Genomic DNA, 144,179 nt, shown 5'->3' with positions numbered 1-144,179 from the left:
CCTGTATTATGGTTTGGATCTTAAATGTCCCCCCAAAGCTTATATGTTGAAGCCGGTTCCCAACCCAGCAGTGTTCATTCAGAAATGGGGCCCTTGAGAGGCGGTTTTGGCTGCAGAGGCTTTGACCTCATCAATGGGTTAATAGATCAATGGACTATTGGGAGGTGGTTGAAACCTTAGGAGGTGGGACCTAGTTAGAGGAGGTCAGTCACTGAGGTGTGCCTTTGAAGGGTATATTTTGTCCCTGGTCCCTTTCTTCTTCCCTCCTTCTCCCTCTCTCTGCTTCTCTCTCTCTCCCCCTCTGCAGCCATGAGGTGAGCAGCTTTGCTCTACCACATGCTCCCTGCCATGAAGCTCTGCCTCACCACAGGTCCAGAGGCAATGGAGCCATGTGACCATGGCCTGGAACCTCTGAAACTAAGCCACCATAAATCTGTCTTCCTTTAAGTTGATTTTCCCAAGTATTTGTCACAGTGACAAAAAGTTGACCAATCCACCCTGGTTAGAAACAAGTGGGAACAGGCTGCTTGGGCTGGCTGCAGGAGTGTCCATCCAGGTGGCATTGAGGAGTGACAGGGGAGGTGGGTTAAAGGAAGAAACACACACTTTGTCTGTATTTGTAGAAAGCAGTCTGTTAGTAAAGTAAGGTACCACCAAATTATAAATAGTCTCATAGTGTAAACTACTAACTGGGGAACATGGAAGGCTAAAGTGTCTCTGTCTCTCTCACATACACACCCTTGTGCTACAAGGAACACAGAAGAAATTTTTGCCAGCCAAGCACGCCAGTTTAGTTCCTACTTTACTCAAACCCACAAATTGTTCTTCCAGGAATACTCATGTCTGGCCTTGCCTTTTACCAGCTGTGTCCTCTTAAAATGTTGTTCAATCTCCTTGCATTTCATTTTGTTCTTATGTAAAATTAGGATAATAATGGTACCTACCCTCATTCACATAGGGTTGAGTAAGTTCATATATGGAAAGCACTTGGAAGACAAACCTGGAACTTAATAAGCACCAAGTGACAATGATAGTGATGATGATTAAATAGAAATAATAGAGAAGGAACTCTGTGTATATGTGTGACAAAAAAAGGGAAAAAAATCACAAGGGGACAAAATAGCATAACATTGCTATTGAGCTACAGTGATTTTGAACAAAACTAAACCTGTGAGTTGCTTTGGAAAAGGGACTCCTACACTTCCTACTTTCTTCCTCTGGCATGGCGATTCCACCAGCTTCTAGCGTTTTGCTGTCCCCATCTGGGTGTGAGGGGTAGGTAACTTGTCTCCTTAGTTTCACAGGTCCACAGATGACAGAGAACTTGGGTTTCAGAAACTGGACTTAATGAATTACTCCTTGGTAGTCTCTTCTACACCTGGGCCTGAATTAAAGGATGGGATCCTGGACTTGGAAGTGATGTTCTAATGGAAGAGACTTTTGCGGAACTTAAGAAGGGAAAGACAGGTGCATCTTGCCTATGGAAGGGATATAAATCATTGGGGGCCAGAGGGCCAAATGGGGCAGCCTCTAAGATGGCTCCCAATGAATAACACCTCCTAGTCTTCTTCCTGCTCCCCTTAAATGTGAGCCAGACCTGTGACTTGTTTCTCATCAACAGAGCATGATATAGGAAATGGACTGTGACTGCTGTGATTCTATTAGAGAAGATTGTCACTTCCACCTTGCTGACAGACTCTATTGATTTGCTCCGTTGCTGGCCTTGAAGTAAGCTGTGTATGGAGAGGCTCATGTGATAAGGAACTCAGGGTGGCTCTGAGAGACAGGCAGCAGGAGCTGAGGCCTCAATTGACAGCCTGCAATGAACTGAATCCTGCCAATGGCCAAATAAGCTTGAAAGCAAGGCTGTCTCTGGTTGATCCCCTGATGAGATCCCAGCCCTGGCTGACTCATTAATTGTAGCTCTGTGAAGGGCCCTGAAGCAGAAGATCCAGGATTCCTGGATTCCTGGCCCATTTGGAATGACTGATAGACAGCTAGAGACAGATATTGATAGAGCCCTGTTAATCACATGCTACAGCAAATCTTGGCTGAATCACAGATGTAGATGTTGAACACAAAATAATTAATCTTCATATAGAAAATATTGTGAAAATTTTTCATAATTTCCAGGGAAATACTCCCTTAACACCAAACTTTCTAGATGCTAATGTCAGGGCTCAGAGAATGTGCTTGGCATGATGAGTGCTTTGAACTAAAGGAGAATGGAGGTCTTTCTGACCCTCCTGACTCTTGTTCCTCCTTCTCCCCTAAAGCACAGGGAGAGGTTTTTTCTGAATTTCCCCTATCAACCTTGAGAATACATCCTCCAGAAAGAATTCAATTGTCCTGCAGCCCCTTCCCAAGAATCTCATCATGGGGAGATTGACTCATATCACAGGAAAGAAGACCAAAGGTGAACAGACTTAGTCACAGGCTCTCACGTGTTATTTAGTCACATTCTTTCTGTCTCCAAAATCATTTAGTTTCCCTGGAGTTGTCTATATGCCCCCTTCCCTCTTGCCTACAAAGAGACTATACAGGCTTCTCAATTTCATTAGGTCATTAGGAACTCACTTTTCTTTCTTGTGAGGCTCCATGCACAAGATAAGCTTATAAGCCTTTTCTCCTGCTGATCTGTCTACTGTCAATTAATTTCATGGACTCAATTTATCAAACCCTCAGAGAGTGAGGGGGAAGTTTCTTTTCTACAACACCGGGATGGAAAGAAAAGTTCAACAACATAAAATCCAAAAGACTTCTGTATGAAATTAACATGGACAGTATGGAGAGAAGAAAAAAAAAACAAAGTGGAAAAAAAGTTCCTGTTTATACACTGACAAAGGGTCATTTCCCTTAATATAGAGAGTTCAACAGATTAAAATAACAGAGCCAGGTAAAATGGTCAGAGAACATAGTTCACAGAACAGAAAATGCAAGTGGCTCTCAGGCATAGGTAAAGTTTTATAATAAAAAGAAATCACATTAAAATTTCAATGAGATACCGTTTTTTAAAAATCTATCAATTAGCAAATTTATGTTGGAGTACTCTGCGTATATGGGAAACAGATGCTCTCATGTATGGGAGTATAAATTGCTATAAACTCCATGAAGGGCAATTTGACAAAATATCTATCAAAATTTGGTGCAGAAATCCCTCCTCTAGAAATGTTGCCTGTATATATCTACCTGCATGTGATATATGTTCAAAGATAATCAACGAGGCCCACTTTGTAACAGGGAAAGATTGAAATGACCAACATGTATATAAACAGGGTACTGTTCAAATATTTAGTTTCAATGACCAAATAAAACAAGGCAGATCTATTTATACTGACATGAAATAGTATCCTAAAGTTGTTTTACAAAATAGGGCAAAGAGGGAAACATTGAGTAATGCATGCTATTTGTGCAAAACCCTTATACACATCAGACAAGCTTGCACATGCAATGAATATTTCTGGAAAAATGAAATGAAATAAGTGATGGTGTTTGCTTCTAGGATGGAGAACTGGGTGACTGGGATGGGGTAGAAGTGAGATGAACATTTACCTTTTTTTTACAGTTTTTAAGACTTGAGTGAACATTATGAATGTATCCTTTATTCATAATTGTTAGTAAAAGAACTTAAGTTTTGACACCCAAATACTCTCTCCAGGACTTAAAAGGCAGGATATACTCTCAGGCAGAGAGAAAGAGCCAGTGAGTGCCAACAGAGAGAGCCAGTGAATGCCTTCTCTCTTGGCATAAGAGGCAAGAACGCCCACTGTATTTTAAAAGTGCATCTTAAAATAGCGCGTTGCAAAACTCTCTGGTCTCAGTCCTTAATGGTTGTTGGTTAGAAGATTGTCAGGGATCATTTTCCAAAAGCCAATTTACAATCCTCTGTAATCCAGAAGGCTGTTTTTCCTGTGAACATTTTTAGGATTTACAGAAAGTGGCTGGCTAGCAGAGTTAGATCAAGCAGTCCCTATATCACTGTTTTCTCATTGTTCTATTTTCCTCATTCCAGCCAGTACTAGGCTCCTCTCTCCTGCCACAAACTCTGCAGCTGCAGGGACTGACAACCCCGCCCCTTCCCTCTCTAAGTCTGGAACAGCCCTTGTTGGCACTTCTGCAGCTGTGACTCATTGCAAATGCTTTGCATTCCGGGATGTTCTGCAGGGTTTTGGGTCTCCCCTGTGGCTGGAAGCAGTAGACAAGTTGGAAGAAAAAAAAAGAGGCTCCACAGCTACCAAAACATTGAAGGGATGGGGGGAAATTTTAAGGAAGTTGAAAAGATTTTGTGTAGGAAGGGCCCCAGCCACACAGCCTGTTGGTAACTTGAACAAGGTCCCTGGAGGCTGAGCCAGAAGGGGTTGTTGGAGCCCCAGTGAAGCACTCCAGGTCCAAAAGTGCCACACCCCATCTGGAGACCATTTTCATCTGTCCCTGAAGGAGTGGGTGGAAGCTACTCCAGAAAGAGAAAAATGTGTCATTTATATTTAAATAGATTTTGAGTTCTTCAAACATTTTTTCTTTCTTTCTTTCTTTTTTTTTTTTTTTGGTGCCAGGGATTGAATATAGGGCCTGTGCATGTCAAGCATGCACTCCACCACTAAGCTACACCCTGAGTCTCTGTCAAAAGGCTTTTATTCTGGGTGTTGTGGCACATGCCTTGTAATCCCAACAACTCAGGAAAGCTGAGGTGGGAGGATTGTAAATTTGAGGTCTGCCTCAGCAACTTAGCAAGGCCCTAAGCAACTTAGTGAAAATAAAAATAAAAACAAAATAAAGATAAAAATAAAAAGGGCTGGGAATGTAACTCAGTGGTCAAGCACCCCTGGGTTCAGTTCCCAGTCCAAAAAAAAAAAAAAGTACTTTTATATATCTTCTGTTCCTTTATTTCCTATTTTAATTTTTAATTGCCAGGATATCTTCATTTAGTGTTTTTTTTTTTTTTTTTTTAGTGAGGGGGGGCTATCATGGCTACTATGTTTCTTGATTCTTTTTATGTTTGGGAAGTCTGTTTTGTCTGTCTACTGAAACATATTTAGATTGATGTCCTTGGGTTATACTCCACTAGTCATTGTTTCACTGTCTTGTGTCATTGACTTCAAAGGTCAGTCTATCCCCTGTAGACAATTTGGTATTGCCTAAATGCCCGAAGAATTCTTTCTTTGCTTTTGCATTTCAATAGGCCAAGATATGTCATAGAGTTTAATGTCTCATGGTGAAGTTTTCTGAAACACAATACATTCTTTAATAAGTCTGCAGGCTCACTTTTCTTTGTTTCAGGGATTGTATTAGTCTGTTTTCCATTGGTATAACAAAATCCCTGAAGTTGGGTAACTTTATAAAGGAAAGAGTTTCATTTAGTTCACAGTTCTGGAGGTTCAAGGGCATGGTGCTGGCAATGGCTCAACTCTGGTGAAGACCTCATGGCAGATGGCTTATCAATGGTAGGAGTATGTATGAAAAGGAGAGATCATATTTCAGAACAGGAAGCCAAAGTGGAAAAAAGAGAGGTCAGGCTTGCTTTTTTTTTTTTTGTGAGGGGGGGCTACTGGGGATTGAACTCAGGGGCACTTGACCACTGAGCCATATCCCCAGCCTTATTTTGTATTTTATTTAGAGACAGGGTCTCATCTCAGTGTTGCTGAATCTGTCTTTGAACTCCCGATTCTCTTGCCTTTGCCTCCCAAGCTGCTGGGAATACAGGCATGCACCATAGCGCCTGGCAGGTTTGCTCTTTTTATAAAAACTTTCTCCTAGGAACGAACTCAGGAGTGCCATGAGAACTACCTTAATCCCTTTTGAGGGCAGGGGTCTCAATGACCTCTCATGAGGTATCACCTGGTAAAGGTCCCACCATGTTATGGTTTGGATATGGGGTGTCCCTTAAAAACTCCTGTGTTAATGTAGGAATATTTGGAGATGAAATGATTGAACTGTGAGAGCTGTAACCAAATCATTCCATCCCAATTTGAAGGGACTAACTAATGAGTAACTGTAAGGGGGGGGGGTGCATGGCTAGAAGTGGGTCACTGGGGTGTGCCCTGGATGGGTTTATCTTTCTTGTGGCCCCTTTTCCCTATTTCTCTGTTTCCTGGCCACCATGAGCTGAACAATTTTCCTTCACCATGCCCTCATACCATGATATTCTGCTTCACCTTGGACTAAACCTCTGAAACTGTGAGTCAAAATAAACTTTTTCTTCTCTAAGTTATTCTTGTCATGTATTTTAGTCACAGTGATGAAAAGTTTTCTAACATAGAAATTGATACCAAGTAAGTGGAGTTATTGCTGTGACTAACCTAACCATGTAGTTCAGAAACCTTTGGAACTGGTTTGCAGGAAGAGTTTGGAAAAGTTTGGAATTGAAAGCTAGAGAAGACTTAGAATGTTGTAAGCAGAGTTTAATGACACTTCTGGTGGGAGCTCAGAAGACCAGAATGCCAGTTGGAATACAGACAGGAAAGATAGTGCTCTTTGGGTTAATATGTCTCTCTAGTGTTAAGTTTTTTGAGTTCTGTATATATCCTAGAGATTAGTACTCTATCTGATGTGCGTGTGGTAAAAATTTGCTCCCATTTTGTAGGCTCTCTTTTCACTGAACTGATTGTTTCTTTTGCTGAGAAGAAGTTTTTCAGTTTGGATGCATCCCATTTATTGATTCTTGATTTTATTTCTTGCATTTTAGGAGTCTTATTAAGGAAGTCGGGGCCTAATCCGACACGATGAAGATTTGAGTCTACTTTTTCTTCTATTGGGCCCAGGGTCTCTGGTCTAATTCCTAGGTCCTTGATCCACTCTGATTTGTTTTGTGTATGCTGATAGATAGGGGCTTAATTTCATTTTGCTGAATATGAGTTTCCAGTTTTCCTAGCACCATTTGTTGAAGAGGCTATCTTTTCTCTAATATATGTTTTTGGTGCCTTTGTCTAGTATGAGATAACTGTATTTATGTGGGTTAGCCTCTGTGTCATCTATTGTGTATCATTGGTGTACAAATCAATTTAGTGCCAACACCATGCCATTTTTGTTACTGTTGCTCTGTAGTATAGTTTAAGATCTGGTATTGTGATGCCACCTGCTTCCCTCTTCTTGCTAAGGATTGCTTTAGCTATTTTGGGTCTCTCATTTTTCCAGATGAATTTCACGATTGCTTTTTCTATTTCTATGAGGGATGTCATAAATGGGCCAAGGAAATGAACAAACACTTTATAGAAAACGATACACAATCAATCAACACATATATGAAGAAATGTTCAACATCTCTAGCAATTAGAGAAATACAAATCAAAACTACTCTAATATTTCATCTCACTCTGGTCAGAATGACATCTATTAAGAATACAAACAACAATAAGTGTTGGCAAGGATGTGGGGGGAAAAAGGTATACTCACACATTGTTGGTAGGACTGCAAATTGGTGCAACCAATCTGGAAAGTAGTACGGAAATTCCTTGGAAAACTTGGAAAGGAACCACCATTTGACCCAGCTATCCCATTCCTCAGTTTATACCCAAAGAACTTAAAAACAGCATACTACAGGGACACAGACACATCAATGTTTATAGCAGCACAATTCACAATAGCTAAATTGTGGAACCAGCCTATATGTTCTTCAATAGATGGATAAAAAAATGTGGCATTATATACACAATGAAATTTTACTCAGCATTAAAAAAGAACAAAACCATGGCATTTGCAGGTAAATGGATAGAATTGGAGAATATAATGCTAAGTGAAGTAAGCCAATCCCAAAAAACCAAAGGTTGAATGTTTTCTCTGATTTGTGAATGCTGATCAATAATGGGGATGGGGGGATAGTATGGGAGAAATGGAGGAACTTTAGATAAGGCAAAGAGGAGGGAGAGGAAGGGAGGCAGCATGGGGAGTAGGAAAGATGGTGGAATGTGATGGACATCATTACCCTAAGTATATGTATGAAGACACGAATGGTGTGAATATACTTTGTATACAACCAAAGATATGAAAAAATGTGCTCTATATGTGTATTATGAATTGAAAGGAATTCTGCTGTCACGAATAACAAATTAGAATAAATAAATAAATTTTAAAAAGATGGTGCTCATGAGGTTTCAGAGGGAAGTGAGAATTCTATTGGGACTTGGACAAGAATTTGTCTGTTTTGCTCATGTCTTGATTTTTGTGTGGGGATGAATTTAAAACTAATGAACTAATTAATCAGATGGAGGAAATATCAAGGCAGCACAGCATTTAGGCAGTGACATGGCTCTTGTTGGCAGCTTTTAGCCAGGTTTACTGTGAGAATTTGGAGTAAAAAGTAAAAACAGAGCTGAAGAATTTTTTTAAAATTTGTAGTTTGACCAGAAAAGTGCATGTAAAACTGGGGTCAAAGAAGGTATGGCTTGGGGCTGGGGATGTGGCTCAAACGGTAGCACGCTCGCCTGGCATGCGTGCGGCCCGGGTTCGATCCTCAGCACCACATACAAACAAAGATGTTGTGTCTGCCAAATACTAAAAAATAAATATTAAAAAAAAGAAGGTATGGCTGTTTAAGAGACTATTACCACTGATGAGATGCTAATGCCTAGCATGCATGAGATCCAGGGTTCAATTTCTAGTATAGAAAAAATAAAAATAAAGTAAGAGAAAGGGAGAGAGTTAAGTACTTTGCAAAGAGACCAAAGAAAAGATGACTTGAGGGCATCTCAGGAATTGGCTAGACTTTACCCATTGCAGATTCAAGGGAATAAAAGCAAAAATTCCTTGAAAAAAGACCATGAGGGTACTCTGCTTATTGGGGGGTGGGGTGGGGCTAGGAAATTGTTTCACTATGCTCAGCTGCCTAGGCATTCAGAGGCCATTGCAGCTGATTCTGGATGGCCCAGCTATTGCTTGAGCTGGTGGCAGATCTTGGTATCATCCATGTGGTGCTGGTTCTGCAGTAATGCAGGATGCCTGAGTTAAGGGATTATGGAGGCTTCCAGTAAGATTTCAAAGGAAGGGAGGCCAGGGTAAGTGTAACCGGTCCCTGCAGGCTGTCCCTAAAAGGGTGATGTGCAAAGCTGTAAAGATGAAGCTGAAGCTGGAATGGAAACCCTAGAAATTAAGAGATGCCAGTAAAGTGGACTATCTGCCAAGAAAAGCTGCAAGCTATAGAGAGCCAGGCTAAAAGAGAGGCCATGTGGGCTGCAACTGGCAAGATCAAGGGGGCAGGTCTGCTCAAGTCCTTTGGAGAACAAATCTTGCTGCCATGTACTCTACATGCTATATATAGAATTATGGGACCTGTTTGCCAGGCTGGGTTTCAATCTTGTTTTGGTCCCATCCCTTTTTTCTATGACCTTAATCCTCCTTTTTGGGATGGGAATATTCTGTGCCACTGAACACTGGGTATATATAATTTGCTTTTGATCTTTACAGCGGCTCACAGTCAAGTGTTTGATTGAGTCTCAGATGAGACTTTGAACTTAGACTTTTGGGCAATGCTGGAACTATTTTGCATTAATAAAAGAAAACCAAATTTGTGAACATGTATGCCTCATGTATACTTGGGAGAGACTCAGAGAAATGAATACATTTCAAAGGGTGGCTTTGATTTCAAGTTTAAATACCATCATCCACTAAAACAAAGAAAGGTGTGGAGAAGGCCAGTTATGGGTAGGGAGGGAGGCCAGGGTAGTGTAATGTCAGGAAAAGCCTGGTAAACAAGCGTAAGGTTGGTTAATCAGGTTTAAGTTGGTTCCTTCTCTATTTATAAGAGTTTCTAGTGATTTAGAATCATCCTTCTTTCCCTGGTAAAGAAAGGAGTCACCCTAACAAATGGAGATTTCTTTTATAAATACAGATTGAAATTTCCCCAACAAAAGGATGACTTCTGCTCTCTTTTTAGAACTACTACAGTGTTCATGATGGCTCAAAATAACCACTATACCCAAAGGCCTATTATGAGGTGGTATATTATAGTGTTCTATACTACTTTCATCAATCTCTTAGTCTTTTTATTTTAATTTGATTTTAATGAGATTTTTAAGACCTTGTTCTATGTTAGTAAATCAAATTTTAGTTATTTCTACACTGTTTCTTCTTGATTTAAATTTATGTATTGGTTTATAATTATTGCTTTGTTTTCATTTTCTCTCAACTTTAAATTTTTACAGTATATTTGAGCTCTTTGTTTTATTTAATTCATGTTTTTAAAACATTGTTATATAATAGTGTAAAGCATTTGTAAGAAATTTTATTGTTACTCGAAGTTGAGTCATGTTTATCACGTTTATACTCTTTTCCTTTGTTTGAATTTCTAAAAACAGTAAGTGTATTTACAAGATTGCTTTGGGATTTTTTCCCCCATGAGGTTGATGTTCTCTTTAGATTTTTCTATTCTCTATTCATTTTGATTCTGAATTCTTGTTCCCCCAGAAGTATTGGTTTATTTTCTCTCTGCACCACAGTGTGAGAGTGAGAAATTTTGTGTCCTCACATGATTCTATTACCTAAGGTGTTGGCAGGGGGTGGATGAGAGAGACATCAGCTGAGGAAATATGCATCTTGGTTGGAGGACTGGGTTCTGGTTTCCTGAAATTTTGATAATCATTCTGTACCCATTTTATTTCTTCCAGTTGGAGGCTGTATTCCATTATTATTATTATTATTACTTTTTTTAGTACTGGGGATTGAACTCAGAGGCACTCAACCACTGAGCCACATCCCCAGCCCTATTTTCTATTTTATTTAGAGACAGGGTGTCACTGAGTTGCCTCACTTTTGCTGAGGTTGGCTTTGAACTTGTGATCCTCCTGCCTCACTGGGATTATAGGTGTACACCACTGTGCCTGGCTGTATTCTATTTGTAAAGTAGGGACTGGGGCAGGAGGATGCTCTCGAGTTTAGGAATATTTAATGAAGGAGCCAAGGAGATGCCACCCTGAAATATGCTACTTTGGCCTGTTGATTATTTTGTGCCGAGAGTACTTGAGTAGCAACAGATGCAGGAAGAACTCTCTGACCTGTCATTTTCTACCCAAGAACAAGCCATAGGATTTTTCATGAGCCAGAAGCCCTCCTGGTACCAGGAAGAGAAGAATTTCTTTGTTAGCAGAAATTAATGGATTTGTACAAATTTGCTAAAATAACCTTTATCTCCTGCTAGTTTTACTCCTCCCCCACAATTCCTAGTCTCTTTCCCACAACTTACGGACCCTAGTTTAAACCCTTTCATTATTTCTTCACAAATGATTATTTCTTTGTCTAAAATGTGTAAAAGCTTTCTACTCTGGTCACTTCTTCAGGTATTTGTTTTCTTATGCAGACCTCCATGTATAGGAAAAAATTTCATGAAACTTTCATGCTTTTCTCCTGTTAATCTGTTTTATGTCAGTTTAATTCTTAGGACCAGACGGAAACCTTACAAAGGTAGTTCTGGTGATGAGGAGGGGTTTTCACTGATTGCTCTGGGGCTCCTGCAGCTGAGAGACCCTGTGACTATCTGACACTGACAGAAAGTTCGAGTTCTTACTTCATCAGTTTCCCAGATCTCTGCATGCAAGGTATGATCAAATAGAACCACAAGGGCTTCCTTCTCTTTTTTCCCTTTCTAATTTTAGATAACCAGGAGGAAATCTTGGTGTAAAGTAGTTCTTTGGATAAAGCAACTGTGGTATTTTAGTTTCAAGTTTTTGTTTTCTGCTTAATCCCTTTCTCCTAGATACAGCTGTTGTTTTCTTTCACCTCTTCCTTTTGTATTATGTGTCATAAGGAGGAAAATTGTATGGTGGAGCACAGGTACAAGTCCCATAACCCCACTGCTTGAGCCGACCTCACAGATCAGTGAGTTCTCATCAGTCTGGTGTCTGTTTAGACAGACTTTGCTGGGGGTTCGCCAATAAAATCAAACCAGATGAAATTCTCCTTCATCTGGGAAAGTTTGGCTTTATGACCAATGAGAATAGTCTCTCTGACCTCCTCCTCTTCCTGGGGGGGGGGCACAATTGTCAGGTTGTGTCAGGTGGCCGACCAAAACCACCTGGGAGCCTAAGGCAGCAGATGATAAGCAGCATTTTTTGGATCATGGAGGCTGCACCTTCTGCACCCACTTTAGGGATGCCTCTTACACTTGTGTAAGCCTAGAAAGTTACCTCCCAGATTTATCTGTCCTTGTGTACACACCCACCATAGGAGCAAAGTATCCAGAATTTGGGGATGGCACCAGAAGATCTCAGAAATGACTATCTCCCAAATTAATAAGTGAATTACAACTCCAACAGAGAACATGTTGAATGTAGCCTTTGAATATCCTGTTTAAATGCCCCCTGTTCCTACTGATGGGCAGAATCAGAGCCTCTGGGATGGAAGCAAGAAACCCTCTTTTTTTTCTTTTTTCTGTATTCTTCTGGTATTTGTTTTCTTATGCAGACCCCATATGCTTCTGGGGTTCCATGAAAAATCCTCTTGATTTTATCTACTATTGGAATAAATATGCCCTTAGAGATTCTATTCATCAATGGCCAGACGATGAATCTTTTGAATTGGTAAAACTTCTACTTTTGAAAAATTTTTAGAGAGCTCTCACCCCAAAAATGGTCCCATTAATACCCGTGGGATGGCCAGATTGAAATGAGGATACAGAAATGCAATGGCAAGCTTTAGGGTCTCCCTCAGCATGATTAAAGAACAGAAGTTAGACTTAGAACAAGAGCTAAAATCTATGCTCAGTATACATCTTCCTCTCTACTCACCCATACTCCCATTTACCCCTAATTCTCTGTCCCTGACCATCTGATTGTTTGAATCTCTGGGCCCCTGGCTGAAGCACACTCCTCAAAATCTGGCTCTATGTTGTCAGCAAGATTCTTTAATGCCTAAAACTCTTCCAACTTCCCCAGAAAAATCCCTCATCCACCCAACTACTGCTTTAACTTTCATGTCCCTGCAAGATTTAGAGAAATCACTCTGGCCTGATCTCTAGGCCTTAGGTGTACAGGTTCCTTGCATAAATGCTGTCAGCCAGAAAATAAATCTTCTTGGTCTCCAGGAACACACAGCCAGGCTTGCTTTGCTGTGCCTTCCCAGGACTTTTTTTTTTTTTAATTTTTTTATTGTTTCAATTAGTTAAACATGACAGTACTTTATTCACATGACAGACATTTATTTACTTTATATGATAATACATAGATGGGATATAATTTCTCATTTTTCTGAGTGTACAAGTTGTAGAATCACATTGGTCATGCAGTCACATATACATATAAAGTAATAATGTTTGTTTTGTTCTACTAACCTTCCTATCCCCACATCCCCTCCCCTCCCCTCCTATCACTTCCCTCTACCTAATCTAAGGTAATACTATTCTTCTCTAGGGCCCTGCCCCCTTATTGTGAATTAGCATCTGCATATTAGAGAAAACATTCAACCTTTGATTCTTTGGGATTGGCTTATTTTGTTAGCATGATATTCTCCAACTCCATCCATTTACTGGCAGGAGACTAAATATCTCAACCTATCTACATTAATACACTACCTACTTCCGAGGACAACTACAGAAAGCCTTTTTCTGCACAGCCTTTGTTCATGGTGCATTTTTTCCTTACACCCTCCCAATGGCCTGTTCTTCTACCAGAGGCCATGGACCCCTATTCCTTCCTGTTTTTATCTCCCCCCAGAACCTCCAAATCCCCACTTATTTCTGTAGCCCATAATGCTATTGAAGTTTCAATCATCTGGCCCTGTTTGAGCCTCATATTTTGTGTGGTTCTTATGCACATGCACATATATAAATTTGCATGTCTTTTCTGCTATCAGTCTATTTCAGTTTATTTTAGCAGACTCAATTTTTAAGCTTTCCCTTTGCCCCTACAGGAGAAGTTCCCTCCACAGAGGATAGAGGTGACCAGAACTCCCAGACCCTCCTGCCAATGGCCAGGAAATGGTTTGGTCAGAGAATGATACTGAGGGTCTGAAGGAGTGATCATAGAGGCCTTTCCCCCAAGGTAAGTTGGTCTAAGATTGAGTCATACACTCAGAAGGAAGGACAACATCCTAAGGCCATAGTGGAGTGCTTTCTACAACTTCTCAAAGACTCACTGCATTAAGCCAGGAAGCTCTAAAACAAAAATCTTTTAATTTCTGCCTTGGTTAGAAATCTTCTTGATAAAAAGAGGCAAATCCAAAATAGTGTGGTTGGTTTGGTAAGACAGGCTTTGAGCATTTATATAGAAACAGTTATGTAATTCTTTGAAAATAGCTTACAGAAAATAAGAAGAAAAAGGAATGAAAATCAATAGCCCTTGCCTTGCAAAATTGAGTATTTACAGAAACAAATAGGGATAGCTCAAAATCCTATTAATTTTTCTTGCCCTCCAAAGAGCCTGTGTGACTCCAGGTATTCACAGATATAAAAATCCAGGGCACTGCAAAACAAACTGCCTTGTATTTTAAAGAAAGGAAACTTAAACAAACAAACAACATCAACAACTAAACCAATCTCCCTGAGCCCCAACAACCTCAGAAATGTCATTTTCCCCCTTTGGTGGGACAAATTCCTTATTAATCAATGGGGTCAGCTGATCTTCAGTCACACTTCAGAATCCACCATTAAACTTAGGGAATTGGAAACTGGTTTTCTTAATTTATACTGGTGTGACTTTCTCTGCCATTCTCTCAGAGGGCTTATCTCTGCTCATCACTTCTGATGCTGTTCAAGTTGTTGGAGTCTCTGAGCAATCAATTTCTGTCCACATCTCAGGCTGCCCCCAAATCCTTGGGCCCTCTTAACATATATCCTGCTTTTCTAGTTTTTGAGTTCTCACCAGAAATTTTCTCATTAAAAAATTTTAACGCAAGTTTAATGCCAGCTTACAATATAATGAGATAGGTGTTTTTGTTTTCCTTCCCTGAGAACAATCCAGAGACTTTTCACCTCCTCTAATGAAACTCATCTCAGTTTAAAATCTGCTGAACAGGAAGGAAACTTGAAAAATGTTCCAGTTAGTTTCTGGGTCCCACATGTACCTGAGGTTGGATTGCTACTCATTACAGAGCCTGGGCACATTGCCTGGAGAAGAAGCAAACCTTTTCCATCAGTAGCCCAGTATCCTCTCTCATGAGATGGGAGTGAGGAACTCAGTGCCTAAGACTCTTATGGGCAGTGTGTTCTCATGTTTACTTCCTCACCCCAATCTTGCAGTAAGCAAAGAAGGGAAATTTAATTCAGATGATAATCAAACCTATCAATTTGTACAAGATCTGGAGACATAAATTGCTGTATCATTCTTTGCCACTCCATAGTCCCTAACACAGGCACCAATTCTTACCTCAGTTCCTGTGGATACAGCCTGGTTTATAGTAATTGACACCTGTCTAGCTTTCTTGTTGATTCCTTTGCACCTTAGCTTGCATTTTCTGTTTGCATTTACATTTAAAGGAGGACATCATGGACTTGCATACCTCAGGGATACAGTGAGTCTCCCTTAATATTTTTCCAAGTCCTTAATGCCAACTTAGACTCTGTTAGGCATTACCCAGCTCCACTCTTGTTCAGTATGCTGATGACCTCTTCCTTTGTAACCAAACTAAACAGGGTGCTCTTGAAGACTCCTTCTTTCATGTAGCATGTAGCGGAAAGCTTCCCTATTTAAATTTCAATTTTGTCATTCTCTCTTTCAAAAAACTAAAAATAAAAAAACTCCAAACACAACCACATCTATCTGCAGCCGGAAGCTGGCTGTTGCTAATGGAATGCTAATTTTGCTGCCCTTTTAAATGTCTGTATGCACTCCTCCCAGACAATATCTCAAAACCTATTTCATGCCCTTAAGAGGCATTACCCTCCTTTGAAGCCTTAAAATTAGGATCATCCACACCCCTTGCTCTTGGATCTCCTAATTTTGACGAATCTTTTCACTTACCTATATTGCTATGAAAGTAATGGGATTTCTGCAGGTTTTCTAGGACAACCATTTGTGTCTCAGATATGTCTTGTGGCATATTTCTTATATCAGTAGAACCCAGTGGTAGCAGGCATGTCCCCAGGGAGTAGGGTTTTGCCACCCTAGTGGACAAATCCAGTAGTTTCACATTGGACCTGCCATTCACCTCTGTGTTCCCCAGACTGTATTTGCTCTCTTATAAGTTCCTAAGATACAGCACCTCTCTACACAGCAACATACTACCTCTGAACAATCCCTCCATCATCTTATGTCATTGTAACACTTGAACTCTGGCTTCTCTACTACCTTTCCCTGATGATGGGAAATCTCACTCCATTTCATGCAATTGCTTTGCAGTCAGAGAAATAGTTCTAAAACCATGAAAAGAACTCTTTGATACCCCATTCAACAATCCAGACTTACCTCTATTTTGTGATGGCTCTTGTAGATGAAATTTCCAGGGAAACACAGTAACTGGATAATTTTCCCACATTTAGCACTTGGGACACTCTTTGCCTACTGTAGAGTCAACCCAAGCTGCTGCATTTACAGCTCCTACTAGTGCTTGCACACTGCAAAAGGAAGAAATGGCACCATTTATTCACACTGACTCCAGATGAGCCTTTGAAGTCTGCCATGTCACTGTACACAATCTAGAAATCACTCAGATTTTTGACTTCTGCTAGTGCTCTATTGCCAACGGATGAATATTTGCTGCCCCATTACAGGTTGTTTACTTCCCTACTAAAATTGGTATTGTGCATTGTTCATTCTGTACCAAGGAGATGGATACTATATCTCTAGAGGATGATAGAACCGACATGGTTGCTAAATGCACAGTCCCCAAATGAACCCCTCTATCCCTTTATCACCAACTGATATGACAATGCCACTCACTTCTTTTTTTTTTTTTTAATATTTATTTATTTATTTTAGTTTTTCAGCGGACACAACATCTTTCTTTTGTATGTGGTGCTGAGGATCGAACCCAGGCCGCACGCATGCCAGGCGAGCGCGCTACCACTTGAGCCACATCCCCAGCCCCTCACTTCTTTTTTTTAAGTATTTTTTTCATTGTAGATGGCCATAATATCTTTATTTTATTTATTTATCTTTATGTGGTGCTGAGGATCAAACCAAGTGCCTCATACATGTGAGGCAAGAGGCAAGTGCTCTACCACTGAGCTGTAACAGCAGCCCCTTCCACTCACTTCTTAATAGGGCTTATAGGACTATCCTTGATACTCAGGCTACCAATTCAAATGCTAATCTCTTCCAAAAACACTCTCAGGGCACATCCTAAAGTAATGTTTAATCAGAAATCAGGGCTTCCTATGACACAGTCAAGGTGACACATAAAAGTAACTGTCAGAAAGTTCCCACGAAAACTTTCTTGGTATCTCTGAAGAGGCAAGATGAAGGTAGGCATATTGGTGATCAAACAGTAAAGAGAACAATAGCTGGATGGATAGAAATTTCCTGAAGTTAGATTCTCAAACCAGAGGGAAACCTGGTCACAATACTTTCTTCTGACCCTATCTTCTGCAACCATTTGATTAAATTTGTAGAAACGCAAAAGATAGCTTAGAAAGTGTGTAGCAGCAGAAACCTGAGTTTCTAGCTCATTGAATGGCAGAATTGCTACTTAAAAGATATTATTCTCTGGATAAAGATGTGTACAGAGAAATATTATGTATACATCCAGTGGTTCCCAGAGGCTGGGAAGGGCAGGAGGAAACGGATATGGAGGATGGTTGATATGTATGTGGGTGAAATTGGAAAGGAGGAATAACTTCGAATGTTCTATAGTACAGAGGTTAACGATAGTTGGCAACAATTAATTGCGATTAATTGTGAATTTCAAAGTAGCTCTAGAAAAGACTACCTTTTTAGAGGATGAATTTGCCAATTGCCTTGATCTGATCATGGTACATTGCAGATATGTATTAAAATATCAAACTATATCTCATAAATATGAGAAATTATTATGTGTCAATTAAAAAATTAAAAAGGAAGATATTATTCTAAAGTAATGAACTCGAATAACAAAACAAAAATTTATTTGTCACAGATCATTGTAGTTAAGGTTGCTCAGCATCCAAATGCTTTTCTTATTGGGGGAAAACCCAAGATGATAACAGGGAAGCCCTCCACTGTGGAAGTCAAAAGGGCAGAATGCCCCCACTCCTTCTGGGAGTGTGAGCAAAAGTGGGATCTGTGCATAACTGGATGCTGCCACTGTTGACTTTATATCCAGTGGTTGTGATGGCAAGTCCCAGGTCCATTAGGGATGCTTCAGAGTGTAGGGAGGAGTCCAGAAGGCAGAGGAGCACATCCAGAAGCAGTTGAATACTGTCCTGGGACAGTAGGTGTCCTTTGGTGGTGGTGCCAGTATTCCAAAGGCATACTGTTGTATACTATCATAATCTTATCTACACTGACATTTTAGTTTGAGTTAAAGGCTGTCGAAAGAGAATTGCAGCTGGGCTTGGTTGCCACATGCCTGTAATCCCAGCAGTTTAGGAGGCTGAGGCAGGAGGATCACAAGTTCAAAGCCAGTCTCAGCAAAAGCGAGGCTCTAAGCAACTCAGTGAAACCTGTCTCTAAATAAAATCCAAAATAGGGCTGAGGATGTGGCTCAGTGGTCAAGTGTCCCTGAGTTCAATCCCTGGTAAACCTACGCACCCGCTGCCGGTGGGGAAAAAAAAAAGAAGAAGAGTATTGCTTTGCCTTCTGGTTTTAATGTGTTCAAATAAGAACAAACCAAGGTTCTTTCCTTGCAATTTCATGAAAGGTCCAAGGTGCTCTATCCCAGAGTATTTCTGAGGATGATGTGTGATTATTTTGAATTAACAGTTTCAAGTAAGAAATAGTAAACTTACCTGATATGTGCATATAATACTTGCACATTTCTTTCACCTTCTAGGTGGCATATAAGAATTAGTAGGGTGCTTGCCTCACATATGTGAGGCACTGAGTTCAATCCTCATCACTACATAAAAATAAATAAAGGTATTGTGCCCATCTACAACTAAAGAAATATATATAAAAGAAGAATTGAAATAGTTGAGGATATTTTGCATTTGTGAGAAAATAAAAATCTCTGAGGTAATTAAGCTCTTTTGCTGCAACTCCTACTGTCCACTGGCATCAAGAATTGAGAGGAATGGATGAGAAAATAGAGGCTTCTGTACCTTTAACTCCTTTGCAGAGCACAAAGGACCAAGTCATCTCCCTGGGAAATCCAATCTGGGGATTCAGTACTGGAAGGATTTAGAGTCCAATAAGAGCTTCATTCAGACTAATGAGGGTTGGTACAAGTAACACTGATGTGAGGATCTTTCTGACTACTAAACACGCATATTAACCAGTTTTAACTTTTGTTCCTTGTTTTTTGAAGAAATGGCAAGTGATTTGGGTCAAGCCATTCTCCCTTCTCCTTGTGACACATATTTCTGTAGTCTCATTGAGGGCAGAAGAGGAATCTGTACCAATAGAACAGGCTGTGGGCTCCTAGGTTGGGGGTTGGGAGGCAGAGGTAGAGAGCCTTGGTAAATTGAGTTTGTCCAGCAAGAACAGTTGCACGCACATAGTAAATAACTGTTGGATTGAATTGAACCAAAAGAAGGAACTAATTGACCCATAATATCAAAACCACATATAAAGAAGGAACATTTGCTACATATTTAAACAAATCAATAAATAAAGCATATTTTTGGCAGAAAGAGAAGTTGGGAATGTAGTTTTCCTTGATCTTCATATTATAGTTTGAATCATTATATAATTTGTTAATAATTTAGGGAACAGAAGAAGGCCAGTTTAAAGCAAGCCAACAAAAGGAAATTTTAAAAAACAAACTCTTACATCAGACTAGGTTTGTGGTTAGGAAAAATGAATTTTTAACAATTCCCAAATCAAAGAATGCAATACAGGTAAAATTGTCATTGTACTTACCTGAAGAAAGAATTAAGGATTTCATCTCACTGAAGTTTAATTTTCTTTCTTTAAAAAATTCTTCATGGGCTGGGGATGTGGCTCAAGCTGTAGCACGCTCGCCTGGCATGCATGCAGCCCGGGTTCGATCCTCAGCACCACATACAAACAAAGATGTTGTGTCCACCGAAAACTAAAAAATAAATATTGAAGATTTTCTCTCTCTCTCTCTCTCTCTCTCTTTTTTTAAAAAAAAATTCTTCATATGGAGAAAAATAGAAATGGCATATTAAATTTTTATTTGTTTAAATAGTTTTCAAAATGCTTCATCAGGCACAAACTGGCATTTTTGCATGCAATATAGAAAAAGGAAGGAAGGAATGCATAAAGATAAAAGAATTAAAAATTTCTTTTTCAAATTAGAAAATTAGAAAAATTTTGTATTAAAAAATTAGAGAACAGTCTGGAGAGCAGTTTGTGGCAGAGTGCTTGCCTAGCATGTATGAGGACATGGGTTTGGTCCCAGCACTGCCAAAACAAACAAATTTAAAAAACCAGAAAAATAGTACTGACAATAAATTAACCCTACAAATTGATAGTTAACATTTTTTAAAAAAAATATTTTTGATGGTGCTGGGGATCAAACCCAGGGCCTTGAGCATTCTAGAAAACTGTGCTGTTGCTAAGCTATACTCCCAGACTCTACATAACCGTTTTAGAGGGAGAAAGCAAATATACTAAAAAGTTGGATATGGAAATGGATTAATAACTGCAGACATAGGAAATTAAAAGACTTCTAAAAGCTCCTTTTTATTAGCTTTATGTAAAAAGCCCTTTTAAAATGCATAGATGGACGATTTTTAGTAAATATTGTCAATGCTGTCCTCAGAAGAAAGAGAAAACGTGATTATTATGAGAGAAACGTGGAAAGCTATCAATCTTCCTACAAAAAATAACAAATAATGTTCTGGTCACAGATTATTTTGAATTAACTGTTTCAAGTAAGAAATAGTAAACTTACCTGATATGTGCATATATTACTTGCACATTTCTTTCACCTTCTAGGTGGCAAGAAACCAAATGTTGTAGAAAAGCCCCTAGATTCTCATCATAAAACCAGCCTATACCTGACACCAAATCTCAACAAAGGTAAATACATAGGGGAGGAAAAAATGTTTTACTTTATCCTCTAAGGTTTCATATTTGAGTTAAACTGAATAGATAGATACACTTTAAGCTAAACTGTAAATAGATTAACAAGATAAAAACATACACATTTTATCAGTGTTAATAGTTTTATGTGTCTGAGGGATGTATTTTTCCTTGATCTTCGTATTATAGTTTGAATCATTATATAATTTGTTAAGAAGTTAGGGGTGGGCTGGGGATGTGGCTCAAGTGGTAGCGCGCTCGCCTGGCATGCTTGTGGCCCGGGTTCGATCCTCAGCACCACATACAAAGAAAGATGTTGTGCCCACCAATAACTAAAAAATAAATATTAAAAAATCCCCCCCCCCTCCCACTCTCTCTTTAAAAAAAAAAAAAAAAAGAATTTAGGGAACAGAAGAAGGCCAGTTTGATGCATGCTTGTAATCTCAGCAGTTTGGGAGGCGGAGACAGGAGGATTGCAAGTTCAAAGCCAGCCTCAAGCAGTTTTGCGAGAAACTAAGCAACTCAGTGAGACCACATTTCTAAATAAAATCCAAAATAGGGCTAGGGATGTGGTTCAGTGTTCAAGTACCCCTGAGTTAAATCCCCAGTATCCAAAAAGAAACAAAAAACCCAAACAAACCCCAATTTTATGTGCATGGAGATTCAAAGAAAAAAGTGAAGAACCCAAAAAAGCAGTTAGACCCAGCAGCTTATATTCCATAACAAAAGGTGATACATTGTGAGTTGACTGGACAAAATTAAGTGTGTGTGGGGGTTGTCTTCTAGAGGTGGTACTAGGAAATCTATGGGAGAACTACATGGAAGATCAGGCTTATTTAGTAAGGTCTGGTTTACGCAGATTCATCCCAGTGCTGATTTTCCTCCTCTGGTGTTAAGAGTGGCTCCTTTCTTGTGGCACAGGAGAAGGGCACACCTTTACATGGGAAATTTATGTCACCTCTGCAAAGAAAACTTTATGCCCTGCTTCTTAGGCAAAAAGTGGTTAATTATTCAAAAAGAAAATGGTTGGACAATTAACTGAGTGATCATCTTAAATAAAAGAAAAAGAAAAAAGAGGTTGTGTCCCCTTCCTTCACACTGTATGCCAAAACAAATTTAAGATAAGTCAACATAGATTTAAATATAAATGATCTAATTCAAAAAAGTACTAGACAAAGAACACAGGGAGATTTTTAGAAGTAATGACATACAAAGTTCTTTGGAGAAAGAATTGAGGAAGCTTTTTGGAGAAAGCAAGTATTAAAAAAAAAAAAAAGTCTCCAGAGCTGGGTATTATGGTGTTTAATTCTAATACCAGTGATTTGGGAGGCTAAGGCCAGAGAATTACAAGTTTGAGGACAGCCTCAGCAACTAAGTGAGACTCTAACCCCAAACATCTTCAGGTAAATTAAATGATCTTAAGAAGACTGATTTACTGACCCAGATTTGAAGACTGGGTTAGCTTAACCTTCTGGAAGTTTACTTTTAGAAGGAGGAGTGGATAATTCCAAGCACTCCCACTTAAGGCTGTTAAACAGTGTGCTTGCTTCATGCTGTTGGTAGACAAGGGTGTTTGTTGTCTCTTTCACAATCTCATAGTGCAGTACTTGAGTGCAGGAAGGTGTGACCCTGATGTCAGTTAAATTACCATCTCTTTTGAAATTCTAAGTGAATTAACTTGAGCTCTTGTGTCTCTCCTTAGGGAAATATGGGTGATTTATGCATTTTGAAATTTTGAAGAGGTTCATTATTTGGGTTTTCACATAACCATATAGCTTGGTGATTGTTCCATACCTGTTCATGCAGGACTGCCTTATCTTTAATTTTTTAAAAAATCCTTATTCTGCATTTTTATCTGCACATTATTCCTCTAATAAAGGAACCACAACTTTTTAATCCAAAATCAACAGACATTAACATTTATTTTAATCTTTTGCTGTTACCAACAATTCTGCAATAAATTACTTGATAAGCAAGTCATTTGACCTGGGGTAAGACTATTACTCCAGGATAAATTTATAGAAGCAGAATTAGTTAAAGGGTATGGGCATTTTCAATTTTGGTAGATATTGCCAAATTACCTTCCAAAAGAGGTTGTACCTATTTGTGTTTCCACTAGCAAATGTTTGGGAATAATTTTTTCCTCATATCCTCAATTGAGCATGTTATCAGATTTTTTGAACGCTGTTAATCTTACAGGAAAAAAGTGGTATCTAATTTACTCTGTATATTTTTCTTATTGAATGATTTGACCTGTCATATTTATCATATTCTAAAATTTGCTATGCATTTGATATATTTCTGGACTAGGAAGTCTATTCCATTGGTCTCTCATCTCTTCATGTTATTCCTATAGTGTTTTGACCACTGTAGCATTATACACTTAGTCTATAGTGGGGCTGATCATCCTCATTACTTTTTTTTTCTCCTTAGAATTATATAGGGAGACTATTACTCGCTTGCTGAAGCTTATCATTGAAGGCTTACCATTTCTTTTCCATATCTTTGGAGTCATGCTTTCCTTGTGCTTGACAATAATGATACCTCATATAAAATGTTATCTTATTAATTCTTCACAGTAACTTTGGGAACTAAGCAGGGCAGATATGAGATAGGGATTAGCCCAATTTTAAATATGCTAGAACATCCAATTAGGAAAGTTTTAGGCCTACTATTTAGCAACGTCTTGACAACAAATTTTATGCAAATCAAGAAAAAAGTTTTTCTACCAAGAGTTAAATTTTCCTACTGCAAAAAGCTAGCAATATACAAGCATGCTTCTGTAGTGTATTTCTTGTGTGATGATCTGTGGCCAAGCACTGTGGAATGCATTCCAATCATGGAGTAGCAATCTCAAAAGAATTTTGAAATTTGAAATTGGCTTGAATGTTGCACAATGACACCCAGGATCTTGGCCCATTTCCCAGATTTTCTCTTTTTTGGTTTGGTGGCAAGTTCAGTCATGCCTGGGAATTTGCTGAATATGGTACTTAGATAAGTGGCTTCCTTAATGTGACATTGGGGTCAATGGTTTTGGTCTCCTCAAAGGTTTTTGGACTATTCTCTTTAGATACATGGCAGTTTTAAGTAAGCTTTCTACTGAACTGGTGTTCAGAAAGTCTTGGCACAAGGGTGTAAACAGGAAGAGGAATTTGTGAATTGATTATGGAAGGCAAAGATCTTGAGATAATGTTTTCCTGTGAGATAATGTTTTCCTGTGAGATAATGTTCTTCTGTTGCACACCTGGGCATACTGGAGTTCCAGTCAGAGGATCTTCAAGTCTTTAAATAAAGATCTAATGGACTGAAGAGTTATCTTTAATGCCTTACTTGATAAATGGCCATTCAATAAAGGTCAGCCCAAACTTGATGTTATAGTTTGAATCTTTACTGTCCACTTCCCACCCCCAAAAGCTCATATATTAGGCAATGCAGGAATGTTCAGAGGTGAAACGATTGGATTATGAGAATCACAACCCGATCAGCAGATTAATCCATTCAGTGAGTTAATGATTTTGAGTGGATTACTGGGTGGTAATTCTAGGCAGGTAGGGCATGGCTGGAGGAAGTAGGTCACTGGGGATGTGCTCTTGGGCAGTGTCTCTGACTCCTTACTCTCTCTGCTTCCTGTATTGAACAGCTTTTCCTCTGCCATGCCCTTCCACCATCATGTTCTGCCTAACCTCAGGCCCAGAGCAATGAAATTAGTTCACCAGGGACTGAGACCTCTGATTCCATAAGCCAAAATAAACTTTACCCCTGTACATTTTTAAAAAAATATTTTTTGTCAATGGACCTTTATTTTTTTGTACACAAAGCTGACAATTGACTCCAGTGCCTCACACATACTAGGCAAGTGCTCTACCACTGAGCCACAATCCCAGCCCCCTGATTTGATTTTAGTTATAGGTAGGCACAATATCTTTATTATTTTATTTTTATGTGGTGCTGAGGATCGAATCCAGTGCCTCACGTGTGTTAGGTGAGCGCTCTACTACTGAGTCACAGCCCCAGCCCCCTAGTTTGTTCTTTATAGGTATTTTGGTCAGAGTGACAAAGAGTTGACTAGTACATTTTATAAACTGGGTGCCTAATACCATCGCCCTCGTACAGACATCTTGAGAGAGCTGAGAAGGAGACTGCATTAGTTCCTGAATTACTCAGGACTCAAATATGTGTAGGCACAAATATAAGTGTTTTTTTTAAATTACAATGGCAAAGCAAATATTGTATTCATCATTCTTTTTTAGTCAACACTTTTTTCCTCAGTGCCAAGTACAATTAAGAGTTGACTTAAACTATTCTTAAAAAATGCAGCAGTCTCATATGCATACCTAGGTAACATCTGAGTTTTCTGCCACCACAAAAACAAGAACATTCTTTAGCTTGTTCTTTAGTTTGTTCTTCTGCAACAAAAAGACTCCTGTGTTCTAAACCAGAATGTTATGCAAGAATCTGAACAGTGTATGGTTTAATGAATGCTTAGCCTGTTTAGTGACAACCAGAAAGTAGGACAAAGGCTAAACGCAAAAACTTGGGGCAAGTTCTAAGCAATGAAATTGAAGGCATGTGAGTGATGAAATATTTAATTATCAAGGCAGAGAGCTGGTTGTAAAACCTGGCTGGTAAGAGGATAAAGATGAGTTATAAACAAGATAGCTGTTCAGTATGGTGATCTCACTGATTCGTTGAACATCAAGAGTGTTGCCGCTGGGGTGCAGTGGCAAATGCCTGTAATCCCAGCAGCTTGGGAGGCTGAGACAGGAGAATCAAGTTCAAAGGCAGCCTCAGCAACTGTGAGGCTCTAAGCAACTCAGTGAGACCCTGTCTCTAAATAAAATACAAAATAGGGCTGGGGATGTGGCTCAGTGGTTGAGTGCCCCCTGAATTCAATCCCTGGTACCAAAAAAAAAAAAAAAAAAAGACTGTTGCCGAAGTCATGAATTAGACTTTCCTGAGAAAATAGCAAGATGTGGTGGAGTTGTATATCACCTTTTATTCACGTATGATGGCAACATCTTAGCTGTAAATATTAACTACTGGTATGTGAGAAATTAATGATTGGTCAGGAAAAACAGGCAGCAAAAGAAAATTGTTACAAACATGTGGCATATATACACAATGGAATATTACTCAGCAATAAAAGAGAATAAAATCATGGCATTTACAGATAAATAGATGGTGTTGGAGAAGATAATACTAAGTGAAGTTAGCCATCCCCCCAAAACAAATACTGAATGTTTTCTCTGATATAAGTAGACTGATTCACAGTGGGGTAGAAAGGGGAAGCATGGGAGGAATGGACAAACTCTAGTTAGGGGAGAGGGATGGGAGTGGAAGGGAGGGGGCGGGGGTTAGAAATAATGGTGGAATGTGATGGTCATCATTATCCAAAGTACATGTATGAAGACACAAATTGGTGTGAATATACTTTATATACAACCAGAGATATGAAAAATTGTGCTCTACATGTGTTATATAAATTGTAATGCATTCCACTGTCATAAAAAAATAAAAAATGTGGAAAAAGGGAAATTGTTACAATAAATTAGGCTTATGGCATATAAAGCTAGAAGATATTTTTAAGTGTAGGAAAATGATACGACAAATTTCATGATTCTCCTTTCATTAATAGAATTGATCTCAACCAAGTTATATGAGGAATACTTTTTATAGACATGACTCAGGTACTCCTGGGTCTTGAAATTTGCCTTCAGTATGATTAAATGTTGTGGTTACAAGTCTCTGCAAACCTCAGATAAATGGAAATCAGTTTGGTGAGCCTCTCAGAGAAACGTAAAACATGATTTAAAATAATCGATTCAGTTCCTTTGGGTGATAATTTTTTGGGGGAGGTACTGGGAATTGAATTCAGGGGCACTCAGTCACTGAGCCACATCCCTAGCCCTATTTTGTAATTTATTTAGAGACAGGATCTCACTAAGTTGCTTAGTGCCTTGCTTTTGCTGAGGCTGGATTTGAACTCATGAACCTCCTGCCTCCACCTCCTGAGCTACTAAGATTTGGATGACAATTTTTAATCTAAAATTTATCCTTAGAGACATTTACATGTCTGAGAAATTGAGTGCCTTCATGTTGTAATACATATATAATTTTATATAATACATATAAAATAATTTTATATAATGTTATAGATGATTATATATATAACCACATGATTTTAGAGAACTGTCTGAAGGATTTTTGTGCAACTGTTGTCTGGTTTCCTAACTTTTTTGTGTCTTGGTGAACAGTGTTAAACAACAATATTATAACAGTCTTACTTTGTTTTATTTACATGTTTCAGTTGCAGAGTTGTTGAATGTCTAGTATAGACAGAAAACAGTAGCTAACAGTATCAGGAAGCAGTGGAAATATACCTATTCACATGGAGATGCAGTGATTACTGACTGCAAAATAAAAGTTTAATAAGTGGAAAATAGAACACATTCCAGAGTGACGGCTTACGGGACAGCACAGGGCAAGGAAGGAAAGCTTCTTGGTCTTTGTGGGAAACACCATTGAGTTTCTATGGGGCATAGTTGGGGAGTGGCCATAATTATACTGTTAGGCACTTTAGTTTTGGCACACACTTATATACAATTTTTAAAATTAGTATATTCCAGTGCTGTTTTCAAGTTCATCCAGACACGTATTTACCACTTTTTTGCTCTATCCCAACAATTACAGATTTTGCTTTTTTTTTTTTTTTTAAGGAAAAACAAGGTTCCTTTTGTTTGAGCCTCTTGCTTCCATGTAGTGTTTGCCTTTTCTCAAGGTTTCTTCTAATTCAGCAATTTCCATGAATTTTGTTCAGATAATTTTCCTACTAGAATGTAAACTCTGTGAAGGCAGGATTTTTGTGTTTTTAAATTCATGATTATTCCCAGCACTTAAAGCCTGTATGTGGAACCAGTCTAAGTCTAATTCAGTAAACTCAAGCACCTATGATACTCTGTGGAGGGTCCAGTGATAGTTAAGATATGCCCCTTATTCATCTTCCATGAACAAGTGAGACAGAGACATATAAATCAACCCTGGTGCACAACCAGAGGATTAATTTCAACCAGAGGATTGAGAGGTGGCTTTAGTAGACTTTGTCCTCAAAGAATTTCCATTAGGGATGTGATAGTTATTTCTGATGGAATGATTATTAGTTTGAACCCTTCTAAAATTCAAGAGAAAGAGACCTATTTCAAAACTGCTTAAGTAAAAACAAGCACAGCTAGGAATCTGGGGTTGGCATTTGCTTCAGTTCAGTTCTTCAGGAATTCTTGGTCTGATGTGTGCAGGCTTCCTTCTTTTCCATGGTATATGGACATGATGCAATATCATGGTAGTAGTAGGTGAGTGGGAACAGATGGCTCTATACGCCTATCCCACTTTGTGCAAATGGATGGCTTATCAGCCATAGAAAACTATCTGCTATTTGGGGCCAGAAAATAAAATCCCACGAAGGCATTTGCTCATGTCCAGTCATGGTTATGTGCCCACTTCCTGGCTAACCACTGTGGCTCATGGGTGGCAAATAAGGTCTGGCCTGAGTCATGCACTAATTCCTTGGCCACAGGACAGATAGTGTTGAGTGGTTAATGTTCATAGGATCCCATAAAGCAGAAAAATTTTAACTAGGGGTGAGAAAGCCTTCAGAAAACTTTTGTGGCCCCTACTAGAATCCTGTGCAGTAGGCAGAGCTAATGTAGTACTTCACAAGGTAGGAGAGGACCAAAAGGAGGGGAAATAGGATGTCAGGCAGATAAAAATAGGTAGTCACTACATTAAATAAAATGCAAGCATACTGAGGTTAATATGCATAGTTCGTAACAGGAATAGTAGGAAGATGAGGCAGGAGAGTGAGGTTGCACTAGGTTGTGGGGAGCCTTGAATGACCAGTGGAGTCATCTAAGGGTTTTGGTTGTAGAATGTTGTGTTCAGACCCGTGAGACCCTGTACCCTCAGAAACACTGCCTCTGGGCTAACTTTCCTAATTAATGTTTATGTTGTAAGATTTCCATGACCACACATGGATCTCCTTTTTTCCCAACATTTTCAAATCTCAATACAGTAAATTACTTTTGTCCAATACTGAAATTCATGGACTCTTCAAACAATACACATGGATTTCTTTTTAGTCACAATGGCACTAACCAAAATTTGTGTGGGGGCTGGAAAGGTGAGTGGGAACATAGTAGTGGCTGGTTCTAGTCTGCACAGATTCTTGGAGTTAGCCTGAAAACTTGAGAACTATGATTTACTTCTGAACCCTGGACAGAGAAGTTGTGAATGAATTTTACTCTGTAAGATAAGAATGTGTCAATATTTTCTTATATTTGTACTTGTCCTTTGATGTTGAGGGAAATTTTAGTCTCTTAATCTTCATAAACTTTTTATTGTTAAATGGGCAAATACCAGATCCAGGTGAGAAAAATCAGAACTAGAAAAGCTAGTATGAAAGCTTTAATTTTATGCCATCCAAGCTGATCACTACAGAGACCAAAGGATGCTTCAGTAAGACTCTAAAGATTATGAGAAAATTAACCTGCCTTGGTTGTTGAAAACGAGAATTATAATCACAGTGACTTGGGAGTCTGAGGCAGGAGGTTCACCAAGTTGGAGAACAGTGGCAGCATTTTTTTTTTTTTAAAGAGAGAGAGAGAAGAGATAGAATTTTTTAAATATTTATTTTTAGTTTTCGGTGGACACACATCTTTATTCTATTTGTATGTGGTGCTGAGGATCGAACCCAGCGCCATGCGCATGCCAGGCAAGCGCGCTACGGCTTGAGCCACATCCCCAGCCCCAACAGTGGCAGCAATTTAATGAGACCCTCTTTCAAAATTAAGCCCCCTGGGTTCAATCTCCACTACTGGGAGGAGGGGAGAAGTAGGGATAACAAAAGGAAAAAGGCCACCTTCTGAGAGTTATTACTGCAGTCACTGAGGAGCATTTAGATCTGATAACTAGTGAGTATAAGAGGTCATAGGAGTTCAAAGAAAGGGAAAACAAGTCTCAGGAGAGTAATAGTGCTCTTTCTGAAAAATATTATCTGAGCAAAAAGTAAAAACCTTCCTAGACTTTACTGGCAGAGTATGGATTTATTACAACAACCTCAGGAACAGCAAATTTCTTTCATAAAACTCATAGGGAATCAAATATTTTTAGAGATCAAGCAGAAAAAAAAAAGGGTATGAATGTTAAGAGGTTTTAGGGATGATCTTTGATATCTGATGTGCTCCAGGAGAGCATTAAAGGCAGTGTATTTGTATTCCCTATCTTTGGGTTCTGCATGCATGTATTTAACAACCAAGGATCAAAAACATCAGGAAAAAAATGCATCTGTACCGAACGTGAGTAGACTGTTTTTGTTTATTATTCCCTACATAATACAGTATAAGAGCTGTTCACACAGCATTCACGTTGTTTTAGATATTAAAAGTAATTTAGAGATGCACAAGCATAAGTTATATGCAAAAACTATGCCGTTTTATATAAGGAACTACAGCAACTGCAGATTTTGATATCTGCATGGGGCCTTGGAAACAATTCCCATGGACACCCAGGGATGAATACATTTTTTTCCATCGTACTCCAACCAGAAGGACAGATGTAATCTTTCTAAGGAATATTTCCCAACATATCCTGAGTACTGTAGGGTGGGGAGGAAGTAAGCTGCACTCTGTTACCTATAAATGAAAAACCATAAGGTGACACACAATACTGAGCATGTACCCACCCCTATTCAAACACAAAGGCAGAGGAAGAGTCCATGCTAACAGTCTGCCAAGAACTATTAGTGGGAACACACACACACACACATGCACAGAGATTAGCAAAAGCTCTTCTAGTCTCCAAAAAGTACAGCACCTAAATTTTTATATTTCCATGAGTTAAACTATGTTGTAACAGTCTCACTTTTGGTGGTACTAAGGATGAAACCAAGGGGTGCTCCACCATTAAACTATATCCTCAACCTTTTTTATTATCATTATTTTTATTCTGAGATAAGATCTAAATTGGCAGGCTGACCTGGAACTTGAAATCCTCACGCCTCAGCCTCCCAAATTGCTGGGATTACAGGAGTGCGCCACAGTGCCCAGATTATGTTGGAAATTTTAGGAGTGTCATGATTGATAATCAACATGTAAACACTAGGGGAAGGAATGAAAGGGATAGAAACATAATATTTAACACTGCAACTCCAACATTATTTAACACTAAATTTGCATTGTCATTGAAATGGAAAACTAATAAAATCTTTCCTGGATATTTTCTTATATCCTTTTTGTTTTGCATTTCTTTTTTTTCCTTTCTGGGTGTTCTGAATGTGAGACATTAAGTTTGTAGTTACCTTGCAGGACTCTTTCATGAGGGCCTGGGAGGAACAAGGGAGGCCAACTGGAAAACTGAAGTCAACAGACATTTTTTACTAATAGTTTGTTGCAAGCAAAACATCAGGTTCTGCAAGAGGTCTGTGTGTGACATAAGATAGATGGGACAACAAACTATGAGAGGCAGCTTCTGCCCTTTAGGAATTCCTTATTAGGGGAAACAGGTAGTCTGGTATAAAACACAGCTTGGTAATCAGGCACTAGTTCTGACTGTCACTGGTTTAGAATGAGGTTGTGTAGGACAGGAGCACCGACTTGTAAGAGGAAGGCATTATGTGAGGGGATGAAACTGTAAAACAAAGGCATTCAATGTCATCAGTATTTCTCTAAGGATATTCCAAATAAAGAGAGTTTTTGGTTAAATAAGTTTGGAATTTTCCAAGCAATGTCAGGTAGACTTGTAATGCATTTAGTTTAGTAGAGGCTCCCAAAGTCTTGCTCTACAGGAACCTTTAAATTTGGCTTTCCCAGACTTATTTTCTGACACACTGTTAACATTTGCAGAGCATGCTTTGGAAAATGATTAAACAACCTTCTAGATGTAAACTCTACCCTGGTTAGTATTTTCCCTTAGACACTCCACCACTTCCCTCTTATCACCATGGACTTGGTCTTTGACTCTGCAGCTTCACTTTACTCCTCATCAGGACCTTTACTGATATTTAAATGACTTCTATGAAACTAAAACATGTTTGGACTAGAACTCTGAAATCCATAAACTCTGAAAATATTCACAAGCATTCACGGAAGATTAATATAGGGTGTATAAACCTAGATTGTCACCATCCGAGTACCAATGTTTACTAAATATGAGAACTTTGAGATGAAATTCATGTGTTTCAAATCAGGCAGAGTACTGTCAGATTCCTGGCAGAGGCATTAGACTCAGGAAAGACAGAAAAATATGGACGAGATAGAAAACTTCAGAATAACCACAGAAGTCAATGGTCCAACTCTCAGTTTAGAAAAATTCTAGTTTCTTTTTTCAGTATATGATTGCTATATTCTCTTTTAGCTCTACTTTGACCTTTCCTTAACATCTCCTTTCTTCTTTAGTCCCATTTTCAAAACACTGAAAGATCATTAAAAAGCAATTTTAAGGATATGGACTGGAGTGGGCTTTCTCAAGTTTCCAAAACTCTTATTCATTAGTATCTGAGGAGACAAAACTCTATAACTCTTTTATGAAGAAATTAAATGACACTACTCTAGACCTTACATAAGATTCCATTGTTTGGTCTGACTCCACTTAAAGCCCCTTCAAGGGGCTCAGGTAGCTGACAAGTGGCCTGGGCTGTGACCCTGCACCTTCTGACTCCTGGGGGATGCAAAACTGGGATGTGATGTGTTAAATGTCTTATAGGCCAGAATGCTTCAATCCAATGAGGATGAGAGAGGAGAAGGAGAGAGGGAGGCGGAGGGGGAAAGTGGGGAAGGAAGGAGGGAGGGAGAAAGGGGAAGAAGGAAGGAGGGAGGAGGGAGGGGGGAGAGAGGAAGAAAGAAGGATTGATCAAAGTTTTTGTGTCTTGTGGCCTTTTGTGTGAGTAAAAAACCAATTGGACAATTTAGTAGAAGTAAAACATAGGTTCCTAAAACCTTGCTTCACATATAAAGGACTTGTTATTGGAATACCCAGTATTATTTTATGATTATGTTCTAAAATACAGTTAATATTGAATTATAAGCAAAATTATTGCTGAAGATAGTTATGAACCACCAAAAGGCTTAGAAAGGCTAATTTTAAAGGTAAAATAAAGCAAGATTTATTTCAAAACATTCTCCTTATTCTAATTTCCAACTACTCTTTGGATTAAAGTTGAATAATCTGATCAGTACTCAAGAGAATCATAGCATATACGCAAAATAGAGAATAAAATTTTAATAGTATCAAAAACAGGACTTTTTTTGGCCAATTTAGTACTTGCTGGAATAAAGTTGCAAAATGTTACTCAGTAACGGACTTAGCTTCTATATCAAGCCAGAATTACACATACTCTGTATATCACTTGAGTATATACAAGTACATCCCATGATAAACATGCAGAGACATGAAAACAAGAATACGATAAAACTAAAATCACCATCTCTCATCGAGGAAATAATTGGAAACAAACACCTGCCCAGTGGTCCAGAATATCTATTTTGAAAAGAAGGTTTTGAATGTTGTTCTTTCCAAGAATTCAAGTAAACTCTGAGTGGTAAAATTTGACTGTTTTCCAATATGAAGTAAAGAAAGTGGACATATTCTTTCAGTTATGGTAACTTACTTTTCTTCTCAATATCAAATTAAAATGTGTGATGGAATCTTACTCTTTAAAGGTAAAAAAGGCTCTTCACATTGCAGTGGTTAAGAAGGAACCCCTAAAGCTCTTGGGCATTTAAGTGTCAAACCAAATACAGCAACATATGTTCAAGTACCTTTAAAGACAGTCATATGACATGGGTTTAATTTTCCTGAGAACTAAATTAGACCTAAAAAATAAACAGGCTATGAAAATGACCTGAGTTCATAGGTAACTCTGAATTAAAAGGGGATTGCTTCAGTTTTGCTAAGATACCATCAAAAGCCTTTTATAGCAAGGGTTTCTTACTGAGTCATGAACTTGGTCATGCAGCCTTCAGACTTTTTTAAATATTAAAAAGAAGTGCTTCATATTGTGCAAATTCAATGTAAGGCCAAAACAGCCAATAGTACTGATGGTGTGGAATAAAGCCTCTGAATAAACCAGAGGTTCTACTAACCTATAAAGAGAGGAGGTGGGATGTGAGACTGACGGACTCCACTACCCCTAACCCTCAACAGTGACTGCTGGGAAGCTAAGAAATTCCTTGCAAGATAAATAAAAACAGCACCTTGAGTGGAACCTAGTGGAAGCACTCAGAAGTGAGGGTTGGCTGTGGCAGAGATGGCTACTATCCACTCTTTTAAAAAAACTTCTTTGTGTGTGAAGACCCAAGAATGGATATGCAGGGTAATATATTGGTTTCACAGTCATTTCTTCAACTTCTGCTATTGTCTGCAAACTAACAGGTCACACGTAAATTTTAAATGGCATGTAAAATAATATGGTCTGCCTTCATCCAAGTCCTGATTTGTTATGTAATCTAATGCAAGGCACTTTAAACGTTTTGGTGCCTTGGTGTAGTAACAGGTAACATGGAAACAATACTCATTTACTTACCTCAAGGAGCAACTACCCACATTGCTGAATGCACGTCTCTTAAAGCCCTTTGAGCTCCCCAGATGAAAAGCACTGTGGAAACAATCACAGCTGAGAAAAACCCTTTTAGGGCCTCAGTGTCTTGATTCATTGTGCCTACTCTGTTTTAATACTTTAAAAATTTGTTAGTAGCCCTCAATCCCTTCATCTATGTTAATATTTGGCACATAAATGTTTATACATTTTTTTGTTTTCATATTCCTTATTCCAAAGATGTTTAATGGTTTTCTAATAAAGTTAATGAAATGTACCCAATATGGAGTACTGCCAAGTTTAGAAAAATTTTACTTTCTTTGAGATATATGGGACATAATAAAAAGTTCACTTAAAGAAAAACTGAACTAGTGTTGTATGAAACACAAGTTTTTAATGAAAAAAATATCGAAAGTATGCCACAGTGTCTATATGTTCATCTGAAGAGTACAAAGATGGAATTCTGAGAAAAAAGGGTCTTAACACTATAGAAACTAAATGTGGTTCTTAAATTAATTCAAAGGAAACATTAAAAAATGTAATGTCTCATACACTGAAATAAAGCAATTAGTCAGAGGTCATAAATTATAAATATAGTAGTTCAAATATTGTTTTTTTTAGTTCAACTCAAATATTGTTTTTTAGCATTAGTTTCTCTTCTTTCAAAGGAATTGTGAAAATGGAAGATTTCATAAAATTTAAAACAATGATATACCACACTGTAATCTTTACACAGACTACATTGAACCTTGAACATTTTAGATTTATAACATATTTTAGTTAATACATTAGATTCAACCCATTAATATGATTTTATATTTTGGAGAAATTAGATTGTAATTTGTAACCTTTACATGCAGTTCACCCAAACCTTCCTCACTTCCAGGTCTTGCTTGATTCTCTGCAGGGAGTTCTGTCAGATTCATAATCGAAATAATGGAACTGTAAGTAACTTCTTTAGAACTGAAAATGTGTGTTTTTTTTTTTTTTAAATAAAGTGCTTTTAAATTCAAATATTTCTTGCCCCAAACAAAACTGGAACATACTTAACCCTGAAATCTTCATATCTTGACACACATATTTTAACTGAAAAAAAAAATCAGTTTTGGATCATTAATGTCCTTCAAGAGTTCAGATTGGATCTAAATTGGGTTTTGCATCATTATCGTGCTCGTGTTTGTACATGAAAGTTAAAAGAAAGAGGGCAACATCCAAGGATGACCAGTAGGCAGTGTGTGATGTGACAGCTGACCAATAGCGGCTCTCCACAAGGCCTTCTCTGAGTTCAAAATCGATCCTGTGATCCAATTCCACTAAAAAGAAGAAAGAAGTTAAATGAATAATGATTATAATAAGATAGTTCAATATAGACTTTTACAGTTGAGAGTAAAAATTTAGCCAATGAACATGATTTTTCTAATTGCCCTTTTTAAAAAAGAAGTCTTTTACTCTATTCTTATGGAACAAACACCTGAAAGAGCTTCAGTAGCACTGGATTCTATTTGGTGGAGTCTATTCCTCTATTTACGCAAGTCAATATGGAACAACAAAGGAAGATGGTCAAAAAATTCACTAGGCACCATGGCACATTTTTGGAGTAAAAGGAACTGGGCTTAAATTCTGGCATTACCTTTTATTCTTTGTTCCCAATCTGTTAAATAAAAACACTCCCCTTGAAGAACTATGGGCCAAGCTTGCATGCATAATGCCCACTGCAGTGTAACAGATCATTCAATGGCTCCTTATATAGGAGGCCTATGTCTTCAAAGATAACCATCTTATCATAGTCAAAATGTTTTTTCCCTACTAGACTGAATTCCTTCCTTAAAGGCCACCACTACACACCCTACTCTGCATTCAGTCAGCATGAAACAGCAAGTGCTCATTAAAATGTTAGAACCCCTAGGTGTCTGTGCAGGAGAAGCTGGAAGAACAGTGGTAACTGTTAGGAGAAGGACTAAGCGTACAATAGTGCTGTCCTCAAATAATTCAGTAGCTTGGTGCAGTGGCACACGCCTGAAAATCCCAGTGGTTTGGTAGGCTGAGCATCGTAAGTTCAAAACCAGCGTTAGCAAGGGAGAGGTGCTAAGCAATTCAGTGAAATGCTGTCTCTAAATAAAATCAAAACAGGGCTGGGGAATGTGGCTCAGTGGTCGAGTGCCCCTGAGTTTAATTCCTGGTATTCCCCACCACAAAAAATTCAATAAATTTATTAAGTCTCTTATTAAAAGCTATATAAGGTTCTTACAATACCTGTTAGAAGAAAAATCCCCTTAAACAAATCTAGACTCTTATGAGAATCTCAATGGACTTATTTGATAAATTCTTACTGAAAACATTTAGATGACTTTTTGATCTTCAGGAACTCCTTTAAAACTGCATGAGCCATGTGGTATGAAGGGTCTGTCTTATAAAACAAAAACATCAAGTCACTACCAACCAGATGTTACTTAAAGTCTGCTTTTTCTTCAAATTACCAAAGATGGTCAAAAGTAAGAATTAAACATCAAGTCACTACCAACCAGACGTTGCTTAAAGTCTGCTCTTTCTTCAAAGTGCCAAAGATGGTCAAAAGTAAGAATTGGTAAAAATCAAGAAGGCTGGAGAAAATGTTTGGTTTTGCTTTATACTAGGAATTTGGTAGTCACACACACAAATCCCACCACTCTATGAAGCAAGTGCTTGCTTAATGCTTATTTTAAGTGGGTATTTTGTAAGAATATTATTTGGCAGTTTAAAAAGGATTACACATGGGGTTGGGTTGTGGCTCAGCAGTAGAACGCTCGCCTAGCATGTATGAGGTGTGCTGGGTTTGATCCTCAGCACCACATAAAAATAAATAAATAAAGGTATTGTGTTTAACTACAACTAAAAAAATTAAAACAAATAAAATAAAGTTTTTTAAAGGTTCATACATATAGTTATTATTTTGCTATTCAATTATGTTTTTTCTAACAAGAAATGTTCATGGATTTATCTGTACATATTCAGGAAAGGTTTACATTAAGAGGTATAAATACCAATTAGGCTAGAAGATACTTGTAAAATACATTGACTTAGGCTTTTTACAAAGTTCTTTTTGATTATGACTATTTCATTAAATTAAGCTAATCCATTATAAATCAGAAATAGCTGAAATCCATGTGGACTTGTGAGGTGGGAATGTCCTAACCTTCTAACATATATTCCATGAACATTTGTATTACATTCGTAGGCACATTCCAGCACAACAGTCAGGAACATGAAAAAAGAGAAGAAAACTGGAATTCTCAAGCATAATGAAGGCAAGTCCAGATGACATTGCTTACAAAGAAAAAAGAGGAGGAAAAACAGAAGAGATAGGAAAACATATGTGTTAAGATTGGTAAGGACCACTGGGTTATACTTTCTAAGAACTCATTTTCAAATGCCATTGCATCATAGCTTCTAGTCCAAAGTCTTTAGTTGAATTCTTGTTTTTAAGTAAAAGGGAGATTTTCCCTGTTACAAGTGTTCTCTGGCTCCTATTTAATTTTGTGGCCCTGAAATTTATTTTTAATATGTTTCTACTGTCTTATAACACTATCTTTCACAGACATTCAAATATTAATTTTTGTTCTGTTATACCATGTGCCCTTGTCATTCTTACCACCTATAGGAACTTTAATCAATGTCACTGATAGATTGGCTCCCCCTCCTTTTCTATTAATCTTTGGGTTGTACTGATCAAAATGGGAATTTAAGTAGCCAGCATATACCTCATGAACCTATTCCAGTCCCTCATCCTCCTTAAAAGGTTTACTCAATAGAATCTGCCTGTAAGTGTGGTTATCTATGCTGGTTGTGTGGAAAAATGAATGGAACTGGTAGGCCTGTGCCCTGTCTCTCTTTTATGTAGATCAGGGAATTCCCAAGGGAGTGGAGTTCTATATGGCAGCATCCTCTACATGTGCCATGTGACCTGCTCTTGGCCAAAGCAGGGTTGGGTATATAAGGAGTATATAAATGAGTTATATATACTCATTTATATAAGTATATAAATGAGTTTCTCATTTTTATAACTGGTAAAAGATTACCCAGAAAGGAAAGATTATGTGTTCAGAGTTCTTGATTCCAAGTTATTTATTTCTGAGTGGCCTCAGAGCAACTAAACATTTCATGTAGTTAAGTGTTTAACATGCAAGGGATATTTATAATTTGTTAAGTATTGGTTCTTCCAACTATTCCTTATTTTAAAATACTAACAAAAATTTCAAAATCAGCTTTATAATCAGTTGTCATCTCTGCCAATTTTTTTTTCCTCAAAATAAAAAGTATTCTGGAAGACATTCAAATTCTCAATAGATGACCACAGACAGGCACACTTTTTGAGTATTAAAAACTCTAGGAAATAGGCAGAGTTGTTAGACTCTACATAAGCTCGTTAACAAACTTTTCTAATCATATTCAATTCAGAACTACTCCCGCTTCCACTCCATTCCTCTTCTCAAGAAAACTAATGCATAGTTCTCTACGCGTCCCCTATGCTTCACAGCCCTAGTTCTGCCCGTGCTGTTTCTTTTTCCTGCAATGTCTTTTCATTTCTGCATGTCCATACCACACTTCTTTCACAAAGTCTTTAATTTCTCCAGGTGAAAGCAGCTCTCATTCCTCAGAATTGACAAGATTCCTTTCATTTCTTCCTGTTAGGTGTAACTCATTACATGCTACCACAAGTTATAGATATGCAATTATCTATACCTTCCTACTAGCACCTTCCCTACTAGAACATATGCTCTTCATAAAACATTAAATTTTTATGACAGCATTTAATAGTTACGGTATTAAAGTCTGTAAGTCTGTTTCATCTTGGTATCTTTTCTAGTGATTACCATGATATCTTGGCTCATGGTAACATTTAATAAAGGTATTGGATAAGTGAAAACAAGGAAAGAGAAAATGAAAGTCAAATAGATTTTGCCACCTGAACCTGTTTGATGCAGATATGATTAGTGATCTAACTGCTTGGACTTCTTAAATATAGGACAAATATATGAGTAGGTTAATTTTCCTTCCTCCAACTGAAAATGCAAAAGGTACAAATAAAATGATTTCTTTATGAAAGTGACTGGCTAATTTGATCAGCAAGGACCAGAGAGATGACCTACATAAGATGATTTCTTGAGGGGAATTCACTGAATTTAGTCAATATAAAATATTGCTATGAAGCCCCCAGCCCCCCAAAAAAAGCTTCTTACACTAAAACTTGATAAGCCATTTTTGACTATTAAAAAAATTTATAAAAATCAGCAGAGTGTAATATTAAACGTAGCTAAAATATCCAAAGACAAATGTAATTTTTAAAATCAAAGGCAATATCTAATATTAAAAACAGGAAAGAGAGAAGCTACAAAAAAAGGAATGAGAATAAAAATAAAAATATTTTAAATTGTTAAGATTAGTTCTTGGTGTGAGAATATGAAGAAAATTACAAAGAGGCTGAAAGTATCTCTTACCTCCAATAATACTATTTTTAAAAGTGAATCTACTTCTTTAAAGTATTTCAAATATTTGTGTTGAAACTAGATATCAACTATGATATATTTATAACCCTAAGTGTTAAAAATCACTGAATCCTGAAATAACTAGGAATGATTAAGTTCTTTGAATTATGAAATCTTTTTTATATTTACATGAAAAGAACAGTTAACCTCTTTTAAGATGCTAGGATAATAAAGAAGAGGAGCCAGGTGTGGTGGCACATCTGTAATCCCAGCTACTCAGGAAGCTACAGCCAGATTACAAGTTCGAGGCCATCCTAGGCAACCTAGCAAGACCCTGTCTCAAAAAAATAATAAAAAAGGTCTGGGTATGTAGCTCAGTGATAAAGCATGCCTGAGGCCCTGGGTTCAATCCCCAGTATCATAGAAGAAGGATAGAAAGAAACTGACCTATCTCCCCATTCTAAAAGGTTCCTTCTCTTTAGGAGTATAACAAGAATATTATATACTTTAGCACATTAAGCAGATAATCAATACCCAGGTTTCAGGAAAATTAGAAAATATGGGAGGGAAATACATATAAAATAGTCTATAGTGGTAACATGAAGGTGATCTCAGATGATTTGACCCAATTTTTCAATTATAGAAGATTAGGTAGATCATTTTTATAGTGTTTTGAGTGCTATTCCTGTCATATACCATACCGAGGGTATTATCTTTATTCTGCATTACATTTTCCGGAAAAAGAAGTTGTGGGAGATAAAAGAACGATTCTTGAAGTCTGAAATCTGTGAAAAAAAAAACACAAGATGCTGTAAAGATGTGGCTAATGGTTAAAAATGGCCGTCAATGTTGCAGTGGTCAAAAGTTAGAACAATACTTCCAAATAAGCTGACTATATAATATACATAAGGAAGTATACCCCTTGGTTTTTGTGAAGCGCCTTTTCATGAAAAATGCAAGCATAATTAACTTTGAAATATAATTTTATAATCTATTATTACCCAGATGTCCCCAAATTTACAGCTAATTTAGGCTCCAACCCAGAGCAATGCTAAAAGAAACAGATCTTTTCCTTTCATAATTATTTTACAAACACAGAAGAACACAAGAAATGAAACCACAAAACTTTTGAAAAGAAGCCTAGACTTTTTAAAAGAAACAAAGAATAGATATATAATAGATGTATAAGATGCTTCAATTTGATGAAACACTGATTCAACTGACCACATTACTCTTCAAAGACAAAAGCCCTGACTGACCACAAATTCGAAGTCTGTTGCCTTCTTACCCTAAAACAGTGAAGAAAACAAGAGAGAGAGTAGCTTCAGAAGAAAGGTTATCCAGAAGAACCGAGCAATCACCTAATCACAACCACCAAATTTCAGAAAGAAGATTAAGGAAGAACTATTTTTTGATTTACAAGATAAAGCCAAGATAGCAATTATGATGTAAGAAATTTGTCTAAGTCAAAAATTACATAAAAGGGTATGTTATTGAAGCAAGTCAAAGAATTAAGCCTATTCTGAGGATCTGATTTAAAAGGTAGAATCCTATTTTGGTAGTAGTTGTCCAATTTTAATAGTGACATCTCTTCTAGAGATGAATATATGTAATTAAGACTCATGATTAACTCAGATTTGGTTGAGACAACAGAAGACAAGGAATTTACCATTAGGACAAGCAAAGAATTTACATGCAAGAATGGCAAAATATGTGTTAAGCCAAGTATCTCTATGGAATGTTCTAGAAGTAGAAGGTTTCTCTATTATCATCTTGAAATTAATATGTTAAATAGAGACAAAAAAAAAAAAAAAAAAAACCCAAACAAAAGCCCTGAGAAACAACAAACCGAAGTAGTTTCCTTCCTTTGGATCCTACAGACTACATGTTTTCATTACCGTTTTTCTGGGATTCAACTCCTAGTGTGCTTTTCTTGTTTCCTCATTTACTCTGTTAATTAGCATCACTCTTGTATTTTAATAGCATTACAAAGAACTGTGATTTAACTGTCAGGTCACAAAATTCTTTGAAATTAATTTTCTTCAGAAGTTAGAGTGATCTTTTGACACCTGCATGTCATGACAAAATTTTGTGTTCACAATCACATTTTTGATATTAGGTAAAAATGACAAATGAAATCAGCAATAGTATAGAAACTCTTACAGAAAAACTAAACTATTATATACAAATACTAAAGTTTAAGAAGAATTTTCTAGATAGGATTCAAAAGACCTGCAATCATGTTTTCAGTTCTTAATAAGAACAAATTAAAAAAAATGTTATTTGCCCAGTTAGGAATATACAACCCTATTGACAATTTACCCTGGCGTGGGGTTGACTGCAGGAAATATCCATCCTCTTTAGACCATTAAACTTGAACTTGCTTCCTTTTTAAGCAAGTTTTATGGATGGCAATGAATGCTGGTAATTTTAAAATTCAGAGCACCAGACACAGAAAGAACACAATGATACAAGTAACTGAAATATGTTTAAAATTTTTTAGAGAAGGCAATTGTTCCTCTTTCTATAGTTATAGAACATTTTTAGAATGTATATAAGTGTGTGTGTGTGTGTGTGTGTGTATGTGTATTTTTCCAGAATCTACATTTCCTTTTATACATCTCAAAGGAAAAAAAGGCCTTGACTATTAGTTTTATTTTACTGAACACTTAAAAATAATGTTCAAGTTCAGATTTTTTGGATGTGAGTATATACTAAGTACATTAGTGTGTCATAGTTGTTCAAGATTTTAAACTTTATAAGTCCACTAGAAAAAATTAAAGTCCTATTCTCATGCTAAGCCCAACTGGGACAGGACTGGAAGCCATACAGTGGAACTAATAAAAATTGTAAGCTTTCAAGGTCTCAAAATTAGGCTAGATGAGGGAACATGGAATTAGCAGGAGGATGGCTCCGGCAGAGCAGTTTTAAAAAGTTTCAGACCAGATACATCATAGATTTGAAGCAATTTTTAAGACTGAGAAGACCATATTTATAAAAATCAACCTTATAAAAATCAGGGGTACTTACCCCAAAGAGATTTGTTTATACTTGATATTTTAGACCCTTGTGCCACAAGGCCCTGATTATTAATGATCTAACTATCAATTTACCAATGCAGAAACAGAAACTGCATTTACATGGAAAGTAACCTTAAAAATATAAGTAGGAGGAAAGTTTTTTTTTTTTTTTGTTAAGGTATGCTTTAGATCTGAGCATACCTTAGTGCTAGTGCTAATATCTTAAAATGTCCTGCTCTTAAGTTTTAAAAAGACAGCAGTATAAACTCAATGGAAGAACTATATGAACTAACATGCAGAATCAAGAAAGCCAGAACTGCTATGTGGAAGGGTCTGGGTTGCCACGGTGGTAGTAGAAGGAGAAGGAACTGATTTCTTCTCATCTTCCATTGAGTCTTTTGATGTCTCCGATGGCTGGGATGCAGATGAACGTCCAAATCTTGAGAACAGCATTCCTCCAAGCCCCTTTCCAATGCTAGCAGCTCCTGCATTTTACAAAACAGGGTAGTCATTTTGTTGAAACATACCACACACTAAGCGAAGAGCACCACCCATAATTGCAGCCAACTGGCAGAGGGACCAAGTCCTAGTCATGCTTTTCCAGGGTGGAGACATAAGAAAATTACAATTTATCCTGTAGGTTTCTAAATACAAGTGGTGTTAAAAAGAAGGAGAGTTGTATAAACTCTAGGAGTCCAGCTTATAGGAATATAAACAAAGGAATAAGGATGTTATTTAAGTGATCACCATTATTTAAATATTTAGCAAGATTAAAAACTTTAATACGAGAACCATGCCATTGACATGGGTATCAATTTACTATTGACAGATATACTTACTACCAAAGTTAAGCAGATATATTATAAATAAACCATCTGTGCCTATGACCAAGTGAAACATCAAATGAGCCTAGTAGACAAAGCTCATTTCTAGTGCCATCTTGTGGCATTTTGTATTAAGGCCGCTTGTAACCAAAAGCAATGAACAAATTCAAGCACAGAATTAAGTGATACAAACATTGCACTAGTACTGGAGATCATTCAAAATGTCCTTGCGGATCTCAGGAAGCACAGTTCAAGAGACATAGAACAGATTAGAGGACTGGGTGAGGGGAGGCTCTTACAACACATTTCACAGAAGAGGAAGTAGAACATTAAAAACTATAGAATTTGCTCCAAATTTCCTAGTAGGTGATATGGTCCAGATTAAAATGACGAAATTGATTCTCAGAACTATGCTTTTTCTGTATCCATTCTTCTTATCTCACATAAAACTTCAGGCTCTGATCTAATCAGTGTACTTTAGAACTTTTGGTCCTCAACTGGCAGTTGGAGGGTAGTTAATTCTAGGAGATTAGCTATTGAAAGTTTAATAAATACACCAAGTATTTCCAAGTTTCCCAAATTTAATATCTACAAAAATATGCTTATGTTCATGAATAAAAAATGCTTAAAAGAGAAATTACCTAATATGCTTGCTTTGCCTATATTAGTTATAGATTCTCCATAGTGTCGGCGGGATAAGACTGGTGAGGTCACAGGGCTTGGTATGGTTGAAATGCCTTCATTCTCTGAAATTGAGGTAGGTTCTTTTGCTGGGTTGAGAAAACTTGGCTTCATATGCTCATAAGGTAGAGGATTTGAAGTATTGTACCAGTGGATCTGGACAGGTGAAATGTTGCTGTAGTGTTTCAATATTAATGGTTCTAATCTATAAGCCTTGATTTTAAAAAAGTTCAAAGAAACACAACATTAATGCACAATGCTTAAATATTAAGACAATGTATATTTTTATACTATTTTACATTAAGTAGATGATATTTAAAAAGCAGATATTTCAAACACGTGTTTTTTATTTGTTCACTGTTAATAATATGTGCCCGGACTATTAATATGCACCCTTAATGATTAGATTATGAAAAAATCAGAGTTAGTCTAGGATAACAGTGTTCATTAATTCATTTTTTAGAGGTATAGATTAATTCTATTATGTTCCGATATCATCTAAAAATTAGATTTATGTCAGTCTCATAAAATGAAATAAATGCTAACATGGAGTACAACAGATAAGGTCAATTTTTTATATTTTAGAATCTCTTATTAAACTTGATTTTCAAATAGATTAATATAGTAACAGCATAAATTAAATGCCAACAAAAGACTATTTGCTCAGGGCTGGAGTTGCGGCTCAGTGGCAGAGCGCTTGCATAACACATGTGAGGCAATGGGTTTGATCCTCAGCACCACATAAAAATAAATAAAATACAGGCATTGTATCCATCTATAACTAAAAATTATATATATTAAAAAAAAAAGACTATTTGCCCAATGTAAAGCTGGGATGATGTAGCAGAAAAGTCAATGGATGTAGTAGCATCAGAATCCTCCAAGTTTATATTCTGGCCTCTGCTACTTATTAACTGATACTTGTTAGGTCACAAGATCTCAGAGCCTTAGTTTCCTGATATAGAAAGGATCGCATTCCCCTTACAGGGATGTGAAGTAGAACAGATAATGCTTGTAAAAATCACCTAGCACAGTTCTGACAAACAATGAAAAGAAGTTAACATATTAATGTAAAAAAGATCACAGGAATGGGGATATAGCTCAGTGTGCTTATTACCATGTGAAAGGTTCGGGCCCTAGTACAAACAAACAAACAAACAAAAAAATACAAATTTAACATATGAAGAAAAGGGCTCACAGTTCAGCTATAAACTCAAATGCATTTTCACGTTATAAGAAAATGGTAAGATGAACATACAGTAATGAAATGCTTATTGTCTAGCTGGGTACTTTTACATGTTTTACTTAATCAAAACAACCCTGTAAGGTAAAATATTATTAACTGCATCATATACATTAGATACAGGCTCAGAAATGACTTAGCCAAGATTGTGTAGTCTGTATTTGAGTCTAACATCAGAGACTCCCAGATGTATTTAGTTGAAGTTTATTTCCAGTTACTTAATTCCAGGTGAAGTTTGTTTCTTAAATATGGCAGTTATGAGTCCTTCACATATGGGAGATTTTCTAATATTTGAGTATTAGTAAATAGCATATTAGTTGGTACTGGCTAAGGATTCTTTGAAAGAATTCACAGAATTATAACAAAAGCTACTATTCAGAGAATGAATGCCATTTTGTTTGTTTTACTATTTAGTTATTCCTAGCCTTCATTCCCAAAGGACTTTTGGAAACATATTTGTTTTGTTTTGTTGGGGATGAGGACTGAAACCGGGCCTCTTGTGTGCTAAGCACACTCTCCCAATGCACTACATCCCTGGCCTAGAGTATTTTTCTTGTCTAAAAAATCTTATTTGGCATTACACAGTTTACCTAGATGCAAGATCCTTGGAATGTGCATACATTAAAAATCATTATTTACAACACAAATAAAATGGAGAATGGAAAAAATCCAACATTTCTATTAGGCTAAAATAGTTTCACTTTTTCATGTTTAATATTTGAATATTTTTATTTTTAAGGGGATCTATAAAACCTTCTAATATTGGAACATGTGTAGGAGAAAAAGGTATTTAAAAATCAGGATTTTTAAGATTTTTATTGATAACACAATGTGTTTAAGGTTTGAAAGTCTGGTAGACTCTTATCTCTTGTATTAATTGGCCAGGGGCAACATTATGTCCTTATATTACAACATAAACAGAAGATTTCTAAAGTATTTTATTTCATGAGCTCTAAATGAACCAAGACACAAAGAATATAAATTTTTGCAATAAATCAGATAAACTCTTTTTGTAAATTCAGTGATACCTGGGGCAAGGTTTTCTATAGATTTTGTGTAAGGAATAATTTAGTATTGAGAAAAAAATGTACATTGTAACTCACCACTGGATCTGTAGGATGGAAAATATTTAGCAACCGATTACAAATCTCTCTAGGTAAAATATGGTCTTGACTTCCAGTGTTTCCTGGGCGGATGCCTCGCAATGCCAAAAAAACAGCTAGTGGGGATCCCATACAGAAGAAATTCTCAACCTAAAATGAATAAGGCATCCTAAATTTTAAAAATGATTGTTATTTTTCAACAGAATTTGGACATAACATGTTAAATAGTGAAATATAAATAACAAAATTAACTCTAAGTATATTTGTTTTTAAAAAGCTTTGTTCAAATGGTATCTGAATTACTTATTAATTATATGTCAACCATTTATCACTCTAAAATAATCTGTTTCAGGAAGGATTTCATTATTTTCAAATCTTATAAAAGCCAAAATACAATTAGAAGAAAACTAAGGAGAAAGAAGACCATTTCATTGTGTTTCCATATACTCAAAGATTTGCTGAGCTACTACTTTGTATGAATATGCTAGGTATTGTGAATGGGTCAAGATCTAAAGGACTAGTAAGAGGTTCTTCTGAGTTTGCAATCCTATGAAGAATAAAATAAGGGCTTAACAAGTGGAAAGAGTGCCATAAAAGAGTGAAGAAAGGAATTATTAATTCTAACTCTTAAGGCTCTAAGAGACAGGCAGTATTTGCAGTAAACAGTAAAAATGAAAAGAATTTCTACAGATGAGGTTGGGACACTGGAGCTGAAAAGAATGACAGACGCACATGAACTAGAGGAAGGGGAAGTCCTTATTTTTGAGAATAGAAATAGATATGACTGAAAAATTATGTATGGAACAAATGCAGGTAAGGATGATAATGCTCAGGTCATTGTTAGATTAAGAAAGTTGAGCTAAAAAAAAAAGGAAGTCAGGCTTAATTTTACAGGTAGTGAAGAAAAGGATTTGTCTGATTAGAAGATAAACTTGTATGGACGAATTAAAAAATTGAGCGATTACTGACTTTGAGAAATATACTGAAAAGGTTGAGGCAAGAAATTATCTTATATAGGGCAGGACAAGCTGTTCCATTCATAAATGGAAATATGAGGACAGAGTGAGATAATATTATGGAATGGAGATGGGGATTAGGAATGGCTGACACACAATTCACAAGATTTGGTCTGCCTGACTGAGAGGACAATGGTTCCATTAATTGTAATAGAAATCTCCAGGTAAATTCCATTTCTGTTCACAATAAGTTTGAGGTATCTGTAACATGTAATATGTAGTTAAAATTTTGGGGTAAGAGATACAGATAGATGTGTTATCCGAGTCTATGTATCACCATTATAGAAGTAGCATGTAAAAACTAAAAAAAACAGTAAGCTTGCCTAGGAAGTGCAAAGAATAAGAAAAGGGTTATATGTAGAATGTGTATCTACATTTAATTGGCAGGTGGAAGGGAAGCTACAAAAGAGATAGGAAAAAGAAGAAAGGGACAGGGTGGTAAAGTGGAATCATGAAAGACAAGGGAAGTGAGGGTTTCAAGGAAATCTGGGTGGCCAACAGCACTGGGTAATATAGAGAATATAACATCTTTCCTGCCAAAATCCACCCAAACTCTCATATGTCCCGTCTTGATGAGTAAGATCCCACATTCATCCTTCCTCTTACTTCCAACATTCAATAAGTCACCCTAACAGATTCTTAACCTGAACATTCCACTTCATCACCTGTCATCTGAACTATATTGTGACAGAGGCCTTGCCTCTAATTTTATACACCTTTAATCCTTCTCAACAGACTCTGGAATGATTTTTCTCCCACCCCCATCAAAAAATTTACATATACATACATATTTTTTAAAGGATGATTTTCAACATGTTTGAAGGTTGATAAAAATTACTTATGTAGATAAAAATTAAAAATAAAGCCTTTTATTTTATTTTGTGACACTGGGAATGAACCCAGGGCCTCACAGATGCTAGGCAAGTGCTCTACCACTAAGCTACATGCCCAGCCCAAAGAAAAAGCATTTTAAGTAATAGAGTCACAGAGGATAATACTAAGTTTTGAATGGAATAACATTCATTTCTTCTAAAACTTGAGAAAAGAAGTATCAAAAAAGATACAAAAAATAGTCACACAAGAGAAAGTCATGTAAATTCTTTCTGCTTGATGCATATAGTGATTACACATATGCACACATATGTTCTACTTAGCAAACTGCTTCACATATCTGTCAGACATTTCATAAACGCTTGCTCAATTGTTATACCTAGAATAAACAACTTTTTCTTTTGATAATGATGAGATTGAAGTTTGATAAACAAAGGGGTCAGTCTCTCATAAAAGGGTAATAAACAGCTTTAGTGATATCTGTTAGCCATCAAAAATTTTAAGAGTAAAAAAGAGTTTTACACATTTGGTTTAACACCTTTGTTCAGGGATGAACAAAAAGATAAATTCAGGAAATTAAATGATTTCTCTAACATTAGATAACTAGTTAGGGGAACACCCAATGGCCAGAACAAAGTTTTCATTCTCCACACTGATGCTTGTTAATATTCTTCTCTTTTAAGTTCAGAGGTCAACTGTGACAGAACAGCAGTATTCTGAAAGTAAATCCATCTCCTGACTATAGGCATGAAAACTTCTGCTCCCTTTAAGTCCCTGGACTCCTAAATTGGCAAATGTCATTTGCCAATACATTAGATATTTATTTCTAAATTCAGTTTCTGTATCATTTCTCTAATTAAATAACAACTAAAAACCCATATTAAGACTATATATGACTATGTTTCAGAAAGATATTCAATTATAGTATATGTATTCTAGTAATGTGGTATTGAATTCTGAGATCCTTACACATTTAATGGATCATACCCAACTTGTAAACACCCAGAACATAAAATAGAAGAGTGGGTACTTTTTCTACCAGATCAATTTTATACAGTTAGCATTAATTATATAATGATAGAGACAAAACTCAAATTCTAGGTATAGGTAATTCCAAAGACTGTGCTCTTTAAATGAATGTTACAAGTTTACCATATGATTCTTTAAAAAAAATTTTTTAGTTGTTGATGACGTTTATTTTATTTATTTTTATGTAGTGCTGAGGATCGAACCCAGTGCCTTACACATGCTAAGCAAGCACTCTACCACTGTGCTACAATCCCCGCCCTACCATATGATCTTTTAATGTATTAAAAAAAAACTTTGTAAATCAATAGAGTCAATAAATCCATTTAAGAAAATTTTCTGCATTACTCCACACGTTAAACCTGTATTTTAAATTCTTGGGATATGAGAAAGAAGAGGTAATGTAATACACTAGACATGAACATATATTCAAAAGGAAGCAAGTCCTAGGAAATTCATAACATCCTCCACTTACTACTACAAACAGCTGTTTGTTGTTTAGCTACAGGGTGTATCTTCCCCAACAGACCTGTCAATGCCAACATCTCTCTGCCACCTTATATTTTCCTGAGCCCCAGCTTCTTACAGGTCATTCTGATATTCAAAAACTCTGAAATGGTTCCCACTGCCCATCTCAGACATATATTTCTTATTTCTAGCTATTCCTGCTTGCTTATAGTCCCCTTGCTAAGTCCTGAGAATTTCAGCCAAACCAATCCTGTGAATCTGTGTCTTGGGCTATTGTCATATACTCTTCATTGATTGAAGTTCCAGCTTTCCATTCCTGGATCACTGCTTTTATACTTCCACTTATTTTTTCTCACCACTGACCATTAGTTGGTCATTAAGATTTGTTAATTCTAAATAGTAAATATTTATATTTCCTAGATCTCTATTTTTATTCCATGCTACTCTATATTATTTGGTGTTTCTTGAGGTACTATCAAGTTATATCCCTCCATACCTTTGTTTATACTGTTCCTTTTATGCAGAATAGCATCTCTGATTTTTTTTCACTTGGTCAAATCTAATCTACTCAGAGATTAAATATAAATATCATTCCTTTGTGATATGAGAAAGAAGATGTAGTGTAGTGAGCTAGACATTTACTAGTATACACGTATCTCCAAGCAATATTAAAACTTCCCTCTCCTGTTTATGTATCATTTTGTATACTGTTGATGACACTAATACCCTAATAATACTTTGTTATATCCTGAGGGCTGAAGAACCATAATAATAATAATAATAATACTCTGTTATACCCTGAAGGCTGAAGAACTATCTTGTCTTGTCTTTGTAAAACCCATAAACTGACAGTATCCATCTCAGAAAATGTGTTCAGTAACATTCATGATTAAACATTCATTTGCATCATAAAGTCATATTTAAATGTTTAAAAAATATCAAGATAATAAAAAACTGATCACTTTTTCCTTACCTTAAATTTTAAGGCAGGTGTTTGTGTTACGGACGATGTCTTCAATTCATGCAGCCGTTCTTCTATTTCCCTCAGCCTAGGAAGTGGCATGAGATTATACACACAAACACACTTATAATGTATCATTAAGGGTTAGCATCTCATTAGACACATTAAAATGTCTATAAAGAAGCAAATGATGATACTTTATTAATCCCTAACAATAATTCCTGTTGACAATATTTTATAAAAACAATGACTCAAAACTCTTCTCATTGTACACTTGGGGCTCAGTGTACAATGCTGCTTGCCTAGCATGTGTGAGGCAGTGGGTTCGATCCTCAGCATCATATCAAAGAAAAAAATAAATAAAATAAAGATAAAAAATCACCACTTCTCATGACACCTGTTATTAGTAATTCTCCCACCCCCACCATGCTGGGGATTGAATCCAGGGCCTGTTAGGCAAATGCTATCATTGAGTTACAAACCCAATCCATCTTTATTTTTAATTTTTTTAGTAAAATATCAGACATATATATATATATATGCACATACATATCTTTAAAAAAATTACACCATATGGTTAATACTCACTTGTCCATTATCTTTTCTTTTTAAAATGTCCTTTCCTAAATGAATCTTAAGAGCTCTTTTCATTTCATTGCTTCCTGTCCTACTTCAATTTTTATAACATCATATGAAAAATCACAGTTTGACCCTTCTCTGTTGATGAATATTTGGATTATTTCATCTTTTTCTCATTTCAATTTCCCTACTAACTTATACTTAATAAACCATGGAACTAAGTTACCCTCTGCCAAGAAATAAAATAAACTATAGTTAATTTTCTGCCTGTTTTTCAACAAAATTTAATTGGACTTATACACCTAAAATGCTGCTGTAGGGGTTGGGGTATAGCTCAGTGGTAGATCAATTGTCTAGCACGTGTGAGGTTCTTCTGGGTTTGATTCCCCAGTATTGGGGAATGCAAACAAAAAGCTGAGTCTTGTCAGATATGACATTTTCTTTCAAAACTATCAATTACTTTGATACTAAAATATTTATGTGTCTATCCTCTGTTTCTTAATAAGATCTTAAAGGAAATTCTTGGATACCTTCCCTAAGACTAAAAAATAAAAAAGCTTCCTGAATAAAATTATAGTCAATTAACTCAGCTGTCTTTATATAATACTATCAAAATGAATGGTTTTTTCATTGTTTTATCAGAATATATCAGATGAATGTAGTCATCAAGAGAACAAAGAAGATGGGTTATTAACTAGAGAGAATGCAGCAAAGAATTAAAAGATAGTATCAGGAAAGCCACAAATGATTAAATAACATCTGTTTATAATTATATAATATATACAATTATGTTTATATAACGTATTTAAAAACATCTTTCCAAGAAAAAGTGTTTTAAAATTGTTTCCAGAACAATAAGAAAAAAGGTAGAGATCTGCCTCTATAGACCACTAAAACTACAATCTACAAACCAGTGAAGATCTTTAATAAGGGTTCTTATGCGCTGACTCAGCCTGGGATCAGTTTTAGATTTAACTCCTAGTAACTTGTGAGGAAAGATGGAAGGAAAATCAGGAGGATTCCAAAACTATTTAATGCTATAGGAAAATACATATAATTAACATGAAAATTAACAGTCTCTAGCTTGATTAAGGATGTTATCTAGTAATCTTTGTATCCTAAACAATGTATAATTTCTTTTCATGGAAATTTTGAAGTTTTCTTCTGGGAGATCTAGTAATTCCATACAGACATTAAAAATTCTTTCAATGGATGAGGCTATTTTACCGTCGTTTTGTTATATAGAGTTCATCAAGAAGATGTCTTTCTTCATAGCTCATCCACCGTTCATCAGGCAATTCTTCTTCCTTCTGTAGCAACTGTTCATAGAGTCGAACTGGATTCCAGCCAGTCATTATGTCGTAAGTGATTACACATCCCAAGGAGTGGGACACTATTGAGACTTTACCCCCTTTTTCTTCAAAGTCTGGATTCCGAGAACAGAAAAGGGAATATAATCGATTCAGCTCTTGCTGAAGGCCTTTAACTAGCTGTGTGAAATAAGAAAATATATTAGAGTTATCACTGAGTGTTATAAGCTTCACTTCTAAGCTAAAATATATAAAGAGAAACAAATAATAATGACCTAATATACTTAGATTATTAGAATTAACTCAGTTGACTTACAACCTTGCAGGAATAAAGATATATGTAATATTCAGTCCTAATCATCACTACAGAATATATATGCAGATATTATCCACAAAGATCCATTATGTCATTAAATCAACTATAGGAGGCAGCAGTTCTATAGATTAAAAAGTTCCATGAAGATTCCAGTTAGGTTTCCAAAGGCCCCTGGAAATTTCTTCCTCATTGCAACTTATTATATATATGCAATTCCAAATTTTTGTGCTTTGTGATTTTTAGTCATACTAAATTTTAGAAAATGAGTATGTAAGTTTATAAGTGATATACTAACATACTTGATATTCTAAAATCTCCATTATATTGATGATATTTATTAAAAGAGTAAAAAGTTGATTTTTATGGTTAAAAACAAGGGTTTTTTAAAATTTAGAGGTTTATAAGTAGAAAGTATCTTTTAATTTTTCTTTGCAAAACTGCTTTATATGAAATTAAGCGTCAACAAGTATTACTGAAATATTCCATTAGATTTTGAATAAGGTTCTTTTGTTACTCAGACCTATACTGGGGTCCTGACTTGGTTTTAAGGCAATTTTCTCTTCTTTCTATCATGATTTACTTCTCTTTGATTATATTCTGCTTGATGTTCTATTTCTCACATCAGTATTTCTTAGTATGTCAATTGCTACTCTGATACAAAGATTAGTATTTGCTGCATCTACTTTCAATCTTGTTATTATATCAAGAGACAGATATCCTCCATCAAATTTTATTGAACATTCATTCTTTACCTGCTGATATAAATGTAAATCATTCGAGCATTTTATGATTGTGCAGGGATAAAAATGACAGGAATGAAGGCATGAAGTACTCTTTGTTGATATCTCAGAATTCTATAACATATTACTGATATCTAGTTAAAACTATTGAAACCACATATCATGTCTGCTGAAATATATCCAGTCAATGAAGAAAGAGCAGAATAAGATAAGGTGGTAGAATGTGGAAGGATTATAAGCTGCATTTCTTCTAAGGAGGAATGCACGAGTTTTACTTCTATGATTTAGTGCTATCGTTTTCCACTTTTCAACATGCATTAGAATCACCTGGAGGGCATGGTCAACACAGATTTCTGGGCTCCACCCCAGAGTTCCTGATTCAGAAGTTCTGAGCTGGGCCTTGGAATTTGCATTTGTAATAGTTCCCACAAGGTGCTGATGCTGCTAGCATAGGGATGACACTTCAGTAACTATTTCAGTGGAAAATGCACATAAAGACCCTCAAAGACTTGGACAGTATGTCTGGTTAATGTAGTTTCAGAGGTATGCAGTGTGATATGAAACCATAGGGCTGTTTGAATTACATTACAGCTATCATGTAATGCTTTGGATTTGGCTTTTATAAGAATATCAATAATCCTTAAAATTTTGTAATTTTCCTGATTTACAATCTATATGATGGAGGTGCAGAAAGACCTAATGCTTAGATAAAATAAATTCCTTTAGAAGTGACAACATTTTTTTTTTTTTTTTTTTGGGTGGTGCTGGGGTTGATTCCAGGCCTTGTACATGCTAGGCACATGCTCTAATACTAAGCTACATCTCCTGCCCCTGGTTTTTGCTTTTTTTTTCCCCCCCCTTCAGTATTGGAGATTGAACCCAGAAATATTCTACCACTTTTGTTCTTATTGTTTTACTGGTGCATTATAGTTGTACATTTTTTTTTTAAATACTTTTTTTAGTTGTATACGAGCACAATTTACTTGTTTTTATGTGGTGCTAAGGATTGAACCCAGTGCCTCACATGCTAGGCAAGAGTTCTAGCACTGAGCAACATCCCCAGCCCCTAACTATATATTTTGATGGAATTTGTTGTTACGTGTCTGCACATGTAGACAATATAATAATATAATTTGGCCAACATCACTCCCCCTCTTCCCTCCCCACTTCTACCCTTGATCCCTTTTTCCTCTAGAGCTCCCTTTAATTTTCATGAGGTCCACCCCCATCTTTGTGGAAATGTATACTTTTAAATAATTTACTTTAGTATGTTGCCTAACATTGACTTCATGTTAGATGAATTTTAATCTCCTTTTAAAGAAATAATAATTTTTGCCCACTTCTCACTTATTACACACCTCTTTTGTCCTTCAAAATGCCTTAAGCAGTGCTTCCCAAAACTCCCTGATGGCATCACTGGGGCAACTCTTAAAATATAAATCCACAGGTTCATCTCAGATCCACTGGACTAGACTCTCCAGGGGAGGGAAAACTTTTCTTTGTACTTCCCTTTTGTACCTTTTTATTTAAAAATAACTTCAAATGCATAAAATGTTACCAAAAAAAAAAAAAAGCAGCACAAACATCACACATATATTCTTTATCTAGATTCACCTATTATTAGCATTATAGTTAATTGCTTTATCATTTGTATCTCTGCTTCCATAACACACATGAACATTTCTGGGAAACATTTGAGGATATACTGCATATATCATGGTCTTTTACCCTTGTATACTTCATTGTATATTTCCTAAAATTAGAAATAATCATAACATAGTTATTGATTTCATAACTTTACTTTGATGCAATATTTTATATAGTTTGCCATTCACATTTCAATCCAGTCAGCCCTTTTTGCAGTTTCCCTCATCCATTACAGGATACCACCTAGCATGGGATACAGTATTTAGCTATCTTTAGCCTCCTTTAATCTGGAATATTTTCCAAAGTCATTCTTTATCTTTTATGATATTGGTATTTTTAAAGAACACAGTCCAATTCCTACATTTTGTTAGAATGTCCTCATTTTGTGTCCCTGATGTTTCCTCATAATTAGAACATGCATAAGTAACACTGTGTCCTCCTCTGGGTACAGTATCAGGAGGTACATAATGTCCATCTGTCCCTCAGGAATACTAGTGTAAGTGTTGCCTGAATTCTCCCATGTATAATTACCTTTTCTGCTTTTTAAACTAATGAGCAGCCTTGTACAGATACACTTTAAGATAATGCAAATATCCTGCTCTTCATCAAAAAATTGCTGCTAATTTAGTATCCATCGATGATTTGTGCCTAATCATCTTTAATCTGATCCTACCATGATGGCTGCAAATGATTTTCCAATTCCAGCATCCCTCCAGTCAGCCTCTGGCATTCTACTGTAAGCAAGGAACTTTCCTTCTTCCCATTTATCTATTTATAACTAATTTTGAGGTAGGATTTTTAAGTGATTTAATCCGTTATTATAATTCCATAAAAATATACTAACAATTCCTTACAATAAATACAAATAATTAGTTAACATTTTGGTCCTCAAATTATTCTAGATTTGGCCAGTGGGAACTGCTGCATGGGCTCTGGTGTCCTTGAGACCTGCCCTGTTGTCTTTCTGAAGATTTTCCCACCTTCTATCATAACAAGTTGTCCTAGACCCAGAATTGGCCACTTCCAGGAGGAACCCTAGAGTTTCTCAGGGGCAGTAAATACTTACTGCAAATACGGTAAGTAAATACTTCAAGGCAAAGATCTAGGTGCTGGGTATGTTTGCTATGACCAGGGTGTCTCTGTATTTTTTGCCATTTAGTGGACCAAGCTTGGAAATGCATGCAAGTATATAAACACATACACCTACAAATGTACATAATATCTATATGCACAAATTTTAGATATCCTGAGTTCAGACTGATACCTTCAATTCTAGTCTCCCCCATAAGGCTCTTTTTTTGTCTGTATTTTTAATAAGAACCAAGTGACAGTTTTAATCAGGGATGTTTGGAAAACACTGTAAAAGATTGATTTCATTCTGAAAATAACTATCTTTGCAGATATGAGAACAGAATAAAAAGCTTTGAATCAGACACTTTTTTTTCTATTCTTGTTATTAATGCCAGCTTTATAATGCTCTTATTATTACTATTTGGGAACCTGCTTCAGCACATTTTAACCTTGATCATATCCTCTTAGGGATATTACCAATCATGTGTGTGTATGTAGTAGTAGAAGTATATTCTCAGTCATTCTCTTTGTCTTCCACCGCAATGGTTCCATTTACAATACTATAGTTCAATTTCCTAACCTTAGCACATAGCTAACAATGCCCACTGTATACTAATGAAAGACTATGAACACATAACTGACTAGTTTCTATTCCATGATATAGGCCTTCCTTGTTGGTTAGAATTAGGTTCAGAATAGTAATTCTTCTTGTAGCTTCTCTCACCTTCTGGTGAATGGTATGTTAGCCTGTAAGTAAAAAATATACTGAAGTCATTGCTGACTTCTAGCTGGTGTCTAGGAGGCTAACATCTTCTTTATTCTATTTCAGACCTATACTAGTTTTGTAAACTGTGTGGACAATGTGGTAGAACTGGCCATATATTTCTTCCCTTTTTGTTTCTCACTACTGCCAATAAGTTCAATGCAGACCTTGCCCAATACTGGTATAGAAGGAGAAATGGAGAAAAATTAAGGAGATGGCAGCCAGGACAGAAGGAGATTTCTTTGGTAACTAACCAACTAAATAAACATTTCTACAAATATGTAAAGGATATGTAGAATGATATTCAAAGATACTGAATGAACAAAATAAAAAATGCACTGGCTTTACACAGCCCAGAGCAGCTCTGCTGGAAAGCTTCATTCATTCCACCAAATACCTAAAACTTATATGTCCAAGTAACACTACCAGTTGTAGAAGGAATAAAGCCAATAATTTATTTACAATTAAGTTTCTTGCTGACTAAAATATGTTGTGAGTTATTTGTAATTTATTGCCACCATGAATATAGTGCTTCAAATTATCCATAGCCTAATATGTAAACATTGAAAGGAACAAAGTCTTCATTCTGTTAGAAGGATGAAGACAACTCACATACATCAACAATAAAAACCTTTGTAGGATTTTACTTAGAACAATCTGAACTCCAGTGAAGAGATTAATTCAAGCATATTCCTCTTGAAATGGGTTAAATTTTCTGATATTTTGGGTAAGTAATTCTTAAATTTGGTTACAATTAAAAGCATAGAGTCCCTTTTTTGGGGAAAGATGGTAACTGGGAATTGAACTCAGAGGCACGAGACCACTGAGCTACTCCCCAGCCCAATTTTGTATTTTATTTAGAGCCAGTGTCTCGCTGAGTTGCTTAGCGCCTCACTTTTGCTGAGGATGGCTTTGAACTCTTGATCCTCCTGCCTCAGCCTCCTGAGCTGCTGGGATTAAAGGCATTTGCCACCATACATGGCCCACTGAGTTCTTACATTATGAAATTGACTAAAACTAAAGAAAAGGCTTCTATCTCTGAAAGGTAACTTGCAGAAGCTTTGATTGACTATAACTGCAAACATTTAAAAATTTTCTTTTGGCCCTAGGTCCTATCACAGTTACTGGGTCAAAATTTTGATGTCACTGAAAATAATTGTGCCCCAAATTTTAACTGGAACTTTTTAAGTTCTACCCATTTACATTCAAACAACTTCTTAACTTTACCTCTTCCATCTTGTTTTCCTGAACTCCAAGTTCTTCCTCCAAATTTTCCTCTCCTTATGGTTCAGTCCAAACTCTTCTAATTGCTCTCTTACTACCCTCAATTACAAAACTCTTAAGTATTTGCAATTCTTACTCTCAGCCTCTGTATAGAATGATCTCTTCTCCTTTTTGCCTAATCTGAAAATGGGTGCAGTTTCTTCTTTTAAGCAACTTACTCTCCTCTGGTTATCTTCTTACTGTCTGATTTCTTTTCCTGTGTTCTAACTTAAGTTCCTCAGATATCTGACTGGGACCCTTTTCTCTTTCTATCTTACATTTTTTTTCTGGACAATTTTACTTTTCAAGGCCATTACATATGAATATGAATGCTTCTGAAGCTAATTTTTAGCCTTGTTTGTCTAAGTCTATACTATACAATTCCAGAAGAAAAATCTTACTAAACATACCTAAAATTTAGCAAGCATAACTCATTATTTTCTAATGTTTTACCCTTCTCACCCACAAAAGTATCTAGTTTCTCCTCTTCCACTGCTGGTTAATATCAGAACCATCTACCAGCTACCTAAGCTAGAAATCACAAGTCATCTTTGCCTCTTCAAAACTTGTCATTACTCATAACGAAGCATTCCAAGTCCTCTTAATTGTCTCTTATAATTATATTTTGAATTTATTGCTTCTCTTTATTCCTTTAGACACTATTTGGGCTTACACCATTTCTTGCTTGCATTTATGAACACAGAACTGGGGTGTGGAATAGAACCATTTTTCCCTCCCCCCAAGAAAATTAAAAATGGGAGGGACAAGACACAAACAATACTATCTGTTACTAACGTTTCGAACTCAAGTAACTTTATATAGTCTAGAAAAACAAAAATGTGCTTAGAAAATATTCGAAAAACTAAATGTATAAGTTAATTTAATGCATATAAAACAATAAACTCAGTAGTTTTGAAATGGTTTACATGTTTATTATAAAGATAGCTATAGGTTACTAAAAAAAAAAGTATGATCTTTGTATACTCTTGGTAACATATACATTAAACCCTATTGCCAGGCTTCACTCCATTTCAAGTTGTCTGAAGTCAGGAACGTTTTTAGATTAAAAACTAATAAAAGATATTTGATAGAAATATCAAGCCTTTCCTTCTCTTATCAAAGTAGAGGTGTCTGCAGGAAGTAGTGCATTTGCTTCATAACTGGAGAATTTTGACGGGATTCAGAATCAAACGATTTACTATTATTAAAGTAATTACTATTAATTACTATAATAAATTAATTAATGAATGCCATGTGCCACATTAATGTATTATCTCAATCTGCACAAGAACCCAATAAAGTAATTACTGTTAGAACACCCATTTTGTAGATGGAGAGGTCATCCAAAAATTATGTGTTACAGGTGGCCTGGAATCAAGAAGTCTGTATGGCCCCTATACAACTTGAAGAATTCCAATGGCATTTTTAGAAAAAAAAAACTGGGGCCATATGTGATTAAGGAGAAATATGAAAATACAAACTTACCTTAATTATAACAATAAGCCTAAAATATTTTTCAGGGAGTAAAAAGAACAATTTTAAAACTTTCCATGACTTCTTTTCTGCAGATACTACATTTCAGGACTGGTGCTCATGTAACACACTGTACTGTAACATACTGTTTTAAACCTTCTTGGGGGTAGGTCCTCCTATCTTTGTCCTCCTCTTCCACTGTGTACCCTATCTTATATATAATAAGTTCTCAATAAACAAATTTTCAATAAATGTGTCGATAATTTCCTTAGTTCAAAATTTCTTCTAGCAGGTGATTAGCATATATATCATGAAATTTTACTTAAGATTCCTGATAAAAGAATTTAGCCAAAGCAACTGATTTTACTTTCAAACACCTACACTGACACTCCCTGTCTCTCTACTAATAAGGGCTAACAGTTCAAAGTGGCCCAATGTTAACCAGTATTTGGTATAGAGTAGGCACTCACTAAATATGTATTGATAAAGTTAAAAGCCCAGAGAAGTTAAAACAACCAGTGAATAGACAGCAGATGGGCCAAACTGTGAACACAGAAGAGAGGAGTGGTGAACAGCACATGCTATGGAACTCTATCACCTGGTTCAAACCCTGGCTCTGCCACTTCCTAGGTGAGACACTTTGGGCAAGGCCCTTAACCTCTCCTTCCATTAGTTTCTTTACCTTTTAAGTGAGGATATTAATCCCACTTACTTCACAGGGTTTTTATGAGGTTAGATGTTAATACATATTAGATAATTAACAAGTATTCGTCATTCCTATGAAACAGAATTCCTTCTCCAAAAAAGTGACAAGGCACATTTGGTTGAGTTTCTCTCTCCCCACTGAATAAACCTTCACCTCCTACCTGCTTCAGTGTTATCGGGGTGATATATGAGCAACACTACCATTTGAGAGCTACCTGGATCCATTAGAGAAGTGGGGCAATGAAAGTCAGTCTACTGCATACAAATAATTTGAGGGGAATCTCTTAAGTGTCTCAAACTCTTGTGAAGACAACAGAGATATAATTAATGAGATTTGCAAAAACTTGTATTTTTCAAATAACTATTTTCTAAGCAATCCTCTACCCAAGGGACTATGCATTTATGAAAAGGTTACAATGTCTAGTTTGAAGTATCAAATTCACTATTAAATACAGGCTATTTTAGATTAACTGATTCCTACAATTTCTCATTAGCTTTTTTTAAAAAAGACCATAAGATGCTAAAATTTAGGTCATTTATGTGCTATCACTTGAAAACATACTCAACAGCAATAAGATAATGATACTTACTTCATCCCTATAAAGTGGGCTCGTATAATACATTATGTCCATTGCACTGCTGTTCAGCATATCTCTCAAACCCCGTACTTTGTCAGGAGTAATGGAATCAACAGTATCTACAAAAACAAAATGAGAACAAAATTAAACATGAGGTCTTTAGTTTGGGGAAAAATTGTTTTCTGAAACAATTTAACACTTAAAATATTCAAGACTGGCTTTGATTCTAACAGATTTTCCCTTCCTGCCAAACAAAACTTCTTTGATCTAAATGTCTTGGGCCTAGAAATGTCCATGTGGAATGCTTGGTGCCACTAACAGCAACAAATTAAAAAAAGAGTTTCCCATGCTTTTCATTTATCTATCTTTAGTGAACCAAAGATTCTATGGGCAAGAATTGTACAATGACAGATATGCATAAAGTGAAATAAATTAGCAATGGATTCTTCAGTAGACAAGATAAAGCTGGTAATTTACTGTGTTGAAAAAAAAAAGTCACCTAATAAAAGTATGCAGAAAACTTCAGATTTCTTAATAAAAACATGACAAAAGACTATATATAGATGAATATCATTACTTGAAAGCACAAGGTGGACAGAAGAAGGCTTACAATTTTAGTAACTCCAATTTCTTTTATCTTTCAGTTTTTTACTGCATTGAGTTATGTTATATTGTTTTTATTTTTTCCCCCACTTTAATACAACGTAATAAGGAATGGAAGGCAATAACAAGCAGAGACTAGAGAAGTCTTTTCAAAGATGTAAAGGGAAAAATTGTGGCTGTGCATAGATTATACAATGTATTTATACATGATACTTATTTTTAAATTGCTAAAGTGAAAGGTATGATTACCTTGCTGATATAAAAAATGTTTAAATCTCATTTTAATACATTCAATAAAGTTTTATTGTGAAATTCACATACATACAAAAGAAGTATATATTATATGAGCAATTGAAAGAACAATTTACAAAAAGGAAACAATTCTACCACATTGCTCAGAATATTGCCATTGGGTTGGGGGTGTAACCTGATGGTAGAGAACATATGCTTTGCATGTGTAAGGCCCTGGGCTCTAGTTCTAGCACCATCATCAAAAACAAAACGGATATTGCCATTGTCTAATGCCCACTATATATATAAATATAAATATATATATATATATATAAATAAATATATATAAATATATATTATAATATATACAAATATAATATATAATATAGATTACAACCCAGTCCACACAGAACACAATTTATCAGACCTTTCTCTTTTCCTAGATATAATCACCAAAGAGAAGCTGGGATTAATTGTGCTTTTCTTTCCTTAAAGATTTACTACATGTTTAATAATATTAATAACTACAGTCAATGACTTGTATGTATAGCATTTACTATGTGCCAGTACCTAAATATTTTATTCCATTTCACCTGATTCTGAACACTGTATTAATTGTTCATGGTTTGCTTCCCTCTCCATCAGGTTTGGGATTCACCCATGTTGATGCATTTGGCCGTATTCTATTCCTTCTTAATTACATATAATTTATTTTAGTTGTAGTTGGACACAATACCTTTATTTTATATATTTTTATGTGGTGCTGAGGATTGAACCCAGGGCCCCGCATGTGCTAGGTGAGTGCTCTACCACCGAGCCACAACCCCAGCCCTCTACTCATTCTTACTGCTGATTACAACCCAGTCCACACATAGAACACAATTTATCCTCTCCTTTGAGAGACATATTTGTTGTTTTTAGCTCTTTATGATTTTCTTTAGGGTGAATATTTAGGACTGAAATTGCTGTGCCACCGTATCTGTCAATGCACACCCAACTTTATAAGATGTCACCTTTCAAAATGATTGTACCAATTTAAATTTCTACCAGCAGTGAATGAGAATCTTCACTGATGCACATTCTCTAGAATACTTGGGACTGCCATTTTCTTAATTTTTCTCCTTATTAGTGTGAATGATATTTTGCTGTGGTTTTAATTTGTATTTCCTTGATTATTAATGTTGTGTATTTCACCTATATGATCTATACATACTTTTTCCCTCTTCCTTTTTCCTGTTCTTTACTCTGGATATTAAACCTTTGGTAGCTCTGACTGTTACTCTGAGGCAACACTTCTCAGTTTGTGGACTGTCTTTCATTCTTTGTGGTCTAAAGTCTATTGATAGAGGCCCTTATTTTAATCTAATCAAATCTACCCAAATTACTTTATAGTTAAGATATTTTTATGTTTTAAGAATTTCTTCCCTACTCTGAGATCATAAAGGTACTCTTTTGAGTTTTTTCTAAAAGATTTTAAAGTCTTAGCTTCCATAATATGATTTTTTATACATCTAGAATCTAAGTAGGGATTTTATTTTTCTCCTTTTTCCCCAGAGGACAACCAGTTGCCAAGCACACTTACAGAACTTACTTTTCACCAATGAGCTGTAATGCCAGCTCTGAAATATATAAGGTTTCCACATTTGGAACAGGTCTGTTGAGGAAGTCTACTCTGGGATAGGGGTCTATTTGCCTTCCCTTTGCCAATACTCAACTGCTTTAATTACAAAAGTTAAATAATAGGTCTGGCTATCTAGTAGTCATGACTCCCCTTTTACTCCCTTGTTCTGTGTTCTTTTTGGTCCTCTGTTCTTCTGTAATAATTTTAGAAACATCAAGTCTCATGAAAAACTACAGTGAAATTTTGACTTGAATTGCATGGAATCTATGCATCAATTTGGAATAATCAACAACTGTATGAGATTAAATCATCCAACCTAAGAAAATTATCTGTATTTATATATAAATAAAATTATATATATATTTTAAGTTTTATTTTTTAATATAAATATATATCTTTTGTTAGTTATTTCTTGGGACCTTGTATTTTGGTTATTTCTGTTTGTTTCCGACATACAGAAATGAAATTACTTTTATATGGATCTTCTATTTTACAACCTTGATAAACTCTCTAATTCTAAAAATTTTTCTGTATTCTTTTATCTGTTGTGGATAGACAAACACATCAACTGCAAATCAGATCAGATGTTTTTTAATTCCTTATCACTGTTATTTTTTCTTAAACTATTGCAATGCTGAGGCTTCAAAGCAGAATGTTAAATATGGGCATCTTTAGCATATTCTTGAGTTAAAGGAAAAGTTTTTAGCCTTTCACCACTCATAAGTACCTTTATGTTTGCTAGAGCATGTTTTTATTATCATTTAAAAACTTACAAAGTAAAATTGACTGAGTTCTAATGCATTCAGTTTTATGCGACCGCCACCATGATCAGGATACAGCACTATTCAATCTCCAAAAAGCTTCTACATGCTGCCCCTCTGAATTGAAACCCTTCTCCTTCCTTCAGCCCTGGCAACACTGACTTCTGTTCCTATAGTTCTTCCTTTTCTTAATACCATAAAAATGAAGCACCAAGTATACATTTTTTCACAATAGGCTTCTTTCACTCATCATAGTGACTTCAAAACTACCACAGTAGTTTAAACCTAACAGAAATGACAAACTCAGGGGGGGTTTTAGTAAATATTAATTCATCCTCATTGTCTGCATCCCTGAACAGCCTAAGAAATTTATCAGGGGAATGAGGAAAGCCCAAGGACACTGTTTTTATTTTACAGAACTTTATGTATGAACTATTATTGCTGGGAGCTCTTTTTTGGTCACTAGAATTTGTTTAACAACCCATTATAACCTTTGATTCCATTTTGGCTTGATAAGCTACAACTGACATTCCTGTCTATGAGACAATATCACAGACCTGGAAGAATCCTTGAAAATCATCAAGGAGGCATTTTATTTAGCATGATGATAAATGTTCTAAACTGGATTTTAGAAAAGATGGATTTTAGAAATGTTTTTGTTCCTTCCATGTTACCCCTTACCCCCAACCCACAGAAGAGATACAAAAACAGTGCTATCTGTGAAATCATATGATGGTCCAAATGACACAAAATCAATACAATTATTTAAAAAACAAAACAATGGATTTAATTTTCTTAAATAATCTAGAGCAACGAGTGAGTATAAGCCAAGAAAATCAAATGGAAGGTATTTTGTTCCCAACAAGCAAAAATTGTTTCTAAAGTTTTCTACATTTACTTTGCTAAGTTTACCAATGGCTAAAAATCTTGATTTTGAAACAAAATATACCTCCATCAAGAGTAAGTTTTGACCGCCACTCAACAGGCAGAAATTCAACATGTGTTGCATGGTTGGAAAAATGCCTTTCTTCTATTTTTCTTGCAGCCTCTCTCATCCTAAAAATAAAATAAATGCAAAACAAAACTTTGAGAGTAACTTCACATATGTATTTATGATATAAAACATCCTTAATCATAATAGTTCCATTGCCTTATAAGTTTGTCTAATTATATTTCAATTATTGCTACTCGAAGCAAGTATGCAGCACTAGGGTACCTTCAAAGTTATCTTCCTAAATTTTCCATCAATGGTTTCAACTGCTCCAACTTTTTACATTTTATTATATGAATTTTTAGTAGGCAGAATAGTATGATTACCCCTGGGTCATCACCTACCTCCAAATATTAACAAGTCACGGCTTTTCTTATTTATTCAATTCATTTCCCCTATAATATAAATTTTATTTTAGAAATTAAGATCAATGAATTTATTTTGTTTCTTTTACTATCAGTTATATAAATTTTAGTATATGTATAGACTGTGGCTAACACCACACAATCAAGGCACTAAACAGTACATTCCAAAAACTCCTTCTCACTACCCTTGTAACAATCATACCTTTCCCCCATATTTTATTGATTTAATTTTGGGGCAGTACCAAGGATGAACTCAGAAGCCCTCTACCACTGAGCTACACACCCCCAGCCCCTTTTTGAAACAGGATCTCACTAGGTTGCTGAGGCTGGGCTCAAACTTGTGATCCTCTTGCCTCAGCCTTCGCATTTGCTGGAAAATAAGAGTGTGCTACTGTGCAGGGCTTCTTCTCCCACACTTTAAAGAAAATTCCAGATATCATATAATTTTATCTGTAAATAGTATATGTTTCTAAAATGTAATCTATATGCTTATACCTTGAAAACCAGATAATTTCTGAAGAATTGAGGTACAGTTCATCTAAAAAAGCAGGATAAAAAATGTTTAACTCTTCCATTTTACTAAGTTTTCAAAATAAAAATTTGTTAGGATGTAAATTTTGATGTTACATTATATGGTTCCTAATCACTTCCCTAAGGCCCTACCAAACACCATAATTGGATTAAGTTTCCATCCTATTAACATCTGAAAATGGGGACTAAATGTTAACCTATGAAGTTTTGAGGGTCACTCAAATGATATCCAGATCATATCACATGCCATTACTAATTCATAGATTTAAATGTGTGGGGCATTTTATCCACTGTGGCTGTGTGCCTTAATGAAGGTTGACTTGTCTCCCATTCTTGGTCTGTGAGTTTTGGTTTCAGTACTTTTGACACAGCCTTACTGGTCCTTTGTTGTTTTTTGAATAATGCAGTAGCTTTTACTATATTCACAAATATGCAACTAATTTCAGAGGTTTTTTTAAATCACTTCAAGAAGAAATACCATACTCTTTAGCATTATTCCCCATCCTTCTCCCCGCTAGCCTCTGGTAACTACTAAACTACTTTTTGCTTCTATGGATTTGCCTATTATGGACATTTAATGTATAAATGGAATCAAAGTATGCTGCCTTTTGTTTGCCTTCTCATTTAACATGTTTTCAATGTTCATCCACTCTGTATTATGAATCAGTACTTCACTGTTTTTTTACTGTTGAATAATATTTTGATATATTTTATCTATTCATTGGTCAATGGGCATTGCTTCCATTGTTTTTTTTTTTTTTTTTTTTTGCTATTATGAATAATGTTGCTGAGAACATTCTCTGAGAAGTTTTGGTGTGGCCATGTTTTCAGTTCTACCTAGAAGGGATACCGTCAGCCCATATACTATCAATTAACCTTTTGAGGAACCGCTCAACTGTTTTGCAAAGCAGCTACATTACTTTACAATCCCAACAGCAACTTTGTTGGTTTTTGTTGGTTGCTAACTTTTCCACATCCTTGTTAACACTTGTTTCTCATTTTTTTAAAAGAATGATCAAAGTGGGCATCTGTCACTGTGAATCAAATCTTCTTAATACTAATAATACTGAACATCTTTTTCATGTACTTTTTGAGCGTTTATATATCCTATTTGGACAAAATGTCTACTCAAATCCTGCCACTGAAAAAAAACTGGAATTCTTTTTTATGGTTCACTTGTAAGAAGACTTTGGATACCAGACCCTCATCTGTGGTTTACAAATATTTTCTCCTATCCTGAGTGTTGTCTTCATTTTCTTGACAGTGTCCCTTGCTGCAGTAAGTTGCAGAATCAGAAGTCAGAGTCCTCCACCTTTGGTCTTTTTCAAGTTAGTTTTGGTTATTCTGGGTCCTGTGCATTTCCATGTAAATCAGCCCGTCAATTTTTACTAAAAGACAGGTAGCATTTTACTAGGGACTGCATTAATGTTAGGTAAACTTGAAAAGTATTTTAACATTATCTTCTAATCCATAATCATTGATGTCTTCTCCATTTATTTGTTTAGAATTAAATTCTTTCAAGGGTATACTATAGTTTTTAGCACCCAAATATTATGATTCTGTTGTTAAACTTATTTTTTATTCTTTTTGATACTATAGTTAACGGAATTCCATAACAATTCTTATCTATTAATTTTATTTTAGCCCGCACATCTTCACATTGTGTGTGTGTGTGTTTGTGTTCATATCATGTCACCACAAGCAGAGAATTTTACTTCTTTCTAATTTGGATGTTTTCTCCCCCCATTCTTTCTTGACTGTCATGGGTTAAACATACAGTACAATGTTGAACAGAAGTGGTGGCAGGTAATATCCTTGTCTTGTCTTGATCTTGGAGAAAGCATAATATTAGCTGAGGGCTCTTTAGAGTTTCCTTTATTGGACTGAGAAAGTACCTTGTGTTTCTAGTTTCCTGAGTGCTTTTTATTACAAAAGGTTGTTAGATTTCTGTCAAATGCCTTTTGTATATCAAAAACCACATGATGTGTTTTCTCCCTTTTATTCTATTAATTTATGTGCATCATTTCTAGGAAGGCAAACCTGGGGACATGGCTACAACATATCCATCTTTCTCTTCCACTCTCTGTCCCCACTTCCTCTGTTATCATCTTTCATCTCTCCTTCTCTTTCTCTTTAAGAGTAACCTCAGTTAGAATTAAATTTCTGGGATAAATCTCACTTTATCATTATATCTAATTCTCCTTATATATTCTGGACTCAGTTTCCTGATATTTTGTTGAAGATTTTTGTGTTTTGTACTTGTAATGAATATTTGTCTCTTTTTCCTTATAGTGCTTTTGATACCAGAATAATACTGGCCTCTTAGGATGAACTGGAAAATTTCTACATTTTCAAGCATTTGTGAAGAATTGATGCTGATTCTTCTTTTAATATGTGGTAGATTCACCAGTGAAGTCATCAATTCTGGGCTTTTTGGGTTTGTTTTAGTGCAGTTTTCTGATTTTTATTTCAAGTGCTTTACTTTGTACAGATCTATTTGAACACTCTATTTTTTGGTAGTTTTTATAATTGCTAGAAATTTTGTCTATTTACACTAAATAGTTTACTAGCATATTATTATACATAATGTTACCTTATAATACTTTCTATTTCTAAAGGTTGGTAGTTGATAGAAATGTCCCCTTTTTTATTCTTGATTTTAATAATCTTGAGTCTTACTATAGTTAAAACTATAACCAAAATTATGCTGTTATAATGCTATGCATATAAATCATGATTTCAGTCTTATTAGAAGCTTATTAAACTTTCATGTTCTCTCTGCCAGGCAATGAATGTTTAGTTGATACTTTGAAACCGGAAGAAAGAGACTATGACAAGTTTGGCCAGACTCTGCATGGCCACATGTACAAATTCAGGTTCTTGGATGCAATATCACCTTCAATGAAATGGACAGACTCACTGGGACTTCTGGAAAGAAAGAAAAACTTGTCCTTTATTTTTGAATATGAATAGAAGATAGCTACATACCATATCTGGAACCACAATATATATTCAGGAGTAGCTCCAAAATGAAGCAGGGTAAAGTTGATGGAATTCTGGTGACTTATTTGGCAGTAGCACTCCTAGTCTCCTTAGCATAATGAGTTACTAAATACTCTTTGTGGCTTAAGCCTTTCTGTGTTAAGTTTTCCTTCACTTGTATCCAAAGAAATAACTTTCTTATTTATCAATTATTCCAGAGAGAATATGTCAGTACACTTAGTTCTTAGGAGCCTAGATATTCAAGTAAAAGATTGAACATCTGAACACAGTATATAATTATCATGGGAAATAATGTACAATTCATCAGAAACTATAACTAGGATCAGAGTGAAGATTCCTGTAATAAAAGCTATGGAAATAAAAAAGGATCAGGGTAGCTTAGCAGAATCCATCAAAAAAAAAAAATACATTATTTTCTGGTATTGGTGATTGAACTGAAAGCCTTGTGTATGCTTAGCAAGCACTCTACCACTGAGCCACTCTACCTATTCTTTTTAATTTTTTAAATTTTGAGACAGGATTTTGCTAAGCTGTTTAAGTTGGCCTTGAACTTGTGATCCTCATGCCTTACCTCCACCACCCCCGCCCCAAGTAGCTGGGATTATAGGACTGTGCCACTATCCCTGAAACAAAATTCTCTTTAAAAGTTGTATTATACTTTTACTTTAATCTATCAGGTGGCATTAAGATGTTATAATAAAAAGTAAAATGAAACTCTCAACGTTATATTATTATAGCAATATTGCTGAGGACATACTCTTTAGCATCACACATTATTTGCTTTATAAGGACTCAAGAAACACTTACTTGAAGCCTCAGAATCAGATAACTGTTTCTAAATAGCAACTGACTTGTTTTCATTATATCATAAATCTGCACCTTATCAGATTTTTCTATAGTGGCTATCCTTTAAAGAAATGGCTCAGGGCCAAATTTGTGGTGGAACTTCTAGCCTTAATATTTCCTTTTTAACACAAGTACTTAAATCTTTTGATACACACTAATCCACACATCCATACTTCTATAACTGATTCAGCTTTATGCTCAAATCTCTTTAAATTAATGAGATAAATGACTTGTCTTGTGTGTTGGTGAAGTAGCCAATGTTTTCTCTGGTGGCAATTAATTGGACAGGTTAAGCTGCTACCTGGCAATTTAAATAATTCTGAGTCTTTTCAGACTTGTGCAACTTTGAAGTATTCTCAGTTTCTGAAGTTCAGAGATTAAGATATAAATTTAACACCAGGTCTCTCTCTTGTTTTTAACCTTAGATTAATGTAAATTAACTTATTAGTCTAAAAAGGCTTTCAGATCCCTCCTCTTCTGCATACAGTAGGGGAAAGAATAAAACATCATCATCATCATTATCTAGATAACAATCACTCTCATAATTTGGTTCAGAAATTTGGCCAATGTTAGAATAGCTGCCATTGGAGAAACATGCAGAACAAGTAAACTCTATTAATAGCTCTCATACCCTAGATAAAAGTTTGCATTCTAGAGTAAATGTAGAATATATTCATCAAAGAACTCACATGGCTGTATTTTTGATAATTCTTCCTTGGTCCATTTTCTGTCCAATGCCATGCACAACAAACACAATGTGGGTAGTCTGTGATGGCTTGTCTTCTACTGTGGCTTCTTCTACATAACCTCTATGAAGTCTGGTCCCACTACTTGATGCTGTAGAAAAATTATGATTCTTAGTTTACCATCTTTCTGAGAGACAGAATTTTTACAGTGTTTAAAGAAGTAGTAATAACAATATAAAGAAAAAATTGTACTGGTGTACAGAGGAGGAAATAACATTTTTAAGATGATATATTGGGGGCTGGGGTTGTGGCTCAGTGGTAGAGTACTTGCCTAACATGTGTGAGGCAATGGGTTTGATCCTCAGCACCATATATAAAATAAAGTTATTATGTCCATCTACAGCTAAAAATATCTTTTAAAAAAGATGATATATTGGTTTGGTTGATATAAAGTAAACTAGACATGATACCAAAGCCAGAACTTATTAGGAAAAAGAAAAGCAAGTATAAACTGAATATATAAAAATTTAAAACTTTTTTGAAACTAAAAAATACTAGTAAGTATTAAAAGGATGAATGGCAAACTAGGAAAATTTAGGCAAAATATGACACATAATAAGTCAACTCCCTACATATAAAAGGAGATCTTGCTAATCAAAATATAAAAGAACATCATTTATATAGTAAAATGGGCTAAAGAAATGATAAGGTAATTTTCAAAATAAATATAGTAAGCATATGAAAAGATATTCTAGCACATTTTAAAGAAATTAAAATTAAAAAGGAGATAGTAAAATTCTGTCAGACTTTGAAATTATTTTTTAAAATTTATTTTTTGATAGTACTCTCATATCTTCCCCAGGTACCAATCTCAATCAATCTCTCTTTTTTTTTCTCTCTCTCTCTCGTAGTAAAAGTTCTTTTAAGAGCTGTCTTTCTCACTGCCTTCATTTTCCTCACCTTCCACTTAAGCTTAGACTCATGCCACTATGGCTTCTGCCCCACCAAGTTACCCGTGACCTTCACTGTCACTAAATACAATGGAAATTTTTCAGACTTTACTTCCCTTGACTCTATATTTCAATTGCCAATTGCCATGTTTTATCTTTACTGCCTCAGGTTTGACTGCTTTTGTGAATTAAGAAGTATAAAAGTAATCTATTAATTTTGTCAGATCAATTAAATATATAATTATTAACTGATGAATGCATGTCAATTCAATCAGCTTAAAGTTTCATCTAACACTAAATTTAATACCTATTTAAAATAAACTAAAAAGATTATACATTCATATAAAAAATAAATAAAATAAACTAAAAATAAAATTTGAATTGTCTACTTTGGATATAAGAGGAAAAAAAACCCATCCCAATTCCCCAAAACTTGACAAAGTATAGTAATATTTAACAATTACCTTTAGAAAATCCTAGTTTTTGGGTGACTGTTCTTGCAATTTTAGATGTGGTTGCATCACTATAAAGATATACTTCATCCATACTATGCCAGTCCACATGGTTTCGACTCAATTTGAAACTATAAATAGCTGTTAGAAAAAGGAAAAAATTAACTTGAAGGTCTGAAGACAAACTTCATTTGTATGAAAAATTATAATGCTCAGACATTTGAATCAATATTGTCTAAAAACTCATAAATATATTCAGTTCAACAGAAAAACTACTTTTTAAAAAAATTTAAGTCAAGAAAGTAATAGATAAGGACTTTATAAAGGATTAATAATGCCATAGAGAAATGATAACTTGTTAAAACAACAGAGTGACTGGTGAAACTACCATGATTTTAGCCTCTCATATGTACTTAATATGTACTTAATAATAGTTGTTTTGATTATTTAAAAACTGTGTTCCCAGGTGATATGACTCTTAAGTCTAAGGAATATATACCTATTTGAAAGTCCTCAATAACTGACACTGAAAAATTAAGTTTCAATTTTTCTGTTGATTTTACTAAAGGTATCAAAAGATCTGTAAAAATGTCACTTGGTACAAGACAAAACAAGATACTCAGAAGAGAATAATCTATTAGAATATAGGGTAATTTTGGAATGTATACTAAAGCCAATTATCACTGGATATTGCTCATCACAGAAGAAACCCAAAGTCATAAACCCATAGATGTTTAGTGAAAAATTAAAGAAATGTTCATCCATTGATGTTCATCATTATGGTTATTACATTTCTATAACAGGATTATGTTTGGTAAAAATTAGGTCTTAAGGAAAGAAATCCAAACCTATTATGTGTCAGGACTTTATAAGCTCTGTGAGGCAGGGAATGTATCTTGATCACTTTTGTACCCCTAGCACAAAATACATAGTGCCTAGAACCTGTTATGAATTCAGTAATATTTTTGGAAGCAATAAATTGAGAAAACAGACTGGGTTGTGCTATGCTGTCAGGCTGTCCTAGAATTCTCAATCCTCTCACCTTGGTCTGGGTGTGCGCCATCATGCCTGGCTCATACTTTCATATTCTTATATTCTGAAGGCCTTAAACTTTTCCTCTCTATCTCTTGACACACAGACAAGAAAAATTTGAATTTTCATCTTCCAAGAAAATGGCTTCCACTTTATATCTAGTTTATCTATTAAAACTCCATTTAAGGGCTGGGGATGTGGCTCAAGCGATAGCGTGCTCGCCTGGCATGCATGCAGCCGGGGTACGATCCTTAGCACCACATACAAACAAAGATGTTGTGTCCGCCGAAAACTAAAAAAAATAAATATTAAAAAAAATTCTCTTTTTTTTTTTTTAAAAAAAACTCCTTATAAGGCAAAATATTAGCCCCCATTACATATATAAAGATATAGAGGTACAAAGAGATTAAATTACCTGCCACAAAGCTAATTACTGGCAGAGTCTAATTCTTCTGATTTGAAGAGGAGCTGAAAATAACCTTAAGCTAAATATAAAAAATGATACAGCCCTGGTCAAGATCTAAGGTCAAAAGACATTTTAAAGAAAACCTACTTCCTATTAGAATACACAATACACTATAAGAAAATGTAGATATGCTACAAATGTAATTTCAAAAGTTAATGAAAAAAATAAAAACAAACTTATATTTTACTTACCTGACAGGATATATTACTGACATTAAACCAAGATCAAGATTCAATTAACCCAATAAATAATATCTTCAGTTCCAAAGAAAACAATGTACAAGTTCAGCTTTTTAAGTAGAACTCTTCATAAATTAAAAAATTTGTGCAAGGTTTTAACAATTCTTTGTAAACCACAGTTTTGTTAAAAAAGTTTTCAGCAATACATGCTTAAAATATTGAAACTGTAAGATTGAACTATTTAGAGAACAGTGTTATGTCAGCAAAATTTTGTTCTTCCTTAAAATCAGCTACATATTGTATTAAAGTAAAACATCTTAATACTGGTGCACATTTCATTACTGAAATGTGGGCCATACATAGTTTACAAATGTTTATAAACATGTAAAATAAAGTAAGTAACATTAAGCAAAATAGCATAATGCACACATTTAAAACAAAACTAAAATTTCTATACTTTAAACACAACTGAATGCTATAAGCTGGGAATACAACTACACAGAGAAATAAAACTACAATTACTGTACCTTGGGAACGCTTTCTTTTAAGACCTGCCGCATCTGTACTCTCCTTATATCCTCTCCATTTGAACAGAGAAGGTAGGGAGAAGGGAGGGAGGTGGTGGACAACTAAGAAAGCAAAAACACTGAGCTTCAAAGTAAATTTAAATGAGTTTTGTCCTTTGGCCTTTTTGATCTAGAATTAACTTTAAAAAAGAGTTGTATTTGACAAACATTATTCTAAATGTTTTATTTATATACTTTTTAGTTAAAATTCAGTAAAGCAAAAATTAGTTTAATGTTTATCAAATATATGCTCTACTTTTACTAAAAAAAACAAAGGCAAATGATAGCTAAATTTATTAGTTACAGTTATGTGATTATCATTTATTGTCTTTGCATAAATAGAATAAAAAATAGAACATGGTATTTTTGAATGTTGAAGAGATTTATAAACTCCATCTTTATACTAAGGTTATTTACTCTCACCAAATTTGTGGCTCTGAAACAGCCAACAACTGTACAAATTGAGATTGCAGTGAATAACATTTTAACCTCTAACACAGTTTGTCTAAGAAGACAACACAGTATACATTTCATTTGATGCTTTCTAGCACTGAAGTGCAGTGGCCCGAGGTCCCCCTCAGAAACAAATGTCTTTTCATAACTCCGTTTAAAAGACTTTTAAAAAAATGAATATTTTAAACAGAAAACCAAATCAGAAACACTTTTAACTATCCCTTTTGGAAAGATTTATTAGTGTTTAGGAATAAAAAGAAAGAATATCATTAGTAAAAATGTATGCTGTGACATCTTGAAAGCATTTAACAGACAAGATAGAGGAAAGCAAGGCACAGACTTGATATTTGGTAAATCAGTAGATAACCTTAAAGTCAACATGATCCCTGCCAAACTTTGCTAGCTGTATATATTCATAGATTTATGTTTAAAGTATGCAATTATTAAAATCTGTCTGGAATTGAATTTTACACTTTAGTTATTTGCGGTTCAGTTGAATAAATAACAGAATATTTTTGATTTAGTTAAAACTTATGTTCTAATTTTCATGCTCACTCCCTTTTTACATTAATTTGACATTTCAAAGGTTAAATACTGCTCAAATAAAAAATTCTTATTATATAATATCAGAATATAACAAATCTGTTGTATATACAGATGTGGTATTATGCAAAGATTTGTGCAATAAAGGTATTTTGGAAATGTTTATGAGGCATTAATAACTATACCTATATACTTAATAACTATATCTCTAGGTAATTATATGGCTATAAGCACTGCAGACTAGGGCTAAAAGCTGGGTTTCTAAGTCAGGATTATAAAAAGATTTCAATGTTACAGAGGTAGAATATGACAACTGAAGCAATTTTCATCCCTGAAATGTTTCTTCTTTCATGTGCCTTCTGGTCAGTTATTCAGGAACAGATGTACCACTTAGCCATGAAACAGTTTTAAATTAGGAAATGAAGCTGACACACCAAAGTGGACCAAACTGACATAAACTCAAGAATTTATTAAACAGAGAAACAAAAATTAGATTTTATAAATCTAGTAGTAAAACTAACATGAACCAAATAACATCTTATAAAGGTTTTCTTCTCTAAAAGAATAGTAACTTAAAGTAAAAGAATAACACCCCAATATACAGAGAAAGAGAGAAAAAAGTTTTCTACCCTCAAAATAGAAAAACATTGAAAACATTTCCACAAGTTAAATAGATATGGTTTACCTTCCAAATTTGTTTTCATTTGAACATCATTTATTTTATTTGTCAAATATTTTGTAGCAAAGAGCTTAATTTTTTTCAACCCAAAGTACATTATTACAGGTACTACCCTAAGTACAGTAGAAGAATAAAAAAGTTTCACTATCAATCCACACAAGGATAGAAAGTACTAATTAACTTGTTTTTAATTTAAAATGAATTTTTAGGGTTAGGGATGTGGCTCAGTGGTTGAGCACTTTCCTAGAATGTGTGAGGCCCTGGGTGGAAACCCCAGCAATGAGATACATAAATACATACATACATGTTTTAGTTAGTAAATCTTATTAGCAAACATGAATGAACTAAAAATACAAGTGAAAAATGTCAATTTATTAAATGGTAATATTTAAAAAAAATAGTCTTTCAAATATTAGTCTTATACAGCAATGAAAAAGATTTAAAACACTATTGATATTTCCTTACTAATTCACCTCTTAAAGAAATTTTCATATAATTCTGAAAACAGTAAGAATATCCAAAGGGGGTTGGCTGATGACATATTAATTCTTCCAATAGAAAAACTCAAGAACCTTTCCCTGTATAAAAGTGGGAAACCTGGAAAACTGCAGTCTCTGGAAGGCAGCCTGTGCTTCTCAAATCTGCTAATGATAATGAGAAAACTCCCAGCAATCTTTCTTAGATCTCAGAGAAATTAAGTTAGATAAATTTATAAAAAAATAATAACTAAATGCTAGAAGATAGAAATCTAAATCACCCAAGTAAGAAAAGGAAAGAAAAGGAAAGCTGGTTAGAAGGTTACTACACTCCCCCATCTTTTAAACTGACTCCTGAAATGCTATTTTCATATTATGGGATATCCTATCTAGCAAGTGATGGGAATACACACTTTGCCTTCCAGAATGCAAGCTGTTGTAACGTCAGAGAGCTGCCAGCATCTGTATGGTCACAGCATTTCAAATTAGCTTGCATTTCAAATTAGCTTTAACTGTAAAAACCCTAACTTTTACTTTAAACTTATCTGTGACTTTACTGTGACTCTTTACAGAGAGCATCTAGCCAGGTGTTGCATTCTCATCAAATCTGACAACCTCTGACTTTTAACTGGAGTATTAGTTCACATTTATTATAGTTACAGATGTGGTAAATTCAGGTCAACTATTTTTTCCCTTGTCTCACCCATTGTTTCTCTGTTTCTTTTTCCCTGTTTTTGGGCTAAGAGTTTTAGTATTTTGGAATAATTTTGGACTTAATAGAAAGTAGGAAAAACGGTACAGGGAATTACCTACCATATTTCCTTTACCCAGCTTCCACTTATGTTAGCATTGTGTATAATTAAAGTATAATTATCAAAACTAAGAAATTAACTGGTATAATACTATCAACTAATATATAGTCTTTGTACAGATTTCTCTATTTTTCTACAATGTCTTTTTCTATTCTAGGACCTAATCTAGTATACCATATGGCATTTTGTTGTCATGTCTTCTCTTACCTGTGACAAATTTCTCAATCTTTCCTTGTCTTTTATGACTTTGAAGACTATTGGTTAATTATTTTCTGGAATGGCCCTCAATCTGAGTTTATCAGATGTTTTCTCACTATGGAATTGAGATTATGCATTTTTTGGTCAGAGTGGTGTACAACACTTACCCATGTAGTTCAACTTTATTTTTTTCTTTTAAAATTATTGCATGTGCTTGAATGAATTGTAAATGAGTAAAAGAGTAATCATTACTAGGTTTTAATATTTACCAAATTCCTTATTTGAAGGTGATTTCTACACCTCATTTCAAGTGAAACTATAAACTTTCATTTGTTAGGCTATAGATGTTTCCTAGGCTATGAAGTAAAGAGAATCAATTTTCATTTTAGTTTCAGAGAGAATCAAGTTTATTTTACTTTGGATATTAGGGATTGAACTTTACCACTGGGTTACAACTCCAGTCCTTTTGTGTTCTTAAATGTTGACATTGGAGTTGCTAAGATTCCAATTAGGTTGCTGGGGCTGTCCTTGAACTTATGATCCTCCTCGTGCTTCAACCTCCACTTGGATTATAGGTATGCACCACTATGCCTGGCTAAGAACTAAGTTTAGATTCAAGTATTTAAATTACAAAAAGTAATTAATGTTTTGTAGGTTATTTTTATTGGGATGGTAGAAAGAGTTATATCAAACTTTCATCAATATCTTTAATTCCATGCTTATGTTGAGACTAATAGGAATATTAATAAGGAGAAAATATTCAACACATCCAATTCATTTGTGGCAACAGCTCCTCCAACCAGATAAGGCCAGGAAAAAGGGAGTTATCATTTTATTTTAATGTCTCTGAAGGCAAGAATTTTGTTTAGTTTCTTTGAAATTCCTTAGAGCACTTAGTAAGAGTCCCTGAATATAGTATTATTAAATGTTTTCATTAAATAGAATTTTCCAGAAAGCCTTATTTTAATTACTCCACTGCACTGTAATCACTGACTCTAGTTATTCCAAAACTCTTTTCAGAATATTTAATATTCATTGTCTACTGTGTTATCTTGTACTTACTTTGTAACTATCCTCACATGTTGTCACTCTCTTCTCTAAAATATTGAAAATTCCTTGAGGGCAAAAACCCTTGTTTATTCTTTCACAAAGGTGCCTACCACAATACTATTAACTTAAGAAAGCATTCAAAATATCTTGACAACATGCAGAGTCAAGGCTTTATATGCAAGACAATTAAGGTGAGAAGTTCATTTCCTCCACTGACTAATAAAACATAAAAATTTAAAAGCTTAGAAGTAAGAGCAAAATAATTAAAAGATCATATTTTTTAATCTTTGTAGACAGGATTAAGTTTGAATTATTTTCCCAATGATGGTAGCTTTTCGGGGGGCTATATTCTTTCCTTAAGACCAGCAATAATTTTCAAATGTACTACAAAATTTCCTATAATCTTCAAAGTCAATGTCACATTTTAATATATAAATGTATGTTTAATATAATACTGAATAACAAAATGATGGAAAATTATGAGAGTTATATTTATTCTGAATTGAATTTGTAATCTGTAGTAACAAAGCATGCTGAATCTTTACCTTTGTGTCATGGCATATTTAAAAAAAATAAAATTTTCTTCTAATGAACCTCAAAGAATCATTATTTTTGATAGATTACAATGCAAAAATGCTTTATCAGTTTAACCATATTGCTATTACTAATTAGAATTTTACTACTCAATGTATATTTTTAAAGATAACAAAAAAACCCACAATACTATAATATCCTAGGATTGATACATTAAAGACATACACTAAAAAACCTATTTACACAAATAAACCATGTTCTCCTATCAGACTTCTTTAAATTGGGGCACTTCTGAGAAAAACTGAAGAATCTTGCTACATTTAACATCTAAGCAGGGAGAAGAGTAAATGGATATATGAAAATTTAATTTGAATTGAAAAAAGATTCCAAATAGATAAGACCAGGGATCTACAAGTGAAACAGAGCTGATGATTAACCTCCACAGGATGACAAAGCAAATGGAAAAAAAAAAATGTTTTCAACACGGTATGAGAAAGGAGAACATTGTACTAATATTTTACAGACTCATCCTTTTCCTCCTCCAACCTCTTAGACTTGTTTAATGCACGAGTGTTAAGGTGAATTAACATTTTTGAGGTAGAAGACTCAAGAACACAGGGGAAAAAATTTCTAAAACTCATAATTCACTAAAGGCAATGAAACTATTTTATGATAAAATGGGTCCGTCTTTGAGATATTATAAAGTAGGTCTGAGATTTTTCTGGTAGTAGTGATGAGAGGTTATAAAATATTCTAGTCACTAACATAAAACCAGAAGTATACGAAAGTTATTTGTGTAAATATTTTTCTTAGAACAAGAATAAAATATTATTTCTATAACAGTTTGTAGGAATATAGCTATGGTTCTTATACTGAACTGCTTTGTAATATTGATATATAAAACCTTCATGTTGAATTTTACAGTGAAATAAGGACATATTTGAGTCTACAGATAAGAAAATGAGAAAATAAATTTCAAATTCCTAGAATATGATATCTGCACATAACAGAAATATTATACAAATTTGGCAAATTTATTAAGAAGTCACAACTTTTCTCAGTTATACAAACTTTTAACCAAGTAGATACAAAAGATATTTTAATTTGATATAAGCTAAACTGTATAATTTACATGCTCATGGTCAATGTGTGTGTATATATATATATATATATATGTGTGTGTGTGTGTGTGTGTTCAGAAAAAGATAAAAGAATAAAGAGAAAAGAATTTACTAATAAAAAAAAAATTTCGACTAATATAAAGCTTATTGTTTTGCCATTACTTGTTATATGATCAATTATTTCCAGCCATGTAATTTGTTTTTTCAAGCTGTAGTCTTGAATTACCTGATCAATATTGAGTTTTTCTGCATTAGAAATGTTTTAGGAGGAAGAAAAGAAATCTCTCACTTTGTATTTTTTTTCCTCAATTCACTAGGTTCAGTAGGGCTTGCCAAGAAACCTTCCAAATAGAGGCAAGCATGGATGAAGAAACTCTTTAAGGTAAAAATTTAGAGATAGCTATACATTCTAATCTACCTGTACATTTATACTCACCAGAATAGTTGATCCCACTGCCTGCAGTAAATGGAACAATAGAAGTATTTTTAACTTTACCATGCATTTAAAGTTTACTCAAGATTCAGACACATAATGAAAACACAGCAATCTTTGCTACTATTATATTTTTAACTATTGCAAACATATCCAAATACTGAATAAGGAAATATAAGGGGCAGACTATTTCAAATTAGCAATTGATATGTTCTCATTGGAGAGACAGTTAAGAATACACAAAAGCAGTTACAGGTTTTTAAACTTTAGGAAAAGAACCAACATTAACAAAACTGCTTCTTTGATATAATAAGGAATTTTTCTACTAAGTTCAAGGTTTTTTGGATAACTAAAAAACTGCCAAAAAAGACTAATTTAGGGAGTACAATAAATACATATATTTGCAATACATGGTGTTAGTATCATGCAGTGAAACACACATATTTAGTAAAATAAATATTGAGACAGCTCTGAAATTTATAGCAGTTTTTAATTTTAGAATAGTTATCAAATATTTTTAGGGCTGGGGATTGTAGCTCAGTGGTACAGTGCTTACTTAATATGTTGAGGCTCTAGGTTGGATCCCCATAACCACAAAAAAATAAATAAAATTTTATAAATTTTAATCCTCCTGAATTACTACTACCGAATTTATGAGCTACTCTTAAACTTTATCAATAATTTACTCAATTTACAGGATGTATTAAATATATTAACTGGTCTTACCATCTTTTCCATCTAAGGATTTTGATACTTCAAGATCAAAATTTTCCTGCATCTGCTGACCCCTAAAACATCTGAGATGTTCTTGCTCAATTAAATTACTTTCTTCTTCTTCTAGAGGCTGCCAAGTACCATCAATAAACCACTGTCCACGCATTACTGGTATTTTATCAGCCTCTGAAAAGAAAAATGATAAAATTATACATTGTAGAATTAAACCACTTAAAATGAGACACAATAATTACAATCTTACTTATTGTTGCTACTGTCACAAAACTAGACTTTCATGACCCAGCATAATCATTTAAAGTTTTAAAATCCAGATTTCAAGCCAGGGTATATCAGCATAAATTTTACTTCAATATTACACATAAAGATTACTTTAGCAGTAGACAGACAGATAAGCAACTATTTATATAACTGAGGACTTGAGTAACCATAATAAGGAGACTAAAGGGTTAAGAAGTTTCATACAAGGCTTTACTGAGAGTTCCAAATATATCAAATATATTGAGATTAAAATCCCAGAACTAGTATTTGGAAATAGTGTGTGTGACAGTAGTGTGATATACTTTTTAGGGATCCCTTGAAAGTTATGGGATCCCTTGAAAGTTATGGGATCCCAGTTAGCACACAGGGGATAAACGAAACTCAATTTTAATAAATTGCTCATCAATTTTAGAAAAAAAAATCAAGAACAATTTTCTTGAATAACTTTTCTCCAATTAAACACTGTTTCCAAAAGCCTAACTTTTATTTCTACTGTTAGTTATCTTGCTTGAATCCTTAAAGTTTTAAAATAAAGCAAAAATAAATCAGAATAAAAATAACAAAACTCTAAGAGTAAAAAGCAAAACGAAAAAAACTATGTAGGGAGCTGGTGATTTAATCGTATAAAGAGAAATCATTTCAACTTAACTTAAATTTAAACACATATATTAGGAAATATCTTAAGGACATAAAGAACAACATATATTATCTTAAACTCTCTGCACTAATAAAACTTTTAACAAGAAAATTGGTACTGCTCATTTTCAAGCATAGGTTAAGGTGAATGTATTGATCTATTAAAATCATTAGGAAACTAGAATTTTAACACAAGAGATACAAATATAAAAATCAAAGAAAACCCTTGTAATCATAATTATAAATGTCAGCATGAACTAAGGATGCATTTAAAAAAAAAAGTTCAAGCTAGAGAAGTCTAGAAACAAAGACTGAATATGCGAGCACCCCCCTAATATAAAGATATCCAAATATTTCTCACAAGAATCCAAGTCTCCTTTATAAAATAGCTAATTCTAGGTTTGGAACAGGAAATGAACAAGGTGATTTTGAAACATCTGGCCCTACTAGATTTGAACTATGATGTTAAAATTTTCTTATGTTTTTCTGTTGCTTCCTGCATTCTCCAATATTCTGCTATAGTAATTCTGCTATGTGGTGGTGTTTGCTAATATTTAGTGCATACAAAAAACATTGTAACTTCATTGTAAATTATGACTTTTAATATTGTAAGTGTACTCTGTCAAGTTTTTTTTTTTAAACCTAGATTCTACTTTATTTATCAACCCCTGATTTCTTATTATTTCCATTTGCCTGTGATACTCTTTTATTTATCTTTTGTGTACTGGGGATTAAACCCAGGGGCACTCAACCAATGAACTATACCCTCAGTCCTTTTTATTTTTTATTTTGAGACAGGGTCTCACTAAGTTGCTGAGGGATCCTCCTGCCTCAGCCTCCCGAGTCACTGGGATTATAGGCATACATCTCTATGCTTGGCTACATTCCTTTAAATCTTTTTTTTTTTTTTTTAATCACATTTTTAGACATGTCTCTTGTTTATAACATCCAATTGGGTTTTGCTTTATGATGTCATTTGAAAATATTTTTCTTTTGAATAAGTCCATTAATGTTTATATGGCTATGTAATATTGATATAGTATATTATATTTGAACTCAACTCTTATTCTTTTATAATTGCCAAATTTATCATTCATACTTTTTTAAAAAAATATTTTTTAGTTGTCAATGGACTTGTATTTTTTTATATGCAGTGCTGAGAATCAAACCCAGTGCCTCACACATGCTAGGCAAGTGCTCTACCACTGAGCCACCAACCTAGCCCCTCTTTTTTTCTCTATATGGTATTTTTGTGGTTTTGTACTTTTTTTTGGTCTAAGAAAGATCTGCATTTTTTGTTCTAGTGTATACCTTTGTGTGTGTCAAATCTCCTTTTTGCTTACTTAACCTTTTATTATTTGGTCTGTCCATTTATATGATAATATGACTCCAACTTACTCTGTATACAATAGAGAATTATATTATTCTATTTTTATTTTCCCTTTGTAAGAACATAACACTTACACTCATGTCCCCACACTGTTTCAGTCTTGGATTTATATTTAAGTATGTTAAATTTTTACTAAGTAGTCCCTAAACTCTTACACATTCAAACTGCACTTGCCTGCACTTTAGAGTTGTAAAAAATGCTGTTTTACTGTAGCTTTCTTTTGCATATTGTTCTTAAGGAATCTGATTTTCTCATTTTCCTTTACTAGTAGTGACATACTTTTTCTCCTTGCATCATGATTTAATTAGTTCTGTTCTACTGACTTTTATTCTTCAGGGACTAATTAAATCATAATCCAAGGAAATTTTAAGTGTTTGGGTCTTCTTTTGCCTGTATCTGTAGTTTAACAACTCTCTCTATAAAGTTTTCTTGCTTGCTTGCTTGCTCGCTTTATTTATTTATTTACTTCTTTCTGTATCTCATTTCATTCTTTTAGCTGTTTTCCTTCTTTTCATCAATGGTCTCAATTAGATTTTTTTTTTTTTTTTTTTTTTTTTTTGTGGTGCTGGAGATTGAACTAGGACCTTGCGTATGCAAGGCAAGCACTCTACCAACTGAGCTACATCTCCAGTCCTCCAATTAAATTTTTATTTTAATTTAGTCTCCCCTGGATATAATGTGGCTTTACTTTTGAGGGTGGGGGGGTGCCTGTGGGGAATTGAACTCAGGGCCTTGCAGCTGACCTGCTAGGCAAGTGCTCCAGCACTCAGCTACATCCCTATGCCCAGCTTTGCCTTTTTCTTCAATTTCTTTTGAATTTAATCAAACATGTCACAGTTCTTCCTTTTTTTGTAGTCTCTTAGATTTTCAATTTTTGCTTCTAAGTGGTATTTTGTTTTGAGTATGTCCATAAGTTAGCTTGAGAATATTTTGTTAGGTTGGAACACTGACATATAGTTCCTTTTGTTTTGTGTTTGCTTTTGGGGGGAAGAATTTCTACCAACTGAAATGTTTTCATTCACATTTTTTGTTTTTTTCTTAAAATAGCTTTGTATAGCATTTAATTCATTCTATTCATTTTGTGGGTAGAGTTCTCAGTTTAAGAATCTTTGCTTCTTCACACTGGAAAGGGGCCCCTCTAACAGACAATGTCAGGGTGGAGTTGGGGGGATGTGCTGCTGAGCCTTGTTTCTCTTTCATTTCTCTAGGGCCCTTCCCTTTTGTCCTTACTTCCTCTTCTTTTCACTCACTACCATGCTTTTCTTCATTTCCTTTTCCAGGAGCACTACTTCTCAGCTGCTGCTACTTCTGGTCCCTCTCACTTCCCCTTCCCCTCCCTGACACACCTTCCCTGTAGCTAATTACAGGATTTGTATTTTAGCAGTTACTGTTGGTACTCTCTCTCTTTGGGCGACTGTGGTTTAGTTAACCTATCTCCTCTCTTCTCTTCATTGCCTCTTAGGCCTCCTCTTGCCTACTCTTCATATTCACAGGCTTATAGCAGCAACAGGAACTGTTTTAATTTGATGTTTGTTTACATAAAGGTAATGAAAAATTCATGGTACCTATTATCATAGGAATGTTCAAGGTGTGAGGAATATCCTTTTTGGTCTTATGGTTCTTTGTCAAGACACTGGAGAGATTTAGATTTGTACAACTGATAAACCCAGCCTAATTCCCTCTTAAGATTAGGAGCCATCTCTCCAAAAGGCATGAAAAGCTAAATTCGGTTTACTATAAATTACTACGACTTCTAAACTTGCTTGGAATGCCTGCCCATGCCTTGAATTCATGCCTGGCTCTCCCTGACCAGATAACGACCCTCTCTGAAACTCTAATGACCCTCATAAATTCTGATGTCAGGGCCCGATAAAATATTAATTAGCCTTTGTACTATGCTTGTCAAAATTTTGTTATCTGTAAGTTCTCAAAGCCCGCTTCGTGTAAATTTCTGTGCTATAAAGCTGTGCTCCAAGCTGCAGGGCTGTCTTCTGTTCCTGCCCGGCTGGTTGAAATTATAAGCTTGCTTTAATTTGATTTCAATTGGAGTCCGTGGTCTTTGCATCGTGGTCTAACACAACTGCTTCCATTGTCTTTCAGATCAAGAAGCTCATCTCATTTAATCTTAACAATAATCTTAAATTATAGTTTTTATTTCCAAATAAGCTGAGTCTTAATGAAACTAAATCACCTGCCCAAAAGCACATAAATGGCAATGTGTAAAACAAGATTCCAACCTAAACTGACTCCTAACTTCATTCAAGTTATTTTAAACTTTCCAAATAGAAAAGCACCCTGTTAGCTCTCTCCCAGGGTATACAGGTTCTTTAGTTGTACTGAACCACAAATAATTATGGAACACATTTACTTCCTAGAAAAAAAACAACAAAACACAAATCTGTTCCTCCACCTGTATTCCCTATTTTAGTAAAAGGCATGGTGACTGTATTTAGCTGATCGATCAAGTCAGAAAACTTGGAGTCATCCAAATTTGCCCTCCTTAAATGCTTTTTTACAACTAAACTGGACACTAAGCTGTGTTTACTGTGTCTCCCAAATCACTTGAAAACTTACTCATTAGGTAGGCTTCAGTCTAATCTAAGTACGCACTCCCACTTTCTACTTGTTTAATTTCAGAAGCAACTGTGTCACCTGTATGCCTTGAATTTCTGAATTAAGTCACTTACAAAGGATGGAGATTCCTCTTGTGAATAACAAGCCATAGTACCTATTACATAGCCTTGGATTTTGGACAGCTACACTTCTTTTATGTGGAGAGAACTGTACTCATTTAAGACATTTTGGCTTTTTTATAATGTTTTATAGAACCTACTGCTAACATGTATAGTTTTTAAATGTGACATCACTTTGTAGTTACAGATTGGCAAGACCTGAGCATATCCGCTACACAATGAACCATGTAGAAAGGGACCAGAGAAAAATTTTGTTCAGATGCAAAGAATAAATTTGAACAAGATATCCAAAATATTGCTTTTTTTTTAGTTTATAACAATAGTCACTGAAAGTCAATTTAAACTTAATGTAAAGACCAGCACTTACAAAAAGCATTTATCAGAAAAAAAACCGAAGTCATTATTGTAATTATAACTTTAGCAAAACATGATTAAAGAAAGGCCTTTATTGGAATTAAAAAAAAAAAAAAAGAACAAGAGTTCTTTACTGGAAAGTTGAAGAACTTCCAGGGCCCATTTTATACTATGAACATTTCCTTTATGCAAATGCTTGAGTGGATCTCTTGGGCATGGGTGGGGAAAGGTTTGTAATAAAGATATTTAGGTATTAAAAAAATTATATTCACACCAGGAGACAGCAGGGACAAGTATAAGATTTCTAAAGCTCTGTATTTGAGAAGTATTTATATCTACATTATTTTGAAATGTATGATAAGAACAGAAAGGAAGTCTTAAGGGCCTTTTCCCTGGAGCTCATCCATGCCCCTAGAGCTTTTCCCATTTAGGATCCAAGGCATGGCTAAAATTCACCTATGCAAAAATTTATAATGGACATCTGATCACATTTGACTTAAGGAAGAAGGAAGTCACAAAAAATAGTAATAGTAATGGTAAAGCACTGGTATTCAAGAGAAGAAGAAATCAACCAACAATTAGAAATAAGAGAGGAGAATTGAGACATGGAAGACAAGAAGGGTAGAAAATTAAGGAAAATGCTGTTATTCATTTTTAAGATTTGTTGTAAACTTACTATCTAGGAACTCTGAATATACTTCTTACAGAATTAATGCTATAAAAGATGGTTCAGGGGCTGGGGCTCAGCCGTAGCGCACTTGCCTGGCATGTGTGAAGCACTGGGTTCAATTCTCAGCACCATGTATATATACATAAACAAAATAAAGGTCTATCAACAACTAAAAAAAAAAAAAAATTAAAAAAAAAGATGATTCAGATCCCAGCTTAGCCCCGCAGAGGCCTCCTTAAACCATTATATATTTAAGTATTAATGCACTATTTCTACCAAGCCATCTTTTATAAGGTTTCCTTAAAGAAAAATGCATTCTAAGGCCTCCAGGTATATATTTCTTCTCTAGGACAGAAACTACATCCTGCAAAATTTTTGTTTTTTAACAGCAGCTAGGTTTGAGTAGGTAATGGTGCTAATGACTTCCTTGGAGCTATAGCAGAGGCACCAGGTTCTAAAAGACTTCAACTTCCCTGTGTAGGGCATGCAAAAGCTGTTAAGCACTAGTAAAATTAGAGTAGGCAACTTGGTATTTTGGTAACTATCTTTAAACTTGGTTACAAAAACAAATATATTAGACTTGTCAAACTAAAAGTTTTTCACTTTAATGCCTAATATGTAATATACTTGAGCTGGATATCATGCTAAGCAAAATAAGCCCATCCCCAAAAAACTAAAGGTCGAATGTTTTCTCTAATATGCAGTTGCTAATTCACAATAACGGGTGGGGGATTATGGAAAAATAGAGGTAACTTTTGAATTAGGCAGAGGGGAGTGAAGGGAGGGGTATGGAGTAGGAAGAACAGTTGAATGAATCAGACATTATTACCCTATGTACATATATGATTACATGACTTGTGTGTTTCTACAATGTGTACAACCAGAAGAATGAGAAGTCATACTCCATTTATGTATGATGTGTCAAAATGCATTCTACTATCATGTATAACCAATTAGAATAAAAAATATTAAAAAATATAAAAATTCCTCTTTACAGGATTATTTAGATACAATTTCTTTGCTCAATAACCCCATTAAAATTAGTGTCATACATTTATTAGACACATTTGACCTCCTCACATTGAATCAGGAAGATCTAGAAAGCATAAACAGACCAACATTAAGCAATGAAATTGAAACAGCAATTAAAAGTTTTCAAAAAAAGAAAAGCTCAGGACCTGATGGATTCTTAGCTGACTTGTACTAAACCTTTACAGAAAAACTAACACCATTCTTTAAAATTATTCTAAAAAATTGAAAGGGAACACTCTCAAATACTTTTTATGAGGCCAGTATAACCTTGATACCAAAACCAGACAAAGATGCATCAATGAAAGAAAACTATAGACCAATATGCTAATGAACATAGATACAAAAATCCTTAATAAAATATTAGCAGACCACATTCAAAAACACATCAAAAAGATGATACAACATGAGCAAGTGGGTTTCATTCCAGAAATGCAAGGTTGGTTCAACATATGCAAATCAATAAAAGTGATTCATTACTTAAAATTAAGGACAAAAATCACATGATCATCCCAATAGATGCAGAAAAGACTTGTTGATAAAATCCAACACCTATTCACGTTCAAAATGGAGCAGAAGCTAGGCTTGGAAGGAACTTACCTCCATGTCATAAAGGCCATTTATAATAAACCAAAAGCCGATATCATACTAAAGAGAAAAACTAAAAGTATTTCCACTAAATTCAGAAATAAGACAAGGCTGTCTACTCACATTACTCATATTCAAAATAGTCCTAAAAATATTAGCCAGAGTGATCAGACAAGAAAAGGAAATCAAAGGGATACAATAGGAAAAGAAGTTAAACTATCTCTGTTTGCCAATGATATAATTCTGTTGAGATCCACAGCCGAAGGGGCCCCAGCAAACTTTCAGACTGCCAGCTGATGAGCTGAAGGGGCCCCAGCAAACTTTCAGACTGCCAGCTGATGATTGGCTCACAGGGGCCCCAGCAACATCTAGCTGATTGGCTCCTCTGCGGTGATGCTCATTGGACTGTTTCCCTGCCCTTTCAGACCACGGAGCTGCTCATTGGGGGACTTTTTTGGCTCCGCCCATGCGACCCAGCCAATCGGCCTCAAGAGCAGGAGGATTGTGGGAGGTGTGGAGGCTGGTGGTTGGGGTGTGTGGCTTGTGGTAAGCCGGTGGTGGCAGTTGGGCTCTGAGGGTTTTTTCCTGAGGAGCTGTTTTCTTTGGCTTGTGTGGTTCTAAAAATAAAGTTAGTTTCTTTTGACAAGTGGCTCCTGAATTGTGCCCAGCCAGACTGCGGCATAATCCTATATGTAGAAGGTGCAGAAAACTCCACCAGAAGACTTCTAGAGCTTATAAATGAGTTTAGCAAAGTAGCAGGATAGAAGATCACCACCCCTAAATCAACTGCTTTCCTATAACTCAACAATGATACAGATGAGAAAGAAACCAGGAAAACCATCCCATTTCACAATAATCTAATACATACATACATACATACACACATACATACATATATACATACTTGGGAATTACTCTAACCAAAGAGGCAGAAGAGCCTTATAATGAAATTACAGAACACTGAAGAAAGAAATTGAAAACCTTAGAAAATGCGAAGACATCCCATGTTTTTGAATAGGCAGAATTAATAGTCAAAATGGCTATACTACCAAAAGCAATATACAGATTCAAAGCAATCTCCATAAAAATACCAATGATATTCTTTACATAATTAGAAAAAACAATTCTTAAATTCCTTTGGAAGAATAAAAGACCCAGAATAGCCAAAACAATACTAAGCAAAAAAAAAAAAAAAAAGAGCAAGGCAGGAAGCATCACAATACCTGATCTGAAATTATACTAGAGAGCTGTAGAAACACACAGCATGATACTGGCATCAAAATAGACATGAAGACCAATGGAATAGAAGATACAGAGACAAATCCATGTACCTACAATCATCCGATATTTGAAAAAGGTGCCAAAAATATATCTTAGAGAAAAGTCAGCTTTTTAAACAAATGATGCTGGGAAACTGAATAGCTCTATGTAGAAAAATGAAATTAGACTCCTTATCTTTCACCCTGCACAAAACTCAAATCAAAATGGGGCAAAGACTTGGAAATTAGATCAAAAATTTTATAACTGCTCGAAGAAAACAGGGTCAACACTCCATCATATAGGCACAGGCACCAACTTCCTTAATAATACCTCCAAAGTGCAAGAAATAAAACCAAGAATCAATAAGTGGCATGTCATCAGACTAAAATGTTTCTGCACAGCAAAGGAAACAAGAGCTTGAATAGAGAGCCTACATAATGGGAGAAAATCTTGGCCAGCTACCTTTCTGGTAGGGAATTAATATACAGAAAATATAAAAAACTCAAAAAAATTAACTGCTTCCCCTCAAAAACCCAAAACCTACAAATAAGCCAATTAATAAATGGTAAAAAAAATGAAATGAAAACTTCTCAGAAGATGAAACACAAATGGCCAACAAATAGATGAAAATAAATGTTCAACATCTCTAGCAATTAGGGAAATGCAAATCAAAACTACAGTAAGATTTCATTTCATTACTGTCAGAATGGCAATGACCAAGAATACAAATAACAATAAATGCTGGTGAGGTTGTGGAGAAAAAGGTACATTTGTGTACACTGTTGGTTGGACTAGTACAACCACTCTGGAAAGCAGTATGGAGATTCCTCAAAAAGCTACCAATGAAACTAACATATGACCCAGCTATCCCACTTGATAGTTTCTCAAAAGATCTAAAGTTGGCATACTACAGCAATATAGCCACCTCAGTGTTTACAGTAATATAATTCACAATAGCTAAATTATGGAATCAACCCAGATTCACATCAATAAATGAAGATATTAAGCAATGGCAATACACATACACACACGCGCACGCACACACACACACACATGCACGCACAATGGAATTCTATTCAATAAAAAAAAAGAATTTAAAGTATGGCATTTGTCAGTAAATGCATGGAAATGGAGAATATCATGCTACATGTAAATTAGATAAACTCGGAAATTCAAAGCTCAAGTGCTTTCTCTCATATGTGGAAGTTAGAGTAAAATAAAAAAAGGGGAGGGAAGGATAAGACAACACAGTGAATCAATCAAATACGAATTAATACAGGAGTGAAAGTCTAGTGGAATAGAGGAAGAAGAATGGGAGAAAGGAGAGAGAACAGAAAGGAGAGAAAAGGGGGAGATCATGTACTGAAATTGATTTCCATGCATGTATCAGTTTGTAAGGCTGAACTCAACTACTATGTATAACTATAAAGCTCTAATGATAAAAAAATAGTGTCATGCAAAAATACTTTGGTTACTGAAATGTAGTAATCTGAATAATTAAGATGTCATCAAAACTGATAACCCAGAAAGTATGGAAAACTTTTTAAAGTATTTAACATTTCCCCCTTAGTAAATTGAATATGCTAAATGGATTTATACATTTTCTAGCCAACACCTTTATTATAAAAGCCTTGTGGAAGCTATGGATATTGCAGTGGGAACAGAGTTGAAGAGCTTTTGACCACCTAATACATCAAACATTGTCTAAGTTGCTACTGTCAACTTTCTTTACTGATATCCTATATCACTCTCAGACAAGTTAGCAACGTATCCAGGTTAGTTTAGACTGAATGGAGTTTTGCTAAATTAATTAATATATCAAAGTCTTTCAAACAGTTCTTTTCTCAAGTGATTTCCTTACCAAAAATAAAACTAAATTCTTTTTGCATACTCTCAATGTCCATGCTATCCAACATATTTAGTCATGATTCTACATTATTAATATAATTTATGAATCTGTTTACCAAAATATCTAATCCTACTTGCATTAATACATGGGATAGTCATTATAGCATCTTACACTTACACTAATGCAAGTAAGGAGCCTACAATTTTTTTTACTATCACAATGATAGCAGATCATCTTCACACCTATCACTAAGCCCTGGCTTGACTTTTACAGAACTGTTAGCATGTTATTCATGGTACTGAAAATCCAGGATGAATATAAAGAAGATAAACTAAATTAAAGTCACTTGACAAAATAGTATGTAAGAATTTAAATGTGATTATAAAAAACAAAATGCCTTCATTCTGTTTTCTTTAAAAATAAAAAACTTCTACAAATCAAAAATGTAAGCAACTCAGTTTTAAAATATGGGCAAAGGATATTATTTATATTACCAATTCATTGCCTCTCAGCTCTCAATCCACCCTTCCTTACATGCTCTAAGGCAGAGATGAACTCTAAATAATTTTCCCTTGCCAGCTGACCCAATGCTGGGCTTTGCCAGTAGGTGACACTGGAAGAATGCTGAAAGAGGAAGGGATTTCTCCTCTTGGTGCCAGTGTGCTTACATTGTTGGGCTCCTTCAGGATGCACATTTCAATTTTCAGCACTGCTCTGGTGCTGAGACATGGCATCTTCTCATGTGTAGCTTCCCCTGATACCATAATTCCCCAGTGAGTTTTATAGTGGAATATCACCTGCTTGCTAGGCACCACCCCTTGAACTGCCCTCACACACTCTAAGGCAGCTTTCAAGACAGCATGACTTCTTGTGAAGTTCTCCTCCAGCACTAACAGAGCAGATTTTCTAGCAATTTCAATGGGACTGCACTCCAGTGACCACTGCTACTCTCGAACTAGTATAAATCTTCAGTGGAAAGGGAATGTCTTCTTCCTGTGTGCTCTCAGTCTCAGGGTGGTGGCTGTTACCTGTATCTGCTATTTCCATATTCTTTATACGGTTCTTTTTGCCCCATTACTTTATTCCTCCATTATTGTCTTTAGGTTACACTTTCTTGGTTAGAAATGAATGAGCAGTTTCTGACTCCTCACTGGACTTTAACTGATATAACAAAAATAATTAATACACTTATAACATAAAATATGCTCAGACTCACTGGTAAGAGAGAAACAGAATTTGAAACACTACATTTGTTAAGTATGTAATCTAGAGAAATTCTGGCACAGATACACAGGGAGATATATAAAAATGTTTATTATGGCAATGTTTACAATAGCAAAAAAACTTCAAACAACTTAAATGTCCAAAGAGGGAAATAAAACTATGCTACATTTATGCAATGGAAAAGTATTATGCATAATAAAAACAAATATCTGGAGTTAGATATGTTGGCATGGATAAATGTCAAAAAAGTCACATCTGGATTAAAGAAAAGGGAGATTTTGATTCTATCTGTAAATTTTTATATTTAAACTAGCTTAAGGGATTACTGACTGTTGGTTAAATCTATCATAATAAAATAAACAATTAAAATAATAAACTGATAGTACCTTAAGTGATTGGTAAGATAAAAAAGCTAAGCAGAGAGTTAATCATTATTTAACTGGTAAATGAAATGAAAGGAAGTAAACTAGGAACTAAATATCAAAATATTACCTTACATTCAAACACCTGAATACTTGCTTGTTCACTGAGGGAATAATGCAGGCAAAAGTAGCCACAGTTAATATCCTAACATTATTTAGCTTGGCTACAAAATTGTAACTGTAAAGTTGGATTAGAGTTAGCAATTATACAAAATTCTATTTTATGAAAGAAATACCTCAAAATATACCTTGGGTCATATTTGAAAGCAAGAATCACAATATGAATTCTAAAGCGGGCTTAGGCTAAAGATAATATCTCCATTGACCAACTTCAGGAAAATTTCTCAAGAGGTAAGATATTCTGGACAATATAATTATATCTTAAACACCAAGTCTTTTAAGAAATACTGCTAAATGGGTTTTTAAACCTACATGCATTTTCTTCAGCCATATAACTGTAAAACTGATTAATTGGTTTACTATCTCTATTAGTTTGCTAGGGCTGTCATTACAAAATGGTACTGAATGGGAGGCTTACACAAAAGAAATTTATTTTTTTATAATTGGCATCTTTGAGTTCAAGATCAATGTATTAATAGGTTTAATTTCTTATGATACCTCTTTCTCCTTGTAGATAGTCACCATCTCACTGTGTTCTCTCATAGTCTTTCCTTTGGAGGTCCACATTTCCTCCCCTTACTAGCATATCAGTTCAGACTGCGTTAGAGTAGATCAGGGTCCAATCTCATAGCCTCATTTCAACCTCATCACCTCTTTTTTATTTATTTATTTATTTTTTAATTTTTTTAGATGTTGATGGGCCTTTATTTTATTCATTTATTTATATGTGGTGCTGAGGATTGAACCCAGGGCCTCACACATGCCTGGCAAGTGCTCTACTCATCACCTCTTTATAGTCCTAACTGCAAATATAGTCGCACTCTGAGGTATTGATGGTTACAGCTCCATTGTATTAAATCTCTGGGGGACACAATTCAACCCATAGTGATTCTCAATAGTTTTGTTACATGATCCTTTGAGGCATTCACATTATTCTCATTCTTTTCTCAAATTTTAATTCATAAAAGGTAGATTTTAGACATTTTTAGCAATCTCATTTTAATTCGGTGAACAGACTTTAAATCTTGGCCATTTTATACTGAGCCTTCCAAATAATATTTTGGAATGCAAATAATATTTTGGTGAAAGTAATGCAGAAGAATTTTATAGGCTTAGGGAAATTTTTCTCTCTAGGTACTTGATTAAGTAAACAAACAATAACAAAAAACAAAAATTGATAGACTCTGCATAGATAAGGGACAGAAACTTCTGCCAAAAGATGGAATAAACAATATTAAAAGAGATATTTGAATTTTCAATGCTAATTTTAGCTTAGTGGAGATCATCAATTCTATGCTAACTATAGCCATTCCACCTACAATAGTGCCTAAAATAAAAAGAATATGTAATAATATAACTGAAACTTTTAAAATCAGCAGAGTGTTATTCAAACTTTGTCTACTCTTTCTACTCAATATGTTTTCCATGTTTTAACCCATGATTTCCAAACCTGGCTGAGTATTAATACTCTCATATGTACTGAGGAATTCAAAGATTTTCCATATTCCTTCACACAATTTAATAAATGAGTTTCTGGAGACAGGGTACAGTAATAAGTATTTTTTTTCTTGGTCCTAGGGACTGAACACAGGGCCTTGAACATGCTAGGCAATCTATCATGAACTTCATCCCAAGCATTTAGAAAAATTTTATTTTGAAACAAGATCTCATTAATTTGCCCAGGCTGGCCTCAAACTTATGACTCTCTTGCCCCAGCCTTCTGATTTCACTGAGATTATGGGCATGCCCAATAGAAACATGTATTTTAAAAAATATTTTGTTTTAGTTGTAGTTAGACAGAACACCTTTATTTTATTTTTATGTGTTGCTGAGGATTGAATCCAGAGCCCTGCACGTGCTAGGCAAGTGCTCCACCATTGAGCCACAACCCCAGCCCTAGAAACATGTATTTTTTAAGCAGATTTTCAGGTTATGTATTATAAAGTACTCAAAAGTGACCAATGGTTCCCAACCAGTTTAAATCAGTTATTTCCAAATTTTATCATTCAGAGGTAAAAGCTAAAAATATTTTGAACATGTTCACACACACACACACACACACACACACACAATTACTCTTCTGAAATGTTTTATCCATTCTAAGACATACAAAAATAGAAATGTTAAATGAAATAAATATAAATTCAAATATTTCTATTATGTCACCCCCCCAAATGCACTGTTTTGCATAACCCATTTTAAAGACCACTGGTTTAAATAACTGAGGATCTTTGAATCTTGAATTCCAGCACTGTTTTTCAGCTCCAAATCTATAACTCAATTGTCCACTGGACACTTCTTCCACCTGGTTGTGCAGTAGTTAGATGCAGTATGTCAAAATTAACTTTTAGCTTCTCTCTGCCACCCCAAAGAGGATCTGGATGGAATGTTTGTTCTCCCACAATCCAACCAAGTAAAAAACAGAGATAACCTGGTCCACACATCCTCTCACTTGCAATGCGGATATTGCACACTCTATCACCTTGACATCTTTCTCCATCCCTCCAATAACCAGAATGCCACCCTAGAATCTCCCTGTCTCACTTAGAAAACTAGTGAGTTTCCTCATTGTAAACTAACTCTTCCAACTTTCCTTGCATCTTCTATGCAGCGGTCAACATGGTAATCTAAACACGCAAATCTGATCAAGTTGCTTCTCCATTTTTATATCTATCAATATTTTATTCTTACAGGACAAAATTCTAGTCCCTATCTATCTAGTCTTCTTCTTCTACCATACTCCTAATGCCCTTTCCAAACAGAACCTCTCAATGTACTGGCCTTCTTTAGGACTCCATGTCTTTATACCTGACATTCCCTCAGCCTATACATAATATGCCCTTCTTTAAGACTTAAGTCAAGCACAATTTTCTCTTAAGAGTTTTTCACTTGAAGTAGAGCTGATCACTTCCCACCCTTCTTTTTTAACCTACTAGACATCAGATGAATAGATGAATTAAGATTTTTAAACATGTATTGAAACAAAACAATTCATATTACAAAAGAAAAGTACATTAGGAAGATTGCAAATGTCAGATTGTCAAATGCTTACTCTTCAGGAGGACTAACTATAAATGAAACAATCACCTCAAAAATTAAGCTTGGAAAAAAAGTTAAACTTGAAACCTTGTAGAAATCAAAAGAGAAACCAAAATCTTTTTTAAGAAAGAGGAACTAGAGAAAAAAAAGAAAGATTTGTATAGTCAAATTCAGAATGCTAATGAGCACAGATGCAAAGCTTAAACATATGCAAAAAGAAGCAGAGGAAAACATAAGATACTCCTAAAACAAGAAATTTATTTGAAGAATATTTTTAGAAAATCATCAAACAGGTAGAATAAATGGTAATGAAGTAGGACAAGGAAGCCTTATATAGGTAACAAAATAATCCAGGCTGTTAGGAACTGCTGGCAACCTAACCTTCATATCTGTTCTGATGGTGTAAATTGTGAGATCACAGACATTACAAAATAGAAAGAGAACTAGTTAAGGACTCAGAAGCCTAGGCTATAATTCCAGTTCCATCTCTTAACCTTTCTGAGGCTCTGTGTTTCATGTGTAACATGAAGCTATTGTCTCACAGAGGGGCAACAATGGGCATTAATAAAATAACATGTAAAAGCACTGTATAAACTCTAAAATGCCATTCCATGCTATGGCATTACTCTGACTTATGGAGTATGTTGTAAAGTTTCTAAATCCACATATAGTAGTTAAACCTGGTTATATCCAGAGTAGCTTTCTGGTCAGGTCTGGTGGTACGCAACTGTAATCCTGGCTACTTAGGAGGCTGAAGCAGAAGGATTCCACGTTTGAGAACAACCCCAGATTCAGGGAGACCCTGTCTCAAAATAAAAAGCAAAAGGGCTGGGGATGTAGTTCAGAGGTAGAATGCCCCTGGGTTCAATCTCTGTATCAAAGTGGATAATGGGGAAAGACTAGTCTTTTGGAAGTCTTAGCCATTCGGTTTATCCAAAGCCCATTTTTCCTACTATTTTTTTCCCCAAATTCCAAAATTAAAACCCTATGCTAGAAAAAATGAAGAAGCAGGCCCAGAGAACCAAGAATCGCATATATGCTAAGACTTGAAGAGGAGAGCTCTGTGGACACATTGTGACTGGCTCAGTGCTGATTTACTTCCTGATGGTATTGTAAAAAGCAGGTCCTCTGATGTGAAAACAGATCTGTAAGAGTCAGTTTTTACACTGAGTTATAAAAAACAAGACTGAAAAAGAAAGGTGGAGACTAGGAAGCTGTCTTGGTGCATTCAGGCTGCTACAACAAAAGACTTAGGTGACTTATAAACAATAGAAATTTATATTTCTCACAGTTTTGGAGAGTGGGAGGTCTAAGATCAAGGTACTGGCAGATTCAGTGTTTGGTGAGGACCTGTCCTCAGATGGCAGAAGGGGCAAACAAGCTCCCTCAGGCTCCTCTCTAAAAGGACTGATTCCTTTCAGCCTTATAACATAATCACTTCCCAAAGTGCTCTCTCCACGCACTATCATCACCTCCAAGGTCATATGAATTTTAGGGGAGTTATAAACATTCAGTCCATTTTGGGATCATTAAATGCAGTAATTGGCTCAATTAGGCCACAGGTAAAAAAGAGTCATTAGCAAACAGTTTCAATATGAAATTCTAACAATTACTTCTATCCTAAAGCCCATAAAAATAGTTGTAGGAGACATTCCAAGTCAACTCTGGCAAACAGCCATTAAATCTATATCGGCTCACTAAAGGTGTTACTGTTCTCCATTTCAACATTCCTGGGCAGGAAGGCATGCATTATATGAGAGTACTGCATTGTGCCTAGTAGAGAAGTAAAAAGATAAATATGAAGAGTAAATCAATTTGCAAAATTGGAAGGACACATTTTCTACTTCCAGCAAGGATTGAGTAACACATTCTACATTTATTATCCCCCTTAAGCAATAGAAAAACAGACAAAAATATATGGAATGATGATTTTAAGATACTGTACAACTGGCAGGAGAGAAGGACTAAGAGGATTCTCCCTGCTGTCTATGTTTAGTGCTGGAGAGGATTTCAGGTTATAGTATATAGAGAGGTAATCCAAAGAAAACTAGCAGTTTTGTTGAGTTGTAAAACAACTCAAAGTTGAGGGAGGACAAAATGGTCAGAATTTATGAGGCAAAATATGGGAAATTAGAGGGCCATCCAGGAAGGCAGAGCTGGACATCTCCAGAAGAGTCCCTCCAAAGTCTTTGGCCAAATACCATTTATGCACACACAGGAGAAAAACGCCTGAAGCCATGGAAAGGCAGGACATTTCTAGAGCCCACATAGGACTTTAGAATAGTTTCTGTTCCAGTCAGCCAGAATAGTAACATCTAATCCACAAGGAATTGACCAATGTCCTCTGAAAAGTTTTGATGTGGTAGGGATAAATCATTTCCATACTAAAAACTGCTCTGACCTACCAAAGGTTAAAAGAAAGTCTTGATAAAATCAAACTAACACGAAGTCACTTAATTATGTACGTTGAACAAAGCTCAACAATACTACAGGAATTCTATAAAATCCAAAGACTACCTAAGGTATGAAAAGCCCAAAACTCGGCCAATAGCCAGGGAAAAGTCAAGTCAACGGAAACACATTCAGGTGGTAAAATTAGTAGAAAAATATGTAAAATAACATTATACTTTATAGATAAAAAACAAAAACCACAACAAATAAAAACTCAAATTGAACTTCTAGAGATGGAAAATACAATATTAAAAATGAAAAATAACTAAATGAGATCAACATTATATCAGACATTGCAAAAAGTTAGTGAAATTCTTTAAGCTCATAACATAGCAACAGGACATATTCATTCAATAACACATAATAGAAACATAACAATAGAAACTATCTAAAATGAAACAATGAAAATCAGAATGCCAACATTTTACAAATTTGATGAAAACTATAAACTCCACGTTCCTAAAATCTCAACAATACTACCCAGATGAAATATGAAGAAAATCTCACTAAAAAACATTATAACAAAATTGCTAGAAGTCATTGATAAATGGGGGATAAACCAGGAATAAGAATGCTGACACCCCAAAGAATGAAGATATTAAAATAACTGTAAACTTCTCATCAGAAACCACAATGAAAGACAATGAAGTGACATGTTTAAAATTCTAAAGGAAGTAGAGGATAGGAAAGGTAGCAGAATACAACAGTTACTAATATGGCATTATGTAAAAATGTGGATGTGTAACTGATGTGATTCTGCAATATGTATTTGGGGTAAAATGGGAGTTCATAACCCACTTGAATCTAATGTATGAAATATGATATGTCAAGAGCTTTGTAATGTTTTGAACAACCAATAAAAAATAAAGTTCTAAAGGAAACAAAAAAATGTTAGCTGAGGATTATAAAACCCTGCACAAATACCTTTCAAAAGTGAAGCAAAAATTGTTCATTAAAATCTCTTACAAACTGTCTGCTGAGCTGGGCACTGTGGCACATTTCACTCCCAGCTTCTTACAAGGTGAGGCAGGAGGATGGCAAGTTTCACACCAGCCTGGGCAACTTAGTGAGACATCAACAGAGTTGTAATAGTAATCATAATTATCTTGATAATAACTCAGTGGAGCAAGAGTAATGCCCATCTGCAAAGGAGAAACTAGGCCAGAGAGAGACTGTAACTTGTTCAAAGTCAAAGAGCTATATATAGTAAATCAAAGATTCAAACTAAAGCAATTTGACAATAAAGATTTGTTCTCTGAACACATACAGATTTTATTGCCAAACTAGGGAAGGGAGGACTACCTCAAATCCCTGACTAACGGTAGATTCAAGGTTATTTCAAATCACATCTTATATTAGTTGCCATAGCCTCGTTGCTTTCCCTATCATTCTTCATTCAGCTGCAGGTCAGGAGGAATCAAAGTCTGCATACTGAGGTCTCCTGCACTGTAAGGGATTGTTGTGGGCCATTTTCCCCTTGCCAGCATGGCAGAAAACCAAGAACACTTCTGGCTCTGCTCAATTGAAAACTGAGCAGTCTTTTAGAAAACTGTAAATTTCTCAATTGTATCAAAAATCCTGGTAGGGGGTAGAGATGATCTAAATGAGCTTTGGGGGTAGAGTCAGTTCTTCCTATATTTGGTGAGAGGATCTACATATAAATCAATAAAAGTAGATGCTTAAGAATTTAGAATGTTTTAATGGGAACAAATTCCTCTTTCCCATAGGCAGTAGACTCACAAGAGAATTACAGGTACAGTTCTCTGAGAGCCAAGTCAGGAAGACTCAAATCTTTCTAGGGCCTGAGAAGCCAAGCAAAAATGACAGCTTCTCACAGGGGCAGGTGACAGTTACAGGGGCTCCAGGGCTCTGCCTATTTAAGAGGTGATCACCAAGACAGCAGGTCAAGAAGATAAAAAGTCATGAAAGAGACTACAAATAAAAATAAAAACAAGAGTCAAGAATGTCACGTAGGGTATAAATCTGGAGTCACAGAAAAGGCAGGAAAATGGAGAAACAGTAATAACTAACAGTTACATAGAACTTAAAATATATTCATCATGGTATATTTCAAGTTTTTAAATGTTTTAACTCATTTACTAAAATAATTCTAAGAGGCAGATACTATCATAAACATTTTACAGAAGAAGAAACTAAGGCACAGAGAATTTAAGTAGCTTGAGGTCAAACAAATAGTATATGGCAGAGCTGGGACTTGGGCCCAAATGGTCTGGCTTCCATGGCCCTTAACATTCTTAACCACTACACAATGCTGCCTCTCTAAAAAAGCTAGTTATAACTGAATGGAGGCAGCAAAGAGGAAACCTGACAAGCTGTGTTAAGGTGAAAGGTGATTTGAAAACAAATGTGAATCAAGTCTACTCTTTAGGTGTGGTCTACCATTTTCTTTGGTGGGTTGTAAATCTTTCCTTAAAAGACAGACATGCCAGGCAATCAGAATTCCAAAAAAGTCAAGCATACATTCAGAATTGGGGTACACACTATGAGGTAGAATTAATCCTTCTTCCTATCAAAGAAAGTAGAATAGTTAATATAGTTTATACAAAACAATAAAACAGGCTAAATGAATGTAAACAGCTTAAAGAATAAATTGTAACTATATCTAAAAAGATTCTCTAAAATATGAGGTCCTAATTTTTTCTAGTGAAAGACTAAGAGCAAGACATAGGTAACTTAATCCTGCGCAAGAAGTGTTATCAGTGGTTGGCAGTACAATGAGAATGATGAGCAAAGGCAAGCACTTGGACATAAACCTATAGATATGTACTCGTCTCAGTGCTAGCCATACAGTAAAGGTTCATTTTAGCACCAGACAGCCACACTGGAAGAGTGCGTACTACAGACAGTTCTTCAGCAGCCACCCTGTGCATTTCTTAGTTTGAGTGGTGCTCAATTGGTTTACTCTGAAGGAGACTCTCTGATGACTGTCTTTTGATTTGAAGCAAAAACTGTTTTCTAAATCATAAACAAACTTGGAGGAAGGTGAAAACACAATGTTTTAAAATGCAGGTCTTACCAGAGGTCTAGCTAGAAGCAATTCTCTAGAATGAGAACAAAGGAGTCAGTCAATAAAATATGAACCAAAAGTTAACCATTTTTATTATGTAGTAAAATATAAGAGTGAGTCTGCATTAACTATGTCTACACTAAAGTTCGGAAATAATTCCAATTCTGTTCCCTGTGCATCATATGAAGTTGCTGAGCAGCACATTCACAGCTTATGATTCAGAAACCTTACGTTTTAGCATAGTTCATCAACTTCTTGTCCCATATCATGTGTCTCAAGGACTATTCTCCATTAGTGTTAAGAATAATGATTCATTGAGAAGCACATCAAGGGAGAATTAGTAATAAATTTCTACTCAAAAGAGTTAAAATTATATTCAACACATAAAAGCTTAACTTACAACTATTTGAAAATGCAACCACCATTCAGATGAAACTTAAATTTCTCTTAAGATCTCCAGATACCTGAGGTATTGGGATACAGAAAAATAAATACCAATGTAATTTCCAAAGTCTGGCCTGGCCCCTGGCAGTCAAATCAACAGAGCTTATTTGAATGCACAAGAACAATGATTATAAAGATATCTAGATACAGCTTAATATAATAAAGCATTAGAATAAACATAATTTATTCTTATTGGCAATCTGGTAAAACTATGAAACAGTACACTAAAATAGAATTACTTCTATACAATCGTATCAGTTTTTCTATGTGTGTCTGTAACTCTCTGGCACAAGCAATTCCAACTGTTTAACCTTAAATTTCACTTGCTCCCTAACTCAGAGATATCATCAAAAATTATCTGTATTAAGATTTTCATCCCAATAACCAGTCATTTGTAATTCAACATTTTCTTGTTGGCCAATTTCTCCTTATAGATGCAAAATCAAAAGAGAGGAACTGTAAAATATGTTCTACTTTTTAACTGACCTTATAGGAATGGATCATGACAAAAAAGACAGAATTCTTTGCATCTATACCTTTTATCACTGTTGTTAGATTTTTTTTGATAACATGTACAGTTTAAATTCCATCCTACTCATCAAAAGATAAAGGTCTTAAAAACAGATTCCCCAATTATCAGGGATTCTATTTACCTCCCAATCTTTTCTGCCAAAAATCTTCATCTTAGGCTTCCTGTGAATACATTCCCTATTTCCCTTTCCTCTCCCTGTCTTCCCACTCTTCTCCCCTTGGTGTCCATCATCACTCCTTGACCAGCACAGCCAGCTTTTTCTTGTTCTCTAAAAGGATCAGCTGTAGGGTTCCAGACATCAATGATCTCAACAAAACACAAAACACAAACCACAGGAACTGATGAGAAAATAAGAGACCCAAGAAATAAAATCTGGAAGAGGAAAGAGTACAAAAAGCTTGTTTTATAACAAAATAGTACAGGAGGAAAGAAGAGTTTGACAAAGGAAAGAAAATCATACTAATTACTCTAAACATTCATATAAAGCATTGGTACAACATATTATTATTATTATTATTACAATATAATAATAATGTAATAAGACACATCAATAAGTGATGTTAGATCATTTTTTAAACTAATGGCACATTGCAAAAGGTAATGGAAATCTTGACTGCATTGGTTAGGTAGTGCTAAGTTCGTCCTCCATCTTTGTCACTATTCACATCCCTGTGCTTTTTCACTGAAAAATGCACTCTACAGAAGACTTGATCTGGGATAGGGTGGGTTCTCAGAAGACTTCTGCCAGGGTTCTGTAAACTTGAGGAGTCATAGTTCCAGTGTAGCCCAGGCTGCTTTCAAGTGTGGACTAGTAAGGACTTAAAACAGTTAAAAAATAATAGGAAGTAAGTTTCCAACATTTTTTCAAGATCAGGCATATTAATGCCTGGTCTCTACTTCCTACAGTTCCGGAGGCAGAAACTTATCAATGATCTCAACAAAACACAAAACCCACTTGGACTCCATTATTTTCCCATGATGCTCTATGTCACAAAGAATTCTTATTCACTCTTGAATGAATAATAGCTGGTTACATCTATGCCAAGTTAATAAACCTCATATATTTTTGGGGAAAGCTCCAATTTTTCTTCTCATTTTGTTGGAAATATAATTTCCCTTTCCATTCAACATATCATAAAGACAACTGCTTACTATCTAAAGTATCTGAAATTGAAAGTGGTTTCAAATTATAACAATGCAAGTAGACCTTATATAAAAGTATACCAGAAAGTGTAGAGGAGAAACCTGTGATTTGTAGTTGATTGCTTCTGGAAACTACACAGTCATATACAATTTTGATCAATTAAGTAGTTTTATTGATTTGGTCAATGAATAGAAATTACATACTCTCTATCTAGTAGTATATACTGCACAACATATCAATGTCATCGGACTTGCTACAAGATTATCTAAGCTTGTGAAATATATCTATAATGTTCTATATGTCTTCAGTTATTACTAAATGCTTTGGCCACTTTCTTGCCAATATCCTTTATAGTCTTTCACTTTTGATGAGGTGTAGGCCAGTAACACCAAACTGTGAGCACTAAACTAGTTAACTAAGGTGCATAGTTATTGAGATCCACATAGATATAGTTAACACTATACTATGGGCCAACCTACTGTTTCAAGCATGTTGTATATACTAATTCTCAAAACAAGTCTATGAAGTTAATATAAGCAGCTTAGGAGGAACACTGGAAACAGGGGAGTTCACTTTGCCATTATTCAGCAACGATCAGTTTTTATCTAAAATGCCCACATGCAGCCAGAAGAAAATCTAAACAATATGATAAAACAAAAATAAGTTTCAGACAACTGAATTTTTAATACATAATACTGACTTCCTATCTATAAAAGTCAAATACTGTTCTTGTGTGCCCAAGTACTTCAAATTTTATCTGCAAGTAAAGTTCGAAAGGAAGAACAAATTAATTCCTTTCTTTTAGACTAAGGGTAGTTAACTTGTTCACCTTGACATCCAGATGCAGTGGGATAAATTAGGACACAAAAATCTAAATGGCCAATGGACTCCTACCACCATTCTATGTAGGAACTTCTACATTCTATGTAGTTCCTATATAGGAATTTGTAGGATTCTACGTAGGAACTTAGCCCTCTTTTTAAAACTTTCATTACCACTATTCAGAAAGTTTCCAAAAGAGGCTAAAATGAAAAACCAAATTCTTTACCAAAATGGGGTAAAGATCAAAAGCTGCAAGTATCCTAAGAGTTCCTCCATTTGAGAAAATGATGAAGAGACCACACTGGAACTGAATGCAAGGTATGACAACTAATATAAAACAGACATCTAAAGAACCGATTAGAACAAAATTACAGTGGATTTTGTGAGAAATGGAATACTTAATAGAGCACCATAAAAATACTATATTTTCATTTAGCTTGTCTGATGTTCTTGGGACACACAGGGTTGTTATCTTGTAGAGTGCTACTTATAAAATACAAATATGGAGGAAAAAATAGGTGTTTCTCTTATGATAATAATATAATATAAATTATTTTCTTAATTTATAAGCTATAATTGGCCTTAAATAGCTATCTGCTTTAGGAAAGAAGGTTGGAGAAGCCTCAGTTCACCTTACCTTCAGGTTAACTTTTGTAGGCCCTCACCATTTCTTGATGAATTTATGACACTAATATTCTAATGACAAATGTTTCCCATTCTCCAATCCAACCACTGCATAGAAACTTATCACACCTGAGATTCAAAGAACTTTCAACTGGTTGGATCTCTGTGACTCACAGAATAAAGTCCAAATGCCTTATTCGCACTGCACATTTAGACTGTATGGTACTCTCCCAACTGTGCTTCACAGTCTGCATTCTGTCCCAGAACAAACACCAGCCCTTAAATGTTTCCATCTCAGGAAAGAAGGTTGGAGAAGCCTCAGTTCCCAAATCCAGCCAGTGTGTCTTTGGCTCCTGCAGGTGCCACCCTCATTTCCTCAAAATGCCATGCTGTTTCATTCCTCTATGTCCTTGCATATGCTATTCCATCTAGCTGAAATGCCTTTCCCTATGTCACCCTGCTTCCTCCACCTGATTAAATTCATCCTTTAGCATTTAACAATTGAAACATACATCCTTTGGGAAGCTTTCCTGATATCCTCACCCTTGGATGGGTCAGAAGTTTTTTGGATACCTCACTGTATTCCCCACTGGATTAATGAACTGCTTTATCACTGTCTACTGAGTGACCTTGGACAAGTTCATTAATTTCACTGAGTTCATTTCTTCCTATGCTGAAAGTTAGCACTGATTTGCCAATCCAGCGAAAGAATAAATATCAAAAATCACTTTGTAAACTGAAGCACCAAACTAGCATTACAAATCTTACCATTAACCAAAAGAACATACAGTATTCTAGATGAACACTTCAGTTTAACCTAAGGTAAGATTCATTTCTCAGTTTCTAGTCCCCACTCAAAAGATGATCTGCATTTTTCTTCTACTGTTTGGCTCCACTAAATCTTTGTGTCCTATCTCCAGGAAACAAAACAAAACACTACAAGGATGTTTAGGTCACTTAAAGACACACTAAGTGGGAAGCCCCTGAAAGGTAAGAATTTTTCTTTTTCCTAATTTTCCTAATACCTTCACAGGAGTACTGTATCAGCACATACAATTATTCAGTAAATACCAAAGAACTGCACGAACGAATACAAGCATACCCCATTCATAGTGGGCTTAAAAACAAATGCCTTTAGTGTCATCTAAAGCATAATAGGACATAGTGCATATTTTCGTTTGATGATTTGGCACAGGTTGTAATTGCTATCTTAGTAACTTGTGCTTAACATATCAATGTTTTAATATTATCAGAATCACTGGTTGTAATTTAATACCTAGTTATTGAATACCTATTGCACTAGGCCTTATGAGTACAAAGATAAAGGTGATAGACTATGTCCATAAGTCACTAAACACACTGAAAGGAAGCTAAGTGATCAATACATACAATTAATACAAAGTAGAATGTTATAAGATGTACAGAAACCCTAAAGATCATGACAATCAATGAAAACATTTCAAGGCATTGGGCCCATAAAAGTTAATATTGTATATTCAAATTACTGATTGCCAGAAGTTTCTGTCACTACTGAATACTTACCATATATTGCACATATAATATCTGCACTCAGTGGCAGATATTTCTGATCGCCTTCTTCCTAATTTAATTCTAAGCCTAGTTGCGATGTTGTCTAGGGAATATTGTTTATACTCAAACAACACATGTGTTTTGAGTACTGTTCCAAGCCCTTTAGGTATATTTTCTCGTTTACAATATCCCTACTTTATAGATGAGGAAACCGAGGCATAGGGCTTGTCATTTTTCAAGATTGAGCGGCAAAATTAAAATATATAAATGAGAACCTAGGAGAAAAAATCAAGTATTCCTGAGAGTGCGAGGACCCATTGTCAGACCTGTTTACCGCAGTGTTTTCCACCTCTCCTGAAGGCACCCAGTGGGAACAACATATCACCTTTCCTTTCCCATCAGGGATTAATCTTTTTTCCCGCTAAATCCATAATTGAACTGTTGATTCTCATACAGATCCTCTCAAACCTTCCTACAGCCAGAGGAAATGCTACTATTTAAATAATAGGCGATTCAGGGTAGAGGAGACCGAATCAGATGCCCGGGTGGAAAAAGCTCTGGTAGGATCATGAAATGATTGGGGACCGGTTCCTGGATTACCTCCAAGGGATGGCAGCAGCACTCGGCTCACCCAGGACACGCTACCTCGGGCGGAATCCTCTCCTCCTGACCCTATTGACCCTAAACAGCCTGGGCTTTGCCATCTGCTCCATTACCTTCGCCGGGTGGCTCTCCCTGAACAATTTCCATCCTAACCTGACCAAACGTCAGACCTCTCGCGCCTTCCACATAACCAGCTCCAGTGCGTGTCGGGCCCTGCAGGGCAGCTCGTCCCGCCCCAACCTTGGCCTGCCACTTACGGTTCCAGTACACTGGGTAGCACTCTCCTTGGGTCACATCCACCTCGTAGAGGCCGCCGCGCACGCAAACCGGCTCGATGTTCACCAGCTCCTCCATCTGGGGCTCAAGCCCAGCCGCGCGCGAGCAGAAGCCGCAGGCGCGGTCCTCGTCGTCTTCCTCTCCGGAGCTAGAGGCCCGGCCCAGGGGGGAAGCCGGGCCGCACACATGCTGGTTATCCGGGTCCTCGGCCTGGGGCCGAGCACTAGTGGCTTGTAGCAGGGTCCGGAAAGCGAGCTCGATGCGGAGAGAATCGTAGCCGATGAAGGGCTTCCAGGTTTTCTTGTCTTCCTTGTAGAACCAGCGAACCTCCTCTGGGCCCAGCTCCGTCACCACCTCGTAGCGGTGCCGGGCTGTCGGGCCGCTGGGCCGGGTTCGCTTCCTCTCCCCGGAACCCCCTCCCGCAGCCCCACTGCCCCCCGAGTTCGTCGCGACCAGCAGCGGCTGCTGCACCGGCGGCGGCAGCGACGGGGTGCTGCCGCCGCCGCCGCCGCCGCCGCTCTCGCCCTCACTGTAGTAGCGCAGCGAGGACCCCGACTCGGCGGAGCTGAAATCATAGTTCTCGTCACTGAGGCAGGACTCCAGCGCCAGGTGGTTGAGGTCCTCGGCGTCCGGCGCCAAGTGCAGCCCGGGCTCCCCGCGCAGCAGGGTCAGGGGCACGCTGCCTTCGCCAGGGTCCCCGCCCGGCAGGTGCTCAAAGCAGCAGACGCTGCCGCCGAATGCCGACCCCGCATCCGAGCCCAGCTCCCAGCCTCCGCTACCCCGGCCGTTATGCTCAGTGCTCCGCGGGGACCCATGGCCCGGGTAATTCATGGTGTGGAGACGCTGCCGGCTGCCCGGCCGCGCGCCGAGCCTGGCCCCAGGCGCTTCCGCCACACATTCAACGCCGCCGGCCTCTCCACCCGGAGTTTTTAATCTTTCAAATCCCGAACAGTGCTGCGGCGGCGGCGGCGGCAGCAGCGGCAGCTCCGCCCCCTTGAGGCCAGCGGCTGCCGCAGCCGCGCTTTGCGGCCCGCCCCATTGTGACGCACCCAGACGTGGGCGTTACTCGCCCCGGCCCCGCCCCACGTTCGCGTACCGCCCCGGAAGCCAGGTTTCCGTGGGCGCCACTCCTCCGTATCCCTTGGGCGGGGAGCTCAGGGTCGGCTCCGGTCATCCGACAACCTTGGGCTTTATCAGCTCCCTGTCCCAGTCTCTCCAGCCTTGCTACACTGCTGCCTTGTCCCCGCCCTTAGAGTTCCCATCCCAACTGTGGTGAGGCTTTCCCCGACTCCTCCTTACAATTTGGGTCATGAACCGGAGGCTTCAGCTGTGCTTCCAAATGACCCCAGGAAGTTGCCTGCTCACTTTCATGACTTCAAATCCACGTGCAGCCTCACCTGGGCCTTCATGGTCACCTGGTGCATTTCTAGAATTGTCACCACTCCCATTCAGAAACTGGAGTCAACCTCCCTTCGTATGTCACATATTATTGCTTACCTTTCAATACTTCCTGTTTTCTCAACCACATTGTAAGGCCTTTGATGGAAACCAAGTGTGTAAGACTCAGCTTTTCCCACATATAGGTACACAGTCAATGTTTATTGATAATGATGGCAAGTCCATCCAGGTGTAGTAGAAAGATTATTCAATTGAAATTTAGAATAGAGGTTTTAGACAATTGTTAACTAACTCCAGGAAAATCTCCCCGATCTTTGTGCTTTCCTTATCTGTAAAATTAAGAGATTATTGAACCAGGGGAACTAAAAATTCCTTTTAGTGATGAATTCTATGACCTTTAAAGATTTCTTTCAGGGTTTTTTTTTTTTTTTTTTTTTTTTGGTGTGTGTGTGTGTGTGTGTGTTGTGTGTTGAGAATACAGAGAAAAACAATTTCCAGCCTCAGTGTTTTCAATTCAAGAATAGAAATCCTCACTGTTTCATTTACTCTCTTTGCAATGAAATCAGGTTGGTAGGGCAATTTTCTTATCAGAGATTTCATTGTTTTTCTCTGTATTCTCAGAACAGGGTGATGAATAAAATTTTATTTTATTTTATAAATAAACTATATAAAGTAGATCCCAGAAAATGAGTTACAAAATCAGAAACACACACACACACACACACACACACACACACACACAATCAGGACCACCTCCAGCATGTATAATAATACTTTTATGACAATTTGAAAAAAGGCATTGCTTCCTATAAGCAAATACAGAGTGATGTTGTGGTTCATGGGTTGGCAAGTGAAGCATGGGCTAGATTTTCTGCTTCACTTTGTGCTTTTGGTTGGTTAATGTTGTGTAGCGAACAACCTGACCAATTATACACTGCAGCCCTAATTCAAAGCATCCAAGATCAATTTCCATTCATAATGCCTTCTGTGTACCTGTATCTTAATTTCTCCTCTAATGGTTCTGTTTACAATATGCAGAATATGAACTTGCATATGCACCTTCATCTATTTAACTACCCCTGAAAGTACTAATTCTACAGTGTTTTGATAGGTACCTATGTGCTAGGCAATTCTGTACTAGCTGCTGATACAAAAGATAATGGGAGAGACTTAAGTTCTTTCTTCAAGAACCTGTAGCCTAGTGGGATATATAGATAAGTAAACAGGTAAATTATGGTATAGTGTGAAAGCACAAAAGGGCTTAAAAATAAGATATCAAGGGTTGGGGCTGTAGCTCAGTGGAAGAGCACTAGCCTAGCATGTGTGAGACACTGGATTCAATCCTTAGCACCACATAAAAATAAACAAAGGCATTCTGTTCATTGACAACTACAAAAAAATTTAAAAAAATATATCAAAGCATTTAAAAATCTTATTTCTTTATGTTTCTTGGTAGAATACAGCCTAACTGTATAGTTATCTGGTCAGATTATTTTAGTTAAATTTTACTCTTAAGGATGATGCTATTCCCATTGGTGAATATTATCCTCTGTAAAATAAAAATACTCATTGCCTTGTATTGAATGAATATTTCTATTGTTAAATATTGTGCTTACTTGATTACTTTGAAAAGATTATCCTCCTATGATTCACTGGGTAAAGTCACACTCTTTCTTGAAGAAGTTGATACTCAACATAGTCTGGGTGCCAGGAGAAGGGTGTCCTCACCTCTCTTCTGAACTTGCTATCTAGGTCTAGAATTTGGTGTGGGCGTTGAACTTGTTTCTGACCCTTAGCTAGGACTAGGAGGACAACTTGTAGTGGGTTCCAGGCCAATAGTAAGCAAAAGATATTTGAAAGTATAGTATCTAATTTCAAGTGACTGTGTGTGTTTATTTCTTTTTCATTTCCTAGCCATATCAAGAAAAAGGTCATGAAACTGTTCTTCTCAACTTTTCTGCTTTAGAAAGTCATATTTTATCTGAGGCTTCCTGCTGCTATGCTTCATTCACTTTCTAAAGCATCTTTTCAGGTTATATAATCTTGACAAGAGGGAAGAGAGGTTGGGACCCTCATTCCCCACCTTCTAAAACAGGCTTCAAGTGGCTCCTCACCAATTCCACATAATTAATTCATTCAATGGACACATAAGTATCTGAACTTCCTTAGGTCTGTGTAAAGCATTCTATTACATTTTTTTTAAAAGAGAGAGAGAGAGAGAAAGAGAGAGAATTTTTTAATATTTATTTTTTAGTTTTTTGCGGACACAACATCTTTGTTTGTATGTGGTTCTGAGGATCGAACCCGGGCTGCACGCATGCCAGGCAAGCGCTCTACCGCTTGAGCCACATCCCCAGCCCCCATTCTATTACATTTTAGTTACCCAAGACTAAGCCTCCTTTGCAGAAGGAAAATATGTGTTGATTCAGACTTCTGACATTAATGAGCTTTTCTGCTGCTAGAACTAGCAGTGTAGAACCAAGTGTGAGGGAGTTCTTGGTGTGGAAAGGAAAAAAGAGGTAAAGCCAGTTGGTTTGTACTACAGAAGACAAATAGGTCACCTGAACTTTCTACCATCCTTTTTTCCCCATTAGGGTCTGGCAGGGGCTATCTGGCAACAATGGACATCTTACTCTTCTCACCTTTCAAAATTTACATGGTTCAGTTTCTTGCCATCTTTGCCTTTTATTCTCCATTTTACTTATAAAGCTTGTTCCTGTAGTTCATTTTAACCTGTTTTCACCTGTATTACAATACTGGGGACAGTCTTATGCCATGTAATTTATTCTGAGTCAGTACCCCACACTCACACTTGAAATGTCTCTCCAAAATGTGCAATGGAATACGTACATTTAAAATGCAGAAAGAAGGAAGACATATAATCAAACTGCTTACCTGCTGTATCTCATTTGATAAGTCACCCACTACATTTTAAATTTTACTTCCTTTTGTTTAGGATTAGTATCTATCCCATTTCTTAAAATGAGAGTGTTTTCAGTGTATTGACTAAATGGAACAACATCCTTGTTTGAAACAGGGAACATTCAATGGATGCATATTAGGTATTATGTTAGCTTCCTATGGCTATGAAAAAATACCTGAGATAGATCAACATTATTTTCCCCAGTACTAGGGATTGAACACAGGGGCCTGTAACACTGAGCTACATCCACAGCCCATTTTTATTTTATCATTTTGAGACAAAGTCTTGCCAAGTTGGTCAGGTTGGCCTCACACTTACCATCTTTCTGTTTCATCCTCCTGAGTAGCAGGGATTATGTAACTGTACCACTGTATCTGACTTTAATCTTAAGATTCAATGCTGATGCATTTTTAAATGTTTTTTTATTCAGAGAAAAGAAGCCAAACAAGGCAGGAAATGGTGTGCATATAGAATCTTGCATCTTTCTTTTTTTTTTTTTTAATATTTATTTATTTTAGTTTTCGGCGGACACAACATCTTTGTTGTATGTGGTGCTGAGGATTGAACCCTGGGCCGCATGCATGCCAGGCGAGCGCGCTACCACTTGAGCCACATCCCCAGCCCAATCTTGCATCTTTCCTGAATTGTGAACCATTACTGGGAGCTACTTAAGCCCCAAACAGGTGTCTACCAAGTTTCAGGCACTCTGCTAGGCTCAAAAGTCAAGCATTCACAGTCTAGTAGTATCTTTAAATAAAACTACAATAGCAACTCTTTCATTCTTACGAGGAACATAAATGGAAGGTTGGTATAGCTGCATCACCACCACCCTTGAAGACAGATCAATAGAGGAAACAAATTACAATCCAAAGGGAGATGGTGAGCAGAAGGAACATAGAATACATAATGAATAAAGTAATTCATCTTTCCATTTATTTATTCAACAAATATTTGTCTAGTGCTCTTTTAAAGATGTTTTTGTTTTATTTTTAACTGAAATCACACTTAAAATTTAGAATAATCAAGTGCAGTTACCTAAAGATTTATGAAAGGCATATCCACAAAATTGTTCTTACCAGTACCCCATAAAAAATGGTTTATATTCCTCTATCCCATAGAGGTCAATGGTGCTGAAAGTATATATTCAAATGAAAGAAAATGTAAGTCAATACAATATTGATGCATATTCCATGGAGGCAACACAAAATCCTCATCAGCTTTTTTTTTTTTTTTTAATGTCAGAAAGAGATTGGCTATCTATATTCCTGCCCTTTCTGAATAGAAAAGTGAGTTAAGCCATTGCCATAGAACGCAAGAGATGTATTCAATGACTTCTATTCTTTAGGATTTTCTTACTACCTCACCCCAGATCTGAATTAAAAGCACATATTTTTTCACAAAGTATAAAATATATGATTCATATGAATCTTCAGTAACAGTAATGGGTAGTAATAATATTGTGCTGAGAGAGATTTATAAGTAGCATTTTAATATGTTTGTTTTATCCTGATTTTCATATAACAAGTTAGGAAAAGAGGAGTTATGTTCCAATAGGGGTTTCTACTAGCACAACTCTGAGTAATTTGCCGAGTTTCTATAGTGGCAGAATTGACTTACTGTTTTTACAATGCTGCTTAAGAAAATATGTTTATTCTTATGTCAGCATTTCAGATTTAAAGTTTCAGCTTGAACAAAAATATTCTAGACTCATAATCTTGCAAACTTTTCCATGGTTCTCTTATTACATTTTTGAACTATACTAGCTAACCATTGGATACAATTTTAACAAATTTTAAAGGGATGGTTGGAATGCAAAGTTCTTCAGAAATTTTATCTTGAACATTAAGCAACCTCTATTTTAGATATAAGAAATGAATAATAATGGCCCTGCATTTGGAATTCATTCTTTCTTCACTTAAGTTTAGAACTTAATATTCAAACTAATTCTTAATCATCAATGAGAACTTACGGTCCTTCATTTGATTATTAATATTAATTTCCTGGGTAAGTTAAAAATTATAAACTTTGATAACTCATATTTCTACTTATGTGCCTTTGTCTGTTTTCTGTTGCTATAACAAAATACCTGAGATTGAGTAATTTGTAAAGAAAAAAAAAGTTTACTTTAGCTTATGATTCTGTAAGTGAATGAGAACATGTGCCAACAACTTCTTGGCTTAGGATGAGGGCCTCATGCTGTATTGTATTTTGATGCTGCCTCAGGTCATGGTGGAGAAATGGAAAGGGGAAGCAAGTGCCATGGGTTTTGGAGAGGCTTATAAATAGCGCCAGGTTCACTTTAAAATAACCTGCTCTAGAGATAACTAACCCACCTGGTGGGAACTACATTAATTGCTTCTTGAGGACAGAGCCTCCATGACTTAATTACCTTTTAAAGGTGCCAACACCTTTCAGCACCTTCATACTGACAAATTAAGCTTCAACATGAGTTTTAGTGAGGACAAACTATATTCAAACCACAGCACCATGTTAGAAATTATAAACAACAACTGCTCTTGAGATAATTTTAAGGAAGATATAGAAGGATAAGTTTTCTAGGCTGCTGTAAAAAAAAATTCCATAAACTACCTGGCTTAAAACAGCAGGGGTTTTTTCTCTCATAGTTTTTGGAGGCTGGAAGTCTAAAATCAATGTTTCAGCAGTGTTAGTTCCTCTAGAGGCTCTGAGGAAGAAACTGTTCCATCCCTCTCACCTGTCTTCTGGTGGATGCCAACAATTACAGGTGTTCCTTGTGTTTCTTGGTTGTAGCTGCTTTGTTCCAATCTCTGCCTCTGAAGCCACATGGCCTTCTTTTCCATGTCACTGAGTCCCTTTTCTTTTTATGAAGACAGCAGTCATTGGATTTATGATCCATTCTAACATGGTATTACTTCATCTTAAGTAATTTCTTCTGCAAAGACTCGTATTTCCAAATAAGGTAACATTTTGAGGGTCCAGGTAGACAAGAATCTGGCAGGGTGGGGGAGACTTTCTTCAACCAATTATGAACTGTGAATATGAATATGGAAACTCTAATATTTAATCTACATTGTTTAACAGTTGTAACCTAAAGTTTTACTTGGGGAATGTTTGTATATCAAAATGAAAATGGTAAATATAACGATTATACATACAGATGGCAGGAGTTCAACATTCCAAATACAGAAAAGGGTATAATATAAAAGAAATTGTTTAATTAGCCTACTTTAATAAAGGCAATGATTCATTGCAAAACAAAAATAGTTTGAGAGGATAGTTCAGGAAATGGTGCCTTTTGACTCAATCCTTTCAATTCATTTATCTGTCTATCCAATTATCTATCATTTCACTTTTTAGTTAGGATTTAAGGTGATTTCTAAAAATACATTCCAACAACCAACTGAACAGAATTGAAGAAAGGGGAAAATTGAGTTTAGAAACATAAGAATTCAGGAAATGAAACATATTGGGTAAAGTCCTATATATTTGAAAATGGAGATGGGCCACAATTTGGCTCTGAGTCTTTTAGCAGATTAATTATATGATTTGTAGTCTCAATAAGATGAAATAATTGGTTATTGATATTTGTTCTTTATATGTAAACAAGGAAATAAAGTATTATTTGACAATGGGAATTATGATTTCACCTGAATTTTAGTTGATAAATACAGTATTATATTACTTGGTTATGAATATTCTTATCGGTAATTTCTCAAAATTTTTCTACAAAATATTTGGGGAAGGAGGATGGAGAGACACTATCTTTCGTAAACCCTTACTGACATAAATACAGGACAATATCATTTCTATGCCATCTCTGTTTGGAAAATTGACAATTATCACAAACTAAACAAAAACAAAATGCCATCTGTAGTAGAAAATATGTTGACATAAGAATGAAAATAGCAAAATAGTTAAATAACCTATTGCATAATATGACTATGCAAAGAACAATTTAAAAGATTGTAGTGGCCCAGAAATCTCCAAGGCATCTTAAATGAAAATTGCAAGTTGCAGAAATTTATCTCTGGTTTATTTTCATTTTTACATCAAAAACATGAACAAAAGGAGCACAGAGATGCATGCCTGTAATCTCAAGTTACTCAGGAGTCTGATACAGGAGGATCACAAATTTGAAGCAACTTAGTTGAGACCGTATCTCAAAATTTTAAAAGAAAATAATAGGTATGTAGCTCAGTGGTAGAGTGCTTGTCTCACATCCATGAGGCCTTGGGTTTAATCCTCAATATAGCCAAAGAAGAAAAACAATACAAAGAAAAATCCCACAAATCCACACTATATATATGCACACACACACACATTTATTTATCTTTACATATATGTAAAGCACTGGTAAAACTTTGAAAGAAAAGCTCTAAACAAACCACATACTGATTCTGGATGGTGGAAAGGAAATAAAGGTAGATTTTAAGTTCTGTATTATTTGAACTTTATACAATAAGCATACATATGTACTTTACTTCTAAAATTTAAAAATTAGCTTTTAAAATAAGTAAAATAAAATGGAAAATATTATTTAATAATCAACCATGCCTACTCACTTTAGAGATTTCTCTTAAGTACTCTCCTGCATGACCATGTCAATCTAGCTAAGTGGCATTTTGGAACAAAATCACTATCTACAAGTATCACAGAAGTCACACGTAGATTGCAGACAGGGTGAGGTTCCATTTTCAGTTCTGACAAAGAATACCTACGTGAGTTTGAGCTTCAGATTCTTCATCAGGTATGTGAGAATAATAACACAACAGCACTTGCCTTACTGTTGTGGTGAAGATTGACACAAATGAGATGGTATATGTGAAAGCTCTTGTGATATCTCCCATGACTGTCACTTGCCATAGCTGTCAAAAATACATTATGCAACTAAAGACTTTCTTATATTTAAAAATGATTTGTTTTTTGCCTCTGGTCTCCTATTATCTATAAATCTTACAAAGTAGAACCAAAGGTGTTTAGCATCTAAAATACCTTATTTATTTGCATTTCTCTCTAGCCCTGGGATTCCTTAATCACTTAACCATGTTCTTCTCCAGAACTCTTGGTCAGACCATGCAGAGGTCAGGGAAAGGAACTCAAGGTCTCAGTGCTCGAAAGTGCCTGCAATTACTCATATTCATTTCTCTGGAGCGATTGACAAACTCTTTTTGGCTTCCTCTATCTTAATGCAATTTCTTGGATAGGCCATAGACCTGAATTCTAGGTCACGTGGCATCCTTGTTGCAACTCTGAACTGTCCCCTACTTAATACAACTGGCCATCTTACACCAGTGGCCCCATCTATGGTGTTTTCCCCGAACTAAAATTTAGCACACTCTTTAATATGATTTGAAATATTCTTTTGCAGAATCCAAGGATCTGTAAGATTCTTCGTGCCTATAAATATCAAATCTCTTTCAAAGACCATGTAAACTATGGAGACCCCACTAGAGTTATTTGAATTTTAAGTTAAATGAAACTTTCTTGGAGTTTTTGAATTTGATGACTTAATAGTTTAAGTTAGAGGTGAAAATAAGTTAGAGGAATTCAATGTTATAATTCTTAGGGGAGAAAAAGAAGCAAAGAGAATTTTATTCTCAATGGCATCTTTCACCTACTATAAATAATGGCCAGGCAATATTTTCCTACTTGTAAGATAAGGAACAACTGAAATGATTTCTAAGAGTTCTGAATTATTAGGGGCAACTAACAAAAGATCAATGAACAAATGCATATCAAATGCCCACTATGCCTATGGATTATTACACACAAAGATAACCTGACCCTTACAGAATTTACAGTCTCATTGGAGAGGTGGACAATTAAATATACAGTTGTAGTATGTGAAAGGAGCCATGGAGGGGGCCTTGAAGGATGCTATTATAGCATTTAGAGGCATGCTCAACCATCTATGGAGGGCAAACATGGGGGGACATTTGGTCACAAAAACCTTCCCAGAAAAAGAAATACCTAAACTAGGACCAGAAAGGTGAATAGAAGTTAACTAAAAAGCAGGTTGGGGGATGGGGGTGGTGGTGCTGACAAATATTCCAGGAAGAATGTATCACATATATAGGACTCAGGTCCATCAATATCACCTTGGGCACAAAGGAGCTTCTGCCACTTAGAAGGAAAAGGATAGGTCTTTTCTATGAACACAACAATCCTTATCAGATTGGCAAAGACATAGAGTTTAAACTTGTAAGACCAGTCAATGTTGATGTATAACATCAAGTCAGCTCTCTTGGTGCTTCTGCGGAAGTGAATCAACCAACAGCTGATAGACAACATTCAGAAAAAAATTATTCTGTATGGAACATGTAAAAAACATTTTTTTGTCATGACTTTCTAAACGATACAGTACAACAACTACAGACATCATATTTACATTGTATTAAGTATTATAAGTAATGAGAGAGATTTAAAGTATAATGATGGGTGTGTATGTACATTGTTTGCAAATACAATAATCAGTTTCTATGGGGGATTAGTTCTAGGATCCCCCACTCCCCTAGTGCCTTGGATACCAAAATCCTAAAATGCTCAAGACCTTTTGGCATAGCATTTGCATATGAACTACCTGTATCTCCCCACATAATTTAAATTATCTCTAGATACTTAATATAATGTAATGATATGCAAATAGTTGTTCTACTGTATTGTTTAGAAAATAATGACAAAAAGAAACAAAGACTCATGTTCAGCACAGATACAATTTGATTTTCCCAAATATTTGGATCCAGTGTTGACTGAAGCCATGAATATGGAGGGCCAATTACACTATGCCATTTTATATAAGATACTTGAATATTCATAGATTTTGGTACCCTTGAGAAGTTCTGGAACCAATCCCCTGTGGATCCTGAGGGACAGCTGTGCCTGGAACTGGAACTATAGGTAGTTACTATGAATTGAGTAGAAAATAAGAATAGAGAGAGAGTTTCTTAAAAGATTCCAGACCTGAATTAAAAGGAGGACAAACTCTGGCTCTAGAAATAAAATCACCTGTAAGTTAATATAATCAACAAACTGAAAATTTTATTATAAACATGACTGGCACAAGATTGTAAGTTTTAATAAATAGTTACGAAGATGGGCAAAATAATGTTTTCATCAGAATACTGAACAGAAGCTATGAATAATTATGGCAAAAGAGAAAAGGAAAACTTTTTTTTAAAGTATTTTTTTTTTAAAGAGAGAGAGAGAGAGAGAGAGAGAGAGAGAGAGAGAGAATTTTAATATTTATTTTTTAGTTTTCGGCGGACACAACATCTTTTTTTGTATGTGGTGCCGAGGATCGAACCTGGGCCGCACGCATGCCAGGCGAGCGCGCTACTGCTTGAGCCACATCCCCAGCCCAAAAAGGAAAAATTGAGAAACTGTTAGAAGAATAAGATAAAATGTTCTAGCACATTAGCAAAAAAAGAAGGAAAAAAGTAAAATAAAAACAGTATTTGCACATCACATTGTGCCAAGCATACCCCTTCACAGAGGACCCCAAATGTCATGCCCAGGAGACTAGAATTTATTGTCTATAATATAAAGACATTGAAAGGTACTTTAGCAGGACAGTAATATCTCATCCATTATATCTTCTTTTTTTATTTTTTAAAGGAAGATTAATTAGTCAGTGTAGGATGAATTAAAGATGATGAGATTGCTACTATAATGTAAAGGTGAGGGGGTATTTCCAGAAATGGTTTATGTAAGCATGCCATGGGAGATCTAGCTTTGGAAAAACCCATGAGACAGGACTGAATTATTTACTGATTTCTTCCTTCAGTTATACTGTCTCTCACTGGACCTTGTGCCCTGATAAGGGATGCTAATGAATCATGGTACTCTATATAAAATGATATCACACAAAAGCAGCCAATAACTCATTTTCAAATTGAAGTGACTTTTTAAAGAAAGTCTTTCCACAAATATTAAAAGACATCTGCATTCAAAAAGTGCCCCTCTGCCACTGCCTTCTTCCTCATTTCCTGTGGAACATAAGAAATTTTTTTCAACCTCCTTAAAATGAGTATACCTTATATTTTTAATGGTGGTCCTCTGTTTCATTGTAGCCCACCAAAACTAGGCTTCCTTAAGTTTGGCTTTACCCCAAGGGCAAAGAGTTTTCTAATACATAATTTTAAAAATAATGCAAGTTTCTTAGAAGATATCTTTCCCTAAGTGAACATAATTGTTACTTCTTTCTTTCAAAGAAAAAACTGAACAACAATTCTGTTTAATTGGCAGTATCACTGAGAAAAATATCATCTTTCCTGCCTAGATTTCTTCTGTTTACTTTCTGTGTTTAATCTTGTTCCCTAGGGCTCACTAAGGACGTGCTGATGCAATGATGGTTTGTCCTTTCCCCAACTAAAGGTTGCTGTCATCTAGACCACCAGCTCTATTCAAGTGATGGGTTAAGAAAAATAAATAAATTATTAATAGCTTTCAAGTTATTAATATTTGAAAATTGTTACTTAATTAAAACAGTTAATTGCTAATTAGCAGTTTTAAACATTTTTTCCTGCTATTTCACAAAAGTATTTTTCAGAACCCTTCTAGACAAAGCTCCAGCTGTGGGAAACAGAACATTTGGGCTGTAGTAACTTTCTCTTTGGAGGAAGACACTTTAGTTCTTACTGATCTCCGCTGTCCTTAGCAACACCCTTTATTTTTATAGACATGGGAATAAAAATGTTGGTACTTGTCTTAGCTTCATGTTGCTGTGACAAAATACCTGATAAGAATGACTTAGAGGAGGAAAAATTTATTTTGGGCTCACAGTTTCAGAGGTTCAGTCAATGGTCAGCTGGCTCCATTGCTCTGGGCCCAAAGTGACATCATAACAGAAGGGTGGGGCTGAGGAAAGTTGTTCAGCTTATGGCATTCAGTGAACAGGGAGAAAGGGTATATCCCCAGTGACCTACTTCTGCCATCTATCTACAGTTCCCACCCAGTATCCATACAAATTATTAATCCATCAAATGGATCAATCCACTAATGAGGTTACATCTTTTATGATCTAAACATTACCAAAGGCCCCATCTCTGAACCTTATTGTATTGTGGACCATTCTTTCAAAACATGAACCTTTTGGGGGACATTAAAGGTCCAAACCATAATAATACTCTTAATTAGACATCAGAGAAAGCCTGTGTTTCAAGATGCATACATAATCCACTTGAATCTAATTGTGAAATATGATATGTCAAGAGCTTTGTAATATTTTGAACAACCAATAAAAAAAAGATGCATAGCTAATATCACCACGCTGGAATGAAAGGGAGGAATAAATATGGGACAGGAAATTAGGAAACCTAGATTATAGACTCAATTTGGTCACTAACTAGATATGTGATCTCTAGCAACTCTCTCACCCTCACTTGGTCTGACTTTTCTAGTCTGCTATCTGAGGAAATTGAGCTAAGGTTATTTCTAGCTGTGACCTTTTGTGATTGTTTCTTCTGCCTCCAAGTCTGGCATCCATGACTACATAAACTTGTTTGCCCTTTTGCCAAATGGGGGAATCTAGCATGCCACTCTTAGCCCCAACCAAGATGTAGATAATTGAACTTTGATATATCATATTAATCCAGAGGAAACTAAGACTATTGAAATAGTCTGTGCTGGGGGTGTTCTAGGAAATGGAAGAGGGTTACTATGGCATAGAACTGTTTAATGATTTTTTTTGTATTAAATGTCTTGCTTACATTTCTCTTTTTTTTCATTAGTATCTTATTTTTGTGTTTTATATTATTCAATATTTTTCTTTCAACTCCAAGCTCTTTCTTTTCTTAAAGTATTTAGGCTTCAGTGTTCTTGCAAAGGAATTTTCAGAATTTGGGGTCTGAAAGAAGTGTATTGTAACTCTTGCAAACTGAACTACAATCCCAGACAATTTGCATACGCTGGGCAAAGCCTCTGGAGCAGGAGGTGGGTAGTGTTGCTCCAGCAGGAATTCCTAGTGCTGGGGTCCCAGGAACAGTATCCTGTGTCACAGTGTGACTCACATGACATGAGGCAAAGGCTCCAAATTTACTTCTATGTAAACCTTTTGCCCTTTTTATTTCTTAAAATTGCTTTTCTATTTAGCTAAATTGTAATTTGTTCCACTAACTCATGTAGTGGTATACATGTTTGGCTACATATTCAGCATGATAAAGGTACCTTCTTTTTTCTCTTTTCCACCTGGATGGAAACACATCTCTGTGTCTGAGTTGTGGGTACTCCCCTGTGCCAAGGAGGGTCAGAGTTGGGAGCATCTGTTATAACTTCATCATTTCTGCTTCCTGGAATATCTGGCGAGATGGTCCAGAAACAACCAGTTTTCCTGGTTGTTACAGATAGATCACTGTTGCATCTTCTTTGTCCCAATCTCAAGGCCCCTCCAGCCCCGCTAGACCTCTCTGAGCCACATTTAGAACATTGTTTAAGTGCCACGTGGCATACAGAAAATTCTGTGAGGCTATCTCAGGCCCTCTGAGCAAAGGAACCATCACACAGCCATTTCTATTCACTGACAGCTGGTTGAATGAGTACTGAAAGATCTCACCTATCAGGCTGCCCAGGCTCTACCCTGAAGACAGTGACTAGGGCCTGGTGCAGTGGTGCAAACTTGTAATCCCAGTAGCTCAGGAGGCTAAGGCAAGAGGATCTTGAGTTCAAAGCCAGCCTCAGAAAAAGCGAGGTGTTAAACAACTCAGTGAGACCTTGTCTTAAACTAAAAAATACAAAATAGGTCTGGGGATGTGGCTCAGTGGTTGAGTGCCCCTGAGTTCAATCCCTGGTCTCCCCCTCCACCCCACCAATAAAGACAGTGACTAGGGAATGCCCTGGCTTCCAGGGCTCAGGGAAGGGCAGGGTGGTGATAGGAACTACTGGCTGAGTGGGCTCGGGGAGGGAAGGATGGATGAAGGAAGGAGAGAAACTCTAGATTAACATCTCAAAATATTATCACATTACACCAGAATTCATGGTTCAACAGTTAGTCTCTAATTTGGAGCATAACTCAGCAATAATAGACCAGGCCTGGGGGTGTATCTCAGTGGTAGAGCACTTATTTAGCATGTGTGAGACCCTAGGTTCAATCCCCAGTACTGTAAAGAAATAATAGACTGTTACACTATTTTGACTTTTTCATTTTAAAGATGTAAAAGAACATTGTCCTTTTACAGGACATTGTCTTCACAAGTCCAGTGCTGTACTAACAGCAAAATTGGAGAATGATGATACTGCATACCACTTCTCTTCCCACTCTTCTTTCTTTTATTGCTTTCTAGTCCTAAGGTGCTTCTGTTATTTTGATTTTCTCTGCCCTGAGGGAAAATATTGAGATAAATTTAGTCATATCAAAAGTCCTTATAGGAATATTTAAATTTTAAAAGGGAACAGTATGGCTGGGCATTGGGGTGCACACCTATAATCCCAGTAACTTGTGAGATTGATGCAGGAGAATAGCAAGTTAGAGGCCAACCTCAGCAACTTAGTGAAAGCCTGTCTGAAAATAAAAAATAAAAAAGGGCTGGGGATGTGGCTTGGTTGTAAAATACTCCTGGGTTCAATCTCTACTATAAGAAATTAAAATTAAACAAACAAACAAACAACAACAAAAACAAAAAGCCAAAAGAGGACAATATGGATAAGTTGACAGTTAACAGAAAGGAATGCATCACTGTAGATGGAATTTAAGATCATTGTAGGGGAGAAATTTTTACTTTTTTCTCCATGTAGGAGCAACCACTACATGATTTAGGGTAAAAGATAGGGAACCCGCACCCCTTTTTTAATGAAATTCTGGGACAAATCGAGAAAAGGAGGAACAATTCAGAGAAGGGAGTGGGGAGAACTGAAGGATCTAGCAGACTGCCCAGGCTCTAGGGCAGAAATGAGAGGACAAGATGTGAGAGGGTATCTACATGGCTGTTGGGCACTGAATTGGTAGAGCAACAGTCAGAAGAAGCCATTGACAGGGCTGGTACACTGGGGCCTTCAGACTGGTGGAGAAATAGGGGATGCTTGTTAGGTTCAAAACAAGGAATAGGACAAGACATTGCTTTGTATATGTAGTGGGCTTAAAGATACTAAACCAGAATTGTTAGAGGTTCATGGTAACAAGAGGAGGGAAGTGGTCTCTTCAATATTTTTTAAAAATTTCCTTCCATGCATGTGTGTTGTTTCTTGATTTTGAAATATAGTCAGAATTTACTTTCAAGAGTATCTTCTTAGTATATTCCTTATATGTTGAACAAAGAAGATCTTTAAAAATAATGCCTTTCAGACATCACTTCTGATTGCCTATATTCTAAGTGAAAAAGTTGTAATAGTCTTCTCTCTAAGATTTTCTAACACAGTTGGGTCTCTATTATTATTATTATCATTATTATTATTATTTTGGTACCAGGGATTGAATCCAGGGGCACTTCACCACTGAACCATATACCCAGCCCTTTTAAAAATATTTTACTTAGAGACAGGTTCTTGCTTTAGTTGCTAAGTTAGTGCCTTGCTAAGTTGCTGAGGCTGACTTAACTCACAATCCTCCTGCCTAAGCCTCCCAAGCAGCTGTGATTACAGGCGTGGGTCACCATACCCAGCCAGTTGAGTCCTTTCATTACAATTTTGCTTAGGTAAGTAGGCCAGGCTTTAGCCTTCCACTATTCTGCCTACCTGAGCACAACTGGTTCAATGTCTCCTTAGCAAATTTATCAGGTAAGTAGCTGTCAGATTATTAACTCTTGGACTTAGGCACCATTCTCCTGCCTTCCTAATTCTGAGCCTTCTTTCTCTGCCAGACATTGGATGTGTGTTTCAAACATTAGGATTCCCCTTGGAATGTTATTGCCCAAACATGAGGAGGTGGATTTGGCAGTCACACTGGGACTAGAACACAAACAAAGGTGTTAAAGCTATGCTCTAATTTGTCTTCAATCACTTCACTGACAAACATACCATATTTTGGATAAGAACTATAGTTGACAAAAACTTCTTTTTAACAAGTTTGTTTGTAATCCTTCCATCACTAGGAACTAGTTAATTTAAATATTATAAATAAAAAATTTCTATGCCTCTGATTTTCTTGGTGGCAAACCAGCAGAACACATCTTCAGGATCAGACACTGAAGCATTATCAGGCAAAAGAATTATAGGCTGATGGTTAATAAACTTGCTTGAGAGACTTTTCTGAGGTGAAGGGAGGGTTGAGACGAGCTAACTTAAGACCCCGGGGGAAATAGATGCTCTGAAACACACACATTATGCCTAGCTTTGGGTTTTGGAAAAATGACAGGAATGAACAAACAAGCCTAACACTTAAGAATCCCTGATGGGTTGGTCCCCTCTGAGTACAAAGAGGGTACTTGGGGACAAAGCTTAATGGAAAGATAGCTTCACAAGCACAGCCCAGTTTTGCAGAGAACAGTCTTACCTTGTGTACAGTAAGGGACAGGTGAGCACATTGGCTGAAGCCTGGGCTTCAGAGCTAGACAGGCCTGAGTTGGTTCCTGCCCTCTATGCTTAATGGCTGTATGCTCTTGTACACATGACCAAATATTTCTCAGTCTTGTTTTTCTTCAACCATAAAATAGAGATCATCTTAGAGGTTACTGTAATGATTAAAGATAATGTATACACATCTCCTGGTCAATGAATGATTGTTTTATTTCAGGGGAAAGATTAAATTCTAGTGATTTTCACAGTTGGAGGCTTGTTATCTGGTTATGATGATAGACATGTACTCCTGGATTTGGAAGCACAGCTCAGGATGGCTTATAATTTGCCACAGTCTGGCTGGGCACAATTCAGGAGCCACTTGTCAAAAGAAACTAACTTTATTTTTAGAACCACACAAGATAAACAAAACAGCTCCTCAGGAAAAAACCCTCAGAGCCCAACTGCCACCACCGGCTTCCCACAAGCCACACACCCCAACAACCTCCTCCTCCCACAATCCTCCTGCTCTTGAGGCCGATTGGCTGGGTCGCATGGGCGGAGCCAAAAAAGTCCCCCAATGAGCAGCTCCGTGGTCTGAAAGGGCAGGGAAACAGCCCAATGAGCATCACCGCAGAGGAGCCAATCAGCTAGATGTAGATGTTGCTGGGGCCGCTGTGAGCCAATCATCAGCTGGTAGTCTGAAAGGGCAGGGAAACAGCTCAATGAGCATCTCCACAGAGGAGCCAATCAGCTAGGTTTTGCTGGGGCCGCTGTGAGCCAATCATCAGCTGGCAGTCTGAAAGTTTGCTGGGGCCCCTTCGGCTGTGGCTCTCAACAATAATTGTTGTCATGGTTCACAGAGGACTGATTCCAAGACTTCCCTAGATTTTTTCCAAGTAGTGATAAATGCTGATGGAAACTGTCACTTGTCACATTCCCAGCAGCCAGTCATCTCCTTAATCTCTCTGTTCCTTTCAAAGCAGGCCTGTCATGGAAGGCAGATCAAAAGTCAGACAAGAGACCAGTCCTTTGTCTGTTCAAAGAAGCCTGATGCTCAGAGCTGATTGGGAGAAATGGGCTAGAGCAGTTCAGATGATTTAATAGTGAAAGATTCCTCCACGTATTAGTTTAAAGCAAAAGGCCATTAGTTCACATTATATCATGTTACCATTTAAGTGTGGTCATGGCCAGAATTAATCAGAGTTTTAATCTGCAATGCTGTAGTGTAAGTGAGAAGGGAATCCTGGGATCATGCTCTGGACTTTTCAAGTTCATTTCAATAGAATTCGTAGACTTCATTGCTGACATGAATTTTCATTTCCTTCATAACATGGGTTCTTATTTCCTTATTTAATCTCAAAATTATTTCAAAATATGAGTTTGCATCGTATTAGTAACAGCAATTTCATAAGGTCTGATTGAAAATAGGAATAAGGTTCAATTTCGTCCAGTATCTTCCAAGGTCTTTCCGTCAGTCATGTGTGCGTATTTTGTTTGTTCAGTGCTTCAGCTGAAAGTCAAGTAATGGAGAGTGTTAAGAGTTGTCATCTAGATATTAGCATCATCAAGTAATTTTTATCATAAATTCAACACTACTGGATACCAAGTCTTGGAAAATAAGTAGTGTAATTGCCTATAAGCAAAGACTGTTTAACCTGTAGACAGTTTCACAGGCTTCCAGACCTCTGGAGGGTCCTTAATGGAACTTTACTCAGATGTTCATCTGTAGCAAAGCAAATTATATAGATAAAGGGGCAGGAGAATTCATAATACTCTAAAAGTTATTAGTTGACACATATATATATATATCCTCATCTATTTAGGCTGCTACAACTATCATAGACTGGATGGCTTATAAACAGAATAAAGTTATTTCTCACAAGCCTGGAAGTTTTCAAGTCAAAACCGATATGGTGACAGATTCAGGGTCCAGTGAGGCCCATTTCCTGGCACATAGACATCTGTCTTATTGCTATGTCCTCATCTGGTAGAAGAGGTGAGAGGTCTCTCAGGCCTCTTTTATAAGGACACAAATCCCATTCATGGGGGATCACATCTCCAAAGTCTCACTTCCTAATACCATCACCTCAGGTATTAGGATTTCACCATATGAGAGGATACAAATGTTCAGACCATAGCAATTGCATAACTTATTTTTTCTCATTTTGATATCAACAATTGAAAAAACTAGTCACAATCCCACACCAGCCTGAAAATCAGTGTCTCTCCTGAAAGAAGCAAGAGGTGGGCAGTTAGTGTGGAAGGCCAGAGTAGACTTGGACCTCCACTTCATGATGTGTCTCAAATTTAGACTCTTAATGTTATATTCACATATTGTTATGCCTCTAGACACTGAGAAACACCATCTGGTTTAGAATACAAAACAAATCATTCACCAAACTTTGCGCACGCTATTATGTATATACCGTGTATAGCACAGTGTAAGTTGATTTTTTTTTTCGAAGAAAATATTTAAGTTATCTTGTGGAAAACACCATTCTACTGGTATTGATACTCCATTGTGAGGGAAAGAGTTCTCATTTCCCACTGCTCACATCTCCATGGAGAGTGGATGATCTACCAGCTTCCTCAGAAGGGAAAGGCAGGCTATTTCTTCCCTCTTTCAAGGAGGAGGGATAACTCTCCTGGTTTGTGAGTGGCTTGGCTCAGTGGCTCTTTCAGAGCCAGTCTGCCTCCATGTTATGGTTTGGATGTGGGTGTCCCTAAAACGCTCATGTGTGAGATCATGCAAGAAGGTTCAGAGGAGATAATGATTGGGTTGTGAAAGTCTTAACCCAATCAGTGACTTAATCCCCCTATAGGGATTAATTGAGTGATAACTGAAGTGGTAGGGTGTGGCTGGAGGAGGTGGGAATTGGGCTTGGCTTTGGGTGTATCTGGTGAGTGAAGTCTCTGTCTTTGCTTCCTGTTCACCATGATGTGAGCTGCTTCCTTCTGCCACCTTCTCCTGCCATGATGTTCATCCTCACCTCCAGGCCTGAGGAATGGAGCTGGCCTTCTATGGACTAAGACCTCTGAAACCACAAGCTCTCAAATAACTCTTCCTCCTCTATAGTTGTTCTGGTCAGATTTTTTAGTCACAGCAGCGAAAAACCTCACTAAAACACTCCAGGATGCCTTATCTGCTCTTCCTTGTGGTTTGCTTACCAAGTAGCTCAGCATGAAATGAGAGGCAAATTCAATTGAGGAGAGGTGATCATAACCCCCCTATGCTTCATATCTAAATTTATGCTATCCAAATGGTTTTTATCTGTTATAAAGTTCACATTTTTTTGTATTATGCATCAATAAAATATATTTTCTGTCATCAGGAGTGTAAAATATTACAAGATAAGTGGGACTGTGGTTGTCTACATCAATATCACTATGTCAAACCATGGATATAATACTTTTATCACATTTATTTTACTATAAAGTTCACATTTTGATATTTAACTTTAGTTCCTAAATTCCAAAGCTATATGGCATCATACAATTGTGAGATGGCATTTAGAAGGAACCTTAAGAGTTCATCTGGAACCACATCTAAGCTAATGACCTCTTCAGAAGAATCACTCTAAACATTTTTCTTAGCACTGACTTTGGGCTGTAAGCTTTCTGCATGAATGATCTCATTTAGTTTTTATAGAAATCCTATGAGATAGGTATATTGATACTACCATTTTACTGATTAGCAACTTGAAACTTGGAGAGGTTAAATAATATGCCCAAAGTTATAGATTGATTTAGTAGCATAGCCCTATTAATGAATGAACAAGACAGATCCTATCCCATCCCTATATGAGAAGACAGTCATTAAACAATGAACCTAATACATCATTGATGATAGCTATAATGAGTGCTATGACAAGTGCTAAGAGACCACCAATCTCTAGCCTCAGGGGGTCAAGGAAAATATTCTTCCATGGCAAAGTGATATGCAATTGGGGATTTCCACAGTCAGTAGAAGTTAGCAAGACAAAAGGATGGGTGGGCTCAGAGTAAGGATGAAGAGTGGGCAGAATTCCAGGAAGAGGGACACGGCATCTGGGAGGGTTGGAAGTGGAGGGGCCTGGCAGTCCATGGAACAAAAAGATGGCCAGCAACCTGGCTTCAAAGTGTGTGAGGGAGGAAGTAGCACCAGATGAGATGGACAGCCATATTAGGGTCATGACAGAGGCTTTGTAGGTCATGCTAAGAATCTCTGATCTTATCTTAGGAACATCAAAATGCCATTGAAAGGTTTAATAAAGGGAGTGGCAATTGAGCTAATTTCTCTCTGTACCTCCTTTATTTTCTGAGCTTTGTTTTCTGACTACATTAGGGAGAAAATTTTCTGTTAAGATGTTAATCCCTTTTTAACACCCTTTTTATGAACCATGAATCTCCCTCTTAACTATAGACAGTGTTTATAAAGAATATCTAGGGCTGGGGATGTAGCTCAAGCGGTAGTGCACTCGCCTGGCATGCATGCGGCCTGGGTTCCATCCTCAGCACCACATACAAAACAAAGATGTTGTGTCTGCCAATAACTAAAAAAAAAAAAAAAAAAAAAAAATTTCTCTCTCTTTCTTTAAAAAAAAAAAAGAATATCTAATAGTCCTCAGCCTAGGCTGTACCTTAGAGTCACCTAAAAAACTTTTAAACACTCTGATAAAGGCCAATTAAATCAGAATTTCTAGGCATAGGAGCCAAGCATCCATAGTTTTTAAACACATTGACTTCTGCAATTCAGTTTAATTTAAACATTTATTGAACCCACTGATATTAAGTCCAAGCACTGTTCTGGATGCTGTATAGACAAAGATAAATGTGGACAGCTGTTAGCAGATATTAACTATTCAGAAGTTGTAGCTGTTACAGTTGCTACAAAAGGCAAGCCAGATTGAGGCAACTCAGGAATCAGCAGGCAGTGATAAGAACCCTTGAAGTCAAAAATCAATGGAAATAATAAATTATATGACTTCCCATTCACAGTTCCTCATTTGGTCTCTTCACGGCATAACCACTGGGAAGAAATGCCAGAAATCAGAAACCTCAAGACAAGAAAGGTGGATGCTCATTCTCCTGATAATATATGTGAATATTCAGAACAGTTGAGGCAGACTACTGTTTTCTTGCCTTTGAGAGTTAGCCAGAAAAAAGAGATACACATCCATCTATTCAAACATTTATTAAGCATGTATTCTGTGCCAAGCAGTGTGCTAGGCTTTGGGGGCTGAAAGAGTGTCCATATTCCTTAGACTTGAGATGCTCCCAGAAGACAAGGAATCAAATCTGCTTTTTAGTTTATTGAATCAGAATGAAAATGCATATTTATTTTTTAAGAGCCTGATCTGGAGCTGGGGCTGTTGCCCAGTGGTAGAATGCTTACCTAGCATGCATGAGGCCCTGGGTTCAATCCCCAACAGGGAGGTTGGGGAGGCTGGGTCTATGGATAAAAATAAAGAAATATCCAAATCCCTTGGAGGAGAAAAATCCACGATGGATCAAGGGAAAATCCTATGTGTCAGACCATGAAACTGTATATCTTCAAGGTTAGACATTTAGGGTATTGATTTTGAAACATTTTCGGAGAAGAGCAATAATTTATTTTAAATTTGTTTTGTGTATCTTCTAGCATGAGATCAGCCACAAGAAAGCATTTAACAGATGTTATTGATTATGATTAAATGACTATCCAAGCTAGAAAGAATGTATTTTTCCTAAACAAAGATTAAAATAGATAGATAGATTATCTAGATAGATATTTCAGTATGAAACAGACCAAGTGTTGAAGGCAGTGAAGTTTTACAAGATTTAAAAGGCTACAGAATCAAATCTCATTTTTGAAGTTTCTAGAGGTAGCCTAAGATTGTGATGGTCTTTAGGTCTTAAAATTCTGAGATTTCAACCAAATATGAGAAAAAAGCATTCTTGTTCAATAAATATCCAAATTTTCATTTCCATATAAGTACTTCTCTTACTTGACTCAACTTTAAGATAAAATGAGAGAAACTAAAGATATATTTCATAGCTTAGAAAAGTATAGGTGATAGGTAGAGAAGATAAACAAGAAGACTATTCAGTATGATATAGAGAAGCTTTTAGAAATGTACCTGCCAGGCCTTTGATGGAGTGCTCTGGAGTGTAGGAGCTGGCATGGGAGGATGGGCATGAATACATTTAACAAACTCTACTGGGAAGTCTGAAGCTTATAGTTCAGGACCAATTACAATTACAATTCTGTATTAACCCATTTTGCATTTATATAATGATATACCTGAGGCTATGTAACTATATAAAGAAAAGAGGATTATATAGCTCACAGTTCATTCTGAAGATTCAAGGGCCTGCCTCTGGTAATGACTTGCTTGTCAAATTTTTATCATAATCACAAGACATCACATGATAAGAGACAGGAAGTATGGATGTGTCTTTTCTGATCTCTCTGTTATAAAGCCACCAGGGAGGCTCCACCCTAATCCAAATCACTTCCCAAAGGCTTTACCTTTAAACACTATTGCTGGATTAAGTTCCCACCCTGTTAACTTCAAAATGGGGATTAAACTTCAACACATGTAACCTTAGGAGACACACTGAAGCCATATCTAATCCAAAGAAAAGTCCATTCACTCTATTTGATAGAAGAAGAAACTAAGACCCAGAGATTTGAATGAGCTATTCAACATCTTATAGCTAGTTAAAAACAAAACTTAATATTGTGCTTTCTATGATGCCCCATAGGTATCCATATTTCTGCCAAAGTCATCATTGCCTTGATTCCATTGATTCCATTTTTGCTTTATAAATAATTAAGACTTTTTTCCTTTGTCTTTGATGTTGGGTGGGAGGGAAGCTTGCTTAGCTCAGAATGGACAAATATGACTAATCACCAGCAGCAGTTAGGCGGCATGGTCGTAAATACATCAAACAATCATTTAAATAAAAGACAGTTCATTGATGTAGTCTCCCAGGATTTGGAACTAAAAGGAAACTGTTGTTATTTAAATAACAACTACCTTCATCATCATAATATTTTTGCTCTACTCTGACTTTTAAAATGAAATATACTTAGAGTAGTTAAATAAAATTGAAAACCATAACATTATATACTGAGACAACAGTTAAATTTTTCTTTGTAATATAATAGTAAAGTATAGGTATTTCTCCTCCATTTTTTTTGCTTAAAATATTAGATACTTTTTTTTTCCATTTCAATTTAAGTATGATCAAAAGCCTATGTCTAACCGAACTAAATATATACTAAATAGAAAGTTGTGTTACATTTTGAATTCCACATACATTCTCATTCCATTCATTCATTCTCACTGTTTTGGAATTCTCAGGAGATCAGTATACATAGCACATTTTTTCTAATGCTAAATATGAATGCAGGTCCCAGTGAAACTACAAATATGATTGTTGTAACAGCTCTGATTTATAAGATTAATAACTCATTTTTTTTCCCGTTTTGTTTTATTTGTGGTGCTGGGGATGGAACCCAGGGCTTCACATGTGCTAGGTGATGCTGCACACCTGAGCTACACCCCTAGCACTGATAATTTGTTTCATGTTCTTTGCTGCTCTAAAATTGCAATTATCCAGCTAGCTTGGCTCTGGCTAAGCTGCAAAGGGCATCGTGGGTTGAAGGTGTGTGTGTGTGTGTGTGTGTGTGTGTGTGTGTGTGTGTGAGAGAGAGAGAGAGAGAGAGAGAGAGAGAGAGAGAGAGAGAGAGAGGATTCTGAGACTTTCTACAGTGCCATGGGTAGATCAAAGACCAAGATGGCATCCTGCCCTCATTGAACTACTATGAGTATCCACTCATTCTTCCATTACTTCCGGCTTCCCTTTATGTCAGTAACCTTTTACTTTCTTTTTTCCTATGCAGCTCTCTTTTTATTTCCTAGAGAAGACACGGTTATACCACTGAGGTTAGATTAATCATTCATAGTACTGTGAAAAATATGAAAACACCAAGTAACAAAGGGTTAATTTCCAGAAGCTCAAAACTTTGAGGGCAAAAAATCCATACCATAAAACTCTCAGTGATTTCTCCCTGAACTATGACCCCTTCATGACTCTTTCAGAACTTTGTTCATACTCTTGCAATGCCACATGCCCTCTTCTGCTTTGAACCCTTATTCCCACTGTGTAGTGTAACTGCATTACAGGCAGTCCATGTAGATACCTGCATTTTCCTTGGCCTCACTGTGGTTCCTTGTGTGCAATAGCATTCATAAGGAGTGTCAGAAGACCACATTTTAAGATTAACTTGGGGCGCGTTACTGTTTATCAAGGATATGTCATAAAAAATTGATATAAGCCTGGAACACAAGCGTTTCATTAAAGTGCTCTTCTCACATTACATAGCAATAAGAGAGATGATTCAAGAGGGAACATAGTCCTTTCAATTGGTAGGTCATTTCATAAGACTTTGAAAAGAGATACACCTGATGTCTTAGAAAGCTCTTAGAATTTTTCTAGGAAAGCTCAAAATAGGAAAGGCAAAGACCATCGTGAAACATCTGTGGAGGTTCTCTCCACCAGCAATCTTGGATACAACCATGTTCCAATTTGACAACCTCTCAGGAGTAATTAAACCTGGCTCCAAGTATCTAATCCTCAGGATTTCCTATCTCCATAGTTCTTGAAGTAAGTTTCCAACTGCAAAACTAACAGTTCAAGTCATATTGAAACTAATTTTAGAAATGCAAAATTTCCAACCTAGTGAACCAGGAATTCTGAGATGGAGCCTTAACACCCAGATTTAACAAGCTCTTCATGTTACTCTGCCTCAGGCTGGTGAGAACCTAGCTCCATCCTGACCCACCTGCCCTGCTACATACTGGTGGCTCAAATCACCTGGAAACGTGCCCTTGGGCCTTAGATGAGTGGACAGTGGAGGGTGGGGAAATAATGAAGCTTACTTTCTCTTTTGTGCAATAATAGTAAAAATACCCCAAGGTGTCTCCACTAAAACAACATCTTAATTATCAATTTCAATTTGTCAATTCAGCTGAGCTGGAATGGTGCTTAGTTGGACACTATAATTTTGATCTGGGGTTCACTGGGCTGATCCAGCCTGAGTTGATATTTATTTTCTGGGGAGGCCATGAAGGAGTTTAGTAGGATAATAGCATATAAGCGGTTTTTAAGAGGTGTGAGAAAATATCAGTTGTAAGAGGCCTTAGGACCTCTATGGTTTTTCTGATCTTTCTTGATAGAGACATCACAGTTAGTTACTGATATAATCAGGACCACAAAATAATTGTTACCATTCAAAAAGAGGTGCTTGTTCTAGGGATTCTGAGACTTTCTACAGTGCCATGGGTAGATCAAAGACCAAGATGGCATCCTGCCCTCAGGAATTGAGTCTGAAGGTTCATAGACATCTTAATGGGTCTATTTGTTATGGTTTGAGTATAAGGTTTCCCACCAAAGTTCTGTCACTGACTAGCCTATGTATCCTTGGGAAACTATTAAAACTTTCTTCATGTCAACTTAATTTTTGCATCTGTTATGAATAATAGGCTTGTGTTATGGTTGAATATGAGGTATCCCTCCATGACTCCTGTGTTAATGCAGGAATGCACAGAGATTAAAATAATTAGATTATTATAATTAGATAAAATAAATAGAGCCATAATCTAATCAGTCCATCCTAGTTTGAATGGTCTGACTGGGGGATAACTGTAGGCAGGTGGAGTAGAACTGGAGGAGATGGGTCACTCTGGGCATGCTCTGGAAGGGTGTGTCTTCCCTGCAGCCTCCCCTCTTTTCTTTTTTTTAACTTTTTTGGGGAGCAAGGGATTGAAATCAGGGGTATTTGACCACTGAGACACATCCCTAACCCTAATTTGTATTTTATTAGAGACAGGGTCACTCTGAGTTGCTTAGCACCACACTAAATTGCTGAGGCTGGCTTTGAACTCACGATCCTCCCGAGCTGCTGGGATTGCAGGCATGTGCCACAGCTTCCCCACTTTTCTTCCTGACCCCACCATAAGCCAAGCAGCAGGCTCCTGCTTGGCCCTGCAGCTTTGATGTGTCACCTTCCCTTGGGCCTAGGGCAATGGAATCAGCCATCAAAGGACTGATATGTCTGAAACCTTGGACCCCAAGTAAACTGTTCCTCTTTTAAGTTGTTCTTGTTGGGTATTTTGGTGACAGCAATGAAAAGCTGACTAAAACAGAAATTGGTACCAGGAAGGGGTCATTGTTATGATTAACCTGACCATGTGGTTCAGACTTTTGGAGCTGGTTTATGGGTGGAATTTTGAAAAGTTTAGAGTTGCAAACTGAAAAAGCTTGTAAGCGAAGCTTAATGAGTGTCAGCTTCTGTGGGAGCTCAGAAGATCAGAATCTCAATAGGATTGCAGACTGTGCTTATGAGATTTCAGAGGAAAATGAGGACTCTACTGGAAATTGGACTAAAGGATTATCAGGTTATATTCTGCCAAAGAATTTTTTTACATTTTTGTCAATGTCCTGAAACTTTGTGGGAGACTGAATTTAAAAGTGATGGACTAATTAATCTGGTGGAGGAAATTTCAAGGCAGCTCAACATCCAGTGGGTGGCATGGCTATTGCTGGCAGCTTTAAGCCAAGTTCACTGTGAGAATTGGAAGTGGAAAGAACTAAGATTTTAAATTGGAATTTGTCCAGAAAAGTACAAATAAAACTGGGACCACTTATGCTTGTTGAAAAGATAATAGCCCTTATAGTGATACTAAGTACTTTGCACAGGAACTATAGGAAAGATGCCTTCAGGGCATCTCAGGAATTTGCAAGACCACATCCACTGAAGGCTTATGGATATAAAAGGGAAAATTCCTTTGAGAAGAGATCAGGGGAGCATCCTTTTTATGCAGGAGACCTAGAAAGTTGTTTCACCCTGCTGAGCTGTGCAGGCCCTCAGAGGCCATTGCAGTTGTGATTCCAGGGGGGCTCATGTATTGCAGGAATTGGCAGCGAACCTTGGCATCATTCATGTGGTGCTGGTCCTGCAGTAATGCAGAATGCTTGACTTAAGGGATCATGGAGGCTTCCATTGAGACTTCAAAGAAATATCTGGAGGCCAGGCAAAGCATAGCAGGGTTAAAGTCCCTGTGGGCTTCCCCTGAGAGGTTGATGCATGAAACTGTGAAGCTGAAGCTGAAATGGAGACTCCAGGATTTAAGAAATGCCAGAAAAGCTCTTGCTGAGAAAAGCTCTTGGTTATGGAGACAGCCAGGCCAAAAGAGAGCCCATGTACACTGTAACTGGCAAGGCCCAAGGGGAGGGTCTTCCCAAGTCTTTTGGAGAGCACATATTGACACCATGTGTTCTAGATGCTGTATGTGAGTTACAGAAGAGTTTGTTTGCCTGACTGAGTTTCAGTACTGTTTTGATCTCATCTTTTGTTTCTATGTGCCTATTCCCTGATTTTGCAGTGCCACTGTATATTGCATATCTGTAATATATGCAATATATTATCTGTAATATATGCATATTATATCTGTAATATATGCAATATATAATTTTGATTTCTATAGGGCCTCACACTGAGAATTTGCCTTGAATCTCAAGCGAATCTCTGTACTTAGACTTTTGGACAGTGCTGGAACTGTTAAGACTACGGCACTCTTGGAGATGAACTAAATGCATTTTGCATACTGAGATGGACATGAGCTTTTGTGGGATAGGGGAAGAATGCTATGGTTTGGATATGAGGTGTCTCCTCAAACTCCTATCAATGCAGAAATATTCAGAGATGATTATGAGAGCTATAACCTAATCAGTCCATCCTAGTTTGAAAGGACTGACTAGCTGGTAACTGTAGGCAGGTGGGGTGTGGCTGGAGGAGGTGGGTCACTGGGGGTGTGACCTGAAAGGTGCGTCTTTTCTGTGGGTTCTTCTTCCCACTGTGCTTCCTGACCCTGCCATGAACTGAGTAGCATTTCCCTGCAGAGCCCTTCTGCAATGATATGCTACCTCACCTTGGGCCTAAGAGCTATGGAATTGGCCATATCTGGACTGAAATCTCTGAAACTGGGAGCCTCAAATAAACTTTTTTATCCTCTAAGTTGTTTTTATTAGGTATTTTGGTCACAGTGGGAAAAAAAAACCTGACAAAAACACTGTTCACGTGTCAGTTGGAAGCCTTATTATTCTCATCCATTGTTTGTCAGAAGATCCCAGGAAAGTATCTAAAATTCCATTGCATTAATTTGAATTATTTTGGTTGCAAAACCCAGAAACCTATTAAGCTTAGCTTAAGCAAAAAAAAGAGAGCATTGATTATTAATAGATCAAATAAAGAAATGAACAAGCAGACCTCACCAGAGTAGGAATCTGGATATGGAACATTGAAGGAGCCATAAATTCTTTCTGGGTCTCTTCTTGGTCAGCCTTTATCTGCTAGCTAGGCTCATTCTTATTTCAGGAATAGGATGGTATCTTTCTATTTCATGGACTACATAGGGATAAAAAAAGTCACAGACAGTCATGAATTTTATAAGTTGATTATAGAAATGTTCACTGAAACACTCAATAGTCCTTCTTTTTGACAGAACATGTTCTTTATTATTTCTTTTTTAAAAAAATTATTTTATTTAGGTATATATGACAGCAGAATGCATTTTGATTCATTATACACAATTGCATTTGGGGGGCTAGGGGAAGAATGCTATGGTTGTACACGATGTAGCGTCATACCATATGTGCAGTAATACATGTACCTAGGGTAATGATATCCATCTTAATCCACCATCTTTCCTGCCCCATGCACCCTCCCCCTCACTTTGCCCAATCAAATTTCCTCCATTTTTCCCATGCCTCCTCCCTCTCTATTATGGATTAGCAACCACTTTTCAGAGAGAACATTCGGCCTTTGTTTTTTGGGATCGGCTTACTTTGCTTAGCATGATATTCTCCAACTCCATCCATTTACCTGCAAATGCCATAATTTTTTAAAAATATGATTTTAGTTGTAGATGGACGTGATACCTTTATTTTATTTATTTATTTGTGGTGCTGAGGATCGAATCCAATGCCTCACATGTGCTAGGTGAATGCTCTACCACTGAGCCACAACTCTAGCCCCTCAATAGTCTTTTTTTTTTTTAGTTAAAAAAACTGCTTTATACAAATTCACAAATTTGTGTACGATAAGCTTTACTTCTAAAGTGTAAGCGTCAGTGGTTTTTAGTAGAATTGATCATCATTATTCATGGATTCTGTATTGGTAATTTCACTTAATTAGTAACCCCCAAATCAATATGCACAACACATTCATGGACATGTATAAAGTAGCAAAGCATCTGTGTCACTGAATTGCTATATTCCCAACTGAGGTTGAACAAGGTGATGCTCTGCCTTTTTATTTCAACTCTCTTATGATAGCCAAATGTCCTTTTTATTATCTGTTTAACAGTGTCACATTTTTTTCATATCATTGTGCATTTTATTGCTCATTTCACTGTTTAAAGCCCCTAAGTGTAATGCTGAAGTGCGAGCTAGTGTTCCCAAGTGCAAAAAGTGTGTGCTGAGCTCTATAGATAAAATGCATGTGTTAAATAAGTTTCATTCAGTCATGTGCTATTGAGCTATTTTCTGTGAGTTTGTCATTAATGAATCAACAATATGGTAATCCAGAAACAGGAAGAGAAAAATTGCCAATTTGTAAATTAGGTTGTCTTGGAAAGAGTGAAGGGAACATCTATGAGTGTCAAGAAGCCATGAAAAAGACAGAAGAGCGGCAGATGAGCAAGGCACGGGCAGCTGTGTCTCCCTCCAGTTCTCCTCTTTCACCTCCTTGGTGGGTGTAGGAGGCCAAAGGAATGCTGGGAGCGTTGCCCCTCCTTCCCTTTGAGACTTTCCCAGCCCTCTACAGCCAGACTGTCCTGGTCTGGATATGGCTTGTGGACAGCAGAAGATTCATTGTCAGCAAAACAAACAAACAAACAAAAACAAAACAACAAAAAACTGGACAAAAGAAGAAACAAGAATGTGACCCAAAAGGCTACTGCCCAAGCTGCCTTCATATACACCCGCACTATCTGTAGGACACAAATGCCAGACTTGAATAATTTAAAGACCTTCAAGTAGCACTTTGAGAATAAGCATTCTAAGACTTCACTTCCTGCAGAATTGGCTGTTCAAGCATGAAGTTATTTACAGGTGAATTCATTGACACCTTTGGCTCTGCTACTGTCTCAGACCTTAGGTCACAAACCTGTAACTGCTTTTCTAACAAACTGTTGAACAGCAAAAAATAAAGGAGCTACAGAAACACTCATTTTTATGCTGTTCCCTTTTGGGCTTCATGCAGAGACAAATCTATGTAAATGTACAGTTGACTCTGATTTGGAAATTTGATAATCCGTCCATCCTTGTTATAAAATTTCTTTTTAAAATTTTATTTATAGTGATGTTCATATTGGGTAAAATAACTCCTTTAACAAAGTAGTACCTTGACTTTACAACATCACAGGAAAAAAAGAGATAAAGATAAAACTGGGGCTAAATTTGTGAATTCATGAGATGAAAACCAATTTAAAAAAACTGTAGTAGGCACCATTGTCATGAATCTGAAAGCCAGAGAAGTTTACGGTTAAATTACCCAGGGTCAGTAAAATACTAATCCTTTCTTGAATAGTGTTTTGGTACTAAAAACATGCATGTAATTAATTATGAGAAGTGTATATTAGGGGACTAGGGATGTAAACATGTGTTATTAAAGTTCTTGTCTAGCATGCAGGCAGCCCTAGGATAAAAAAAACCTGAACACACATTAAATAAAGCATCTTTAAAGAGAAATACACAAAAATAGAGTTATTTATTGATTGGTTAATGAAAATCTGACCAGAAGTTTTGGTAATATAATGCTGTATTTCCCTTAGGAGTAATGGTTTAGTGGCCACTAATTCAATATTTGTAGCTATCTTATATATTATAACTACCACAAATAACAAGTATCAACTGGATATTCATGAAATTATACTTGAATTGCCACAAAGTCCAGAACATTCTTATCCCCCAAAGAAACTGTAGCCCTTAGCAGTCACTTCCCACCTCCTTCCCCTACCAGCTCCTTGCAACTACTGATTTATATTCTGTCTCTATGGATTTGCCTGTTCTGGACATTTCATATAAACAGAATCATACAATAAGGCCTGTTGTATTTTTGTTCTCTCACTTAGCATGTTTTCAAGTTTCATCTATGTAGTACTCTCTGTAGTCCCCACAATATCCATGGTTTCACTTTCTGTGGTTTCAGAGACCTAAGGTCAAATGTGTTATGAAAATATTAATGGAAATAAATACCAGAAATAAATACCTCATACATTGTAAATCGCCATTCTCATGCTGTTCTGCTTCATCTCTCTGAGGCATGAATCATCTCTGGGTCTTTTGTTTCTACCTTGTGCAAGTGTTACTACCCCATGGAAGTTGAGAGAGAGTAAGCCGGGAAGAGACTACATTTGCATAACTTTTATTACATTATATTGTACAATTATTTTATTATTATCTATTATTGTTGATATCTTACTATACTTAATTTGTGAATTAAAATTTATCATAAGTAGATATGTATAGGAAAAAACACAGTATATGTAGGGTTTGGCTTCAGACATCCACTGGGGTTCTTAGAACACATCCCTACCTCCTGTTTCCCCCCAGTAAGCGGGAACTACAGATCAGTACTTCATCCCCTCACTCCCCCCCCTTTTTTTTTTTGCCAAATAACACCATATTATATAGGTATAGTGCATTTTGTTTATTTATTTGTCACAGGAGAAGATATGTCTCTGGAGGAAGGGCTTGAGGAGTTCCTGGAGAGAGGGGGGAACTGAACTCAAGATGAGTGGGATTCTTGGTTTATGTGATGAAAAAGAATTTCAGCACAAGCAGAGGCACAAACAAAGATTTATTTAGGAAAACAGATACACATTCAAGGGAGACAGGCCATCTCAAGAAAGAGATGTGGTTTGGGGATTCCCAATTCTTCCTTTAAAGGAAACTTGGTGAGGGGTGGGTATGGAAGGTTATGATGGATGACATCAGTTTGGTGATCTCAAGACAGTCATTCTCAAGATCCTTAGGCAGATGTGCACTTCTTTATCTGGTCAGTAGATAATGTCAGAAAGTCTCACTAAATCACAGGTTTCTCAAAATATCGTATTTCTCTATTAAATCTACTTATTGGATCTATTTATTGGTGGATTAATCAACAATGTACTAGGTCATTACCATAGTTAACTTTAAGATTTACAGATTTCTATTCCAGGCCTGTCACTCTCAAATAGAGTGACAGGCCTGGAATAGAGACTGGCTGAGACCTGGAAAAGTATGCAGGAATCTTAAAATTTTGTTTCCGTGGCTTTCCTTTATGTTTCCTGTCTACCTTTTTAATTTCTTCTATCCTACCTCACATTCATAAACTGATGGACATCTGGGTTGTTTGCACTTGTTGCCAGTATAATAATACTGTTATGATAATTTCTGTACAAGGTTTTGTATATAGATTTGTTTTCATTTCTCTTGGGTGTATAGCTAAATGCAGAATTAACTTTTTCATGCGTAAACTCTATTTAACTTTTTGAAGAATTTTCAAGTTGTTTTTCAACGTGGTTGTGCCATTTTTCAATCCCACCAGCAATGCAAGAGAGTCTCCGATGCTTGTCAACACTTGTTATTTGTGGTCTCTTTATAGCCATCTTGGTGTGTGTGAAAAGGTATTTCATCGTGGTTTTGACTTGCATTTTCTCTCATGACCTATAATGTTAAGTATCTTTTCATGTACTGATTGGCCATTTGTATTTATTCATGGGAGAAATGTCTAATTAAATCCCTTTCCTGTTTAAAATTATAATTTATTGTGAGTATAATACTTCTTATATTTTGCACACATGTCCCTTATCAGATGTACACTGTCTTCTGTTCTGGGGGAATTTTATCTTCTGATGACTGAATAGGCTTTTGGTCCTGATGCCAATTCTTATAGCTTCATCTTGCTCAGGTGATCACTTTTCAAATGATGTGATAATATTACAATTACTTCTTAAATATCCATGGGGAGTGGGGCAAGCACAATTCTTAGAAAGGGGGTGGACAGGAAATCAAATAGGGATTCACTACATTATATAGTAATTATATCAGTTCCTTGCATTATAGAGAGGTATATACAACTGCTCTAGAGATTCTAGATTTGTTAGATAGCTAGTCAGCCATGAACAAGTTGGTGGGTGAAGTACAATAAAGGGTGGTAACTAACAAGGAGGATATCAGACATATGTATCAAGGTTTGTGGGTCACAGGACTGGGAACCACAGGGAACCTTATCAAAACACATCTGTAAAAATGATTCACACCTCCCCCGGCCATAGTCAATCATAAGCCCTTAAGAAATTATTGTTTCAAGATCATGTCAAACTCACCACTTGTGACCAGGTCATCACTGAAACCATGTCACAACCTTCCCTGGTAACTAGGTCACCATGACCCCCACAAAGAAAATTTGCTGAAGGCTGAACAAAGGAG

At 36.1% G+C, this 144,179-nt stretch overlaps 1 protein-coding gene across 6 annotated transcripts; it reads right to left on the bottom strand.

Moving 5' to 3' along the window:
* Window positions 1-33,236: 33,236 nt before the first annotated feature.
* On the bottom strand, window positions 33,237-109,891 carry Ddhd1 (DDHD domain containing 1). 6 transcript variants are annotated; one of them, XM_076850480.2, is made up of 14 exons: window positions 108,931-109,891; window positions 81,955-82,128; window positions 81,232-81,252; window positions 72,699-72,827; window positions 71,288-71,435; window positions 65,812-65,918; window positions 61,659-61,765; window positions 53,008-53,270; window positions 51,214-51,289; window positions 46,900-47,049; window positions 44,514-44,766; window positions 43,342-43,533; window positions 40,730-40,813; window positions 33,237-35,879 (listed from the first exon to the last, which is right to left on the bottom strand). In XM_076850480.2, exons 1-14 carry the CDS (start codon window positions 109,778-109,780, stop codon window positions 35,698-35,700), a joined length of 2,736 nt encoding a protein of 911 aa, XP_076706595.2. In that variant the 5' UTR covers window positions 109,781-109,891; the 3' UTR covers window positions 33,237-35,697. The 6 variants fall into 6 exon arrangements, with proteins under 6 accessions (XP_076706595.2, XP_076706594.2, XP_076706598.2 ...); XM_076850479.2 differs by lacking the exon at window positions 81,232-81,252 and adding an exon at window positions 74,891-74,992; XM_076850483.2 differs by lacking the exon at window positions 40,730-40,813.
* Window positions 109,892-144,179: the final 34,288 nt, after the last annotated feature.

This window comes from Callospermophilus lateralis, chromosome 3 (genome assembly GCF_048772815.1).
Source record: "Callospermophilus lateralis isolate mCalLat2 chromosome 3, mCalLat2.hap1, whole genome shotgun sequence".
Classification (NCBI taxonomy): Eukaryota; Metazoa; Chordata; class Mammalia; order Rodentia; family Sciuridae; genus Callospermophilus; species Callospermophilus lateralis.
This window is presented reverse-complemented; position numbering and strand designations above follow the sequence as displayed.

Coding starts and splice junctions, on each gene's coding strand:
- Ddhd1 (XM_076850479.2), bottom strand. CDS start 109,780: ATGAATTACCCGGGCCATGGGTCCCCGCGGAGCACTGAGCATAACGGC. Junction 51,290..53,007: donor CTCTATATAACAAAACGACG/GTAAAATAGCCT, acceptor GCCACTTCCTAG/GCTGAGGGAAATAGAAGAAC. Junction 44,767..46,899: donor TCCATCCTACAGATCCAGTG/GTGAGTTACAAT, acceptor TTTAAAATCAAG/GCTTATAGATTAGAACCATT.